Here is a 144,179-nt window from a genome sequence, read left to right on the forward strand (position 1 = left end):
GAATAAGAAAGCATGTTACCCCCCCCCCCTTCCTCTGCCAGCCCATTCTTTCTAGAACATATATATTCATTAATAATTTATGCAAAGACATACACACACACACACACACAGTGCTGAGCATGAAACAAACAGTAGAAAGTGATGGTGTTGTTTAAGCAGAGACTCTGGCATTAGAGTCTCCTGGTAAAGTAGTTTATTGCAATATCTATTTGTACTGATGTCTCAGACATATGCATATATATATTAGACACACACATTCATAAAGCATGCATATTGCAAAATGTATGCCTTGTGAATGCATGCAAATGTCAAAATGGTAAAGGGGACTGAAACATTCTTTCCTTTACTATATTACTTCCTGACACAAATAAGACAAAAGCCAAACAAAATAACAGCCAAATTCCGCACTCAGTTAAGCTATATGTGGGCTTCAAAAGCTAGGCTATGGTCCAGGTGAGTTGCATTCTAAACTGCTGTGTACAAAAAAAATCTTTAGAGAGAATGGTTAAAAGCAAGGGTGCCAGACAAAACCCATATATTAGCGGTAAAAGTATGTTTTCTCAATGATGATAAAAATCTGTACTGAATCTGTAATGAATTACAGTCATTTAATTTATTAGAAATATCACCTTTCACTGTAATTTTGTAGTTTCATGCAGCATTTTACCATAATAATAAATAACAAGCATTTAAATAGGTGCTAAATGTCTGTGAAATAAAGGTGGTAATTTATTGTTATGAATTTACAGTCCATTTTGATGAGTCAGGCTGGGTCGGACACACGCACATGCAAATAAATGAACCTTTTTCAATAAAAATAGGAAAATTCTAATTAGTGCCAAAATCAATACCAAAAAGCAGTAATGTGAAGTAATGTAATGTAGAGTGTAGATCAGCCTCTCAACCGACCGACCGAGAGGGAAGTGTGACATTAAACTCCCTACCCCACCCTAAGGAGTCCAGGTTGACTGAGGAATGAGGGTGTCCATGATGACCACTGCCCACGCAGATAGAAGTACCACTGGAGCAATCCCTTTTTCGAGAGGAGGAGGAAGATTCCTAGACCTGACCACCAGAACAACCACTGACTCGACTGGGCCAGTATTCTGAGAGATGACCCCTGGAATGACCCCTAAGACAGGGAGAAGGCCAATAGGGAAACCCCCGGGAAAAATTAGCTATAAGTGCGGGGTCAAGGGTATCCCTGGCCAGCACTAAATATTGCTCCTGTAATCTGTATCTCTCCCAGTCCGTGAGGTATTGGAGGTTGCCTCCACACCTCCTAGGGCTGTTGGACAGTAGACCCCGCTCAGTCAACCTCTGGGGGTGGAGCTAGTGTCACATCGGGTGAGGCCTTGTCCAGCAGAGTTGAAATGACATGAGATGACATGAATGAGGCTTGGGAATGGTTACATGGATCCATATACTTGGGAGTCAGTTTTTCGCACCCAGACATAAAATCTCTGGTCAGTAACTAAACCCAGCCTCCAGGTCAGTAGGAGGGCATCTCCCTCCTATGATCAGAGCGCTTTTTTGAACATTGCAGAGCTGATTCAATGTGTTGGTACACTTCCTACCCAACTACTTTAGTTTACTACAATGCATCCATTCATCAACTCTTGGAACCCCCCGTGCTAGAGGCTGACTAGGGAGCAACTAGAGGCTGATAGCCTAAGACACACTGGAAGGTGAAAGAGCTGATTAAGGAGTTTTGGGTCATTCAGCCCAAACTAAATATCGGGCCCAGTCTGTAGGGTTGTTATGACAGAACACCCTTAAAAACGTTCCTAACTGCAGACTGACCTGCTCCTACTGTCCATTGGATTGTGGGTGACACCCAGATGTTATGCTTACAGAAACTCCTGTATGCTTGAAAAAGGCTGTCCAAACTTGAGATGGAAACGGAGGGCCTCTATCTGACACAACATCCTGAGGTATCCCATAACACCAAAATACATGATTAACTAGAGCCTCTGCTGGTGAATGATTGGAAAAAGCACAAAAAGAACACTATGAGAAAATATGTCAACTAATGTGAGAAAAGTAGTGTAGGAGAGTGTCTATGGGTGATTGGTGATCCATGGCAATATGGGACAAGATACAAGCTGGAATAGGCAAAAGCATTAGTTTAGCTGCTGGTAATGTCTTGGGGATTTTACACTGCGCACACACTGAACAGGATGATAGAAACTGATGTATGTCAGAATTAAGTGTCCCCCACCAGTAACCACCAACAAAGATTTGCTGGGTGTGCCCCTCCTCGGGGATGACCAGACCTGAGCAAGGAGTGGACCAATTTAATCAAGTGATCTTGAAATGGTTCTGGCACATAAACCTTACCTGTGGGGCACTGACTGAGGAAAGTGATATGAGATGAGGCCTCTGCTATTTCTTCATCAATCTTCCACTAGACAGAGGTGACGTGAACCTCAGATGGGAGAATTGTCTCTGGTTCCTGTTCCCTCTTTCTGCCATTCTGGTTCTGAAATATCCTAGATAGGGCATCAGCCTTCATATTATGAGTACCAGGAAGAAAGAAATACTAAAACGGAAAAACACAAAGACCACCTAATCTGGCAGGAGTTAGACATTAAGCATTTTTAGGTATTCCAGGTTTTTATGCACAGTGAAGTGGTGACTGGCCCCCTCCAACCAATGCCTACAGGTACTTTCACATCTAACAGTTCCCCGTCACTATTTATATAGTTAAGCTCAGCAGGGATAAGTTTATGTGAATAGAATGCGACTGGGTATAGTTTACGTGGATTGCCTGAGTGCTGTGAAAGTACAGCTCCGACACTAGTTTTGGAGGCATCTACTTTGACTATAAAGGGTTCAACCAGATCAGGATGCTTCAAAATGGGAGCTTGAGGGGTTGAAAGTTGCCTCCGCCTGAGGGTTCCAGGTGAGTTTTTAATGACCCCTTTTAACAGTGCAGAGAGGGGGAAAGCGACACTGGTAAAGTTCCGTATGAAGCATTGATAGAAGTCAGCAACCCAAGAAACATTTGTAGATCTTAATGTAGATGACTGAGGTAGGAAGTGGCCAGTTAACTACAGACTCAAATTTTTGATCATCCATAATTATACTGTTAGGGCTATTAACGAATCCTAAAAAGGATTTGTTTGTAAATGGAATTTTCATTTCTTCCCTTTAACGTGTAACTGGCTATCCGAACGGCTTTTTAACACAGAAAGAACCATGTGTATTAAAATCAGGTGAGTACATTAGAATGTCATCAACATGAACAATCACAAACCTCCCTATCAATCCCTACAGTGGGATATTGAATACAGTGATTGTCTAGAGTACTAGTTTGGAGCTGTTAAGGAGTGGTAGCTTGAAGTTCCCCTCAGCACCGGAGTCAATCAAGGCTGAAACAATACACTAGACATTTCTTGTTGACAGTTAATAATCAAAGGCAGAAAGGAAGACCTCAAACCCAACCCCTTTGTGGGAATACTCACCACATTAGCACATGGAGTTGTATTCACATGCTTCGCATGAGTCATACTGCACGGGCTCAGTTATCTCCTTTCTGATTCTGACAGGCAGGCTGACCTTCGGTGTACGATACTGGGTGTGGCTTGTTCATTTTAGTTTTCTTTCATAAAGAAATTGGTCAATATAAATGGTGAGAGAGATAGGCTGATTAAGAGACAAACCCTCATCCTTACAAGCTAGTCCAGTTAGCATGTCACTGTTCAGTCCTTGACAGAACAGAACCACAAGGGCTGGTTCGTTCAATCCACTAACAGCAGCAAGTTTGCGAAAATCCCTGGCATATTCAGATACTATGCAATGACCTTAGCACAGTTAAATTTAAATATATCCACAAGCCCTCCCTTCATGAGGATGATCAAAAACTTCAAATTGCTCCAAAAAATCTTTATATGTGGTATTGTGTGTTTGTGGCCCTAAAACAATTACTAAAAAAAGACAGAGAACTGTAATAAAAATCTTCAGCATTTGTTAGGCGTACCGTTGAACTTGTCAGGCTTAGTCACTGGAAAAACTGCTGCTGTTACTGGTGGTACGGGGGTGCCATTGTGAGGAGCTCCTGAAGGGTTTACCACATTTAAGGTAACTGTGTTATAACTGAGTAGAAAGTTTCTTCATACTAGTAACCAGCTGTGATGGCTGATCTTGCTGCTTATCTTGCTGCTGAGCCAGATTGTTCAGAGATTGTGACAACCCCTCTAGCAGCTGTTGGAAAGCCTCCACATCTGCCATCTGTAGTTTGGTTGAAGTATTACACCATTTCTGCAAATGAAGCAGTTTTAAAACAGAGTATATGTATGGTTGAATTAGTATATGGTTTATTTGCATGCAGTACCTACATCATTTTTTAGAAAAAAAAATGTACTATATAGTTTTACAGTACCTTGGCAGTGCAAATAGTTTTTACACATTGCTATATCATTGAAAGTTGTTCCATTCTGAAGGATGCTTCAAACACAGCCGAGAAATGCAGCCTATATTCTGACAGTTTTTCTCGTTGCTACTGGAGTATTCTTCATGGTCTTCTGTTACCTATAATCTTTTCCCATGTGTGTAATTCAAAAGAAGTTCAAAGGAACCACAAATTAAAATACAACACATTGTTTAATTAGACAAGTTAAATGTACTGTAAAATATACTGCACACTATTTCTTTATTTATGTATCTGATACAGAGGGTATAAAGTAAATACAAACAAATTAATGGTCTGCCAGCCACATTACATCCTTCATATCAGTTTTTTGTGCACCAGCTTATTTGTTCAAATAAGAACATAAGATTTTGCATTTAAAAATTTAAAAATTGCACTATGTTCTACAAATATGCATGAAAAGACAGCTAATGTGAAGAGCACAGGCAGAGCCACTGAGAGGCCATGGATTAAGTGACCCTTATTAGTCCCACAACAGGGAAATTTTGCCTCCACATTTAACCCATCCTTGAAGTGAAACACTACATACACACTAGTAAGCACACACTCGTGGGCAGTGAGCACACTTGCCCGGAGCGGTGGGCAGTCTTATCCACAGCTGGGGGTTAGGTGCCTTGCTCAGTCATGTACTGTCGGCTCTTAAGATCGAACTGGTTCGTAATCTCCAGCCCACGACTGCCCCATGGATGATGGTGAGAACATTAAAAATTACCAAAAAGTGTTATTCAGTTAATAATTAAGTTATATGCTTTTTATGTAGGATATGAACCAGTTTTTGTACATGAAACACCACAACAGAAATAAATGACTATTTAGGCGTAAAATATGCTAAATCTTTGAAATCATTTTCCTCAGCAGTAACTATGTTTTTTTTGGAAAAACACTATATTACCACAGAATAAACACAAATAAACTTTAATTCATATAACAAAAAACAAGACTTTCGTGTTTTCAAAAAAGTAGGTGAGAATTTGTGAGCTAGTTAGAAAAGCACATAATCGCATAATGCCTCCAGCACTCAGATGGATTTGTTCCCTCAGCAGCAGTCCTGATTTACCTTAATATACAAAGTGCAGTGCTTGCTGTGAAAAAGTGCTGATTTCTTCTATTTTTCCTAATTTGTCACATTTAAATGTCTCAGATCATCCAACTAAGTTTAGTGTAAGATAAAGAAAACATTAGTAAACACAAAATGCACCTTTTTAAATGATTATTCCATTTAATAAAAATATTTATTAAAAAGGTATATTACCCATGTGAAAAAGTAATTGCCACTAGACCACATAACAGGTTGTGCCACCCTTTGCAGTAACAACTGCAATCAAATGTTTGCGATAACATGTGGGGGCATGTTGGGGGCATGTTGGGGGCAGTCGTGGGCTGGAGGTTAGGGATCTGGCCCTGCGAACCGGAAGGTTGCCGGTTCGATCCTCAGGGCCGACAGTCTATGACTGAGGTGTCCTTGAGCAAGACACCTAACCCCCAACTGCTCCCCGGGCGCCGTGGATAGGGCTGCCCACCGCTCCGGGCAAGTGTGCTCACTGCCCCCTAGTGTGTGTGTTCACTAGTGTGTATATGGTGTTTCACTTCATGGATGGGTTAAATGCAGAGGTGGAATTTCCCCAGTTGTGGGATCAAAAAAGTATCACTTAATGAGTCTTTTACATCACTGTGGAGAAATTTGTCCCATTCTTCTTTACAGAATTGCATCTCAAAGGGATTCAAGTCAGGACTTTGATTTGGCCACTCCAGTACTTTAATTTTGTTTCTTTTAAGCCATTCAAAAGTGGGCTTGCTTGTGTGATTCGGATCATTGTCTTGCTGCATAACTCAACTGCGCTTGAGCTTTAGATCACAAACCGATGGATGGGCATCCCCCTTCAGAATTTTCTGATAGAGAGCAGAATTAATGGGTCCATCAATTATGGTTCAATTATCACACTACCACCACCCCACCACTATGTTTGACTGTTGGTATGATGTTCTTATGGTGCAATGCGATATTAGCTTTATAACAGATGCAACAGGATCCATGTCTTCCAAAACATTCCACCTTTGACTCATCAGTCCACAGAATTTTATCCCAAAAGCCTTGGGGGGTCATCTAGATGTTTTTGGCAAATGGAAGACAAGCCTTTGTGTTCTTTTTGGTCAGCAGTGGTTTGCGCCTTGTAACTCTCCCATGGATGCTATTTTGCCCAGTGCCTTTGTTATTGTGGAATTGTGTACATTGACCTTAACTGAGGTAAGTGAGGCCTGCAGTTCTTAAGATGTTTGTCTGGGTTCTTTTGCAACCTCCTGGATGAATCATCTAGGCCTCTTGGTGAAATTTTGTTAGGCCGGCCACTCGTGGGAAGGTTCACCACTGTTTTAAGTTTTCTCCATTTGTGGATAATGGCTCTCACTGTGGTTCGCTGGAGTCCCAGAGCCTTAGCAATAAATTTCTTAAAAACTCTTTCCAGACTGGTAGATTTCAATTACACATCTGTATTTGAATCTCATCATATAATACTTTTTGAGCTATTCTAGCCTCCTTCATATTGTCAGACAGGTTTTATTTAAGTGATGTTTACATTCAACAGGTTTGGCAGTAATCACACCTGGATGTGGCTAGTAATATTGAAACCCAACAGTCAGTTGAAAGGGACAATTACTTTTTTACATGGGGCCATGTAGGGCTGCAATTGTCCCTCAAGAAATGAAATCCTCATTTAAGAAAAGCATTCTGTGTTCACATGGCTTGTCTTTGTCTAATATTAAAAGTGCTTTGATTATCTGAAACATTCAAGTGTGACAAATATGCACAAATAAAAGTGTTGATTAGCCCAACCATTATCTACAAATAGTACGGGACTGCCATGAACAGAGGACTTATATTACTAATGATTATACAGTACTGTGCGAAAGTTTTAGGCATCTAAGAACATTTTTAAACAATTTACCTCAGCAGTGAGTTTATCACAATATACATTAGAATAAAGTCATATTCATAGTTCAAATAAACATAAAAAACTATAAAAGGTAACAAGAATTTCTTGGGTCCATATTTTTCCTTGACACCTTCACAGCCACCAGAGACTTGTTAATATCAGACCAGGCTGACCAATAGTTTTGCACATAACAAAGGTCACTAAGATGATGGACTGGACAAACACCTTGGAGAATCAGAGCTTTGCAAAACACCATGACAATACAATGCATGTGGCAGCATGACGGAAAGCCCCAAAGTTCTCTGACCTTTCAGCCCAGCACTTTACATATTAATCTGCATAACTAACACATCAGAGAAATGAGACAAACAGTACATATCAACATATCTCCACCTCAGGTACAGAGTTCATACTTAAGGTCATATGTATATATTAATGCATTATTTTACTCACCTCAGATAAAGTCATTTGGGTCAGTTGGGGTAACTCCTATAGAGCTATACTGGACCATGTTTAATTCTCTACACACAGAAAAAGTTTTAAAATATCAGAATTTGTGACCACAGAGCCAAAGTTTCATAAAACTTTTTAGATATATTTCACAGTGTGATATATTCACTCAATGAGTCATTTTGAAACATGATGTAATGGGTTTGGGACATTCACACAAACCATTGATCTTAAAGTAGCTTTGCCTGACTTCTAAAAGTGCCTCAGGCCTTTTCTAAATTTTCATATTTACATGTTTTCTGTACTATGTACTTTAACTTGTAAAATGTTCACTCATATGTACGTGTATTTAGTTAAATGCTAAGCTGTTAACAGTGTGATGAAGTTTCTGATGCCTCACATTGTTAAGCCTAGTAACACTGTACTGGATCCCTGCTACATAACGTTTCCATATGTCTGCTATGACATGTTTATTGCACACATCATAGGCTGTCATGTGTTGTCATAATGTTATTATATTTGATGTCATGCCAGCTAACTAGGATGCATAATTAGCATGTGACATAATCTGTCATGACAATTACTGGAAATGGTAACACAATACTGTTATATTACTGAAATAAATCTTGACCACTCATGACAGCAAATGACATCTGCCATGACATGTTTATAGCATGGTTATGTCAATATTATGTAGCAGGGTTCAAGTAAATTGCTCTCTTGTACTTTTTCTGTATCCACAAAGTAGGTGCCAGTGCTCTCATCAGTATTGTTTATCATTTGTTGCATCACACGCATGAAAAATTGCATCACATTTAATTAAATTAATGCAAAAAATTGACATATAATTTGAATTTTGATATGTGAAACTGCTGTACTAAACGGATAGGGGTATTAGAGAACACTCCCTGCCTGTGTGTGTTTCGTACTAACCTCCATAATAGATGATTGTGCGTGATAAATGAGTGTGTCACATGGCTCCATCTGGAAGTAGGGAAGTGGCTGAAGCAGCAGCAGCAGGTAATGGATTGGGGGGGCAGCAGCTCTGAGAGGAGAGGTCACCTGGAACAACATGTCCCACACCTAATTCACAGTGCCCAGTCATATCTCAATTCATAATTACAGCTAGCTTTTAGCTTTTAAACTCTCTGTCTCTCTCTCTCTCTCTCTCTCTCTCTCTCTCTCTCTCTCTCTCTCACACACACACACACACACATTTTTTAGTTTTTATGTCAGGACGTGGAGTCATTCATATGCAGCATATACATTTTATATTATACAGTACTGTGCAAACCATAAAAACCAAAGCACATTATTTAAAACCACTTATCTTAGCCATGTGTGTGTTTGTGCTTGCAAAAACATTACATATATTTAGAATAAAAGCAAATAAACATAAATAAAGTAAGACGTAACAAGCATTTCATTTGAAAGTTTGAAAAATACCCCAACGATTGTGTGTACACGTTAAGTTCCATCACTAGCACATTTGATTTCACATAATGATGTACTGGTCAACCACATCAGGTATAATATAACAACTACAAATAATACTTCCACAATGGATAGATTTGAAAAAGTTTAAACAAAAATATTGACATAAAAATCACAACTATAATCACTACAATTGCATTAATAATATTTGTAAGTATTTGTTTTTTTCTGAGCAAATGAACACTTACTGTCCAGATAAATAGTAAATAATAATAATAATATTAATAATAATAATAATATTAATAATAATAATATTCTCAGATGCCTAAACCTTTTGCACAACACCATATATGTAATTACTATGGGTGTAATGGTACACATATTTTCAGTACAATAGTTCAATGCAACTTTCAATTCTGAGGTCAAGATTTAATTTTTGATAACACAGGCCCAATCCCATTTCTTCACTTGCTCCTACCACTTAGCCCTTACCCCTCTATTTTGCGCACTCACACACAGAGGTAGGGTGTCCTGACTTTTGTTGAGATAGAGGGGTAGAGCAAAGTGTTAGGGCTACACTTTGGCAAGATGGCTGCGCAAGAGACCAAAGCACCCTCAGTATTATTGTATTATCTACTTTTACTGTTGTTTCAATATAGTATGGTCTCTTTCTTCATAACAAGCATAAATTTCCCATTCCCCCTAAAATAGTGCAGCAGTTACATTCTGGCATCTCGGGTGGCAGAACTGCTGCACCATTTAGGGCGGAGGAAGAATTGGGGTGGACGATGTCACATCTCACCTCTTTAAAGGCATATGATGCCCTAAATGTAATTAAAGACCAGCTGCGAGGTTGCTGAACTTTACCCTCCTCTGCCATCACTGCAAGCTGGCAGGGGCGCCCATAGAGCACATCTAGTAACTAATTAATGAAGTAATGTTCTTTTTTATTTGACGGTTGTTCCATTCATAGGGGAAGATTTGAGCAACCACCCTTTGAAACTCAGTTCCACAGGTCAAGGCTACCCTGGAAAATAAGGGCTAGGGGTAAAAATAAGAAATGGGATTGGGCCACAATAACCACCAAAAATCTCAACACCTGTAAATTGGAAGCAGCTTGACTTCAGAAAAGCTCAGTTATTTGAACAATACCAAGGAGGGTATTAGTGATGATCATAAAGATAAGATGGCTGCATTTTGTGTGTGTGTGTGTGTGTGTGTGTGTGTGTGTGTGTGGGTGTGTGTGTGTGTGTGTGTGTGTGTGTGTTAAGCATCTGTACCTAACATAGGGTAACTTTACTGAACAGGGTAACAGGGGTGGATGGAAGATTTCTTTTGGAGTCCAATGAACGCCAGAAGATGAAGATTTCAGTTGGCATACAAGCATGTAGATCTAAACCAAGATGGAGCCGAGCCCTTCAGAGCCTGGAATGTGAAACTAGAGCTTCGTATCTGATTCTGAGCCAGTGAAATGATCTCAGTCAAGAAGTCAAATGGGAGAATTTTAGGGGGTTATGGAAAAGACAAGCAGCAGCATTCTAAATGCTCTATAAAGAAGAAATATTGCATGAGGAAGATGAGATAAGAAGTCCAAAAATGTGGAAATAACCATCTAGCATCTCACAATGTCAAAGCAGAAGAAGGATCAAGGACATGGAGTTCCTCCTGACTATGTGGAGATCTCTCCTTGTATCCAGACTTCTTGGTGTCATGGAAGTTGTCTATCTCCGGATCGGTAGATAAGCAAGGACAGACCAATCCATGGTTTGGAACAAAAAAATGTAAAAAGTGAAATCTATATAGACCTATTAATAAATAAAATAGATTATGATTCATCCATATTTTACTAATAATTTAGGTTGACTATACCTTGAAATTGCTGACTTATACAATCTTGCTGCATTTAATGTGTAAAAGGGTTTAGCAAATGAACAAATGCATAATTTGCAAATACATAAAAAAATGAGAATTTATAGGAGTGCTGAATATGAGAATATTGTGACATTTAAACAATGTACATTACATTTTAATTAACATTTCATTGAAAAATATGTTTAAAGGTGTTTAGATGTTAAACTGATTCATGAAATAATGTTAAAATTGTAAGATATTAAGGGTTTTCATGCATATGTCTCATATCAAAATGTGGAGCAGGGCAGAATTTGAGTTTTTGAGGTTTGGATTGATGGAAAACATTTATTTTATTCATCTAACCAATTTAATTTTGCTTTGCATTGTTGCATGCAATGCATATATTTCAGTTAAATAAAGTCAGTTAAATTGCTTTTTACCACACAAAGTCAAATATTAGCAAATACATAAAATATGGGAAATTACAAGAGTGACAACTCAGTTTTTACAGTATGGCACACACACACACACATGCAGAAGGACAAATACCAGTCAAAACTAAACAGAAATGCTTAACTGTACTCTCAGTTCATGTCTGACTCTTCCATTTTGCAGGGGAATAGAAGGCTTAATGGCTGCTTGCTTTCCAGTGTTGAGGTCTGCCACAGCTCTTCCTACTCAGGCACTCAAACATGATGTTTCCTGTCTCTGGGAAAAGCACAGGAAGCGCTCTCACATGAGCCTCTGGCTGAGCTCCAACTCCACAACCCCATTCAGCCAGACCGCCATACAAAGCAGCACACAACTACATGAAGTCTAATTGCCAAAACCTCTTCACGGAGCATTGAATCACACAGCCATCATCCCCCTGGTAACACCCCCCCAACCCACCCCAGTAAAACCACCCTTTCCCACCTTACTTCCCTTTTCATCCCCTTTGACTGATGATGTTATGTAATATCACTTCCACTGTCAATTTTACATATTTTAATTAAAGGATCCAAAACACATTGTAGCACCAATAATTTTTTTATTTCATAATCTACATTTCACCTGTCCAGGGTGTATCCTGCCTTCCGCCCGATGACCGCTGGGATAGGCTCCAGCATCCCCCCCGCAACCCTGACGGAGAAGCGGTTTAGAAAATGGATGGATGGATGGATGAATCTACATTTCTGGGAATGGGCTTCACATATATCAAACAGTGCTATATTGGGATTAAAACTATCACCTGTATAAGAAAAAAGTTTTGATGTACAGCATTTTGGAATCAAATTCTTCAAAGTTTTCTGGGATGCATTTGTACCTCCAGCTAGTTCTTTGAATGCAACCAAAACTATTCTAAAACAATGTCTCAGGCTTCTGGTAACATATTTGTAACTATTTCATGAGCTTTTAGAAGTATTAAAAAATTCAGACGTCTGGTTCTATCACCATCACTGTGAACAATTTTTGATCTTCTTTAGACTTTCATTTTTTTTTTTTAAATGGGATTCCCCTTCACTTTAAAAAAAACATCATTTCAACTTAAAAACGTATATTTAAGTTTATTAAATATCAAATAGTAAGTTAACAGAACAGTAATTGTGTGCTATGTTCTGTAAACTCATAATAATAAATAGAATAGAATAATAAAATTCAAATGAACCAGCAAAGTTATTTAATTTATTAAGCAAAACAAATTATTAGTTTGTAGGGTTTAAGCAATATAATTGTAAAACAATGTCATTATGCTTTACAATGCATTTCTATGTGAAACATAATTGCAATATATTCTGTTGCTCCACTCAGCATTATTTTAAGCAGGCTTAAGTTCTGTATAAAAAAATAAAATGGATACAAGGCAAGGATCTGACAGTGCTGCAAAACTCACAGCGAGATATATATCAGTGCTTTTAGTAGGAAACCTTGTATCTCTATATTTCTTTTTTTTTTACATAAATCGTAAATGCTTGTTGAACTTTACATTGAGTGTAAATTTCATAAAAAGAAACTACCCAAAATGATTTTGTGTGCTTTGGTCTGTGAAATACTATGGCACTAGAATAAGTAGAAATACATACATATACACACACACACACACACACACACACACACACACACATACATATATATATATATATATATATATATATATCCATAAACACAGCACAAGCATCAGATTTTTGAAGAAAGGTTAGAAGAATAAAAGAACACGTTTGGTTTCTAAATTGTTGTTATTCTCCAGCCATTTCATTTCATAAGATTACAGCACAGGACTGAAGAGTTAAACAACATCAAAAGCTAACACTTTTCACTGAGTATCGTTGATTTGTTCATTTGTGTTTCTTCCCGTATGAGTCACTATGTAACATGACCTCTATTACGAGCCTAATAGAACTTGATATGATGATGAGTGCTGTTCTACTGAAGTAAACCCCTGGCTGATCTCCACTGCAGCTCCACCGCCCACAACTCTCTCTCTCTCTCTCTCTCTCTCTCTCTCACACACACACACACACACACACACACACACACTCCCCCTCTCCCTCTCTCTGTGTGTATGTGTGTGTCGGTAACCGGTAGAGCTCGTTGGCTGGTTTCAGTCTCGTGCAGAGCCGCTGTGATCTCCAGCTCGCGCTGCCGTTCCGTATCCGCACCTCTATCTTCATGGGCAGGGTGTGGAGGCACATGTACCCCCAGTACTCCTATTACTACCCCCCATACCTGCAATCCAAGGTATAGTAGAATACGCGCTCTGACTGTCTTCTGCTAAGCATGTCTGCCTCTGAAGCTGTTCTAGCCCGTTTTAGAGACGCTTCTAACGCTGTAGGCTACTAACCATGTTAACTTTGTCAAGTTTGTGCTTGGGAGTGGGCGTTAAGGGTGGGTTTTGAGAGCTTTCAAAATTGCCTCCTTACAGAACCGTGGCGTTAGCCTGCTATCGAAAATTGTCTTTTTCCTGTATTTGTTTCGCGTTTTCCCCTTTTTATCCTCCAGTCTGTGTGTCTGTGGTGTTGTGATGAGGTCTGCTCAGTCCTGGGCTTTGTCCTGCTCCTGGCTGTGGCTCTGAATTCCAATGCTATTACACAGCCTCTCTGCCAGCTGGCGAGCTGAAAGATTACACATTTCTCCACTATGAAAGCTTGTTAGAATGAGCAGTGTGTTGAAAACCCATGCAGGATGGCGTGTAGCCTGTATCCACAGCGCTTCAAGAGTATCCCTTTCTTCTGGAATGGATTACTGTTGTTGGTGCTCACTGTGAAGAAGCAGGCAGCAGATTAGACCAGAGATGATTCTGCCTCATTCCTAATGTAGTTCAGAATGCTGTGGTAAAGGTCATTCATGAATGAGGGAACATCTGGTCACAAAGCAGATGTGCTGTATCACATCCTCCTATCACTGGAACAAACTGGTTTCAAAACTTTTATACATGATGATGCCCCAGGGGATTCATGCTTATGTAGATGAAATTAAGCCAGGCACAAACTGTGGAAGGTTCTTCTAGAGGGAAGGACCATAGTGTGGTCCACAGCAGATGCCACAGCCCAGATCAATACTGAGGCATTTCTTGGGTGGAGCTGATCCATTATGCTGTCTGTGGAAAAGATACCTATTTTAGCATCAGTTTCATCTGGTCTGATGTCATCAGAGCTTTTCAGCATTCCTCCAACTGCTCTTGAACAATGTAGCAAACATTTAGGAGAATTCTAAAGATCCAAATTCATACCTCCAAAAGAAAGGAATACTAATGCTGCTAATCATTAGCAACTTCTTACAGTGCGCTCACATGTCTCATCGCTCACATGGCCCATCATTCACTTTTAATTATTAATTGAGCCAAAGAGTGGCCATTACCCTGTTATTTACTTCATCTAGCTTTGATACATTATGCTTTAATAAACCATAAATGCATGATTAAGCTTGTGGCAGAACATTGTTGACCATAAATAGCAAACTCAGTGGTTTCCTCTAACATGAAGGAGATCAGAAGCATTTTACTGGACATACAGGGCCTCTTGTAGCTCAATATGTGACAGAGCATGCTGGACTGCAGTTAGAAGTGTATAAGAGAGTGTTGAGGCAGAAGCAGGCAGGCGTGCTGAGCTTTGTTTTACAGCATGTTGACTTTACGTGCAGCAAGCCATATACAAAAGGAGCATTTAACTCTAAACAGTGGCTTGCTCAGGACTGTAGAAAGAGGACCCAGTCCATAAACTGTTACACTGCAATAGAGTGAAGGGAATTAATGATGCCAATTTTAGTGCAATCTCTGCCATCACACCATGTGACTGTCCCTTATATCTGAGAAAAGAAGTGGTTGCCTTTCATAATTAGACTTTTCTGCTTTTTAGCCTGCTCCGGAGCCTCTTTAGTTCAGTTGCTATTTTTACATGCTATTCTGGGTGCGGGCCCTCATAAATGACTGTTATGGGACATGTTCCGATGCTTTTGTGAGATAAGGGCAGACGGGGAGGCGAGGAATGAATAGCAGAATTTTTTTTTTGCAGTCAGATCTCTTTCAAGACTGTGACAAAGAGCTTTGATTTTGATCTGAACGTCTGTGAGACAGAACATATTGACAGGACATGGGAGCAGGGGAGGAGCAGGACTGTTAGAAGTGTTCACAAATGCTTACTGAGACATGGCACTGGCAGCTCTTTACTGTACATCAGTATCCAAATATAGGAATAACCAAATATAGAACTGTGCATGTTAAAAATCTGCTTCAGGTAAAAAAATGTCTTTTTGCTGTTCTGGAAGTGTGGTCAGAGAAGACTGTCTGTTTTCATGGATAAATATCATGATATAATATACGCATCACAAAGACTGTACACTTCAAAATACCCAGTGCTGGATTAAAGTTTACAGTATTCATTTGTGTCTAGCTGGGCCCATAAGTGTTAATTCAACTGCATGTGTAGGTGTTAATTCATTGGGGATTTTGCTCTGTATGTGCAACATAAGAATATAATACAATGGCCTATTGATTTGTTGCACAGCCCTAATAACTACAGTAAGAAAACTCCAGGCTCCAGGTGAAAAGACACCCAGATGTTTTCTAATGGAAATTAATGTGTAGATCCATTCTGCTTATAAAATGAAGTATACAACAAGTATAACAACAGCTTTGCTTCATACAAACATGAAAATGAGTGATAACACAAGTATTTGTTCTCAAATTCTTAAGAACTGAAACTTGTCACAGAGTTTGAATCTTGTTGGCCTTGGACAGCCATGTTACTGCTGTGTTGAAGCTGAAACATTGCCATCCCGATTAACTCTGTCCAAATGCCCAGCAGTGGAGCAGGAAAACCAGCAAACCTCCTGCATTTCGTTTATGGTTACGAGCCATCTCGTGTTATCCAAGAAAAATATCTAGTTCGTTGGTGGGCTGGCTATGTCAGCACAGGCCTTTGAGGAGCAGGGCTTGAGCACATTAGCTGCCATTGGATGTTACACGCCAAGCGCACTAACAAAGGCATTAGGCTGAGCCTGAAAAAGGCCTATACAATGTTTACAATAAAGTTTGAAGAGTTGCCTGGCAGCAGAATGTACACAATTAAAGCACGGCGTGGTCGCGCTCATTATCTGTGCTGCGGGCTGAAAGAGCGCCCATTGTGTTCATATGATTCTCATTCTGGGAACTTTTTTTGACAAGAGTGAAACGAGGGTCCTGTGCTCAATGGTGCCCGTAGCACTGCTGCACTACTCTGCCAAGAGCCTCTTTCACCAGCGCGGGGAAACACTCCAGCAGCCTATCAGTGCAGTGACACTGTCAATGAGACCAACACAGGCGGGTCAGCCTGTAATAGCCCTGCCTTTGTTGATCTGTGTAAACATGTCATTAAATTAATACGTGATGAAATAAAGGGGAATTGTGTAAGTGCTGAATTGCTTGTGCCCAGTGGCCAGTATTCAATTGCAAAAGGGATTGCATTGCAAATGCTAAATGTGGCCTAGATTTTTCGAGGGTTTATTGATTTATTGCTCTTTGTGTGAGATGAATATTTTATTCATGCGCCAACGAAGAGTGATAAGCTCTCAAACAGAAATGGAGCCACTGACGGAATGGCCAGAGCAGGGAACGCAGAAAATAATGGAACTGACATGTCAGTGTCATTTGCTTTGCCTCAGGCAATATACAGGTTCATTTTTATTTAATAATCGCAGCATGCCTGCGTTATTAATGCATTGATTTTCAGGTTTAATACTGTGAAATTGGACTTTTCCAGCTCACATTTTAATCCTTTGACGTCCATATATTAAATTTAAAATTGTAAACAGGCCTACCCAAATATATTGAAATATTACGCACATTACGTGTGTGTATGGATTGATTTTGTATCATAGACGCACATCTGAAACCTCTGTACTCTACATAATTATTCAGATATGCAGCCATTTTAACCTAAATATTACTAATACATAAAATACACAAAATAATTATAGTGTACAACAATAAATACTAAATACACACACACACACACACACAAGCTTATTGCTTTTGTAAGCTGATTAGAAATTAACTTTGTTCATATCATCCTTCTGTGTGGCTGTGTTTCTGTAGTGTAGACATGTATGTGTGTCTGGTCAGAGCCCTGGTGAAGAGGTGCTGCTCTGTTAAAGGGGTCATGTTCAGTGGTGTGTGTGTGTGTGTATATGGTGTGGGGGTTCACCAGGCTGTCTCCCCTCAGTGTAACAAGCTAAACTCAGCTCAGCTGCCTCTCTCATTAGCCCTCATCATGTGCCTGTCTGCTGTCTGGCCTTGGAGAACCAACAGTGAGGGAGAAAAATGATCATCTTCTTTATGCAGTGTAGTTCAGGGCAGAAATAAAAAAAAAAAACAAAGGTCTAGTTGTTGTGCATATCTTAAACTGATATTATTGCAATTCATATTTCAAGAGTGGTCAATTTCAATGTCATTTGATTTAGTTCATAATTTATACTATGACATAAGAAACATAGAAAAAACTGAGTTTAAAGCAATCCTTATAATAGTATGGTGTAGTAAGTAATCTTTACATAGGACAGTATGTGTCATTGTTGTAGTGTAGTATGTATATGCATATGTATGTGCCATCATTAAAGTAGCATATTATGTAAATATATGCATCATTTTTATAGTAGTATATCAAAGCTGTTGTTTTAAAACTATCAGTCATAATGCACTGGTGGATCATGAGGAACCTGCATCAGTTACTGTGTTTTTTTCCATGAGAGCAGAGCTAAGTGAAGCATGCTGTAGATCAGACGTGGAAACCGCTCTGCTTCTGTTCTGCTGCCACTCCCGAAGTACTCTGGTGTTCTCAAAGCATCCCTACACAAACCGCAGTTATTGAGGGTCGCTCAAAAGACAGTGTAAGGGAAGTGCAGTCAGGATACTCAGTTTCAAGTCTTCTTTGTGCTGCTTGCTAAGAGCTATATGCTACTAGAAACAAAATATTCTCATTTACCTCTTATTACTGATTACTTCCCCATAATGAACCAGCAATCATTTTACTTGCTGCCGTAATGACTCAGAACAAATTCAAATAACATATAATATCTGGAAGTATAATAAATAACAATAAGTAAATGTGTAAATGTGTTCTCACTGATGGTAAGAGCTAAATGGATTGCTTCTAAACACAGTATATGTGTTATTATTATATTCCACAACCATATTAAGTGTGTAATAGTGTAGACCTCTGCATATTTCTTTTGTTGTTGTTTCTGTTGTCATGCTATTGCACTTGTTGACTGAAAGAACAGTCCAAACATTCCTGCGACATGTCCTGACATGAAGTTTGGAAAGACTTGTACACTATGTACATATATCAATGATCTTTATAATAGCATATGATCTTATGTGTATATAGAGTGCTATGCTAAGTCTTAAGCAAATTGTTTCATTGTAACATTAGAATAAATACAAACAAACATGATTGCAGTAAATTACAGCAAACGGTAAACGGTGAAATCACAGTAAACTTGATTGTATTAAAGTAGCAAGAATTTCTTATTTTCAAAAAAGAAGTTAATATCTTTTGAGCTGGTTAAAAGAAGACGTTTTGTTTCAAATTTCTCCTTGACATCCCCAGGGAGCACATAGATTTGTAAAATTCCATCACCAGCATGTCTGATTTAATTTAATGAGGCACTGATTAGCCAAACCAGTTATTAGATGATAACTACAAGAGTTATAAGGAGGGGTGCCAATAACTTTCTCACAGTACTGTATGTGTCATCTTAATAATAGTGTGCATTTGAATATATTCATTGAACTAGTAAGTTAACAGAACAATAATATGTTTTACAATCTGTTAACATATTCTTTAAAGTTAAATAAACTCAAAATTTTACAGCGAACTTTTTTTTCATAGAATTTTTCAAATTCTATGTTATATGTGTGTATGCTCAATCTTTACAATAGTATGTAGTAAAATGAATTCATTTTGATCATGTATCTATATATATTTTTTAAATGATTTCTTTTAATAACAATATTAATAATAGTTCTCCAGTTATATAGTTTTAGTTATTCAGTAACTACTATACATTTTTCAGTACATACTACTGCAATAACAATGTAGTTATGGGAGTAAAGTGTTGGTTCAAATACAGGCACTTTCAGTTTAAGGGGTCAAAAGCATATCTGTACATCTTCTATTGTCTGTACTAATATTAAATGAATGATGTAATAGGCATTTCCCACATTTGCCGTTGTACTTCTAATTAGACTGAGCACTCGGACCCCTCCCCCAGCCCTGTCTCTTTCACTCTCTCACTCGCTCTCTGTGCTCTGTCTTCCTGTGTGGCAGTAGGACGTGCTCCCTCCCACACGTAAACACGCCGAGCTGTGTAGCTTGTGTGTGTGTGCATGTACCCACGGCGACACTCACTCTGTGCCGTGGCTGTTGCAGTTGACGATGAGCGCATGGCCGCCTCTGAAGAGTCCGGGCCCTCGGCTGCTGCCGAGCAACACACACAGGAAGGTAAACACATGCGTGGGGATTTTGAAAACATTCTCACTACTGACACAGAATGTACAGACAGTTTGTCTTATGACTGTCACGAAAAAAGAAGACGTGCATAATAATCAGAGGAAGCAGAGAGAGAGAGCAAGTGAGCGAGAGAGAGAGAGAGAGAGAGAGAGAGTGAGCGAGAGAGAGAGAGAGTGAGCGAGAGAGAGAGAGAGAGTGAGCGAGAGAGAGAGAGAGTGAGCGAGAGAGAGAGAGAGCCTTAGTAATAAAGATGTACTATTTTGTCATGGCAAAATAAATTGGATTGTATTTGTAATTGAATTGAGGTTGAGAGAGAGAGAGAGAGAGAGAGAGAGAGAGAAATGTGGTGTGAGAGGAAAAGGGCAGAACACAGTGCTCAAGCGGAGAGGGAAGAGAGAGAAGTGTGCCTGGGCTGGGCTCTCTTTAACTAATGTACTGAGTTCAAAAACCACTTCTGCTTTCATCCAGTGGACCTCAGCTCATTTTCACCTCGTTCCCTTGCGAGGCAGAGAGATAGAGCTTAGGAACTTAGGTGAGTGGGAGAGAGAGAAAGAGAGAGACAGTGAGAGAAAAAAGGGACAGAGAGAGAGAGAGAGAGAGAGAGAGAGAGTCTGTTTGTGCAGGCAAATGTGGATGTGTGTCAGAATGTGTGTGTCTGTGGGGCTTTTGGAAGATGCTTCCTTTACTGAAGTAGCAGTTAAGGACAAATAAACAGTGTTACTGTGTTGCAAAAGGTACCGGCATCTGAAAGCATTACATGTAAATCTGTTTATTTTTAAGCATGTATTTATATAGAAAATACTAGCAGTAGACTAAAGACTAAAATACAAATTAAGAATGCGTTGTGATTGCATGTGTGTCAGCGTGTAACCATTTCCAAATCTCACATCAGTGTAGCCCAGTATTTGCACTTACCATTCAGTACTTAGTGCAGCTAATCAGTCCTTCGTTAATTGAAATAAGATGTGCTGTGGATGGAATTTAAAGGGCCCATATGAAACTGAATTTACCTTCCTCTTTTGAATAAAAGAGTTTGTAATATGTAAAAATTCTAATGTTTCAAAATGTACCCTAGACAGCTCAGTTAATACAGTCCGTATATGGACATTAAGCTAAAAAAAAACAAAACAGGACAGCTGTTTCAATTATTCAGCCTGCAGCAGTTTAGCTCCCTTCACATATACCAGTCTTAAAGCTATCAGAACATAAAGAGAGGTTGGAAATGGTTATTTTGAAAAGGATTAATGAATGAATAAATAGTGTTTTTGGTACAGAAACCCAAAACAAATATCATAAGAGGACCTTAAAATAAAATGCAAGAAATAATTATATGAGCTCTTTAACCAATCAGTGTGATTGCAGGGGTAGGCATCAGGAATCAAACTTGTGTTATTCTAACTATATTTTTCCAACCATCATAATTTTTCATAAACACAGTATTATAGTATAAATGTTTATTTGTATTTATTCCAACATTATATAGCTTTTTGCCTGCAACTGAGATAAATAGCTTTAACTATTTCATGGCTGTCTAAGGCCCCATTCACACCTGACGTTGACATGTGTCTTGGGTGATCCGATCATAAGTGGACAGCGCTAAGTACGTGTGTGAATGGGGTCCAATGCATCTAGAAGACACACTGTGAAATGATCATGGGGTGGGCGACATGACAAAATGTATATCATCATGATACTTGAATCTGTTTTTATAATACACAATATGTATCACAGTATTACATTTTAAGGTTTGATAAGTTGGAGCAGGGAAAAAAAACAGAATCAGCTATGCCAGATTTAAAAATACTATGATGACCAGTGGTTTTTATTCAACATTTCACATACTCTGTTGCACTAAATACACCTAAATTGGACTAATTTATGCTCTTCTTGTGCTGAAACATGTAGTCATTTAGGGTTCTTGAATTACTGACTACATCCAGGATAAAGTCAGAAAAGTGTAATGTGCATAACGTATCACAGTAATGATAAAATATTGTCACATTGCCCACCCCTACCTGATGACTCACACCACCTTCAGAGGTGGTCAAGGATGTCAGGGAAGCAAGCTAACACATCCTCAAAAACAAAAAAGAACCACCTTAATCAATTGCGTCATCACAGCAGAACCCAAAGCATCTGCAATGATTCTTTTTCCGTGTCCTCTAGCAATTATTTCATCTAAGTGTTTATAACAGCCTGTACATATACATAAACAAGTACTCATGCGACAATTTTGTATAACATATGCAGAAAAAGATTCATGTAGTAAATGTGCAAGGTCCCCTTCATCCAGCCACATAATCTGATCACAAGTGGCCACTGGAGAGACATTTGAGATACATGAAAATGCCAGGTTTAAGCAGCTACACATCTCCCTGTCCACTTATGATCAGATCCTCTGAGACAGTATTTATGCTAATTCCTGGTATGATCAAGGCCTAAGGCTTTTGCACAGTACTGCATATTGCACACAATGCATGGACAGCTGCAGCACACCACAGCAGCCTGCTTCATTGCCGAGTTGCAGATAGTAAATTCTTTGACTGTGATGTCTTTGATTCTGCCGCACGCGTATACGTTGCAGAATGATCTCCTGCTAGACGTTCCTGGTGCTAGACAAAGTCGTGAACGTTCTGACAGCTTGGAAACAGAATGTATTTTTGGCGCTATGCAGATGGACCTACTGTTGTGCTGTCACTTCCGCAGTAGGTCTGTTGTGGCAATATTGGGGTGTTGTCATATTTGGAATACTCAAATTTTTTAACAGCATGTTGACATTTTATTTAAAATAACTGGCTTTAAATTTCACATTGGGCTCTCTCCCTCTCTCTCTCTCTCTCTCTCTCTCTCTCTCTCTCTCTCTCTCTCTCTCTCTCTCTCTCTCTCTCTCTCTCTGACCTCTGCTGATTTAGCATATTCCCTTTTTTCATCTGCTGATGACCTGCTAGCATCACATGCTCACACAGAACGATGCCACTAGGTCACTGACACAACCTTCTATTCTATATCTTTGAGTGTGTAGCGTTGCGTTATCCATAGATCAGACCATTCATTCACTCAGTGTAGTGTAGTAGTGCTATGCTCAGTAATAGCATAAGTACTGAAACAAATGTGTATGATGCATAACTCAGAACTTACGGTTAAGATGGTAAACCTCCAGCATTAAGCCCAAAACCCAAAAGTAACCTCAAATTTACACTTGCAGTTTTATTGTCTTGAACCTATACTAAGAGTATAAAATTGCAAGTGTGAATCGTCAAACCCATTACAGTCAAAGCATTCACTCATACTAGCTGTTGTAACTCAGCAGTGAAGCAGGCTGCCAATGCAGTGTGTGCAACATACAGTGTTGTGCAAAAGTCTTAGGCCCTCTTCACACTTTATCTGACAGATTACTGTGTGTGTCTGTGCTGTATTTTGCAGTGGGCATTTAGCTTGTCCAGCTCGTCATTTTAAATGCTCAGGGAAAAGACTCATATTCTGCTGTGTTAAATAAGAACTGAAATTAATGTACTATAGGTTTTTGTCTTTCAAATAAAGGAAAGCTACATTACGGTGTAATCCCTGACCTTATTTTTAGGGGATGATTCAACACTCCGTTTAGGTTCAGATTTAGATTCAGATTTTTTTACCTGCAGAAACTCACTTTGTATGTTTCATGGAACTGAACAATATTTTTTTCTTTTTATTAGCAAACGATTTAGCGCATTATCACAGTTCTGTTTGATCATTTTAGTGTGAATCTGAATTATTTTCAGAAATACATATAAACCCAGCTAAACAAGTACACTTACGTCCTCTGACATAGGTCGTTTAGCTGTCCCAAAATTTGATTACTGTTAGAGACAGATCTATTAGCATCATGGCTCTTTGTGATTGTCCTTCATTTTCCTCCTTCGAAGCTCAGATGAAAAACATACCTTCTACACACTGAAGGTTTTTATTCCTGCCTTTTAAAGTGATTAATGATAATAATAATAATAATAATAATAATAATAATAATAATAATAATAATAATACATTTTAATGCAAATTAATGGCATCGGAAACAGACCACTAGCCAAAGTACTACTTGTGATGATGCGTGACGCTTGAGTGGCTTTAGAGAATGGGTTTGCTACAAATGGATAGCATAAATTTTGTTTATTTTTCTGCATTTGTAACCCTACATATTTCTCTGTAAAGCTAATACAGGTAGATTTATTTCCATTTTATACATATACAAAAACAGTTTCAAAATGTAACAGCATTGGCAGATTTTTGCATGAAAGATATCCTATGTCTGTGCATGGCTGATACTCCTGAGCAACTTACAATTTGCATAGGTAGGAGAAGGTAGTGTTAGGAGTCTTGCCCAAGAACTCTTATTGGTATAGTGTAGGGTGCTTGAACTGCAGTCTACAGCAAAGAAGGCAGAGGTGTTACCCACTACACTATACCAACCACTGGTACAGTGGCGACTATAAACCACTGATTATAATCAATTATAATGTTTGTATATCATGAGACATATTTACAAACAATAAGCGGCTTTGAAAATGGATGGATGGATGGATGAATAACTTTTGTTTGATTTAAAGCCCTACAATGCTACTAAAATGTCATTCTATATGGCCATCTTCTAGTTAGAACTAGCTGTTCCTAGAAATGTCATTGCTAGAGCTACCTCTTTGCTGCGTTTTGTGTTTGTGGCTTTAGATGATTTCAGATCCCAATATATGAAGTTTTGCCAGAGCACAGAGAGCTCAGGTGTTTTCCTTGTAGTTACACTAACTAAAGTTTCTGATGTATCTGTGATTGATTTATTGTTTCTCAGCTGGTGTGGTTCTTGCCTGGTGTGTATTGCACTGTGTTTGCGGTGTCACAAGAAGCAGCTTGCGTAATGTTATTTCAAGTTTATCCAAAGCCCCTGACACAAACGGACGAGGAGGAGATTGCCTCTAAGGCTCAACGTTTTACTGTGAAGGGTTTTAAAGGAATAACAAATGTATACGTTATTGTCAAAGCTTACTGACAGGATGGAGCAGCAGCGTTTGAGATTATTCACACTGCAGTGTGCTCTTAAGGTTACATTAGAATTCAGAACGGCAGACTGAAAGTGCTGAGGTCGGGGGATATTTTAGTAGATAACAGGAAATGCCGGGTTTGAGGTTTGAGGACAAGCCATTAGAGTTTCAGTCAGAGAGAGAGAGAGAGAGAGAGAGGCGGGGGGGGTGGGGGGTAAACATATTCAAATATACTAGATATATGTATGAGACATTACAGATTCTTTGTAAACATTCTTAAATGCCATTGATGCCAGTAACGCCTCTTATGTTAAATGGGAAAAAGTGAGCAAGGGGAACTGATTTGGGTAGTGCTCTTTTATTTAATCTATAGAAAAATTGACCAGCAGATTAGAGTCTCCTTTGTAGGGAATAATATAGGCAGGCTAGTGATTCTGCTTTTTAGCTTCAGCATCACAATGGACTGCTACCAGCACACTGGAGCTCTTCTAAGGTCAGCTTAAGGTCTGATGGTCAGTACAATTGTCCATTTTTTCTTTCCTTCCTTTTCACCTGTTTCAGGAACAGTGATTAATGCTTAGGCTTCATGTTGTCTGTATGAAGAGGTCGGTATAGACCCTGTGATGTTGATTTGTTCTGGAATGCAAGTCGCTGTATGACTGCATGAAAGATTGCTTCAAGCAAGTGATTTAACTTGTGCAGCACTGTTTGTGGACTTCAAATCTATATCCACCTATTATCTGCGTTCCTGCTTTTTACCCAACTTTTATTTCTTTCCATATAATACCATCAGCAGCTTTTTTAAGTAGAGGTGGGAAATGTGGCAAATCTGTGATATGATGATACTTTGAGAAGTTATTACGATATATGATATGTCACTATATTTTGGTATATCTGGTAAGTTGGAACTGACAAAGTATTACCATGTTTAAAAACTGTTATCAAAGCGTGAGTCCAGTTGTTTGTATTTAACATTTCACACAGTGTGCTGCACTAAATCCAGTTAAACATTCAGCTAATCGTGCTAATAATATTGTCAGATTGCCCAGCTCTACTTGGTAGACAGGTATACATTTTATTCATATGAAACTGTGGGCTTAGATATTAGCCTACAGTCCATCTTTTCCTTGGATTTTTGTATTACCATCCATGTTTGCACATAGGCTAGACATCTTATTTGGTAAAATGTAATTTATTAATAACTAAACTGATGCCCAGCCAGGTGTTAAGAGGAATTATGGCATATTTTACAGTAGCTTAACCTGCTGTGTGTCTTGAATATTAAACATGTCATTACTCTCTACATATTCCATGTGATATTCAAAAGATCTGCTTTGGTATGGACCTACAATTCAAATGTGTCAGAACAGAAATAATAAAGCTTTTCCAGCAATGTCTCCTGAGAGAACGGAGCTCACAATGCAGACTACCTGCTTAGCTACAGTCGGTCTTAAAAAAGAAAAGAAAAAAACAGAAAACGGATTTCCCCAATCGATATATTAAGTTTAGTTACATTAGATTTCCTCACAGTGCACTAAACTTGAGTTAATTCATTCCTAAAAAACACACAACATACAGCGATTTCTAAACCACAGAGTAGTTGATGGCCGCGCAGAGGAATGTGAAATATGCACGCCTGTGGAAAGAATGGGGACTCAGAGGGAGACGTGGTGGAGCATTTTGTAGCGTATATGCAACAATGTCACTTACTTTAATACATTTGGCAAAAATAGTTATTGAAATAGAAATATTAGTTATGATGTTCAAAAATACATCCACACAAATCGTAATATTTTGTATTGAGATGTATGCTGCAGATCCAGTTCATCCCTATGGCAGAGAGCGCGATGGTTCGGTCCGTAGTGGGAGGGGCTGTTGTGTGAGGAACTCGATGCAGATCAATGAACGGCGCTAAACAAACGGGTTGGGCGGTACAGCCAAGTTGAGCTCGGCCGTAGGAGATCTGCTCACTGCACGCCAGCGCACAGCGCTTTTTCCCTGCGCTTCAGCGGAGTGAATAAGTGTAAAAGTGAGCTTCGGTAACAGCGTTGACAGGACTCTATGTTTTGTAAAATCAAATGTACAACTTTGCCAGCCCTTTATCTCTTGGACTCTAGCGCTTACAGCAAGCAAGCGACGGACAACAACTGACAGGGAATCAGCTTCACATCGGAAAAGTCGATACTTACAATTCGAGAATGATTTTTGCGAATTCTGGCAACCCGCTGAGAACTACGTATCGTAAACAGGTAAGCATACCTCATTTGCGTTGCCTTAGCTGTTGTGTGGGTTTGTATATAGATATAAACCTCATATTTAGTAAGTGGCTTCTGAAAAAAAAAACACCGACTCACCCGCGAGGTGAGTGTTATGAGGTTATGCTGTAAGAAATAACATGACCATAAGCATTAGCAGCGGCACCAGCAGCTGGGTCTGTGTGTTTGCACATATGCCACAGACAGACATCCCATTTGGTGAAGTGTCATGTATCCTAAGCCTGTACTTTCATTTAAGGTCCCAGACAGGCGTTAGTGGAATTATGGTTTGTTTTACAGTAGCTTAAACTATTGTGTGCCTTTCATATTGAAGACATTTCCTTTTGGTTGTGGAGAGTGTTGTGGCTCACTGGGAGTAGAGACATTTCCGCTTTATGGGTGATGTAAATACTGATTTCTTGTACAGTGTTTCATTCAGAAAATAATTTTTAATTAGATAGCTTCATTTTGCATTAGCCCTTTTTAAGTTTTTCTCTTCTCTAACTGATAACCCAACATCAAATTGTCACTTTTATTCGGTGTGATATGCAGAATATCTTTTTTTGCACTTGGTACCAAAAGTTTACGTTTTAAATGAGTTCGTAAAGCTTTCTCAGTAATATACCTTGTTTTAAGCACAAATCACAGATGTGAACTAGACACGTGCACCCTAGCCACAGTTCTTGTCCAGGTAAGGTTGAGGGCAGGTGAGCACTGGGAATGAATGACCTTGCCCCATCTTCAATTCTCATAGAATTAGATAGTATCACCTCTGAAGATACAACTGCTTTAGTTTGAATGATGATAAAATGTAGATGACATGCTTTCAGTGCCCTTCTCAATTATGAATTCTGATTTATCAGCACATCAGTAGATTAATTGGATGATAGAGAGAGAGACAGAGACTGAGAGAGACACTCAAGAGGATTATGCATATTCATGGGCAGGTTTAGCAGTGACAGAGTGTGTGAACGGAGCAGGGAGAGGTGAGGAGCTTTTAGGGCGAGGCCTGTTACTGCTAGGCCAGAGTATTTCCAGCACGGATATGACGAGCTATCTGAGTCTGGGGCAGGCCGATAAGAGTCTGGTCTCTCCCCTCCTTTCTCTCTCTCTCCCTCTCTCTCTCTCTCTCTGCCTCTCTCACTCACTGGCTCTTGGAGCTGAACGCACAGCAGAAAGGAACAAACAGGCTTTGAGATGGTCAGAAAAGGCAGGTCTGTCTTTCAGGCCATAAGACTGAAAGACGGAGGGCTGCATAAGTGGACAGAGGGAATGCTCACTCTCTCCTCAAAGATGCTCTTTGTCCTCATGTTGCCCCAACCAGTGGAACACTTCCTGGTATAGAGTCTGTCGTCCGGTGGAACGGTCAGATAATCAATTTTGTTTTTTAAGAGGTCTGCCCCAGAAGCAGTCTTAACAGATGCTAAATGAAAAATGAACTCGCTGTTCCTCTGTGAAAAGGGAGTTTTTGCAAAGGTTGAAATGTATCGTTTCATTCCAGTCTCGTGAGGATGTCATCCAGTCTTCTTGAACGGGTCTTACTGTCAGAACAGTACATCATTAAAAATGTTTACTGTCAGACATTGGAAAATGTGACAAGTGCATCTTCTTGGACTGCAGCATAGTGAGAAAAATATATGTTAATAGTTCACACTCTGCATGAGGATTTTAACTTTATGGAGGAATTCTACAGATTTTGTAATGGTTTGTGTATAATTAAAATATTAAGATGTAGACAGAGGCATTCAAAGTGGTTTGATGTGAAATGCAGCATTCTAAAAGAGCATTTACAGTGTTGGTGATAGGAACCAGACGTCTGAAGTGATGAATGTCTCTAAAAGCCAAATCACAGAACGTTTTTACATGAAATGGTTACTAATACGTTGCCTGATACCTGAGATTTTGTTTTATGATAGTTTGACATACCTTTTTTGACATAAGGTATTTAAATATAAGAAACTGACATAAGGGTTTTGTCTCATTCATTAGATCTGATTCATTCTTCTCTCTTGCTGTCTTAAGAAAGATATGGATGGAGTTAGGCCTCATTAGATAAAAGACTCAAAGAGTCTGACTGTTGAATTTGGAAGTCTTGCATTTGTGTTTTATCCCTTGTCAGACTCACTTGTGAGTCTGTCTTGTTTGCTGTGTCACAGCCTCATAGCCTCTGTTCAGCTGTTTTGAACTATATTATCAAGTACCATTGGGTTGCCAGACCATTTGAATGAGCTTGAGCCTGTCCCTGCCATAAATGACCCCTTTGTGTGGAGACCTTCAATGGAATGATATTTTGTTCAGCATTACTGGATTTCACTGAGTTGAGCCCTGTTTTTCAGCACCCTGCAATCTCAGCTTCATGCAGCAGGGCTTTGGCTTTGATGCAGCTATTAAGTGCATGCTTGATTGAAAATACAACTCACAGCTGGAGCATGATATTTTTAGAAATAATTCATTTTAAAATTTGTTATCTCATCATTTGTTCTGTTTCTTTATTTTTAATCTGTGAAAAACTTACAGAGCCTATATATTGAGCAAGCAATCAAAATTTGAGGAAGGAAGACACAATTAACCAGATTTGGACAACTGTCTTTGACTATCAGTGGAAAAGTCAAAGTCTCCAGTCACAGAACCAGTTAGAGAAGATTTAAATGCAAGTAATTTAATGAGGCACAGTGGCCATACTTGAGTCATGTCGTGTCCTCTAATGAGGCCTGTCTCAGCTCTCCTGCCTCTTTTAGACAGCCTTTGCAGAGAGAGGAAATGGTTGGATTCTGAAAGGAAATTCCTGTAGATTTTAGCTTCCAGCCAAAGATTTATGTCTGGCACCCAAACATTTGGGACAGAGGCACAAACAAGGCGTTCCTGAGTGGAGAACAAGTCTTATTATTATTACATTGTATGAGTTGAAATTTATGTATACATGAAGAAATAAGGTAGTAGTATGAAGTAGTGATTAATGCTGGGAGGTACTGAGAAAATGCTGTGTTTTTTTTCTTCGAATATACCATGTTTATTTGATGATATTTAAGTTTAAGTAAAACTAAACTCATGCTTCATGAGTGCTGGTACTCTGTGCTAAAAGTTTTTTTTATTTTTTATATTTGACAGTTCTGTTGACTACTTATTTACACGCATGTTCAACTCACAATCTGAAGCAAATGACATGTTGTGGTTAACTGTCAAGTCTTGGATGCATAAAGTGCATAGAATAGAATAAAAAAAAGACTTGGCTTCACAGATGCTGTTTTATATAATAGCATATTGTCATGAATGCAGTACTTGTTATAATTCACTCCTGCTAAAATTACATGCGCATTGTTGTCTGACAGCAATGTGATATACCTGTACAGATGATATATTGTGATATTAAAAATTGTGCTATCGAGTGTTCCAGGAAAGCCTTTTGAAGCATCAGTTCGGGGCCTGGTTTCCTTTATTAGACTTAAACTGGAGATGAAACAGAGACTAATAAGTATAGTCGACATATAAGTACAATTCGACACAGCCCAGCCCTTAAAGCTTAATTGGTAGGGTGGTTCTTGTTCACTACTATCACTGTGCGTTGTCATAGGGGAGTGTTTCTGATCAGTTCTAGTGTACTACCTATGACTAGTTTGGGCTGGGCTACTTCTTTAGACCTGTGTTATTGAACTTCCAATTCAGATTCATTTGAGATGATATTTCCTTTACCATTGTTTTTGCCCAGTTTTCCTCTCATTACTCCATATTAGGAATCTTTTGAGGCTTTTGTTTATCAGGCTGGAGTAGAGAGCAGGTGCTAGGGCACCCCCACGACACACACTTCTCACAAAGTAATTTTAAGGCTTCCTGTTCAGCTTTCGCTTCAGAAATACTTTCAAGATGAGCAGTAATAAGCAGGGAGACGACGTCGACTGTAGCTGATTTTCTCAGAAGCTGGTTTTGTGGGACGTAATAATTCCATCCAGTGAAAACAAGAGCTAGCTTTCCTGACCAGTCTGCCACAGGCCAGGTTTGAGTGAAAACAAGGTTAAATGCATGTATGGCTAAGGATAATGAGAGTATGCTGTCTTTCCGAGTAGGCTGTTCCTATTTCGCCGGAAAGTTGGTAATTTCATCTTGGTGTGCTAGTCTGCGAACACCTTAGAGAAGCAGTCCATGGGGTAAAAAAGAAAGAGAACATTCGGGATGCAGGCCTAAAACACTCCTGGTTTGAAATCTCAGCCAGAGAGTGTCGAGTTGCAGAGCTGGGGAGACGTGTGAATGCTGGAAAGACGATCACAGCCTCTGGAGCCCGCCCAGTCTGCAATTGCTCAACTCTGTCACTGCTTCATTCTTTGGATTCCAAACACTTCCTTTTTTCTTGTGACTGCCCGAAAATACGGAGAAGGCCAGAAAAAAGGGGTAATCAGACTGTAACAGAGGGAGTACTTGAAGAGAAAAAGCTCCCCCCAGCTCTGAACATCTGTGTCCATGCAAACAGGACGGAAGTGATTGGCTCCGCCACACAAGAGCTCTTTTATAATGTGAAGAATAGGGCCATCTAACCAGTGCACTCAAAGCCTGTCCAAATATCCCCCAAGATTTTTTTCTGCTATATGAGGTCTTTTGAATAGAGAACACGATTCCAGTTAAGGGTTTACATTGAGTGGGAGCGTTGCACATTTCTGTGGCAGTCTGCGAAAGGCCTATCAATGTGGAACGTGTTTTAAGACACATTGCGCTTAACTCTGTCTTTACCTGTTGAATCTCAGTAAGCATACTGAGGCAAAAATCACTGCTGCCGTGCAAAACCCTTGTGTCTCCATTGTTGTCATTTTTTCTTTTGTGCATAATTTGAAAGCTTTAAATCAATCAACCTTTATCTAAACTCTGAGTACATTGAGGGAGATCCTCGTTTACAATGTATACAAATACCCTTTACATTATGTTAAAACTTGTGTGATGAATGAGCCAACTTTAAATGGTCCAAAATTACATGTAAAGCCACCTGGTTATACGTTTTTTTCCCGTCTTATTAAAATTGAATGTTTTGGAGATAGACAATTTTGTTCTGACAGCAAGTATATATTGCTAGGATGTTTGGAGTAAATGGTTTTCTCTTATGTGTACATGGAGTAAATCAGAAGTCTTGTGTTTTTATGAATTTCTTCAAATCTAGAAAAATATGCTTTATTGGTACTCTGCGTTTCGGCAGTTTTATGCATTTCTAATTGTAAAGCATATTTATGTTTTGTATACACACACACACCCTGCAGGGTTTGATGCAGTGTTCATTCTTTTACTTTTGCTTACTTTTCATTCCTAGACATGTCTCTCTGACTTGTTTGCATGTAATGACCTCTGAGGTTTCGTCTGTGTGTGTCTGTGTGTGTCTGTTTGCCCCACTGCTAATGTCAATACATAAACATATAAAAAGTGTTGAAATTGGGCTCTACTTGGATCAGCATTACAGAGAAACATATCATTTATTTGTATATGGTTACAAATGCAGTACAAAGAATAAAATGCAGACATTAGCACCATAACACAGCATCTTTTAAATGTTTTTCTTTGACGGTATACAATAAAGACCTCTTAAAATATATGAGTTTAAATATGAGTTTGAAACATCAGTCAAAACATCTGTAAGATGGCAATTTAAGTGGCAGTTATCTGCCAGTAACAATGTGATGATAATTTAACATCAAATATTGTTTTGAAACATTGACCACGTTTTGTCATCTGTTTGAAGCTGATACACTATCATTATGCAGATACACTATCACTGTGCATCCCTAATGATTATACATGTTTAATTGACTTGTAGTGCAGCACAGTAAGTGAAATGTCGAGCCACCGTCATTGTAGTTTAAAAAAAATTTTTTGCCACTGCTGGTGCATTCTGGCTGCCCCAAATGATCAAACCCATGAAAATCTAAATGTTGTGTGTTTATGTGACATAGTGTACCATGAAAAAGTCATCAAACATTTTAATATCCCTGTAAGGCCTTAAGCTTTACAGGAGTAGTCTTGTAAGGAAGTCAAGGAAAATGCATAACCCCAGATTTTTCCTCCGAGGTCAGAGCTCCAGGGCCAACGCACCTGCTTTTCACTGCTTGAGAGGAGAGTAGACTTCAGAGGAGATATGGATCACAGTAAAGCGATATATTCATCCTCACTCGCTCGCAGACATTGTGGAGTCAGTCTGTTTGCAGACATGAATACAGTAGACTACTTCTGCTTGCTTCTTTTAGACTTCCTAGTAGATTTTTTCCCCCTCCCAGAATCAATGCTTCACACACATGCATGTACATGTTTTGCATATATGAACATGCTGGTGTGGCGCAGCATGTTGAGCGTCATACAACAACTTGCACCACACCAGCACATTCAGTGTCGTAAGTCACACTCCTTCCCTGTTCCTTCTCTAGTCTCACTAATTGTGGGACAAGGGTGCAGTCATCGTTTTTCTTCATTCGTGAATCAAATTGAATCATGAACTGAGTCTATTATTACAGTCCTAGTACATTCACTGGCCGCTTTATTAGGTACACCTTGCTAATAAAAGGTTGGACCCCCTTTTGCCTTCAGAACTGCCTTAATTCTTCGTGGCATACTTTCACCAAGGTGTTGGAAACGTTCCTCAGAGATTTTGGTTGGTTATTTGAGTTGCTGTTACCTTTCTATCATCTCAAACTACCCATTCTCCTCTGACCTCTCACATCAACAAGGCATTTTCGTCCACAAACCTGCCACTGGATATTTTCTCTTTTTCGGACCATTCTCTGTAAACCCTAGAGATGGTTGTGCGTGAAAATCCCAGTAGATCAGCAGTTTCTGAAATACTCAGACCAGCCCGTCTGGCACCAACAACCATGCCATGTTCAAAGTCACTTAAATCACCTTTCTTCCCCATTCTGATGCTCAGTCTGCACTTCAGCAAGTTGTCTTGACCACCTCTACATGCCTAAATGCATTGAGGTACAGTCATGTGATTGGCTGATTTAGCTATTTGTATTAACAAGCAACAGAACAACTGAACAGTACCTAATAAAGTGGCCGGTGAGTGTATTTTACAACACTGACTTTTGTACTGTTGCACACATGTAGTCTATAGCTGCATTTGAAATTCATCTGTATTACAGAAAGAGTGCACTATGTTCTACAAGTACTAGTCAGCCCTGTTGTAGAGCCGTTCAGATTCCAACTTCCACATCATAGTCATTCTCCAGTCAGTTCACTATATAGCAAACCCTTTGTGGCAAATAGTGAATGAGTTAACAAGTGAACCATTTTGAATGCAGTGTATGTCTTCATCGCTTGTGTGGCCTAATAAACATAGACCCGGTGTTGCATATTGCACCAAGGCCCTAGAGGAACATTTTATTCCACTGTATGTAAATGTCTGGGATGATGAGTTCTTGATTTTGATTTTAAGATATTAACTGTCCTATGTATGACAGGGAGTCATCCTGACAAAGCTAAAGGGTTCTTTCTTCATGCAGGCTAGGTGTGCTTCAAGCAGTAATGGATCTGCATAAGCATCACTGCAGCCTGCCTTCCAGAGCCTGTGCCTCAAGCATCTCAATACAATTGTTGATCTAGTATCTGCCCCTACCCCCATACTCATTAGTATGCAAATGCAGGCAGAAACTGGCCATAGCCAAGCCCTTTTACTGTAAGTTTGATCAATAAGACTCCAAAGTAGGCTTTCACACCCAGGTTCCGTCTCTCCTCCTTAATCCACATAATGAATGCAGCAGTGGAGAGCAGGATTAGCCTATAGCTATACCTCCCTGCAGTCCACAATCAGCTTTTGTTTATCTAATAATTGTTAATAATTCCATTTTTCATCCCCACAATCACCACATTGTATTCACTTTGACTCAGAGTCCAACATGACACAGGCTTGCAAACCTCCCCTTTTGTCTGTCATTTTCTTTCTCTCCACCAGATCTAAGGGCCAAATTTACCTTTCACACCAACGTGCAATTCTGTGTCTTCACACTGACCCTGTTTTGTTTTTCTGTCCTTTTTGACAGCCCCCTGTTGGCCCCTCGTCCCAGCCCATGGCCCCACCCAGCCCCGGAACCAACAGCAGCACCAATCAGAGCAGCAGTAGCAGCAGTACGGCAGGCTGGGAGCAGCTCAGTAAAACCAACCTGTATATCCGGGGGTTGCCCCCAGCAACCACCGACCATGACCTGGTCAAGCTCTGCCAGCCGTGAGTACTCCACATCCTCTCATTAGTGCTGTTATTGATCCACTATCGACACGTTTTTTTTTTTTTTTTCTCCTCGGTCCCAGTAACGGAGAGACTTGGGGGTGGGCAGCCTTGGACCAAAATGATAGTTCTGAATGAAGATGGTAATGCTTCAAAAGGCTTTCATGTTTGCTGAAGTAGATGAAGAGATGGGAGCGGGGCCTCCTGCAGATCTGAATTACTGGCTGTGACTCATTAATCCCAGTTGGACTTTGAGAGGAAAGTGCTGCTCTGAAATGGAGATCGATTACGGCTCGAAGTGGTGAATATGGTCTGAAATACGCAAACCTCAATCCCCTGTATCAGCACGGTTCCAATCAACACTCACCGGGTCTGGTATATGGCTGTAATCCGTTGAGCTACAGTGGCGCAGTGGTTGTTTGATAAGCTCCCTATAGATGTGAAGCCAGTCGTAAGATTACACAGACATTATGACCACAAATAACATTAATGGTCTTTCACAACATGTAAGAACATTCAGTGCTCTTTTGCTTCATACAGGGTTTGAGATGCATTTGTGCAGAAATTGAGTAGCGTCCATAGGTTTCTGTTCTCTGGACTGATAATCACAGTCCTCTTTCTACAGTAACCGAGTGAAGATTTTCAGTATCATCGGGCTGTAGGCACATCTCTCTCCTTTAGAGCTCTAAACCGGGAGTAATGTGGTGAATAAATGATCAGTTATGATGACTGTCAGACTGTGGGGTGGTTTGAAATGGTTTTAAGAGGTGGGACAGAATCCACTCAACTAAGAATCAGAGTGGAGTTGTGAAGGGGGGCTAAGAGAGACTAATAGCCCATTGACATGCTTATGGCGGAGAAGAAACAGATAGATGGGAATGATGGGAGTATTGCGTTTTCATCTGCATGTACACATATATGGGAGTTGTAGGCCAATGCCAATATCCAGTTTTCATGTACATATCTACAGATGACTATGCCAATATGTAAACAGATATGTAGAAATCGTGACAGAGAAACTGAAATGTATCTATGAACAGTTACGAATGAAGTAAAATGAATAAAGTTTAGCACAGTAACCTGGTACCTTAGTATTTTGCTCTTACAGAGTATCGTAAATATGTCACCAAATAACAATTTGAAATATCGGTTAAATTCGAAATATGCCAATACATTTTTTAAGCAGTTATCTGCCTATACTAATGCAATACCAATGTAATTCCGATATCAGTATCTGCGCAAGCAGACTGATCCAGAAGGGCTGATAGTACATGTTCTCAAAGAGCCACCACCTCCATGAAGCTCTTCTACAATGAAGGCCCTAAAATGGCCTTTTCTCAGTGTATTTTCGAATCTCTGATTATGGAGACTGTGGAGACTAAAAGACCAGCGAGGTGACTTTGAAATCTCATTTTCCTCGTCTTCCAAACCTCCTGTCAACCAGCCACCCCCTCCACGCACACATACATACATACGCATGCAAACACACAGAAAGACTATAAGATGTTGACATTGCTGCACATTCAATCTCGTTCTTCCTCCTCTATGGCTTCCCTGCAGTGTTTGCTAAGGAGGGGAGTCGCTCTTTATAGCAAGGAAGACAAACTGTAGCAATTTTGGTTTCCACATCATTTCCACATCATTGAGAAAATCAAATGTCTCTCTTGCTGGAGTCTAATTACATAGCCAAATGTTTGTTATGGTTCACAAACCACTGCAACTTTTGTGTATTTGAAGAATTAGTCAATACTTTTATACACAGTGTTGAGTTCAAATGAAACAAGGAGTCTGTTTAAAAGGTGGAGACTTTAATCACCATCTCAAAATAGAGCACCACAGCAGAGTGACTACAGTACTTAGCAGTAGCCATTTAAGGTTGTGGATTAATGTAAGGTGAGGGCCAGGGGTGTGATCTCAAAACCATTAGCTGCATTTAGCTTAATCTAATCCTGATAGCTAAAGAGCTTTCCCCTTTAACCTTTTAACTCGCCCCTTGCAACTTTTCCAGGTCAGAAAAGAGGCCAGAGTATTATTAAACAAAGATATGGTACTTTTTGGTGTCAAATAAAATAGTGAGGAGTCAAACCCAAGTTTGGTGACTTAGTTGAGTTTTTAAAGTTTTAACGTGTTCACCTGTTCTTAAGACCAGTATGAGCATTATTTTATTCATTCACATAAGTTGGTTTTTACATTGTTTTTCTCAGTTTAAAATTAACACAGGTCCGTTTTCTGCATACTTAATTTCCTTTTCTTTTTGCTTACCACAGCAGCAGTGCCGGAGTACAATACAAAGATTGCAAAATATGTTACATTTATGTAAAGGGCAAGTATCTGGTGAAAAAGGACACTTCACTGGATTTACAGGCATAGTAGGCCTACACTTAATACTGAATATTCTCAAATGTTGAATTATGAGTTCATCGTGCCTTCTTTAGTTGTATTTATTAGCTCACGTTTCTGGCTGAATTAGTGCAGTGTGAGATTCAGAGCAGCGGTCCAATCAGAGAGGCCTGAGATAAGCTTTTGCATTTTATGCCTATGTACACAACTGGATTTTATATTATTATAATTATATCATTATAGGATCTTTTCTCAATTTCTGTAGGCTTTTTTGGAGATGGTTTCTCAGGTTGGATGTTACTAATTTGTAAGAAACATTACACAGTCTAGTTGAACATTACACAATCTCTGGCCCTGAGCAGAAAGTTTGCTGTTGGCTGCAGATCAGAGGACAGCTCAGTGCCGTGTGTGCTTTAGCGGGTAGTAGTATGACCCTGAACGGTGTCTATAGAAATCAATAAGTGCATGGTGAATAGTGAGAGGAGCCACAAATAGGCTGAGTAATAGGATGAAGGCAGGGCAGGAACAGCAGGTGAGATGGCAGCTGCATTGTTCTCCTTGCTGTGTCTCTGGGAGGGATGACACCCTATCTCTATCACTAGCCTATGCAATCCGATTCTAATGGATTTTCAATGGAAGCTAATGGAGAGAGGGACTAATAGGGAGAGTTGTTCTGTGCTTCTGTGCTGGCCCCCTTGTCCCCCTATAAAGCAGAGCAGGAAGCTTATAAAACCCATTTAAGAGCCAGGAAGGACCACTGTGCTCCTGTCACAGGCCTTTGGAGAGATTTATGAATGACATTCATCAACCTTTCATAATGGTACTGTGTCCTCAATCAACCTGCAGTGGCCTAAAACGCAGCAGGGTAATCCATTTGCCTTTCTTACCTCCTAACCCTTCCCACTTTCCACTGGCATTCTAAACTGAGCAAGAGATGGGCTTTCAGGGACTGGTGGTTTCAGACTGAGATTCCTTTAATGATTAATTTGGGGCAACTCTTTGGAAACCCCCTCATGCCCCTGGCCCGGAATCAGCAGAGAAAAGCAGAAGGTCACGGCAGCTGAGAGAGACCTCACTGGCGCAGGCTTTAAGGGTCATCCTCCATAATTGGATTTCAAATCTCGTAATGGTTTTGGTGTTTGGATATTAATTGAATGGGATTAATGCTGTTTTTCCCTCCTCCCGTTCGCCTGGGTATGATGGGTAAGGCTCTGTTACATATAGGAAGAGAGATCAAGAGTCTTCTTTTAAAGAAAATCTGTTCTCTGCTTTCCAAGAGAAGTCAGAGGTCAAATTTCTTTTCAGATGTGTCCTTCTCTGGCCTACTGTGTGCTATATGACTTTCTCAAGGATGTGTTCCATCTCTCTTTCAACTCTACCCTTTCTGTGATTACACAATATGCCCTGCTGTGCTCTGTTCCCTCTGGCCAAGATTGCACATGCCATGTTCAGCTATAGCTGTATTTCCAAAAAAAAAAAAAAAAAAAAAAACACAAGGATAAATCCAAGCACTTCACATGAATAATTTTTCTAAACATTGATCTTTCCCTTAAATTAGTTACAGCCAATTGCCTGTACCTAACTTTTGGACTTTCAGTGACCACCACAGTGCATATGGAACCTGTCAATGCATCTTTTCAGGCTACAATATATGCGGCATTGGTAAACCCTTTGACGTGTTTAAGCAAAAATAAGCTTTTTGTGCTTTACTACATTGCTTTGCCTCTTGTAATGGGTCTGAAATGACATTTATGGAGAGCAGTCAGTTTGGAAGATCAAATGCTCATACACCTTGGCCAAGGTGGCCTCCATCTGGAAGTGTTTACACTGATTGTTTTGTTTTTCTGGCCAATGTTTTGTTTTTGCTCTGTGTGTGGCCACCTGGTTCGTTCTGGAAAATACTCACCATTGGCTCAGTGTGTTTTGAGTTCAATGTCAGGTTCATTTGTCAGGCTGTTCAGTGTTAGTGACATTGCTCTGGTGTGCATCCTGTTTGTGGCCCTGAGATGACTCAAGAGTCTTGCCTTGCTGTTCTCCTAGGGCCTGTCTCGTGAAGCAAGTTTACCTTTGACAGAGTTCATGGAATCACGGTCAACTTGTTTTACAAAGTCTGTTAACAACTACCTCTGTTAACTCATATTTAGATACTCAAGCAGTGATTAATCCCCATGCATGTGCACATGTAAGGAACAGTTTTGTGACAAACAGTCAATCGTGTGAAAAATGAGAAGCAGATTGGCTTATTTTTTAAAAGGATGAGAACTTTTGCCTGAATATGTGGAAAGTAAAGCTTTCTTTTTTTTTTTTAATCTATGAGTAATATGGTTTGCTTTCTCTGCTTAAAATAGCATTGCTCATGTCACTGGTGGCACAAACATCATAAAGAAGAAAACTGACCACCTCCATCATCCCTGATGGGTTATAAGCTCTCCCTGATTGGTTCACGAGTAGGTTATGATCCGAAAACCTAAATTCTGAATTTAACCCGCCCTGGAGCTGGTGAGGATCCTGGGTGAGATCAAGCTAATCTAAAAGTTAGCAAGCTAAGCAAGAAATTGTGCTTTGTGAGACAGGCTCCTGGTCTCATCTGCATTTGCTAGCAGATATTTAGTGTGCATGTGGCAAAAGGAAATACATTGTGTGTCATTTCTTTCTTGATTTAGCAGAACAAAAAAATCTGGCATTAAATTGATTTTCATTTAATGTTATTCTTGCCCACAGCTTTTGTTTCTGAAGGTCAGGCCACTGTCTCCAGAATACATTGTGTTCTTGTGGTGTGCGTTCACGTTTTAAGAAGAAAGTACTGCTTTCGGGAACGTTTCAGTCTAAAAACAACTTCCTGTCTCTCATGTTTGGGAGGTGATGTCATAAAGTATTGGGCAAGCTGTGTTATTTCTGTGTGTGTGTGTGTGTGCAGAAGTGGGTGAGGGAGTGTTGTAAGACAGTCTCCAGCTGTCTGCTGTTTTAATCCATCCACCAACACTGTTCTTTTTGTTTTTTTTTTTCACAGTTATGGCAAAATTGTATCAACGAAGGCTATCCTGGATAAGACTACGAACAAGTGCAAAGGTGTGTATCTTTTGCCATCTCCTCAACAAACACCACACGTTTTTTTTTTTTTTTTTTTTTTTTTTTTTTTTTAAAAACACTGTTGTCCTCTGACAGTGGTCTGTTTTAAGACTGCTGAGAATGGTCAGTACAGGAGATTCAACCCATTAAATATACTGATCCTTTATACAGCTATAATGCACTGATGTGTCCCATACATAGGCAGTACTTGGTAGTAGCGCTGGGCAATATGACAGTATTTACTGCTGTTGTGATTAAATTATGTAACAGTATGTTTCAGTATGTCTTTCTGAACATATAAGTATAATCAGCACTTCACAACAAAAATGTGCTAGTAGTCCTGTTTAATTTGACTTAACATTTGGACTTACAATGTTAAGTCAAATTAAACAGCATACATAGTTTTTGATAATCACAGTTAATTGGAAAAATCATGATACTACACTACATCCAAGCATAATTTGTTCAGTTTTTCCCATTTTCCCAATTTTCAAAATATTTTATATTGTCATGAATGTGGGACACAACATCAGCTATATGTGTTTCAGCAGTTCCAAGCCATGCATGCCTTATTATAATTCCCAAGTATTAACTAAAAAGAATACTAAGATGAGTTTGTAGATCCGTATATATAGAATACCACCACCGTGCCCCCATCATCCTGATGCTCCCCCCAAATTTATTTCAGATCTGTGGGAAATAATAGATACCATATATGTGTGCATTTATAGAGTTCAATTTTAATTTCAAAGACATATTTCAGAAGTTAGTGTTTCAGTGACAGCAGTGTGTTTCTGATGTTTGACTTTTCTTAGTTGGATCAAACAGCCCTTTGTGCTGGACTCTTTGCCAGGGCCTGTTTCCATGATTAATACAAATTCCACTTCCCTGCTCTGACTCAGGCCCTCTTGGCAGCTGTATGTATATGCGTGCGTGTGTATTAGACTGTGTCTGTATATCTGTGTGTGTGTGTGTGTGTGTGTGTGTGTGATATTACAAATGTGTGTTTGAAAGGCTCTGTGTGTCTGTGTTTGTGTGGGCATGGGCAATAGTGCTGATTTTGTTTTCTCTAACCCATACAGAACAACACTAAGCTAATATCCTGATACCAGTACTTTTTAAAAGTGTTTATTTTTTTCAATAATGCTCCATTAAACAGTTTTAGTTGGGCAAAACACCAATATGAAAAAATAAGTTTATATAGGGACAGGTAGTGACACCACAAAGCTATCAAAAGATACATGGTTAAAAACCAATGTCAGAGAGCACCCTTCATTTGCTAAATTTCTGGTCAAAATGGCTATTAAGTACAAGGTATTTATTTTTTTCAGGAGATACTATTAAGTAAGGGTAAAAATAAAAGAAAATTAAATTAAAAACACATACGTTTGCAAATCTGGAAAAAATTATTAAAAGTTGCAAAAAACATGGGACTCCTAATAAGTTGGTGATGGTTTTGATGGTCTACCATTAGATAAACAGTACTTAAAGCTTTCATCTTTGGGAATGAGGAGAAAATCAAGCTCCACTCTTGCCTGAGAACCTCAGATTCTGTCAGTCCTTCTATGGTGACAAGACTGCTTAATGCTGTGCATGTGAAAGGATATGTAACTGTCGAGAAGCCATTACTGGACGAAAGAACCGTTCTCAGCACGGTGGACTGGCCATGGTATTTCTATGTGAGGATTGATTCTCAAAAGGAAACATGAGGATCAGAAGTTTATATATGTAACAGTGTTACATTTGTAGTTGTAGACCAGTCACAGACAGAATGAGTTTGCAGAACTAAAGACTAGTTTGTATTTAATTTATTAGGTTTTGCATGCTGTACCACGCAGACTTAAAGCACTGCATATTTCATGCTTTTTGCCTCGAAAGCTTTTCCATTTGAAGTTTACAGTCGGCCTAGGAGTATTATTGTGTGTGAGTGTCATTGTGCTGATTTGCGGGTCTGGGTGGTTCAGGAAACAGATAGCCAGGCCTTTGGGCAGGGAGGGAGGGAGGAGAAGGTGTCCTCTGTATCAGCCCTCTGAACTCCCTGCTGTTATTTCTGCTCTGGCTGTGCTGGCTAGGTCAGGCCCTTGGTGTGCTTCCAGGGTGGAGGTGATGCGAGAGAGAGAGAGAAAGAGAGAAGGAAAAAGTTTCATAGCCTGGATTCTGGCTCTGTTCCTGGGTCTAGCACCTCAGAGACCTGGCCGCCCTGGACCTCTGCACGCAGTCACAATGCTGTGGATTATTTATACGCTGAGTAATCTCAGCCTGTCGGAGAAGACTGACAAGGGTGTGTATGTGTGTGGTGTACATCGACTGTAATCCTATCTCGAGATTGACTGACTGTGTGTGCTCAGGGAGTGCTGCCAATGAAGTGCTTACATCTCAGTTATCAGCTCTGTAACTCTCCATAGTATAAAACCAGTTGCACAATAGCCTGTGTAGCCATGTAAAATACAACATGTACAGTAAGACACACCCAGAATTCTAAAACCCACTGAAGCACCAGACACCTTTACTTTCACTTTCCTTTTCACTAGTGCTTCCGCGTGCTGTGAAAGTTTGGGTGATGCCTCAGTAACTACCCTGGAAACATTTGGTATTCTCTGTTATATTACTGAATCGAGAGCACTTCATATGGCAGTTTTGTCATTCTTTTCTGCTTGCGCTCTGAAGTATGTTTGAGCCCTTTACATCATGGTTTAGCGTCAGTGCTTATGGTGTTGTGCTGTGAGAGTGGTTGAGCTGGCTGAATTTGCGGTCGGACGTGTTTACTGGTTAAATATAGCTGCAATAGCAGCACCAACAAGGCCCTGCAGCACCCATAGCAGTCAGGCACAGACAGAAGTGACTGAGCAGCAGACCAACTGTAGATCAGGACTGATTAGGGGTGTAAAAATGCATTGACGTATTGATCTGAAGGTGGCAGATGAACTGCCTAGATTTTAGTATGTTAGAATTGATCATAATAATAATTTTATAATACTCAATAATGTATGAGCCAAAAATTCTACTTTGTAAACATAAAGATACAGAAAAAAAGAGCTTCTTCTATATTTTAATGTCTTTATTCCATCACTGTGTGAATAGTTCTTCATGTCAGTGTAATGCAGCATAATATGCTGCATCTTATATATATATGTGTGTGTGTGTGTGTGTGTGTGTGTGTGTGTGTGTGTGGTAAAGCATAATGGTTTCTGTCCCCCCACTTTAAAGACTGGGGCAAGACTCCTAATGCTGTCTTGCATTGACTCTGTAACATGACTTAATTGTAAGACAGTCTGGTTAAGAACGTCTACCAAATGCATAAATGTAAATATAAAGCAACCTAATTAGGAGTAGTGATGCATGGCAAGTTAAGCATTTAAAGTTGTATTCTCAAGCACTTAAAAGCACATTTCTGCAATGGGAAGATGCAACCAATTAGAAGATTTTTACACTTCTGCAACACATTAAAGATCTGTATTAAATGATACTTAATCCACAAATTGCAGAGGCAAGAAGTTAACCCGCAATGGGACAGTAGGTCAAAAAGGCAGCATTGTACACACAGCCATATGGATTCAGTTTTAGATTAATTAGCCAGCAGTCGAAAAATTGCAAACAAGCTACTCTTTACAGCAGCCCCCAAAATCAGCACTCTCCATTCCCCATGTGCTTATTACTCTCAGATGTACACTCCTCTACATAAATGCACATATAGTGGTTCACAACGGTGTTGCATGCCATCCTAAACATAATCACAGTGAGATCATCACAAGATTGTGATGTGTCAGAACATAAAGTACTGTTCAAAAGTCAGAGACCACCCTTTTTATTTATTTAAACTCAAAACAGCCAGAGTACATTTTTAAGATGTTCAGCCTCACGGGAGAAAAAAGCATGAAACATATATGAAACAGACGACTACGACTACACAGAGGCCTCAACAACTAAATATAATATCATTTGTATATTCAGATGTTTAAGTCTTTGTTGTATTTAGTGTGTCCAGCTCTTGCCTTTATTATAGCTTCTGTTCTTCTCAGATGACTTGTTCTTTGTTTTTCAAAGAAATCTTTTGGGATATTTTTACACCAAAGTTCCACCAAAGCACCAAGCTATTAGAAGTTGAATTTTCTCATCTCACAATGTAATCTGAAGCACATTCATTGATGTTGAGGTCTGGACTCTCTGGAATCTGTTGTTCTAAAAACACTAGCAGCTGCTTTGGTTCATTTGCAGATTTGCTCCCTTTCTGTCTTTCATTTTCTCAGCAAAGGCTTCTTGACAGCTGTCTTTTCAGAGCCATAGTGTTGAGTCGTCTCCTCAAAGTAGATAGACAGAAACACCTGTGTTTTTTTTTTTTTCTTCAGTTTTCTTCCTGCAAGAGCAGGCCTCTATTTATTTATTTGTAGATTAACTTGTATCCAGTCACCTCAGAAATCTCTTCTGAAAAAAATAAAGAACATACCTAAAATGGCTATACTGTTATATAAATGAAGGATGGTCTCTGACTTTTACACAGTACTGTGGGTGTTATTGCACTACCTAGAAAACTGCTGAATTTTTGTTGTGCTTGTAAATCAAATGCCTTAATTATAGCTTTTCATGATTAACTAAATGCAACTGTCTTTGGAATTGGATCTGGCCATCTGTCATTTGATAAACTTGCCCAACTCTTTTGATAAACAAATTGACTGCACAGCCTTTACACACAATTGAAAGCATTGCTTGAGTAGGACCCAACCTAGTCACTCACAGGTTACCTTCACACTTTCATACACACATCTGTCAAATCCACTCACAAAGAGTTCAATTGAGTAGCTCTGTTGTGGTTATTACACACTGTTTAACCATCTACACACATGCACACGTTTAAACACCACCACAGATTTGTGTGTAGGCCAAGTGTGGTCATACCTCTCCCATGCAAAAGACCCCTCTAAGGGAAAAAATTAAAGCTTGGACCAATGTTTTTTGCGTAATTAATAATGAGGTCAGAAGCATACAATGTTACAGAGATTAATTCAGTTTGGGTAAGAGAAAGATTTCTAACAAATTGAGATGGGTTTTGCAAACACACCAACTTTATCAATATAACTATATCAGAGAAGTTGGACAACCCAGATACAGCAAAACTTGAGTTTTATGTGTATTAAATTTGAGATTTTCTATTTAAAGTAAATATTTTCCCCATATGCAGAACAACTGGAAGACACTTTACCACAATTATTTAATGCTTACAATTTTATATGTACTGACAGAGTTTTTGTTTGTTTGTTTGTTTTTTTCTGGCCAAATTTTGTTTACTGGTTAACAGAGACCCTGGCTACAGGGAGGGGGGAGAAGTGGGCCAAGAACTGAACCCAGAGGCACCCCTTGGCTAACAAGAGTATTGGTTGTCTGTAGTATGATGTGACTGAAATCAGTCTAGGGCTAAGATTGCAGTACCAGTAGAAGAAAGATGGGATAGAAGTACATAATGGTTTACGGTGCAGAAACAAATATTGAGGTAATAGGAGAGGAGGATGTTAAGAACATTGTGCCAGCAAGCAGGAGGTCATTTACAACTCTAAAAAGAGTACACAAGGTATTATCCTAAGTTCTGAAGCTGGACTAGACGTGTTCAAGGTGATGTTTAATGAGAAAATCTTGAACTTACATAGCTAGTTTTAAGGGCATTAAGGACAGAAACAGGACATGTCTGTGTGGTGGCATAAAAAATGCACATATACAAGTTATGATTAAAGCTCTTCTATCTAGTTTCCTAATCATGAATTCTGTGAAAAAGGTTTGGACTGTATTCATGACAATAGATGTGTACTAGATTCTACTACTAGATTATATATTTTTCTTTGAATTACATTCTAGTCTCATGTGTCACCTGTTATTGCAAACATTAGCAATGTAGTACACATTTGGGCACAGTATGGCTTTTGTAACTGTTTGGGTTGACTCCTCTTATAATTTGGAATAGGCACAGTGTGGTCCAGTATTGGTGTAAATAACTAGACAGACAGCTTTAACTCAAATCTATTTGCACCTGTCCCTTATGACCATGGTTTCAGAATTCCTCAGAAAAATCTTTAGAATGTGCTCTACCCCCACCATCCTGACAAGTAGAAATTGCATATACTTAGGATGGCCACAGGCTGTCAAACTCATCTATATAGGAATGCTACATGTCACGATAAGTGAAAAATTGGATTGTGTTCTCAGGTTATGGCTTTGTGGACTTTGACAGCCCTGCTGCTGCACAGAAAGCCGTCAACGCTCTAAAAACCAGCGGCGTGCAGGCACAGATGGCAAAGGTAAGAGCACACCTGTTATATTCTCACTCTCTCTGTCTCGCTCTCTCTTTCACTCTTTACCTGGAACTCTCTCTTCCTCCTCTGCTGTCAGATGATGTGTCTCTAGGCTCTGTGATGGATGTATGGATTTCAGCACAGTGGATTTCAGCTCAGGAACTTAACCAAATTCATAAGATTCATTCATTTTTATTTGGTTTCTTTCTATAAATCAGTAATTTAATTTCTTGAACTGGCTGAATTGAAGCTGTTCAAACCAAATAATCAAACCAGTTCAATTTGATACTGCAAAGTTGAGATGCCAGTTTGTAAGACTTTGTAAGCACAATATCCTGAGAACAGTAATGGACAGTAGTGAGAATTAGAAATGCAGACATTTCATTGGTCCTTGCAATAAAACTTTTTTTTTTTAAATCTAAGTGTAAAACAAGCCTAACATTGTTAAAAAAATACCCACATCTTTTCCATACACACATCCCTAAAACTATCCATTTTCTTTTGTTTCTATTTAGATACATACACCATCAAATAAGAAAAAAATATTAACAGGTATTAAAAGAAACAATAATCACAAATATATATCTGAGATAAGGAGAAAATTGTTAAGTCTGGGATAGAGCCATAAAATATTGACATACAATGTGATGTCTCGACAGCTTTATCGAACATCACGATTACTATATGAGAAGTGATCAATTATTATTTAAATAGTGTACCTCTCGCTGACTGGTTGAGATGCAAATACAGGCCCAAATCCAGCTAACGTCACTTAAGTAAATAGCAAAATAGAAAATTACAAAAAAATACCGTTCACTATAGTGCAAAATAAAAAAGAAAGGCTGAGGAATGGTCAGCATTACTTCAACAGCTTTTTCTTTAAAGGCTACAAAACCAATTGGTGGAGCAGTTTGGAGATAAAGCCAGAGAGGCCAGGTTGAGATGGTTTGGACATGTTGAGGAGGAATACTGGATATATTGGGCAAAGAATGTTGGAGATGGAGCTGCCGGGTAGAAGGAGAAGAGGTAGACCTCAGAGAAGGTTTATGGATGTAGTTAAGGTGGACATGGAAATGGTTGGTGTAAAAGTAGAGGAGGCAGTGGATAGGGCAAGATGGAGGCAGATGATCCGCTGTGGCGACCCCTAAAGGGAGCAGCCGAAAGAAGAAGAAGAAGATATATTTTAATTTGGCATGGAAGAACTACAACTACATATTTTTGCTTATTTATTTATTTGTTTGTTTTGTTTAGTTGATAAAGGTGTTTGTTGTGACAGTAGCCATTGCTGCCTTGCACATTTAAAACACAATACAATATTTTTACAGGGTTGTAGGTCAGTGGATAGAGTAGTATTTGAGCTGTGCACACGTTTTTTAATTGTTGAGTGGTTTAGTTGCTCATCTTCCACATGGGAGTATGATCCTAGCGCAGAGACACACACATTAGGTTTTTCACTGTTTTTGGTAATTTGATCTTTTATTGTAGCTTTTAATGATGTGTTTATTGCAGAAGCTTGTATTACAATAACAATAAAAACAAAATGTATTATGCAGCGCTAAGTTAGGTGTATGTATAGTATTGTAGTATTGACCTAATACAGTAATAGTTAGTGGACGTACTCTGTGTATAAGTGTCCCCTTGCTTGATTGTTGAGGCTATTTTAGTTTTTTATGCATCCGTGTTAATGCGTGAAGAACAGTCTGTGTACGGTGTGTGTGTTGGGGGAGAGAGAACAAAGATACTGTGATGACAGCAGGGTGACGTTATCCAGTGGGAATCCTCCCTGGGGTCTCTCTCTCTCTCGCTCTCTCTCTCGCTCGCTCTCTCTCTCTGACTCTCTGTCTCTCTCTCTCTCTCTCTCTCTCTCTCTCTCTCTCTCTCTCTCTCTCTCTCTCTCTCTCTGTCTCTCTCTCTCGCTCGCTCTGTCTCTCCTTCTCGGATAGACACATGCACGCACACACATGGTAAACACACAGGAGCCTCTGTGTCCCTATGACAAGGCTCTTCATTTGCCACAAAGCGCAGACTGTCTGAGGCACACCCAGTACAGGCACTAACATAAAACTTACATCCTGTAATCGCACTCATTTTACACACACATGTACGTATGCACGCGAGCACACACACGCCACGGCAAATGCTTAGGTGTTGGTAGCAAGTGGCGCAATAAAGCCATATCTGAGAGAAAATGGTATAGAAACAGAGAGAAATCAGTCAGACAGCTTCTTAGCAGCCTTCACCACAACCCTGCTTATTCAGAACTCTGTTCATTCCTAAAGATATGCTGTGGCCTAAGTATGAAAAGGGATGAGAGAGAGAGAAGGGGAGAGAAGGGGAGAGAGAGACCAGGACAGAGAGATATAATAAGAGAGATTACGAGGGGCAGGAGGTTTGCAGCTGTGCAGGTTTTCCTGTAGGAAAATTTCACTTCCAACAATTAGGCACATTTTTATTCTGGGCTTCTGTATTACAGCATAGGTTTTACAGTGTTTTACAGTGGCTGTGTGCATTTTTGTACATTTTTGGGAGAAAAATGTCCTCAACTAGACAACAAAATGGTCTTGACTTTGTAAAGTGTCTTTAAAAAAGCCATTTCATGGTTTTCATTTTTTAAAAACTAGGCAAATAAGGGATATATATATATATATATATATATATATATATATATATATATATATATAAAATTTTTGCAAACATTTTTGCATAATGTTGTATATGACCCCACATCCTGATATTTTATTAAAACAAACCTGTCTGTCTGTCTTTAACACGTAGATGAACTCTTCTCTGTAGTGGGTAAAAGTGAGCTGCAGCAGCAAAACTCCCAGCACTTTTACATTGCTCCACTAAAGCAAAGGAAGTAAATAATTGGAGGTAGTCATGGTAACAGGTCTGTTGACGCTGTGGCAACCAGGCCCTATGAAAGCTGTGTAAGGCTCTGTGGAGCTGTATAGGCATGGACAAGCTACTGGATGTGCCCTCTGAACCTTTTCCATTTCCAATTAGAGCAGTGCTGTTTGGGGCGACACGGGCCAGTTTAAGCCCAGCTTTGTTCCGGGCACAGCTCGTTAGAAAGTCGAGATTTTTCCTTTAACTTTTCTCCAAAGGTTTTTTTTTCTTTTCTTTTTTTTTGTTTCATTGTTCAAACAAATCAGACCCGACCTGTGTGGACTTAATGAACTCTTTCCTTTTTCCTTTTCCCTTTTTGCTCTTTTCTCAGGCTCCATTCAGTCATTTTAAGTTGTTAGTAAGTTGGAAGCTGTAGGTTTTGGTTGGAAGGTATGTTAATTGGAGGGCAGGAACATTCCTCATTCTTCAAACACATTCTGCCAATGATGGTAAGAAGGTAAACATGTATGATTGAAGCGCAGTTGTGTAGCAGGATCGCAAGGCACAGAAAGAACACTGCATAAGTGTGGTGGGCTTTTGGCTGAGTAGAGAAAAGCATAATTGCTAACAAAAGAGTGAAGGGAATGATGCATGGCTGTTTTCTTTCTGTCATGCTGTGCCAGAGATCTTCATCTTATCAAGAACTGTTTAAAACAACAGATGTGTGTCTTTATTGTGTATCTGAATTACTGCAAGATAGGTAACATTATTATATTATTGCATCCATATACTGTAGTAACTTTTCAGATCAACTTTATAATAGATAGAATTGATTTCTCAAATGACAAGTGTCAGATGAGGGGGATAACGAGCTAAAAGATAAAAAGCTAACGTTAGGATAGTATGTAGCTGTCTAGAAAACCAAACAGTTCAATCAGAATGCTTCTAAATGACTTGGTATAAAATCTCTTTACATTAACTTGTATTAAAAGTTGACATTATTGCTGTTCTCGTTAGAATTTTGGGTATACATATGCAGAACAGTGATGGTAGATATGTAGATGCTTCCCCCCCCCCCGATTCCACATAATTTAATAGAATTTTAAAAAAAGGTTTGGAAGATGGGTTGGGGGTTGGAGAAAACTTCCTGACAGGCCGGATGTAGCCTGTGGGCCACAGCTTGATGACCCCATTTGCAGAGTGTGTACTGTTCAAGTGCTGCATGCTCTGTATCACTGTCAGTGTGTGTTTTCCGTGGACGTCTCCCTCACCTCTTCTTGCTATAAACAGAAAGTTATCTGAGAGCCATTACCCAAGCCTACTGTCTGCTGTTTCTTCCTGTCATGCACACACAACCCTTTCTGGCTCTCATTCTCAGTATGTCTGTCTCTGTAACACACACACACACACACACACACACACACAGTCACACAGTCAGTCATGTGACCTGGTCTGATTGGATGGTTAGCTGGTGACCTGCTTCTCTGCACAAACAGATGTCTTATCAGGCCCTGCCAAAATTCTGTCCTGCACAAAAGTCTCCTGTTCAAACGCAAGTGGGCACACATAGACATTCACATACATTTAAATACTTACAGGTACATACACATCCCAATAAATATATGCACAAACAATTCTGTAATTCCTCTGAACTGACCTGTGTGTGTGTGTGTGTGTGTGTGTGTGTGTGTGTGTGTGTGTGTGTGTGTGTGTGTGTGTGTGTATAAAAGCATGTATGTATGCTTATATGTGTGAGAGGCTGCACATGTGGGTGTGTATACGTGGTGTTGAGGACACCTGGCCTTTTCCACTGTATCTCTAGCCGTGCGCTCTGTAATCCCCCTCAACCCAAAGAGCTCTGAAGCTGTTAATGCTGGAGCTGAGAGCAGTAATTTAGCATTGCATGTCTGCAGCTACTCAGCCTCCAGCCATCACCGCTAATCTCCGCTCACACATTTAACCCACTAATCTGCTGACCAAGCGCTCTTCCCTACTGCATCAAATCATATGGCATGGGCATTAGGTCACTGAGCTGCCCTTGATTCCAAACCAGATGAGTCAGTTTAAATAACGCTAGCGGTTTACCTCCCTTCCTCTGGTGGATGTTGCCTATGTGATAGATGTGCTCAGAATCAGTACAGTAAACTTAGTGTTGGCATTCAACAGTCTATTGAAGGTAATTGCCACAGTGTCTCCTGAGAGGGGCATAAATCTCTGACCTCACATTGAATCAGTTCATGATTTGTTAAGAAATGATTCAGTGCATTATGAAATCACAGATTTTGCTATGACCTGGGTCAGTTATTAAAAAAGAAATCAAAATCACTTTAGTAGGTTCATCTACCTTGTATCAACACTGATTGGCCATTGGATCACGTCCACTTGCCATATAGGTGCATTTTTTATTTATTCAGTTTATTCACTTCATTTGTTTATCTATTTGTTATCCTTTTCAACGGTGGTCGGGATCACCACCACCACTGCCGGTATCATTTGGGTGGACCATACAGAAACTGATCACTGATGGTCAAAATAAACTGTGCAGCAGCAGATGAGCTGCCATCTGTAACTTTACATCTACAAGCTGGACCACTGGAGTCTGATAAAGTGGACAGTAGATGTTTAGTGTTTTAAAAACTCCAACAACACTGCTGTCCCTCATGCACTCATACCAGTTCGACACACATTAACATGTTAGTGTGACTGCCATGCTAAGAATCCTGCATAATAGCTACTGGTGGTCTTGTGGACTAACTATTGATGAATGAGGTAGAGGGGGCTGCCAAATTATGAAACGCAAATGAACTGTATGGTAAGTGGATCTGATAAATTGGTCAAGTTTACATAATAATGTGGTGAGTGTATTTTAGCAATAAAATCAGAAAAACTTATGCTTTGTTAAAAAATTATTGTAATCTGTTGTAAATAATAACATTTATTACATTTCACAATCACTGCAGTTGAATCGGCATCTTCAAATAGATGAATCAAAATGCATCCCTGCATATTTCCACCCTCCACTGCCTGACATTGAGTTGTGGTACCTGTATAACCAGAGGCTGACAGTACTGCTGGATCTCTACCCCCACGCCTTGTCTCACCGTCCCCCTTCATTGAGCCCCTTGCTCTGGGTACAGCCTCTCAGAATTGCTCAGTCTTTTCTTTCTTTTTTTCTTTCTCTCTTTCTTTCTCTCTTTCTCTCTTTCTCTTTCATTCTTTCTCTCTTTCTCTCTCTCCCTTTCTCGCTCTCTCTTTCTTTCTCTCTCTTTCTTTCTCTTCTCGCTCTCTCTTTCTTTCTTTCTCTCTCTCTCTCTTTCTTTCTCTCTTTCTCTCTCTCTTTCTCTCTCTTTCTTTCCTTCTTTTATTCTCTTTCTTTCTCTCTTTCTTTCTTTCTTCCCTTCCCTATTTTGTTCTTTCTGGCAGGAGCTCAATGCAGTAGGATGTTAATGAATATTAATGAGGCGGCCCCTCTCTCCTGGGAGTCTCTCTCTTTCCTCCTCTCACTCTCTCTCTCCGTTTCTGCTGATGCTGATGTAACTCAGGAAATAAGCTGATGTGACGCCGTTTGGAGGAGGCGGCCAAGACCTGCATGCAAATTGCAGCTCATCAGTATTCATGCTGACTGACCCTTTATTAACTAAAACACCTAGCACAGGAGAGAGAGAAGCAGTCATTTAAACACTCGTAGATCTGTCCTAAAACGCACAAGCAGAGAGTTAGCAATTTGTATTCATGCTGTCAGGATGTCCCACAGCTTTGCTACTAAGGGTATGAAAACATTTCCCCATTGATCTGTTCTTTTTCCAGATCATCTCCCTAAATCATCTACCTATTTTTTTTAGATTGGTTTACTGTTTATTACGCTGTAACAGTACTGAGTGAAGCATATCAGAGGGGGTTTCCAGCCCTTGGTAGAAATGGCTCACTGCCAGCATTTTCAGTCATGTTGTGCAGCTTGTGTGAAATCGAGAACTCTATGCTGTCACTTAGAACCATTTTTTTTTCTTAACCAAAAAAAACAAAAAATGAAAAAACAATGGAGTGATCCATATGGAGAAGTTGGACAGATCCTTTTTGGCTTTACCTGGAGCTTTTAGAAACACAAGCCCTGTGCCACAGACAGAGAGGAAGTGGTGGATCACTCGATAATACTGGTGTCCTCAGTGCAGTCCAGCCGTGCAGCCGTTAACTGATCAAACAGAGACCTGTTAAAGGACACCTGTGTGTGTGTGTGTGTGTGTGTGTGTGTGTGTGTGTGTGTGTGTGTGTGTGTGTGTGTGTGTGCGTGCGCGCGCACACATCATTTGATTGGATGATAAGATCCAGACTCCAGGTGTTTTTACAGCTGTTGGGACGCAGGTGTTGCTTTTTGGTGACTATTGCAGATAGGAGGGCACAATATATTGACAAATACATTATTCACAGAAAAGTGGGGAAAATTAATAGTTGTTATTATAGTTATTATATATAGTTAGATATTACTATATTATAGTAATATTTATTATTACTGGTATAATATTATACAGTACAGTATTTCTTGATGATAATAACAGACTTGATGCCGCATTTATGCTTGTCAGGTTTAATTGTCATGTCTGCTGTAACAGTCATGGCAACATAGTTCATCAATGATCTATCTTTAAAGTATTAACCTGTCTTACACTTACTGCACTCCTATATGAACTATTGTGTCAAAGTAAGGATGCACACATTGAATGTGCCAGTTGGGACATGAAATTGACACATGAGGTCGACCACAATCGGAAATCAATTTATATGTTAGGACTTTAAGGAGCAAATAATGCACACCAGAATGTCCTGATAATATGTGGAGCACACCAAAGTTTTCTACCAAAATTACAGTTACAAAAAATTTTCAGTGGCTCTGTAGTGCTGACCACAAGATGTTGATTATTGGTTCTCATTATTCTTCCAGAAATCAGTGCATTAGTCTTTGCTGATATTCTGTTGATGCCCACATCATAACTGTGCTGGGTAGTTACAGGATCAAGAGACCATGTAGCACGTAACACCAACCAACCTGTCATTTCACTTCTGTTCTTTCTCTTTCGCTGTTTTTCTTCTCTCTGCACAGCAACAGGAGCAGGACCCCACTAACCTGTACATATCAAATCTGCCACTCTCAATGGATGAGCAGGAGCTTGAGGCTATGCTGAAGCCCTTCGGTCAAGTGGTCTCTACGCGCATTCTCCGGGACGCTAACGGGTCTAGCCGGGGAGTTGGATTTGCCAGGTGAGGGTCACCCTGGGCCATAGCGCTGGAGACTCAGTGGCCATGACTATGGTTTTAATTTCGCGTACAGACATTTCCCAGTGACCTTTTTTTGTATGACAGGAAGTGGATCCACCCAAAAGCAAGTCTTAAGTGTGCACTCTTTTGGAATGCCATTATTTTGATGTCATTACTAATTCATTATAATGTTTCCTATTTGCTTATTAAGCCCTGGAATGGGGTGAGGTGGGAATGACTCAGATTTGAGTGAACACTCCTTTCTCGTTTCATAGCTGATCTCTGACATGCTGCTCTCACTCAGTCACCTCAGGAGTGTGTGTGTGTGTGTGTGTGTGTGTGTGTGTGTGTGTGTGTGTGAGAGAGAGAGAGAGAGAGAGAGAGAGAGAGAGAGAGAGAGAGAGAGAGAGAGAGAGAGAGAGAGAGAGAGAGAGAGAGAGAGAGAGAGAGAGAGAGAGAGAGAGAGAGAGAGAGAGAGAGAGAGAGAGAGAGAGAGAGAGAGAGAGAGAGAGAGAGAGAGAGCAAGTATCAGCTTGAATGATAATCTACAGCTGCAGTATATTATCTCACCTCACCTGCCCCTGAGGCGGTGTGGCTGCACCGAATTCAATCCCACACACACTCCTTGCTGCTCCTTGTGCCACTTGCTGCACCTGATTTAAAAATGCCTGAGGAGCCTAAATGTTTCAGAACATTTCAAAAGTATTCTGTTAACAATAACCTGAATTACAGTGATATAATGATACATGACGCACAGTAGATCCTTTTTTTCCATTGGCTGAAGCAGTCAGCACCTTCAGTGCTACTTGTGCTATGTATGAAGTTTATCTTTTCACAGTTTCCACTTAGCACCTGCAAAGACAGAAATCACTAGGGATGTGTTATGGTATTGGAATCTAATTGTTTTCAGGAGATTTGCTTAAAAATGAAATTGGAGAGATGTTTAGATATTTCAAACTGGTATTTGATTATGTATTCAGGATCATATTTTAATCACAATAACAAAATGTACCACAATAACAATAGCATACTATAATATTGCCCATTTCTTTTGTGTTTGTGTGTTTAGTAAAGGGTCATTTCCTCTGTTTTGTAGAATGGAGTCCACAGAAAAATGTGATGCTGTTATTTCTCACTTCAATGGAAAGTTTCTCAAGACACCAGCTGGAGTAATGGGTAAGAAAGAACTGTGTGTGTCTTTTATGTGTAATCATTTTTGTCATTTTTGTGTGTGTGTGTCTGTGTGTGTGTGTTTGCACTTTTTTATTAATTGTATTTGGCTGATCATTAAGAAGCAGCACTTTTACAGATTTCTGCAAGAGCAAATTCATTCCCTATTCATTTGCCAGTAGTGATTCCCTGCTTTTCGCCTGTGAAGCTTCAAGCTACATCAACCTCAAAGCTGCACAGCACGTCGAATGAATGTTGGCTTAGATTGAAGCAAACACAAAGAATAAACAAAAAGAACTGCTGTAATATAGGCCTAATGCAGGAGTAAGTGCTTATTGATTACTGAAGGCAGCTTCTGGTTAATGTTGAAATCAGTGTGCAAGGTTTCTCTCTCTCATTCTCTCTCGCTCTCCTGCTCTCTCTCTCTTACTTTTCTCTTTCTCATTCCTACTCTTTTTTTTTTTCTCCTGTCTGTTCCTCTGTCTCTCTTTTCTCTTCTGTCTCTTCCTCACTTCCGCTCTCTTTATCTCCTCCTTAGCTCTTTTTCTCATTCTCTTGTCTTCTCACTCTTTCACTTCTTTTTCCTCTCACTTCTTTTAAATAGTAGACCTTTTCCGTAAAATATGCCTAAATAAAGGATTTTTGAAGTCAGTCCCACCCTCCCCCTGTTTTTGGTGAAGGGTCTTTGCAGTGTTTGGCTCTGATGTTGCCCTCTCTCTCTAAGCCTCGTAATTGGATTATTAGCCTGAAATAGTCTCCGCTGCCCATACTGCCTTTCCGAAAAAGGAGGAGGAGGGTAAGGGGGATTATGGGAAGGCGGCTAGCAGTTAGATGTCTATATTTTTAGTGTAGTGGGAAAAAGTGGACAGTTTGAGTGGAGGCGGGCTATCCCCCAGGTGACAGCCGTAGTAGAGAACAGACTGGACAGAATGATGTATGCTATGCTAATATCTCTCTCTCTCTCTCTTTCTCTCTCTCTCTCTCGCTCTCTCTCTCTCTATCTCTATCTATCTCTATCTCTCTATCTCTCTCTCTCTCTCTAGCCCCTAGTGAGCCACTGCTGTGTAAGTTTGCTGATGGAGGGCAGAAAAAGCGACAGAGCCAAAATAAATACATGGCGAATGGACGAGCGTGGGCCAGAGATGGAGAGGCTAGACTTGTGAGTGCTGTGTTTGTGCGTGATTCTGTATGTCATCAGCAGTGATATTTTTACTTCATTATTAGATATCGTATTTTTGTATACTGAATTATCTTGGATTTACTTCATTTTCACACTGTCTAAAAAAAAACTAAAAAAAAGTCCCTATACTTACCTCATCAGAGGTTCTCTCTAAGGCTGTGTTTGTGTGAGTGAATACTGATGGTTGAGTGAAGCTGAAAGGCTATGTGGGTGTGTGTATGTATGTGAGAGACCGGCAGAAAGGGAGAGTGTGTGTGGGAGTCAAGGAGAAGGCCGTAAACGCTCACTGGAATAAGAATCACAGTGGTGGCGAAATATTCATGAGCCTCTCTCTCCCTCCCTCTCTCTTTCTTTCTCTTTCTGTTTTTTTCAGGCTGGAATGACACTCACATATGACCCCACTGCTGCAGCTATGCAGAATGGGTAAGGGCAGCACACAGCAACACACAGACCCTCTCACCTTTTTCATCTGTGAGTAAACAAACATGCACACTGCCAACAGGCCTGCCTGAGTTCGATTCGTTCAGGATAGCTTTACTGGAAAGACTGGATCAAGAACAACATTACCAAAGCATAAAAACAACAGCAGTAAGAACAAGAGTAATAATACTGGTAACAGTAATAATTAGGAAACCAACTGCCTTTGGTATATTTGATGTTTAAAATAGATTTAAGGAATGGATCATTGTGTTAATAGTGGCATGTTGATATAGTATTTTGCAGGAAGAGGTACAGTGTGCCCCTCTTTAAGCTTAATTAATTGTTTTTACATTTATGTCATTTTTTCTCAAATTTCTCACCTATAATTGAGTGACCACAGAGTCTGTTCTGTCTCTTACAGTACTTCAGTCAGACTTCAAGATCTGTCACTCACTGTATCTCTCCTTTTAGTTTTGCATTTTAAGCTCATTCTCCTAAAGTTTAGAAAGTTTTTCTTCTTTTATTTGATAAGCTTTCTCTCTCTCTCTTCTCTTGTTCTCTGTGACTCTCTGTTACTCTCTGCAGATTCTATCCCACCCCTTACAGCATTACTAACCGAATGATCGCCCAGACAGCCATGTCACCATACATCTCCCCAGTGTCCACATATCCGGTGTGTATCAATCCAGTGTTTGATCAAATGCCTGCTTTAGTGGAAAAGAAAACTCTTTTTCCAGCCAGGGTGTAAGTCCTGGTTCCAGACTTACTCTGATTTCAATAGTAATATACAGTATGCTTCAGATTTTTGCGAAGTGTCTCTCATAGGAATCGCTAATATAGCAAAACTGTAATATTGCAATGCTTAAATAATGCAATAGAGTACACAGTACATGATATTACATGATAAAGTACACAGTACATGATATTAAGTCCATTTTAAAGTTCACTAACTTTATTGTTTATATATTTGCATTCACTATAACGATGAAGAGGAGGAAAAGAGAAAGTGTTTAAAATAAGACAAGGCATAAGATCATTTATAACATCCAATCAGCTCCTTAACATCATGCAGTTTTATTGAATTCTTTGCAGACTTTATACAGTTTGTCTAAACCTCTGTTTTGTCACGAATTGTGCAGTTGGCTAGTATTGGTTAGTTCTGATGCTACATTCAGCATACTCAGAAAACTGTCATATAATTTATCATAGTGATAATAAAATGTCATCATATTGTCCTCCACATTTTCTTGTAATGGTTATGCTGGAGGAGTAGATGCTAGACAAGATTACAGGTTTCAATTAGAAATCTATATTAGCTCCTTTGCTGAGATCTTTTTAAGATGGAATCAGATATATTTCCAAAAAGTTTCCATGAAGAAATTAACTCTCTTCTTAATGTGAAAGTACAAACTGAAATGTTACTGGTCTGAGAAAGAGTAACTTCATACATTACAATATTGTACAAGTCAGCAAGATGGAAGCAGTCAGTCATTTTATTTCTGCTTAAGATTATGCAGATACTGATCATTTGGGCTAGTTATGTTGATTTAAATGTAAGTCTATGGATTGTTAATGTAATATAGAAAATATGGATAACTAAGTGTAGTGTGGGTTATGAACAGTTGAAATAAGTTTAGCAGACATGAAGACAAGTATTATGCTCTCTCTGCTAAACACTTAAAAATGTGCAAGTTGTACAACAGACATCCTGTGTAGAACTGTGGATGTGAAGTCATCCACAACATATGTGAATTAAAGCATCACCATGTGGCAGATATTATCAGTCAGGTCATAATCATAAACTGATACCAAAACTGTGATGCTGAGTAATTGTCTGAGAATAACTGAGCACTGCCTACACTGCAATGCATTTTTTACATAAACTCAAATACAGCTCATTTCTAAAGATAAACAGTTTTGTATAGCTTATAGTCTTTGATACATATCTGATGTTTCTCTTGTTTGTTTAGTTGTTTGATTGTTAACACTGCTGTGTGACTGAGAGTATCTCATTCTTGCACTGCTTAACACCAGGAATGTGAAACCTACAGAAATAGTGACTGCCGTGTGTGTGTGTGTGGATGTGGGTGTGTATGTGGGTGTGTATGTGTGTGCGTGTGTGTGTACGTGTGCATACGCACACTCAATATTTCAGGTGCAGAATCCATCTTGGGTCACTCACCAGCCCTACATTATGCAACATCCGGTAAGAATACTTGTAAAAATGATCAGTGCTGTGTTGGGGTGGTTCTCTATACTACTATATAACTTAAAAGGCCAACATCATCGAAAATTTAAATAAGAGATTGATGTACTAAGTAAACATTATGTGTCAGAACTTGCACTCCCCAGTAACAAAAACAGCCTGTTTAATTCTAATCGATACAGATTTTAAAAAATTACGTGTTGCAATGAATTATGACTGCATTTGCTCAACAGTCCACAAAAATGTCATAAATGGACCTCAGTACAGACAAAAGATATGGGCCCCTTTAAGGTTCAGCTATTTACTAACTATGATGAAACGTAATATGTACGTATGTTACACAGTTCTGAGAATGAGACATTTCAGTGTAGGCACATATAGCCTGTATAGTTTTTTTTTTTTTTTTTTTTTTTTTAATGAACCAACAAGCCCACCATAAAACCACTGAGAATCTTTTTTTCTCACTCCATTCTGATTGTGCTACAGCTCATTTTATTTCTTATTTCGTTTATCTTCTCCTTTTAGATTTTAAAACAAGGTGATTTTACTAATAACTGAAAAAACCTCCAGTCTTAGCAGAATTAATGAGAGAAAGGGAGAGAGAGAGACAGGATGAAAGCAGGCTATCTCCCTTGCTGTAAGGCAGGAGCAAGAAGAACCCACAGTGTGTGTGTGCAGGGTCTTCTAGCCCAAGTGGCTCTGAACTTCGGTGCATTAGCACTGCAGTCTTTTTAATGAAGCCCTCTCAGTCTTGAGCTTCAGTCTGTGTCAGAATCTTGTGTGTAGCTGAGCTGAAAGCTAGCAGGTACACTGCTAGTGACTGAGAGCTATAAGAGCTGTGTTAGTCAGTGGTAAACCATGAATATTAGTAAAGGCCTTCAAGTTGGACCATAAATCTCTTCAGAAACAAAACACCACTACAATAACACTAATTTGTGCTAGCACCCCTATAGGGTTCTAATCGTATATTTTCACTAAGCTAATGACAATTCACATTAACATCTTCTGGCTGTTCTACATTAAAAATGGACATTTGAAGCTTATAAAAGACAATTCTTTATTTGAAGCTCATAACTGAGATATATAATTACCTTGTATGGAGACGTTCTACAGTGATTCTTTCAGTAAAGAGTCCTGGTGTAGCGCTGACACTTTTCTATTTCCAAAAATCTGACTGAAGCGCATTGGTCAGGCTGCCACTCGTATTCACGCACCGATGTATCTAAGGCTCCAAGATGGCCTAGAGTCGCATTTTCATCTTGTAAAATTTTTCCCACATGTTGGAAATTAAAATGTGATTGGTTGATTCTGCTGTCATTTTCTTATATTAGTAGTTAAGCTGAGACAATAGGCCCTCAGCTTAGGGCCTGAAGTCCTAAGCAATGGTAGAGCTCACATAATTGTACCTACTCAGATACAACAGAGAGGGGAAAAAAGCCATTGTGCATTTATAGTATTTAAGCATCTCCAAAATAGTAACTTTACAGGAGAGTGCAAAAAATGTTATTTACTTTAAATGTGATTTAATGGAAAAAGTTTTTATTCTAAGCAATCTTGGAGTATTTCTATTGGTCCAATCATCATAGAATTTTCACACAATGTAAAGGACAGCTTCTGAGCTGAACTGATGCAGAAAAGTAAAAATGGAGATGCATGTTTTTCATTGGACAGCAACAATATGTTTGTTTCCTACCAAAATGTACCATTGTAATATTACAATTGTACTATTAAGACTCTGGCCTAAGACCCACATGTTTTAGGAGAGGGTCCTGTATGGCCAGTCTGAATGCTGTGAATGTTTTGTGATGGCTCTCTTACTCTTCGGCTCTTTTGTAGGGAGCTGTAATATCGCCCTCTATGGATCCCTCCATGTCACTGCAGCCAACGTCCATGATGAGCCCCCTCACGCAGCAGATGAGTCACCTTTCTCTGGGCAGCACAGGAGCGGTGAGGACACATGCACACTTGCTCTGAAACAAAGATCAGCACTTGCATTTTCACATATAAGCAAATACAAAATACGTCACATGTTTGTGTGAGACAGAACACACACTCTGATAGGTCATTACAAACCTCTGATACCAGGACAGAGATAGGTGCCCAATCTAAATCTCCGGACTCTGCCCCCCTATTTTCCTGTCTCACAAACTTTGGATTTACATTCTGTGATGTTTACTGAAGTGCTTAGCCTCATCATGTCAGATTTGTGAAGCAGCTCAGCTGTTAGTGTGTTTTTTTTTTTTGTTTGTTTGTTTGTTTTTTTGTTTTTTTTAAATGATGAGAGGGCCTTTCATCTCCAGTCCTGTGATTGACATTAAGGCTAAAATCTGCTTATTATTATTTGTATTACTTTCTTTGAAAGATATTCTTTTTGTTTAAATAATTGTCATTTTTGTTTGTTTTTTGGAACTCCTCCAGTTTCATTTACAACTCTACAAGCATGTCCAAAGAAGACCAGAGATTTAGATTGGGCATTGGATTTGGTGTTTAAATAGATAAAAAAATTGGCATGAAATAAATAAGTAATATATGCATTAAGCAACTGCAAATAATAATTATTTTTTACACACTGTATTTGAACACATTTGTACAAGTCATACATGCATTCTTTACATCTTTTATTTGTGTCTCGCAGTTCATGCCAGCTAACGCAGTGATGCAGGGCGCATACATCCCTCAGTACACTCCTATGCAGCCTGCTGCAGTGGAGGTTAGTGGAGTTATATGTCTCACTCTTTTAACAGAATTTTTTTGTGATGCATTGCAAAAGACAATTACAATCTATTTTGATTGACAGGAAAACAGCCCTCAGCCCCAGGTGGAGTCAGCTGGTGACCATTCTCCGTACACCTACCAACAAACCAAGTGATGAAGAGGTATGGCTTACAGTTCAAGCAAATAATGCATTGGCTGCAATGAAACATCAAGTATCACATCCTGTACCACAAAAGCATTTACTGTTGCATTTCTTGATGATCTCCCCCCAGCTCTCTGATTCTACTAACCCTGACTCTAAGTAACCCTGACTGTCTAAATGAAAGGGCCTGTTTTTCTGAGAGGAATTCTGAGTGAATTAGGATAATGATTAAGCAAATTAAGATTTATAATTCAAGCTGTCAGGTGTCATTTTGTTTGAAATCAGATGTTTGGCCAAATTGTATTACACAATTTCCCCCATTACTCTAAATACAAGTAATAAGGTTGCTCTGCCAAAACATGTTTATTGCCCAAAGTGTCTCCTTTAGTTTTGTACTGGAGCTACACCTGACAGGTAATGAAAGCTTATCTGTTGTCATGTTGTCCAGGACCCTCAGCGCTCAGGAGACCGTGAGGGGATTCTGCTTCTACAATCATGCTTCCTCTAACGGATTAAGCTCGACCATTCGATCGACGTTTGCACAGGTTCTACGATGAGTTTCCTCTGTTTTTAAAACAACTATCCAGACTATTTTTGGTATAAGTTCTATGAGGTGCAAATAAAATATTAATTTCATCCAAGGATGCTAGCTATCGAAGAAGAAAATGACAAAAGGAAAAAACTAAGTTTTATTTTAATAAAAAGAACGTTTATTTTTACCAAGGAATCGTCACATGGTTGCAAGAACTCAAAGGATCATGTGATTTGACGTGAATGGTAGCAGAGGTGTCCATTGTTAATATTTTTTATGATTTCAGATTTGTGGGGGGGTGGGGGGGTATTTTATTTATTATATATATATATATATTTTTTTTTTTTTTTTTTGCTTGTGTTTTTTTACTTTTTTTTCTTTGTACTGATTTGTCGTTTGTAGAGATTATTGGCCGGACATTCTGAGAAAGATGTGTTTTTGGGTTTGTTTTTTTTCTGTGCTTGCAGTGTGAGTGTTGCCATGGTGAAGTGTTACATGTTTCCTCTTGTACAGTGTGTTTTGTGTACTATTGATCGAGAATGATCTCTCTCTTTCTCTATCTCTCACTCTCTGTCCCTGTCTCTCACATCAAATTTGCCTTAAATTCTTTCCATACAGCTGTACAGGTAGCCTCTAGCTGAGGCTGATCCAGAGAAAGAGACGTTAAAATCAGCTATGGCCTTGTAAATCAGCTGAATAGGGCTTTTCTTAGGATCTAGCTAATGAAATTCGCTTTACCTAGTTTAGGTGTTTTGCTTTTTACTGATCCTTTTAGAGTAGAACATGTGATGAGTGATAAAAGATGATTGAGTTTAAATAAGGTGTAATGTTTTTGTAATCAGAGGGACGAAGTCTCTGGTTGTTTGAATGTGGTAGAAATTCTGCTGAATGAACACATTTTTAAATTGCCTTTTAGAAAAAAGTTGCTGTTGTAGTTTAGCTGAACATGAACGTGTGGGTGGGGTAAAGCGGTTTGATCAAGTCCTTTTTTATTTTTTCTTTTATTGTGTTGAAGGGAGGGTTATGGTCTCCCAGGCATAATATGTCCTTTTTTTTTAATTATTTCTTTCAGTTTTGATGCAGACAGATGTGCTTTTGTGATTGTGTACAGATTAAGCCTTCCAGAGGCAACTTTAAGCAAAACTTTTAACGTTCTGTGGAGGTTTCTGGAAGAGATTGTTTGTTTTGGGGTTTTTTTTTTTGTTTGTTTTGTTTTTTTTCTTTTCTTCTGTAGATTTTAGTTTGTCTAGCTCTTTTCTAGGAAGCAAACAGAACTCGGCACTTTCAATCAAAGTTTACTTCACCAAAGACAGTGAGCTAGCAAACAAGAGATAAGGTAATGGATATAATGTCATTTTCTCCTTGGGCAGAATACAATTCTAAGACTTTCTACTGGACTAGACTGCAATTTCGAGAATGTGCCTTTTTTGTATATATGCATCCAGCTGTCTTTAGTTGTTGTCAAAGTTTGGACACATGCATGAAGGAAGATTTGGATCCAACAAGTGCCACAAACATCACTACAGAGCACACGAAACTGAAATATGAAACTAGAACACGCAAAAGGAGAAGTTTGAAACTATGAACTGAGCAGCACAGTGATACTGTGCTATGGTATTGTTCAGCATGAAAATGTTCATTTTTATTTTCTTTTAAAATCACATTAGGCTTTAATTTAGGCTTTATTAGGTTGTCTTCCACAAGACTGTGTTTCTGAACTGGTGGTCCTATTGACCAATTATCTACCTCAGAGTTGCTTTCTCCTCTGTTTTGATTGGCCGGGCTAGCAGGTTCAGCCCGCCCCTCCAGACCAAATGGCTAGCTCTGGAGCTGCCCGCATATACACTTGTTTTGTTTTCAGGATGTTTTTAAATACTTTGATTTTTTTTTTTTCTTTAAACTAAATTTTTTATGACATTGTTATTATTATGAGGATAGATGTGCGTTGAACGTGATAGTCTTGTCTAGACATTCAGTTTCATAGTTTCAAAAGCAAAACACTGCTGCTTAATCACAGGATGTTCCGGTAGTCGGCAAAAGTCCATTGAAAAGAAAAAGAAAGAAGGAGAGAAATAAAGAAAAAAAACATCAAAACTGAAAGTTGTGGTATTTCTAGGATCTGTTTCTGAGACATTGTCGCTGTTCAGTCCCAGTCCAGACTTTCAGCAGCACAGGCCTCACAGCTCTGCTGCATGTGTGTGCGCGCATGCATGTGTATGGGGCAGAGTCAGAAGAATGTTTGAGAGGTGTGTGAGTGAGAGAGTGAGAGAGTGAGAGAGTGAGAGAGTGAGAGAGTGAGAGAGTGAGAGAGTGAGAGAGTGAGAGAGTGAGTGAGTGAGTGAGTGAGAGTGAGAGAGATGCGTGAGCAGGAGTTTTGTGTGGGCGAAGCTGCTAGTAACACCTGAACCAAGTGCCAATGTATAGCTGGATGAAAGAGTGGGAGACAGAAAGAATTGCTCATGAACATGAAACATCACTTACTAGACAGCCATTAAGTTATGAAAAAAGTAATAATTTATGAACAGAGAAGTTTTGTACAGACTGTTTGAAGAAATAAAAGTTTTTCATAGAGATATCTATATGAGAGTTTATTTTATTTTGTTTGTTTGTTTCACATGTGCCACAAACTTGCCTGTGGTAACTTGTCCGGTTAAAGAGAAACCTTCCTGTTTTTTTTTTTTTTCCTTTTTCTTTTGTTTTTTTGTTTTGTGGTCTTTGTCAAAGCCAAAAATCCTTTAACTAGATTGTTCCTTAAGCTTTATTTCTGTTCATTTCTTTCTTTTTTTTTTGTTTTTTTAAATAAAAACTCAAATTTAGCTGTTTAGACTTTCCGTCTTTTTTCTGGCTAATAAAGGGGGAAGATATGTTCAGTACCATACCTCACTGATGAGCCTCAAGTTCCATGAGCTATCATGCCCTCATAGAACTTAAGATATTTGGTCATTAAGACTGCCTCACTAATAAACACCTCTGCTGACTGTGTTGTATTAACAATAAAGATGTTTACTTTTACAATACCAAAAAAGGTACATTTCTGACTTTAAGAAGCAGTGCAGATTGATTGATTAAGCTAAAAAAAGGGTTTAACAATCACAATATTCAGCTGAGAAAATCAGCTCATTTACACTGCCAAAAGCAAAAGGTCTCTTCTTCTCACTCTTCTTACTTCTCACTCACACCACTAGGGGTCGGTGTTGCTATACACACACACACACACACACACACACACACACACACACACACACACACACACACACACACACACACACATACACCGTGTGTCTTAAATTAGGAGTGCTCTTTGTTGCTTTTCTCGTTTTTTGGTGCATAATATAAACCTCCAGAGTCACAGTTGTGACCATTTGCAAAGCAGTGAAGATATGCACATGAGATTTAAGACAAAAAAGAAATTAGTAACTAAATGTTAATGACTAAAAAGACCATCCTCGCAAAACATTTTGATTAGAAGTAAATAATTTGAAAATACCCAGGAACATACAATGCCATTAAAATTGCATTTGGGTAAATGAGACTCATTACTGCCACCCTTTGTGTAATTCTACACACTGTAGACATATTTCTGAACTATTTTGTAAAATATTCACAGGAAAACAGTCGTTAAAAAGTGATTATTTATAGGGATTTATACTTAATGAACACTGGGGCACGGCCTGCGATCAACAGATGGGCCCAAGAAGGATCTGGAGCAATGAGGGACGTGTGTGTGTGTGTGTGTGCGTGCGTGCTGAGGCGGCGGCGGCGTTACACCACCCTACAGGAGGCCTAGAGGACCAGACGAGGAGTGAGACTCAGACTGCAGCTGTCTGCTCTCAGCCACCTGCGAACACTATCAAACCCTGCAAAGTCCACAAGCTCTATAATTTTAAGCTGGAAAACTCACAGTCCAGTTTCAACATGGTATTGGCAATTAAACAATATCAAGAATTACACAATGTTAATATGAACTGTTTGACAGTGAAAAGTGGGGTCATGATGGAGTACATTTTTTTTGTTCTGAGTTGATGCAATTTTATATGGTGGGGAAAAGGCAGAAAAGCACATTTTGCCAGTTTAGTATTTTGAACAATTTTCCTGTGGTCATCTTGTTTTACTCCATTTGTTTGTTTTCTTCTCTTTTTTCTATATTTCAGCCACTAAGCTGAGGCTCTACCTTTAATTCATATTTATTTCTTCTTAAGCAGTCCATATGCTGGACCATATGCAAAACGAATGTTTCTTGCACCATTCACTCCCCTGTCCATGGTTTTGTGATGTCACAAAAAACAACATACACTATATGGACAAAAGTATTGGGACACCTACAAATTACACCTACAGGAGCTTTTATGATATCCCATCCTCAATCCATAGGCAATACTATGGAGCTGGTCCCCCTTTGCAGCTTTAACATCTACCACTCTTCTGGGAAGCTTTCTACAATATTTTGGAGTGTGTCTGGGAATTTTTGTCCATTCATCCAGCAGAGTATTTGTGAAGTCAGACACTGATGTTGGAAGAGAGGGCCTGGCTCACAATCTCTATCCCAGTTTATCCCAAAGGTGTTTGATGGGGTTGAGGTCAGAGCTCTTTGTGGACCAAACTTCCCACAAAGTTGGAAACGTACAGTTGTCCAAAATGTCTTGGTCTGCTAAAGCGTTTTCACTGGAACTCAGGGGCCTAGACAAACCTTTGAAAAACAACCTCATAGTGACCCCGCTCTATAACTCTATGTGGTCTGCTACTTTGTGGCTGAGTTGCTGTGATTCCTAAATGCTTCCACTTTTCAATAATACTGCTCACAGTTGGTCGTGGACTATCTAGAAGTAAAGAAATTAGGCCAACTGAAGGTAGCATCCTATTACAGTACCACACTAAAATTAAATTAGCTTTCTTTTACAAATGTTTGTAAAGGCAGACTGTGTTGCTAGATGCTTGATTTTATACACCTGTGACAATGAATAAAACACCTGAATTTGTCCCAATACTTTTGTCCATATACTGTATTTAAATATATCTGTTTATTCAACCTACAGCAATTTGCTCCACTTGTTCACACTGAAGTTATAAGAAGTGTTTTAGCCTGACTTTTTTCTGAATTACATATAATACTTACTATAATACTATAATAATTCATATATACTGGTTTTGGTACATAAAGCCACATAAATGTTATAAGTAGAAAAAAGCAGAAGAAAAATATTGAATGTGGGCCTTTTAAACTTATCTCCCACAACCTTGCAAAGTTTGAGAAGAAATCTTGCTTGAAGTAAGTCTGAGTGGTTTAATTTGACCAGTCTATTACAGTTCAACTCAGTAAAGGCACACATCCAGGGTCTACTCATTACTGATTCATTTGTGTTGTTTTGCCTGTCGGACAGTCATGAGAATAATAGGCCACACAACTTGTAGGATGTCAAAATAAAGAAGTCTGTGTTCCTCTCAAAGTCAACAACAGCTGATAAATAAACAGAGAAGGGTGCCTGGCTGGTGTGTTCTGTCTGCGAGTGACTGAAGACTGAGTCAGAAATGCTGGAACAGTCAGATCCCGTACATCTGATACTAAGAGCACCCTCATATCCACAGCACCTTTAGCTTAGAACTCCATATGTGCTGAATTACACCATGTAATATGTTGCTCAACCCAATATGTTAAGTAGTGATACACTTGCAATGCTTCTTCTTAGCTTGAAAACACAGAAATTTAAATGAGGTTTATATTAAAGCCATTAAAGCCATTAAAGCCCTCCCCCGCTCCCCCACCCGCCCTTTTTTTTTAAGCTGTGAAAATTGGCGACCACTTTGGCACTAAGCTGGAATGTCTGGAGTGAGGAAAAGTCACACAGGCTTTTGTTTCTGGGCGAGACTTGGTGCAGTTTCATTGCAAAAGGCGGCAAAGTCTTTTTGTGTGGAACAGTCGGGTACACTCACACCCCACAGTTTGATCATGTGTGACACACACACCCCACAGGGTGTGCATTGAGCTCCTCTTCTCGCCTGCAGTCTCTCAGCCTCTCACTCGCTTTCTCACTCTCCCATGGGTTTCTCACTCAACTGCACTCGAAGGCAGCTGTTACACAAGAATTCAAACACACTAAAACATCCTGAGAACAGTTAAAGAGAGGCATTGTTTAGTGTGTGGTCACAGCTTCTCTTGTTGAGGAGAATAAGCTACTTTGACTGCAGAGTCAGTAAACAGGCACCACATAGTACATTGCTTCAGTGACTACAGTCAACTTCAGATATACTTAGTCATGTTCACATGAGTGAGACTCTCTATCTATGGCCTTAGATTTGATTTCCCCTGTTAATGAAGCAAGAATGTATTTCTCTCTTTCCTTTTTAATGATGTGGCTTATATCCAACAGAGGTCACCAAGTACTCAAACATCCTCCATCTACTATCACATTAAGAGACAGAAGGCTCCATCTAGAGGCCTTATAAAGAAAGATGAATAGATCTGTCCTGAGCTATAAGTGTATGCCTCAAGGTTTTTATTTATTACTATTCTCGCCATACCATGACTATCTGACTCATGTCCTAAATGCTCCATGTGTGGTTTCCCCTGATCTAACACACACGCACACACACACACACACACACACACACACACACACAGACACACACACATATATATATATATATATATATATATAACGTATGTGTGTGTGTATGTATATATGTGTAATATTGGTGTTTAACAAAGCAGGGTTTCTCAGCTCAGGCTGAAAGATGAGGACTGTCCAATAGGAATGTGAATGTCCCTCAGCTCTTCTTATTGACAGACTTGACATTGGACTTAAGATCTGGCTAAACTGAAACACTCCCCTGGTAACAGGAATGAATGAATGCTGTGGGATAGAAACAATACATTTTTCACAGCCTATAATGCATGTCTCCTGAATGTTTCAATCAGGAGATGTTAATAAAGTTAATAAAAGTATTCATGATCAAAGAAACACTAAAACTACTCTCAATAACAACAACAACAACAACAATAATAATATTAATTGTTGTTGTTGTTATTAGCAATCATTCAGTTATTCAGTAACAATTAATCAAACCCAAACCAGTGACCTGTAAACTGTGACAGAAATGTGATCCTTTCTAAAAAAAAAAAAAAAACTCTCCCACTGAAACATCGATCCATTCCATAGTCCTAAAGGTTTCCCAGTCCTGGAGTTTCCGTGTACTACGCATGTTTGTTTGCACGTCCTGAGTGTTTGAGAGCAGTGATTAACTCAACAGCAAACTGGAGTCAGTGAGCAGGACTGAGTAGTGCAGGTCTGACAGCCGAGCGTGTGTGGACATACTCAAAGTTTCTGCTCGTAGCCAAGTTTTCTGGACGCGTTCCTTTTCTCCCCACCCGTTTTCGGCCGAGTTGGGCATCCTGTGCTAGGATTGGCTAGTGGCGGAGGAGTATGAGGTGTTTGCCAATCCCTGTGCAGGATAGGAAGCACTACTAGCCAATCATAGCGCGGAGGTGGGATTTGTTGGATTACAGGTGGGAAAACCAACAACGCGTTTTGGACTGCACTGAAAACATGGAGGCGGTGGGATGGCACTTTACGTTGTCTCTGATCCTTGCTGTGTTAACTTTTTTATGCACACACGGACAGGCTAATGGGGGTAAGCTGAAACATCTTAACATTTACAGATAAAACCTCTTGTGTGCTGAAAGAGCGTTGCTGAAGTGGCTCCTAGTGTTGTTGTTTGTTGCTTTTTACTGTGGCGGTTATGGCAGCGTTCAAAAGTTATGGCTGAACACGAACCCTAAAGCAGTGGTTACATAACGAATATGTTAGTGTAGCTGGAGCTGTGATTGACTGAAAATATGTTTTAAAAAATTGCTGTCTGGTGCGCGTGTAGTGAACGCCTGGCGAGGCTGAGGCCAGCTTGTTATTCTGCAGCTTCTTGTTGGAATATTTTCGGTCCACCTTAAATGGTGCAGCAGTTACATTCTGTCACTTCTTCAGACGCGAGTCGCCAGAATGTAACTGCTGCACCACTTAAGGTGGATGGAGAACATTAGAACAATACGCTGGCGAATAAGAAGCTGACTTGGCTTCGTGAATGCCTGGCTCACCTTTGAATTTTAGACCTTGTTTGTTATTCATTTCTCTGGCATGACGAACGAAAAATCACAGCCATCCTTTAGTTCGCATATTTCTTCGTTTCCTTAACTTGGTAACTAAATATAGGTGGCTGCCTAGTGTGTGTTCTGTGTCTAGCTTGATCACGAGATGGTGGCTGGAAGTTTCCACATATATGAAATGAAAGAGGAAGCGAGGTTAAGGCGCTTGGTATAGTCCATCATCTGGAATATGCTGCTGCTGCACGTACGCTGGCTCTGAACTACAGGGGTCAGGCTCAGTGAAGAGCAAGCTCGTCTAAAGTAAATCTCCCAAATGTTTACTGCCTCGCCTACAAGAACTGCTGCAAAATGTTAAGCATTTCCAAAAACTAAAACTTCCCACAGACTGCCCTGCTGATGGACGCACATGGGTGTCCTTTGGCCAAAACTGCTACCACTTCCTGCATGGAGAAGAGGACGTCTTCAAACGCTACACTATAGAAAAGGCTAAAGAAATGTGCAAAGGCTTTGGTACCTGTCTTCTGCTCTCACGTGTGTTCATATCTGCACATTTTCCCTGAGTGGGCCTCAGTGTGAACTCCTAACACCGCTCTTGATCTTTTCCTCCACTAGCCCTCCTGTCAGTGCTCAGCGCTGAAGAAAATGACTTCATCGTTGACTACAGCCTGAAAGTGTGGAAAGGCAACATCGATGTCTGGCTGGGAATGTACTTCGACAGTGATGGTAATGTCTGATTTTGTCGTTTTGTCTTGTGTCACAACAAAAGTGTAACTTTTTCCACACATACTATGTTGCATCCTTCCACGGGATCTTGTGTACACAGGCAGAAAGTGATGAGAAGTGGCTCGCTGCCCTAAAATCCATGCATGTTAACCGGTAGGCACTAGCCTGAAGAAGCGCAAATCATATTTAAAAGATTTGGTTACTTTATTTGAGCAGCCACTACTTCTAAATAATAGAATTGAAAAATGAAATGCTGTGTATTCCTGAGAGCTTATGAGACATTCAAATGTCTCTCTAGAATAAATGTGTCTTGTTGCCCATGAAATTAATGTAAACAGTGTGACTTTAAGTAGTTTGGACCTCGTCCAGTCTTTTCTCCTTTCACATGCAGCTGGAATGCAGAAGAATGTGTTAATCTCTAAGGCAACACATGTCAGAGTTACTCTCCAGGCAGTTAGAGGTCACATTTACAATACACTTCATTCAAAGATTTTTGAATCAATGTTTTCAATATGCAGACAAGTGTATAAACTGAGTCTAATATGCTTGTCTTGTGCAACTTCACAGGTTTTAAATGAATACTGTGGCTAATTTTTTCTCTGTGTCCAGAGTGATGGACAGAGCTGTTAAAGATTCTGAAGCGACTGAGAAAGCTGAATGATGAGAAGTAATAATAAAATGATTATCAACAGTTCATCAGATCAAATCAGTGTAGATTGCTTGACAAAACATTTAATCTAAACAGATAACCATTATATACTTTATAGAATTCATCTTGGACATATTGAATTAAAACACTAAAAATGGCAATTAAGTATGTAAAATGAAACCACAAAAATATACAAATATTAACATGGCAAGTGATACGAAAGTAGGTAGGTTATTCTCACACCTAGACAGCAGTGTGTAACACTCAGATACAGTATATTTCACTGATGTTTATTAAATTAAGGCTATTTTACCTGTAAAAAGCTTTTTAGCCCTGTATCAATGTGAACTTAAGGCAATAGCACCATACATACACTGCAGTCATTCAACGTGCTTTACAAATGAGAAAATACAAAGATAATTCAAATTAAAATTTAAGGTGTAGGACAATAGAAATTAAAAAATATGATTAAGGCAGTTACAAACAATATATTTAAAAGCATTAAATAAAAAAAATAAATTAAAGCTTAAGCTGGCACTGAGAACAAAAGTTTAAAATCTTGTCAAGAGAACTGAAGCTAAGCGTGATTGTTTTTGAAGCTTTTGTTACATTTACATTTATGGCATTTGGCTGACGCTCTTATCCAGAGCGACTTACAATTTGATCATTTTACATAGGTAGGCCAAGGCAGTGTTAGGAGTCTTGCCCAAGGACTCTTATTGGTATAGTGTAGGCTGTTTGCCCAGGTGGGGATTGAACCCCAGTCTACAGTGTAGACGGCAGCTGTGTAAACCAGTACACTATCCCAACCACACTATCACTTTATCAATTTCTCACTGTAATTCTATTGTATTTCTCTGTCTTTCTCTCCCTCTGTCTCTGCTAGATGATGAGTTTAAATGGAACGATGAGTCTCCTTTGACCTTTAAGAACTGGGAAGAGGGGGGTGTGGAAGAAATGCCCCGGATTGACACATGTGTCGCATTGCATGTTGCCTCAGGAAAGTGGGAGAACGTTAGCTGCTCTGAGCAGCCAGAGAATGGAGTGGTGTGTGAAACGGCCCAGAGTAAGCTACTTTTATAGTGCAGATACTTAAGACTATCAATACAGTTAATCACATTTCCCATCAAAAAGTGTAGTGACACATAACTTTTCAACACATTTCTAATAAATGAGCTTTCTAATATTTTTTTTTGATCAGTTTCCAATAATAACACATTATAGATGCATGCATTTGTTACAGTAACTAAAAAAACTGTAAAACTATGACAAAAATGTGTAAAAAAAAAAAAATAGTAGTTATTGCTGCTGTTTTTGAGGCAAAGTAAGTTTATTTTGTAGCACCTATCACACAGCAGTCATTCAAAGTGCTTTACAAATGAGAAAATACAAAGATAATTCAAATTAAACTTTAAAGATGAGAAGAGAAATTAAAACCATGATTAAAATCATTCTCTAAACAAGAATAATTTAATCTTTAAATTCAACATGGCCTTTTGGATGGTAAGGTGCTGTTACAGGAGAGAAGAGTGGTAGAGGTAACAGTCTTTTAAAGTGAGCTGAAGGCCTGTTCACATAGGAATGTTTTCAACCCTGCAGAAAGTTCCATCCCACCCAGTTAGTGATGTTCTCCAGGCACTTACAAAGGGAGTCAAGGTGACCTTGGTTGTTTAGGGAATTATCCCTCAGAATGAACCTTAGATGTTAATCTTACACTTTTGCAAACTGACAAAAAAATACTGTACTCATTTATTAAAACATTTTGAAAAGCTAAGTGTCCCACAGTCCCACCAGTATTTATAATAATGCTTTATTGGGAGAAATACTGATCCATGGGTTATTGTTGCATTTGTTTTGCAGAGGCAGAAAAGATAAAAACAAGTAAGTAATTTTTATTTATTTATTTATTTATCTACTTATTTATTTAGTACTTTTAAGGGTTTTTTGGTCAGTTCATAGATAAATCTTTGAAAATGTCTGTGTGTAATTTTTTCTCCTTTGGAAAGATTAAAGAAGTGTTTAGACACTTATTTTAGAGTGGTATGAAGGCCCTACGGATTGAGCAATGAAGCACCATTAAAGGCATAGTATACGATTTCAATCCAATACACACACACATCTTCTAAGTGGCTTTTCCTTCTGGGTCGTGAAGTGGGCCTATCCCAGCTGTCATTGGGTGGAAGGCAGGATATGCCCTGGTTAGGTTGCCAGTCCATCACAGGGCAGACAGACATACAAATTTACTCACACACTCATACCTAGGGGCAATTTACCATGTTCAGTGGGCCTGACTGCATGTCTTTGGACTATGGGAGGAAACTGGAGTACCCAGAGGAAACCCAAACAGACATGGGGAGAATATGCAAATTCCCAATCCAATACACTTTTGTCAAATTGAGTAAATATCTCCTCAGCTGTCCGTTCTGTATGTGCCCTGTAAGAAATTTGGTGTTTGCACACAGCACTGGTTCTGTAAATGGGAAATAAACAGTGTCTCAGGTAGAAGTACACAACACTCTTTCAGTCAGTTAGGAACGGGGATCGTTGGTGCTGGTGCGTAGGACAGGGGGAAAGCTGAAGAGTTACGTGCTGAACTCCACACATCGTCAGGAAGACGAGATGACTGAGAAACTGCCAAAGAGGAGAAAATCTGAAGAACAAAGATTGAGAACGAAGCTCTCAGATCAGGCAAAGGTGCAGAGACTTCCTAGAGTTCATGGTGAGGCGTTTCCACTGAAAGTTGACAAGGCTGAAGTTGGCTTCCTATCTGCCTATTTTCTAGTTCTGCCCTAAATGTTGCAGCAGTTTCATTTTGGTGCCTGAGCTTCCTGAATGTAGTTGCCTCACCATTAATGTTTGTGAAGGGCTTTATGGCCATTAACATCTCAAAAAAAACAAGTTTGCTACCCCACTGTCGGTCGCCTTGGCAATTCGCTTCCATCAATCTGGGTGCCGGTGCTTCTGAAAGTGCCCTGATTTGCTTTGCTGTAGAGATCAAATGTTAACAGTTGTTCTCCAGAATTGTATACTGCACCTTTAAATACCTTGTAGATAAGCTGGAGTGGCATTTGTGATCCAGAGCTAATTATCCAGTATCAGTACCTGACCACATTAATGCTCCTGTGGCTGATTGCAGTCAAATCCTCACAGCAATGTTATAACATCTAGTGTAGGATGAGCAAGTGCCTACAAACTTTTGGACAAATAATGTACGTCTCAACACATTTTGCTATTGAAGGCAATGCTCTTCAACCTGCATTGCAGGTTTCTCATGCTACACTTATTTGTAAAATGTATTATAAATGTGCTGTGATAGTTGTTATTGCAGTTGTTACCTACAGATATGCATACAAATAATTTGATCAGTTTGGTGAATGACAAAGTGTTGTTGTGTCTTTTGTACAGATGGTAGTCCTGTCCTCTCAGCACTGGTCATCTTAAGCGTAATTGTTATTCTGGGCATATCGGCTGTTGTCTGGTTCCTTCAGCAAAGGCACAGCTCCGGTTCTTCCCTGCTTGCCTCCTTCGAGTACCATCCTCCTTTCAGAGCACCCTCCGCTGATCAGACATGCCTGGTGGAGGCAGAAGAGATTGATGAAACTTCTTAAAGTCCAGCAGCCCAGAGGTTCCTAATGTTGTTGTGTTTTCAGCTATACCCCTGTTAGAGATTAAATGACACTGGATGGGTGCATACTGCAAGAAGATCATCTGTTTTTTTTAGCTATGCAAAATTAAATGGGTATTGGTTTTGGTATGGTTAGTTAATATGCTTAATCAACACCTCTTCTGTTTTGACGTTGGTTGATCTAGAGTTTGTCAAGGGTATGTGCTCCTAGTTTATAGGAGGATAAAAGACTACATGGTGCATTTTGTAACTACCATACTGTTTGCTTGTTTTTGTGACACCTGGGAGAACAGTCATAGAGAAACTCAATTCTAAACAGTGCTAAGGGTTTGCAGGAGTCTGTGAAGGCAGCACTAAAGATGTGGAGATATGATGTAGAATTTAGACAAATTCTGAATTCCAAATGTTTTGCACAAAGCCGTCCTTAAACTCTTGGATGATGCGTCTAATTTTTCTAAAGACCTCCAAACTATGGAGGTTGTTAAGCTATTTTCTTTATCTAACTCAGTGTTATTTGTAAATTTGGCAAGTCGCCCTGTCTAGATGTCAATTCTTGCCCGTTTCAATCTTGCTATCCCATCATGAGCCAATGCCCTACTTTTTTGAAAGCCACTAATTAAGAATGATAGATATGCAATGCAAATGTAAAGTCTCAATTTTATATTTATTCACATAGTGGGGTTAAAGCATACAGATCAAAAGAGAAATCAATAATCTGATTTTGAAACCTTTCTTTGTTGCAAAATTGTTTGTGGACATTCTTTGTGTTTTGTTGTCTGACATTTTCCTGAAGAATCTAACTAATGTAATTGTAATATTAGTCAATGGCTATTTGTTTTGCTCCTCTGAACATGAGGAGGTGCCTTAGGAATTAATCAAATTAAAGCAGAAGCCGTAATGATTATGAACACCGCATCATCTACCCATTGTTCACATTCAGTATTGTAGCTGAATCATAAGCATTTCAGAGTGAAATGTTTATTCATTTAAGAATGAAAGAACAATCTTAGAGCAATCTTTCTGAGGTGTTTTGGACCTGTGACTCTTACTGTATGATTTTTTTTTCTAGGTGTTTGTGTGTGTGTGTGTGTGTGTGTGTGTGTGTGTGTGTGTGTGTGTGTGTGTGGGTGTGGGTGTGGGTATGTGTGTGTTTTTGTGAATATTTTTTTTGAAGAATGCCATGCTTTATTACAGGTCTCATAGCTTTTAAAGTTTAATATTTTGAAGACAAAAAAACAATTGAATGTCTCTACTAACTTTGTCCAGTGTTACACAAATCAGAGGTCACTTATGTAAAATGTTGATTATGGCTTTATCTTTGTGTGTAGAATAAAAGCCAGTCACTTGGTAGAAGTAAACATGGTTGTGTTTAGTCTTATTTCTTCTTGCATAGGTTTGCAGTATTTTGTACAATGATAGATCTATGTGATGAACAATAGATGCAGCAAAATGTGAAACTCTCAGAAATGGAGGTTGAAGCCAAGACTTGGATTCGGCACTGATGTTATTTACTTTTTTGTGATATAATAACAGGAATTACATTATAACAGTCAATCAGGATAAGTCTTGTCTGTTTTTCCCAGGTTGTTTCTGAGTCCTACAGATGCTGAAGTGCTGGTAAATTTCCATGTGTGAATCTTGTGAATGATAAAACACAGCAATATGAATTCGGACAGGAGATTGAAGCCAGATTAATTACCCCAGAGGCATTTATACATCACTGTCAGTAATGCACCCTGGAAGTGTCAGTCTACCTGTTCCACTTCAGCTCCAGTGCATCTTCAGCTAGCTGCTGAATCTGGAACTGCTGTAGGGTTCTGTGAGTACGCTATTATTTATAATTGATGAAATTAATGTTGTAACCAAGGAGTTTATACCTGTATTTTTGGACCAGTACCACTTATTAATAGGAATTTTTTTTATTAGTTCATACTGCGCAATAGGGATGGGAAAAAAATTCTGGTGCATAAGTACTAGACATGCAGCCTTGTTCCAAACAGCAGCTAAATGCTAGCAGTTTAGGAAAGAGTAGTAGTAAACAGTAGAGAGGAAAAAAAACTAACAAAAAAAAAACAACAACAATTGAATCTCTCTACAGGGTTAGCACGCCATGTATTGACTACTGAAGGGCAGTGTGTTTTTCCATTGTTACCTCCACTGAAATACACTCACTGGCCACTTTATTAGGTACAAAGGACCCCCTTTTGCCTTCAGAACTGCCTTAATTCTTAATGGCTCATTTTCATCAAGGTGTTGGAAACATTCCTCAGAGATTTTGGTTGGTTATTTGAGTTACTGTTGCCTTTCTATCATCTTGAACCAGTCTGCCCATTCTCCTCTGACCTCCCACATCAACAAGGCATTTTAGTCCACAAAACTACCGCTCACTGGATATTTTCTCTTTTTCTGACCATTCTCTGTAAAACCTAGAGATGGTTGTGTGTGAAAATCCCAGTAGATCAGCAGTTTCTGAAATACTCAGACCAGCCCATCTGGCACCAACAACCACGCCATGTTCAAAGTCACTTAAATCACCTTTCTTCCCCATTCTGATGCTCAGTCTGCACTTCAGCAAGTTGTCTTGACCACCTCTACATGCCTAAATGCATTGAGTTGTGGCCATGTGATTGGCTGATTAGCTATTTGTGTTAAAACGTACGTAACCTAATAAAGTGGCCAGTGAGTGTATGTAGAATAGTATATTTCTAAGTAAAAATGAAGCGAACTGTCTTATATATGCCACATTTGTCCATAGCTGCCGTGGATGACTTGACCTTCATTTGCTGTTTTGTACAGCTCCAAGTTGATTGTGATCACTCAGTGAAGTGTTCCAGAAAAGTGAATTGTAGGGTTTGTGGCCCTGACTGATCAATTGTTTCAACAATAAATTGCAGTACATTCAGTACACACTGCTCTTTCATAAAGGGAAATGGTTAAACTTAGAACCACTTAATGCTTAAATGGTTCTTTGCGTGGTGAACTGGTTCTTCAAACTAATGGAGAATGTGAATGAGTGTGCCGTATATGGTTCTAATCAGCACCAAAAAGGGTTCTTCTGTTGTTACAAGCTTGGCATCGTAACAATAGAAAAAAACATTTTTGGTGCTGTATACAACCACACCCTTAAAAAGATGGCTCATTAAGGGTTCTTTAGTGAAGACAATTGTTCTATAAAGAATAATGAACACAAAGGATTAACCATAAAGGGTTCTTTGCATGGTGAAATGGTTCTTCGGATTGATAGAGAGATATGTTATATTTGTTCTGTATAGAACCTTTTTGAAAAGTGTTCTGCTATTGTTACAGTGTCAAGGTTGTAACAGTACAAGACCCCTTTTTAGTGTTATATAGAACCATTTTCAAAAGGGTTCTATATACAACCATATACAACACATTCTTCATCAATCTTTTGCATTTCACAATACAAAGAACAATTTAAGCATGAAATGGTTCTATATAGAACTTAAGGTTCTAAAGAGAATCATTCCCGTTACCAAAGATCCAAAGATCCATCTCTTTTTAAAGTGTACATGTGTGCATGTCTGTCTGTCTGCCCTGCAATGGACTGGCAACCTGTCCAGGGTGTATCCTGCCTCCCACCCGATGACTGCTGGGATAGGCTCCAGCACCCCCCTGCGACCCTGACGAAGAAGCAGCTTGGAAAATGGATGGATGGATGGATGTGTGCATGTGAGCATGCATCACTGTTCACTTGGCTGTCAGTTATGTAATATCTGCTTGTGTCCACTAGAGTATGCTGTGACTTATGTAAAGTTATTGAGTGCAGCGACATTCCTGAGTTGATTCTGCTGCTGGGCAGTTCGGACCAGAGGTTCCCAAAGTCAGTCCTAGGGACCCCATACTCTGCACATGTTTGTTTATCCTGCTCTAACACACCTGACTCAGCACAGGAGCTTGTTAATTAGCTGTTGGGTTAAATTATGTTTTCTGGGGAGAACAAAAAGGTGCAGTGTGGGGTTCCTGGAACTGGGACCCCCTGGTGTAGATAATGTAAATGACACAGAGGTAACCCTTCCAGTGACAGTTCTGTGAAAAGCATTGTATGCGGTCAAATGAACCTTTGACCATTCTCTTCATACACTTCCATTTAGTCTGTAAATTAATCATGGCATTGTGCCAAGAGATAAAGTGAATATCACATTTTGAAGACATATCAAAAGATGTTTAATATCAAAAGAAATTACACCATTTGTCCCTGAATTTCTGTTGAAATGTAAGCAAGGTCATACAGAGTGGTTGATGTTAAATGGTGTACTGAAGAGAAACGTACAGACTTCTGTACAGTGGTATGATAGGAACTAGAGGTCGCATCACTCTCTATATCTGTAATCTAAATATAGCCCTTTAATTTCCTATCCAAAATGACAGGTGGACCCACACAATCATTCTGTGTTTACCTATGCTGATTATGGCAAAAATAGTGACAAAACTATTTTCTTGGGGTACCATTTTTCCTTTGCCTTTACATGCATATTTGGCCAATATCTTATCTCAAAACCTATGAAAAGAACAAAGTCTCACACATTTTCATTACCATTTCTTGTAATTGCTTTCTGTGAGGTAGCTTTTACAGGTGTTAAATACTTCAGGTGTCTGGATCCTATAATTTGATAGGTTTCTATACCACTCTTAATGACTCTTTACATCTTACTAATTGCATTATGCAGATAGTTTGAGAAATTAGTTGAATTCCCCCTATAAATTATTATTTTGGTTAATTGTTGTCTGGCCTAGCTGAATGCAGCTTATATGAGTTTGTTGTTGATTTGCAGAGGCCTTGGGAGCAGGATGTGATGGAAGGCAGCCACTACTTGTCATTATAGTCCAGTCGCTCCTCTGCTCCAAAGTCCACAAGACTATGTGCGGGTCAGCAGGTTCACTGAAAAAGACTGATATCACTGTGACATGGATATTCAGTCTGTTTTAGTTGGACCTGACTTTTAGCTGCAAGCTGGAGCTGCACCTTACACAGTTGGTTAACAGGATCAAATGTTGAATATGAGCCAGTTATAAAGAGGGCAAAAAAAGTGATGTACAAAAGTTTGGATGAAGAGCACCAAGGGACACTCTATAATGTTTCTATTGTAATTCTAGTGGTGCCAGACTCGTTCTCACTGATCTACCTATATATGAGCAGAAAATATTTATGACTGTCTGAGGTCAGCAGGGTTGAGAGCAAGAAGAGGAAAGTTTTGTGCTAAGGACAATGGAGATTTCTCGGTTACTTGAAAGAGTAATCTGGTCATGGTATCTGTGGCATGCGGCCTTATCCACGCTCGGAGTGAATCACCAGCATACACATAAATGTCAGGTCAAACTCTTACTCAGACTGTCTGAAACACACATATACTCACCCTTGGGATTCTTAATGCTACAGTATTATAAAACTTTTTAGACCTTTTAGACCTTTGATAAACAGCTGTTAGAAGTTAAGAAATGTACCAAACCTCCTTCACCCCCCATCTCTCGCTCTCTGTCTGTATTTATCTGTCTATCTCTCTCTCGCTTTCGTCTCCACAGATGTCTAAGAATGGAGGAATCCTCAGTGACGTTTTTATTCCTTTTCTTCCCTCCGGTTTCCCAGGGCTCAGGAGACTGTCGCAGCCTCTTAGGTCTGGACAAGTGAGACGAGACGTGCATATGCAACAAAGCCTAATTTATTGGAGAGGAATACAATAGTTCCTGGCTGAGAGAGGGGCGGACTGGAGGAGGATCCGCACGCTGCATCTGCACTGCAATGAGGACAATGGAAAAAATGCTCCTGCCTGCTTCTATGTGTTGGCAGTTTTATTTTAGAAGCCATGCAATCCAGCAAGCATACAGCTATAGGACAATGATGGCTGGAGTTACACTTCCAAAAAGTATGAGAATATGATGCCCGCCATCATCAGCTGATTTAGGTATTGTCATTTTCTTAGTGTATTTTCAATAGTTTTACCCTTAAAGCACATATCTGTTTTACATGTCACATTTGTGTAATTAATTTCATTATAAGAATAATGAACTAGACCACAGCTAAGAAGCATTATTGGTTTAGAAATGAACAAATTGTCTATCTTCCTAGGACTGTGCTCTTACACTGGTTTTCTTAAATTGGATGTTCCTTATCATATATAGAGGTGATTAACATAATTAATGGGCTTCTTGATATGAGTAAAAAGAGCCTCTCGTCTGTCGTTGCATGAGATTCCTGGAGAATGATGGCCCCAGCTTTCATTCTAATTACACTGCACTGCCTAGCGTGGTGCTTTATTTCTTCAGACAGGCTTCAGCTTTTGTCTTCTATCTCTCCTCTGCCTGTGCGCTCTCGGCTGCTGGCCTGTTCGCGTCAAGATGGATGGTCTGTGTGGAACATGCATTACACCAGGCCTGTCACCATTATGATTATGGCTGTAATGGCCTATTTTTGACCAAATAACATGAAAGGCGTCTCATTCACACGTCCCTGCTCTCCGCTGCTGCCTGAAGCAGGAAGGCGTTAGCGCTGACCCGAACTTGCTAATTAAAAGGGACAGAGGCGCACATTAATAAGACATGACATTCAGTGACAGTTGGCATGGAAATGTGCAGTCCAGATAGGCTATTACAGCTGCTGCAGGAATTGGAACCATTTTCGTCCTTTGTTGCAAAAAATGGTGTTTGCGCACGTGTGCTGAGGCCACTAAAGACTTTCAAAGGCCTCAAGGTGCTGTAGTCATGTGTTAAACTAGGCCAGAGCGCACCTGAGTTGAACTTCTGGCCTGTACTGAATTTATTTTTTTTCTAAATTCAATTGAATTATTATGATGTTTGGCCTTCTAACTTGCTTACTGACTGTTAATGCTAAACGTACTTGAGTGCATCATGGAAAACTGAATTTTCCTTTAAAAAAATAAACAAAACTATACACTATTCATTCCATGTATATATAGAAACTAAACAGAAATAAGACCCTGCTTTGAAATCAGCATTGTTGTGATGTCAGAAAAACATATTTACATTCAACTATTCAGCCTACAGCAGTATTACTCTGCCCATTCACATTAACTACACTAACTAACTAAAGTCATAAGCCATGTTTCAGTCTTAATAAAACAGCATGGTAACAAAAACAGTAAATAGAACAACACAAAAGTGGATTTCAGCAGAAAAAATCTAATGCAGTCAAAGTGTAGGATACAGGTCCCTTAAAGCAGCACTATGTAACAATTGGTTGAAATGTGTAATTACACACAATGATGTGGAGGAGCATTTTGTCTCATCAATTGAGCTTCAGACCCCCACAAGCAGATGAATCTGATGATTACGAGCAAGTGGAATGAGTAAAGGCGTTTCTTCTAAGGATATGAGTGAATTATCTACCAATGTCATCATACTTTCATCTGTATAATGCCTTTGGGACCTAAGCATTGAGTCCAACCTTACTTATGAGTCTGTGTGTGTGACAACAACACAATGATATATAATTTCTTCTGAAGAACTATTTCAGTGCACACACCATATTTAATGTGTTTTTTCTCCTGACTCAGTAACGCTACCTCTTTCAGTTTAACACAGAAAATCTTACATACTGCTACTTTAGGTAAAATGTTTGTAGATTAATATTACTATTCATCTTCATTCATGAAATTGGTTAGTTACATAGGAAGACTAAAGTTTTCAGTGTTTCAATGGTGAACCAAAGATTTCTGGATAAACTGTATTGTCTCCGCTAGCAGGCTGTCAAAAAAACAGGAGGCAGCTGCTCCAAGTATACAGTTACAAAGACAGGAAGGGTTCTTGATGTCAGATGGGTGGTATCACTGTTTGCAACAGTTCATTTTGCTAGTTTAAAGGTTTTATTGTGACTTTCATATACACTATATTGCCAAAAGTATTTGCTTGTCTGCCTTCACACGTATATGAAATTGAGTGAGATCCCATCCTTAATCCATAGGGTTTAATATGATGTCGGCCCACCCTTTGCAACTATAACGGCTTCAACTCTTCTGGAAAGGCTTTCCACAAGGTTTATGAGTGTGTTTATGGGAATTTTTTAACTTTCTGCCAGAAGTGCATTTGTGAGGTCAGACACTGATTTTGGACAAGAAGGCCTGGCTCGCAGACTCTGCTATAATTCATCCCACAGGTGTTCATCCCAGTCAAGTTCTTCCACACCATACTCACTCATTTATGTCTTTATGGACCTTGCTTTGTTCACTGGTGCACAGTCATGTTGGAACAGGAAGGGGCCATCCCCAAACTGTTCCCACAAAGTTGGGAGCATGAAATTCTGCAAAATCTCTTGATCTGCTGAAGCATTAAGAGTTCCTTTCACTGGAACTAAGGAGCCAAGCCCAACTCCTGAAAAACAACCCCACACCATAATCCCCTCTCCACCAAACTTTGCACTTGGCACAATGCAGTCAGGCAAGTACATGGCAACCACCAAACCCAGAACTTCTATAATACCACTGATAGTTGACTGTGGAATATTTAGTAGCGAGGAAATTTCACTACTGGACTTGTTGCACAGGTGGCATCCTATTAGGGTAGCATGCTAGAATTCATGTGATACATTCTTTCACAAATGTTTGTAGAAGCAGTCTGCATGCCTAGGTGCTTGGGTTTATACACCTGTGGCCATGGAAGTGTTTGGAACACCTGAAATCAATGATTTGAATGGGTGACTGAATACTTTTGGCAATATAGTGTATGTCAGATAAGAATCAGAAGATATGTTGATAAAACATTGATACCAGAACTGATAAACAAGACATACTAAAGACAGCCAAGTTAATGAATTGACTTCATTAAGACAGGCTGGGAACCTCATATAACACTGCACATATTGAGCAATTTTATAGGAAGAATATTAAGAATACCAACTGAACCCCTGGCTATCGTGATACTGTTGATGGACAAGCATGTAGGTTTTTCTGTTCTGTGAATCAATAGTCACCCAACGTCTCATTGTGGTTTCATTACGATATCAGCTCTGCTGTCCTCTTTATTTGCTCTGTCCCTCTCTTCTCTTACCTCTCTCTCTCCTTTACAGAGGTGCAATCAGACAGAGGCACTCTGGCATGTGTTTCTTGTGGTGGTGCCCGCTAATGTCTCCTGCCCACTCTATGCTTCTAAGCATGCCCCAATTAACACAGCCAAAAAACAAAGAGTGGGATTAAGATGGCCTCCTATCCAAGGAGACCCCTGAAGGAAAGGGCTGGTATGCCAAAAGATAACTACACTCATTTATCTTTCCACATCAGCTCGGACTTGCACTTTCCTTTCACAGCTTTAAGTCTGTAAAGGGGCTGGGTCATGTGACAGTACATTCCATCTGTGGAAGGCCAGCTTGTTTACTTGAATAGTTACAGGAGGTGAAGTGAGATCTGTCCAGGGATTTTCTTAACTGAAGCTAGTCAGGACTTTAAGTGCAATAGTAAATGAGTGTTGCATCTGTATTGTTTACTGTACTACAGTGCTCTACATTATACATTTTAGGCAGACAACTACACAATAAGCCATCAGAAATCATCTTCATAGACTAGCAAAGTAGAAAGTGATGCTCTTTAGAATTGGTGTAGGAGAAAAGTAGAAGTATTAATTTGGATTAAACATAAGTTCATACAGCCTCGGAATGCTTTTTTACTGAATGTAAAGCATCATGCACTCAGCTTATTATGTGTAGCAATATAGATCTTATTAGGGTGACGTTTATTACAAATAGTGGTGATTATATCCTGCATATTTTTCTTTTTCACATTTTAAGAATGTTTCAATATTTAGGAAATTGTACTATAATAAATGCCCATAAGGATAAATATTATTATTATGATATATGGCATCAGACTACTCCCTGCAATAAGGGTGATTTTCCCACTCTCAGCCTTGTTTTGTGGTACTTTAATATAAAAGGGCTCTATAGAATGCGTCCTGTAGTATTTGACTGACCTGGGCAAGCATCTCTTTGCATGCCCATTTGACCTGTGCTCCATGGGTCGTCCCGTGCTGAGGTTAGAGGTCACTCACTATTTATTGTCAAAAAATGGTCATCTGTGATGGTTGGTTTTAAATCTTTATATAAATGCTATTTTAATCCAGCATTATGTGAAATTATGTATTCATTTTAGTATCTAATTGCTATGATCCTGTGTTCTGTGGCCCACTTAAGCTACAGCTTCTGTTTGATAATAGCAACAGTAGTTGGTGTTGTAGAATCATTGACATATATACAACATACATATACTAACAAAATATGAATCTTAATTAATTAATCTTAATACACAAATATTTAAAATATGTACTATTGTGCAAAATTTAGAGACTGTTGTTCATTTATTTAAAATCCAGCCAACATGGCTGTTAAATACTAGTTATTTGTTTTGCAGCATCAGGAAAATAGCAGAAAACATATTTAACAGAAAGTTACACAGAAGCTTCACAACCTAAATATAATAAGTATTTCAAGATCACCACTTCACTTTGTTTGACAGCTTCTATGTTGCTTTCAGTTTTTCAAGGAAATTTGCAGAGACTCCTCCACACCTCCAAAGTTCAGTCTTAGATGTTGGCTGAATTTTCTGCTTTGCACAATCCAAGTTCTCTCAAACATATTCAACGATGTTAAGGTCAGTCTGTTGTTCTGAGAACACCAGAAGCTTCTTTCATTGATTTTCAAATTTTCTTTTCTTTTGTCTATTCTCTTTTCTCAGTAAGGGCTTCTTGACAGGTACACATCCTTTTAGACTCATGGTGTTGAGTTGTCTTCTCACAGTGGAAAGACAGACAGAAACATTTGTGGATTTTTTCAGATCAGAAGCAAGTGTGGAACTTGATTCTCTCTTTCTCTCAAAGATGAAAGCTTTAAGTACCATTTATCTGGTGAGGACAGGTTTGGTGGTCTACCAGATCTTATACGGTCATTCAGTGTCACATTTTCTCTAAATCTTTTAATCACTTCTGAACTTCAGTTATGGAAACTCCTACTTATTTACTTATTTTGACTTTCTTATTCCTAATGTAAGTGGATCATCTCATATTGAACCTCCTCAAAAATCTTCTGTAAAATGAATGAAATTGTACTTAATGGCTGTTTGACTGGACATTAAATAAATGACTTCCATACCAATTTATATTAAAAAGCCTTATCTTTTTCACATAAACAATGATCAGATGAGCAGATAATAAGGATCAACAGCCTTTATGGCTATTTCTGTTTGCCTTTAACTCATGCTGTCCAGCTTTGTGTCCAGCTGTGCCACAGGCTCAGCAGTACCTACAGTAGCCATGTGAAAGCGGTCAGTAGTGCATGTGCGAGTGTGTGAGAAATCCCAGTGCCTCATAAGCACTTGCAGCGGCTCTGACTGCACCGCTTTGATCCCTCATCACAACGATGCCAATTTCACTCCCTTTCATACCCGTTAAATATTAATGTACCTATGTAAATTATGCAATGAAATAAAGGGGCATTTTTTATTTATAAATACAAATATAAAACCATCAGTGAGGGATGTGGTGTTTGAATATTTGAATATATGAGCCCACGTAGCAAGCGTATATACTGTTGCCGTCTCTGTGAAATACATTTTGGAACATGACAGTAATGTATTCACACCACTCGCTGGACTACAGCAGCAGAGCAATTACCAGAAATAATCGTAATCTTTAAACACTTACATCACTGAAACAATCAAGGCAATGAGGTTGTAAATGCTGTACAAGTTAACCACTTGGTTATTACTTAACTCTCTTAAGGTAGAACAGACAGAACAGTATAGCCCTCTGGACTCTCGCTCTATGAAGCTTTCAAAGAGAAAAGTGTCATCCTTGTTTTTAAAGTGCTGGAAGGCTTGCAGCTTTAATGAAATTATAGCGTGTTATGCTCAGAGAAGATTAAAATCTGTGTTCTATAAATGTGTTAGGAGAAAATCAATAACTGCAAAGCAATTGCAGAGGCCCAGCAGATGACTTCTCAGAGATGCACCATTACTGATACAATAACAAATATATAAATAATATATAAATATGTGTGTGTGTGTGTGTATATATAAGAATTATATAAATAAATAAATATATATATACATACATACACACACACACACACACATATATATATATATATATATAATTAAAAGCAAATCACCACATTAATTTGTTTTCCATCAGTCTCAGGAGAGATCATCTTTATACTTTCTTTTTGTCTCATTATACTTTCTAATCAAGACTCCTTTTAAAAGCTGCTTTTTAAAGGAGAGACAGGCTGGTTGCCCTTCCCCCACCATACTTGCTTTGCAGTCATTGTACTTGCACTTATTATGCTACAAAAGACTGAGCCAGGCTGACATTTCCATGCTATGGATAAGAGCCTGGTATGCGAGGCTCCTGTGATAATGACATTGCTTTGAGCTCGCTCTCCCCCTATGCGTTCCCTCATCAACATTCTCCAATACAATTAAAATCTCAGCATCTCCCTGCTAGGGTGACAAACGCATCAAATCATTTCTCCCCCCGGTCTGCGTTCGTGATGAGCCGAGCGGGCTTGTCTCTTCCTGCATCGCTAAGAGCAATGCAAAAACTGACCCCCCAGCTCTCCAGGAGGAAGATGGAGGAAATCAATGAGCTCAAGAGACAGCGAGCAGCCACATAAACCTGCTTTAAATTCCGAAAGCTGAATAAGGATTTTTCCACATCTTTAATTCAGGAGTGTCTGAGTGACTTTGTCTCTTAAATGACTCCCACTGCGCAATTACCAACAACGCCTGTTCTCTGCAAGAAACGGCTTCCTTATATGACAGGAAATCATCAGTCATTTACAGCTACTGTTATGGCCCTTTAGACCTTTGGATTTAAGAATACAAACCAATGTGATCTGTGCTTTAATCCAGATGCTGGGTTACTCTTCTATTCTTTTCCCTATTCAGCAGTGTTGAGGCACTTTTTAATAAGAAATCTTCTAAGCACTTCAGCTTTTCTTCTCATGCTTCACAAAATTACAGTACCCTCTTTACATCAGTGAAGGTTTCTCTCATGTTTCTGCTGATGGAAGACTAAGCAACATGTTAGGTTGTTTTTTGGTACCCCTTTACCTGTTTCCTCTCTCAACCCTCAGTCCAACTTCCAAATCCAAACCAGGTCAGAAGGTTTCCAATCAGCCTGTTAGTAAGTACCCACCCCCAAACTCTGAGAGACAAACACAAGCCTTCAAATGTGTCTACAACTAAAAATCAGGAGCTGATAGGGATATTGAGGCAAGCAAATACCCAATATATTGTAATTTGTGATTGACTATTTTTGTAACTTATATGTGCTAAAAGGTATACGATTTAATAAAAATCAATACTTAGTTTAAAACTATAGTTCCATGGTTTAAGTTCCATAGTGTTAGTATTGAGCCTATAGTAATATATTTTTTTGTTTATTCACTGTAAAAAAGAAATAAACATGACCTAACATTACTTCACAGCCTTCACTGTAATAATATGTGCGAAAAGGGCCACAATTTAATAGAAACAACAATAACAACAACAAAAAAAAACACATTAAAAACTCCATGTTGTTATCGAGCCTATACTAATGGTAATCTATTTATCCTATACACTGTAGAAAAATTCACAGCATTCATTTTTTGTTGAACTTATTCTTTCAAGTTTAGTAAATCAAACTAATTGTGACGTAAGTTGCCTTGAAATTTTAAGTTGAACCAACTTTTTTTCTTCACATTGTAATAATTTGTGCAAAGACTGCAGTTTGATAAAAAAAAACAGCACTGAAATAGAGTTCCATAGTGTTAAAATTGAAGCACGTAAATTCTGTAAGAAGTGTTTTGAATTGTGATTAATTTATTTCAGAATAGAAATATAAGCTAAAATGCCAACAATTTCATTTTAAAAAATCAGTAAATCAGTGTGACAGTAAGCAATCAACCAGATAACTATATCAGTTTTTCTACATCTACACCTGCTTAGTTAAGAAATTGTCTCCTCAGACTTGGACGTCAATTTGTGTGTTTTGAATGGCAGTCCATCCATCCATCCATTTTCTAAGCCGCTTCTTAAATGAGTCTAGGAGAGGGACACTATCAGAGAAGCGGCTCTGCTATCAGTGGCGGTAAGCAGGCGTGTAGAAGGCGCTGTGACGTCACGGCCGTTCCTTGAACTGAAGCAGAATGAAGCGCGAGCAGAGTCTCCTTTAATCCGGAGACTCAAACACTCCCTCACTCACTCCCTCACTCACAGCGCTCAGCCGCTTCCCTCACATCTGCTGCCGGTGTCTCCCTCTTCGAAAGTCGACGAGAAGAAGGTCTGTTTTTCTCCCGAATGAAGTATCTGGTACTTTAACGGCATCCGCAGCGGAGGTGTGAAAGTGTGAGCAGAAGGTGAGTTTCGGTGTTTTCTTTAGTTCGCTAGCTATTAGGCTAATTTTCCGGACAGTTTAGCTTAGCTGAACACACGACACCGCTGCCTGCCTGCGTTTATCTCGTTGTTTGGAGTGATAGTTCGCCCACAGCATTAGCCTTCCGGCTCAGACTCAGGAGACACTAGACTCTGATGAGTAACCAAAAACTCGCCAAAGAAAGGTAAACACATTTGGCAGATGGAAAGAAAGGGTGAGAAAAAAAGGGACTGGAAAAATTGTGACTTGCTCACTTTAGTTAACGTTATCTCGTGAAGGATTAAGCTGCAAACGTTGCTGGGCAGCAAGCCAAATCATCGACGAAACTTATCAAAACTGCTGTGCTGGATCTTTTACATCAGTCTTGCGGAGAAGAAGCTTGTTTTCTAGTTTCTGATGAAAGTGAACTGTCTGTCTCTCTGCCTGTCTGCCTGCCTCAGCCGCCGCTGTGCCCAGCCTCTTTGTGTTTGTGCGTGCTGACTCTTCATGTGGTTGTTGAGCAGTTAAAGGAAGAAAAACTGAACAACTCGTGGTGTGTGGCTTGGGTTGTGATGAGATACGTACACGCGGAGCAACTAAGCATAATTTCATTTGTTTGTTTATTTATGTATTCGTGAAAGTTTCGGTGCAGTTTATTCAGTTTAAATGTCACTACAGTGCTAATGGAAGTCAGCCTGTTTAAATGTCATGTTTTACGACCTCGTTAGCGACGCCATTCAAAAGTAAGCAAAGGAAAACTGAATTTTTCGTGGATTTATTTATTTTTTATTAGCCAGTGAACACATTTTGGAGTTTATGTTCGAGGATCTGTACATTTTCTCTCTTTCTTTCTTTCTTTCTTTCTTTCTTTCTCTCTCTCTCTCTCTCTCTCTCTCTCTCTCTCTCTCTCTCTCTCTCTCTCTCTCTCTCTCTCTCTCTCTCGTCTCTTCCTTGAGGAAGCTGCGGCATGGATGACTTATTTAAATCTACTCACGAACAACGATCTTTTCGCCGTGGCCGTGTTGTTAGGAGTATCACTAGAACCACTTTACCATTAATAAACCCGCCCGCGAGGAAAGCTGGATTAAACTGGCCGGATTAAAGTTTTGCTGCGTCCTACACTACTTGTCCAAATGTTTGTAGACACCTGCTCAACCGTTCTTCTGAAATCAAGTGTGTTTGCCCTCCTTGGTTGTAGTAACAGCCTCTATTCTTCTTGGTAGGCTTTACCCTAGATATTGGAATATTGCTGTGAGGATTTGATAGCCTTCAGCTACAAGAGCATTAGGTCAGGTGTTGATGTTGGGTCATTAATTCTGGATCAGAAACACCACTTTAGCTCATCACAGAGACATGTCCCATCTCTCCAAAGAACCACTGGTCTACAGCCCAGTGCTGAAACCCATGCTTTATACCCATCTGGCTGACGTTTGGCTTTGGGTAGGGTGACCCTTGTGACTGTTTACAGAGCAGGTGCACCTCACCTTGCTGCATAGGTTAGGGCACTTATAGTGGACACTGGAATGGGCAAACTTGTACCTGTTTTTAAAGTAATGGGCCAAGAAAATGATAACAACAGAAGTCATAATACTGTGCAATGACCCCTAGAAATGATCTGGATACCCGAATATCTGAAGACCTTGGCTGTGATTATGTAGGAAATTATTGGGATTAAAAGGTTATGGATTTAGGCTTGTTTGGATATTCAGGCTTTTGTGCTGGTGCTCAGCAATAACTTAAAGTCCTTAGTGACTTGTTGCATGCTTGTTGGGACCTGTTAGTCCACGGTATGTTTTATTTAGCCATTTCCTTTCATAAGTGTAGAGCTGCCTGCCCATCCTTAAATTATGGTGATGTGTGGCAGGCTAAACTGAGCTTGATCTGTGAAACAGGTTTAATTTCCAAAGCCTCTGAGGTGCTAACTGAATGTAATGATGTGAGCTGTGGTGATGTGCCTCAGTTCCCTCTCTCTGGTGAATTTGATCATTCTGATCATGTAATGAGGTACCTGTTTTGTTTTTTTTTTGTTTTTTTAAATATACTATCAATACTGATTATAGCCCAAACCAGCGAGGTACATGATTGCAGCACCGTGTCTTCACTTAGGATTAAATCTTTGGATCAGTTTCTGCTTTGGTTAGTAGTGTATATGCTCTGTTTTTAGTGTTAGTACATGGTGTTTCTGGCTCCATCCTTAGTTGTTTGGTTTGTGAATGTATGGTGAGGGCAATATAAGGAAAGGAGCATCTGTTCTGCTGAGCGTCCTGATGTGCTTCGCTCCTCTTCAGGGAGAGCAGCTCGCCACTCTGATGCATTGACTTGACAGCTGCTTGATTCTGTGGAGATGCTTGGAAACCATTAGTGGAAATGAATTGAAACCTCCCCCTTCCTTTTTTCTTACACACACACACACACACACACACACACACACACACACACACACACACACACACACACACACACACACACACACACACACACACAGACAGGCTCGCTCACTTACTAAGGCACACACGCACTCGCTCACTCACAGTTTGTAGTGCAAACAAATGGCTATTGTTGCTTTTTGTGGCACAGCAGCTGAACACAAAAGAAGGTCCTGATATACTAGTTGTAGTACCTCAGCTGGAGAGAGAGACAGAGAGAGAGAATAAGCAGAGTTGTCAGGGCTTGTTTTGTGGTTGAATTCTTTTTTTTTTTTTTTTTTTTTTTTCCCAGGAAAAAAAGTGCAGTAGCTTCACACACAAATCTAATCCTGGTTTAAATAACCCCATGTGAATCTCTGAAACAATAAATGTGCAAAGGTGGGATTACAAAGTGGGTTGACTTTCCGTGGATTTATTCTGTATTAAGCTACTAATCAAAACTAGAAAGAATGCTGGATTCGCCAAAGCCATTGTTTTTCCTCTGCGCTGTGTCATACTTTTCAGTACTGCTGTTTCTAAGCTGCTGTAATGCAAATGGATCTGTACCTTCTAGTGGTCAGTAAGTATCCCTATACTCCAAAAACAGTAATGAGCTGTTGGATGCTACAAAATGAGAAATGGTCAAAGATTATTTCTTTTAGAATATAGCCTATTATTTACATAACACTGAGAGCGCAGCAGGCCAAATAGGTTTAATCATATTATAAATGGCTGGTGGTGAGGGGCGTCATCACTGCCAATGAATCAACCAGTAACTAGATGCACAGCTAGAAGGTCATCACATTTCCCTCATATTTATTCAACAGTGTCGTCCTTGAGAATGACTTCAGAATAAGGAAACAATAACGTGCTGCTGCAAATCCCTGGACTCTGCAGTCAGTTATTTAAGATTATGAAAAATAACGCTATGCTGTTTGAATGTGCTGCGCTCCCAGAGGATCTGTGACCTCCGAGGTATAGAAATAGGCTAGTGCTTGGTACAGCACTTTTAAATCCAGGTCCTGATTATTAAAATCTTTTTTCTTAAAAGATCTAGGTGTGGAATGAATGCCACATGTACAGTGTTGTCTGTTATTGATGTTACCTTTAGACAGTTTAGCAAATAAGGAAGATAACTTTCCTGCATTAAATCTCATGCCTCTATACGGGAGAAAATGTGGCTTGTGCTGCTGAAGTTGAGTTTTGTCTCATTTAACAAGTTTGTTACTCACCATTTGTTTCCAGGACCTAATTTAAGGTTTGCCTTGCATGGATGCCAATCACTGATTATCCAAAAAATGGTATTTGCCTAATAAGAGGGTTAAAGCAGTACTTTTTAAGCATTTACATGGGTCATCTGAGAAAATAACACAGTTGTGTGTTGTTTTTCTGGGCTGTGCTGAAGGACATGTGATTCAGGGTCATTAAATACATTTGGGTGGCTTGTATCATTTTTTTTTTTTTCCTTTTTCTTCTACCATGGAATGAGTTGTGAAAAGGGAGACCTTGGTGTTTTGGGCTTTGTTTAAAGTTGAACTGGAACAATCAATAATTTTTAAGATTATTATTTAAAAAAAAAAAAAGGCTGTATTGTGCCATAGAAACGTCTCGCTCACCCTTCTGTCTCCTCCCCTCTTCCCTGCCTTTTCTCTCATTAATCAGAGCCGTTGCTCTCCTGCTGTGGGAGGCCAAGAGCTTCAGCAGTGTGACAGGTGCTTGTGTGTGTTGGGCCTCTGGCCTCTATTTCAGTCGTACGAAGGCAGCCCAGCCTTGGGCCTTCACAGGCAAACCCTGGAGGTTAATGCTGTATAATACAGTGTCCCCCTATTTGTTTTTTAGATTGATGTCCCAGATCATTGAAGCCTTGGTGCATGTCCGTTTCTAGGTCAGGGTTGACGCTTTCTGATTGGCAGGTCAAGAGAGGTATAGGAGTGAGATGGTTTCTTAGAAATGTGATGGGGCGATTATGATCTTTCTCTTTCCCGGTTATCCCTCTCTCCATCTCTTTCTTCCTCTTATAGATGGGTGTGATGTTTTGTGAGCTGAAGCAGCTCTGATGAAGGCCTCCTACTGTGTAAATGGGTGTGATATTTGAAATGCCAGTAGTTTGGGCTGTTTACCTGCCTGCTACCCTCCATTAGCATCCTGGAGCGGAATAGTGTGTTCCCTACTCACAAGAAATGATGCCGAGGGGGGGGGGCGCACAGGGCAGTGAGAAACAGAGCGAGCAAGCAGTGTGTTGAGTATGGTCTTGCATATTCATAACCAAGGGACAGCTGCTTTCCCTGGGAGCCCAGAGGCTCACTACCTATTATAAACCGTGTTTCCCCTGCTCACACAGACTGTGCTTCAGCAAGCGTATCCCTGTCTTATTTATTGATTTCTCTGCATTTAAAATCTGGTCACTCCTGCCACAAAGTCTCTCTATTTTAGCTGTGCTAGCAGCTGCCTCTGCAGACACCATTTTTAAATATTTAATTTTCTCCTAACGCAACATGAAATGATAGAGGGAAGAGAAAGACAAAGTCTATTCCTGAACAAGTGTGAGAATCTAAGAAGACCAGGTTAATTTCACGTGTGTGTATGAAGGTGAGCACTAAGTTTTGCAACAACTTTGTTGCCTTTTTAAAAAAGTAATACAGTACTGTGCAAAAATCAGACCACCTTTTCATTTATTCAATTTATATTCAAAATGGCCATTAAGTATGGAAGTAATTTGGTTTTCATCTACAGAGGGGAAAAAAAAGCAGAAAATGTTTAAAGGAAAGATACAAATACAAAAAAAAAGATTTGAAGCAAAAGCGGAGCTTGACTTTCTCCTGTTTCTCAACGATGGAACCTTGAAGTACTGTTTATCTCATGATGACTGGTCTGGTGGTCTGCCAGGTCTTGCACGGTTGTTAGGAGTCCCCTTTTCCCCTCCATCTTTTAATGTTTTACTTTAACTCCAGTTTTGGAATCTCCTGTGTTGCAAACATACAGGTATTTTATAGATTATACTTATAATCTAAGTATTTTAGTTTTTGAGGCTTTTATGTAATAACCATCCTAAAAGTAAATTGTAATTATTAGGCTTGGAGTGTAATTATTTCATTTGCGTGGTAGAATGAGCAAGAAGACTGGTGCGAGAAAAGACAAATGGTTATTGTAATGACTGCAGATAATGTTACACTGTTAGAACTGGAACAACAACAATCTATTTTGTTCTTTGTCCACACACACGCCAAATAATCACTTAGTACCTATCAGTCTGTGACCCTGGAACCATATATTATGTAGAGCAAAGGCTAGTCGTTGTGGTTCAAGCTGAGTAGAGAAGAGAATACAACAGGGTGAATACTGGATGAATATAGTAGAAACTGTGTTAAATGAATAAAAGCTTATTGAATCTGTTCAGTAGCTGAGAAATGAGTGCAATATGCTCCATTCTGGGTGTGTAAATCCTCCTCAGTCACCAGGAAATGGTGTAACTCAACAAACCGTTACAGCAGCTTGACACAAAGAAACCTGAGAGGACAGATCTGCTTCTGGTGGCTGTTTCCGCCAACGAAACAGTTATTAGACTGTTAGCCCATTCCTGCAGACCCTCCCTCAGGGAATGGGGAGGTAGTGTTGTCACTTTCTTTAAATGATGGCAGAGAGTCACTTGGCTGTAACATTAGCCAAATTTGCGTGTGTGACACTTCAAAGAGTTTTGAGAGAAGTCCTTTCATTTGGGGCCTGGTAGTGACCTCCTTTACTCCCCCACAGATCTGGAGCTGAAATGCCAGAGCAGAAGAGAAATAACCCTCCTGCCTAAGTGCTGTGCAAGCTGGCTGAGGTGACCTGGCAGGAAAGGCCCATCGTGCAGGGGAGCCTTTTAATGGGGGATGTGTCCTCTGTTCTTTATTGGAGTTGGTATTGATGCTACTGATGGTTCTTGCTCTTTGATTGAAATCTCCCGAGCTCCTTCAGGCTAGCTTCCCTTGCGGAAGGCAAATATTTATAGCTAAATTAAGCAGGCTGTAGGAGAGCACTAGCAGCGTCGGCTTTTTGGAAGCAACGCGTTAGGCTTCGGCCGCTCGCTGGGTTCAACAGCTATCCGTCACTCAGCTGTCAGTGTGACACAGTGTTCCACTCATCATGCTGCATGCTCAGCCTGCAAGAACTGAGGATCAGGACTGTAGAGCAGGTTGATGAATTTTAATAGAAAAACAGTATGTGCTGGAATCATTTGAATGGCAAAGGAGAAGTCAGTACTCAGAGGACGCTCTCTTTTTGGATGTGCTTTAAACAGGCAGTTTTGTGATAGACATACAGTATGCAGTGCTGATTCTGTGTTGTCTTGCATTGTAAATGTAAATGTAGTTGTCTAAATAGGACAGCCTAGCTGTTTTGTCAGCCTAGTTTGATTTGAACTTCCCTATAACTGTTGACACCTCATGCCTTTTTTAAGTTTAAGTGACCTTTATTAGTCCCACAACAGGGAAATTTCACCTCCGCATTTAACCCATCCATGAAGTGAAACACCACATACACTCTAGTGAGCACACATACACTAGGGGGCAGTGAGCACACTTGCTCGGAGCGGTGGGCAGCCCAATCCGCAGTTGGGGGTCAGGTGTCTTGCTCAAGGACACCTCAGTCATGTGCTGTCAGCTCTGGGGATCGAACTGGCGACCTTCCGGTCACGAGTCTGGTTCCCTAACCTCCAGCCCATGATTTTTTAATAACGTCAGTTCTTATTTGCATTGAGGTCTGCGGAGTCCATTGTTTTCATGTTTTCTGACATGTTATTGGTGCATAATCTAATTTGCAAGTTACTGAATTAAGTGTTTTAATATATTGTTTGGATGATATACTTTAAATCAAAAGCATGACACCTGCTTTATTCATGTATTATCTGCTGTGTTCATATGATGGTCAAATTATATTTTGTTTTCTAAGTGGGGGAAAAAGGACGATCTTCAAACACATTTCGGTACATTTTAATGCACGCTTACTGTTTATTTGTTTTGAATATATTTAATATTTATTATATATTTAAGATATTTAAAATATATTATTTGTTAAAACTCAGCAAATAGAAATTATATGATAAAATTTCATAAAAGTGCCATATTTAACACATGAGGGTGTTTAAACTTTTGTAAACAACTTTATGATGTATCTTGTCTCACCTAGAACTGTACATTTGGTCCTTTCTCACTTATCCCTAATATTACTTCACCAAGGGTATTATCACAAGACTAGTATTATCACCCATCCCTAAATCCCTGTCTGCAGAAGATCCGTTGGTTTTGCGGTTTCTGCCATGTGTAATGTTTAGATTTCTATCTGCAAAGACCTGCCTGCTCTCTCTTGCTTCTCGCCTGAGTGAAGAGGGCTCTTGGCTCGATAACAGTTCTTGTATTTTCTTTCAGCGCCAGTGGTGTTTTACCTCACAGACTCACTGGTGTCTTGAGTGGCATTCCATGAAACTGATCTCATGGACAGGCTAACTCTGAGCTCAATCATGAGGTGGTACTCAGTTGAGTGATGAATATATCTCAGGACTGCCTTAAAGAGACCTAGCCAGTATACTAACCATTGAAGGCAGCTTCATAATAAACTTCTCTGAAGTGTAGTTCTGGCGCCATTTACGTCTGGCATTAACATGTCTCCTGTAGTGATGTGTCATTTGCGAACAAGCCGACTCTTTGAGCCGACAGGATCGACTGCGTTGATTTTTTTTTTTTATCTTATATTTGTTGTGTTAGTACACAGAATGGCCTGTGCATGTGCATGAACAAGTATTCGCAGTACATTTTTGTGTGACAAATGCAGAGAGAGACTGATGCGGTAAATGTGGAAGGTACCCTTCCTCCAGTCACAACATCTGATCATAAGGTGTCACTGGAGACACATTGGAGACCTGTGGAAATGCCAGGTGTGAACTACCTCAGTCTTGCTGTTCACTTGCGATCAGATCGCTCAAGACAGATGTTAATACAGTGTATGAACATGGCCTCTCTGTCTTTCTCTCTAGCTCGCTCGCATGCACTCTGAGTGCTTGGACTACAGCTGAGAAACGTCAAATCCTCAGTGCAGAATCACAGTCAGCAGAATGAGGGAAATTTCATCTTTTCTAGTTGATAATTGTGTAAACTAAGGTAGTCTAGAGTGTTTTTCTAGGACTCTGCTTGGACTTTGGGGGAAATCCTTGATATACTTTTTCTTGTTTTGTGTTAGGAAATACAGGGTCACTGAGTCTCACGCTTACATGTTGTAGATTTTTTCCATATTGGTATTGGAAAAGAAACCATCTCAATTTAAAGTCCAAAATATTCTATTTTTAGAGCTGTGTAATTACATAATGGACAAAGAAGCGTATTGATAAAATCTTCTCTATTGTTTAATGAACTGTTTTAAACAGAAGCTCGTGCTATAATCAAGGAGTGGATCTATAGTAGGCATGCAACGATTATTTGACTTGGTCAACTAAAATTGACGATCAAATTAGTTGGCGACTGATTTAGTAGTTGATTAGTTGGTGACGTCATTACGCGTCTTTCTCGCGCTCACTGGGAACGTTTTGACGTTATTGCTCAGTGGAAAGTTACCAACAGCGGGATGGCAGCCTCAAGAACAAAATCCTCAGAAGTGCGGGAACTGAGCTCAGAAAAACGTTGTCAGTTGTGCTTTTGTGTTTGTAAAGCCGAGTTTAGCTGGCTCGGAGCACATCCTCCATGATGGAAGATCTCGGCTCACTGTGAAGAAGATTCATCTCGCGTCCCAAACCGCATACTAGCACACTTAATATTGTGTAAAAATAGCGCATATACCATTAGAAGTGCACTCATTAGTGGTGTGTGTGTGTGTGTGTGTGTGTGTGTGTGTGGTTTGGGACGCGGCGATAGTTGTGCTAGTTAGTTAATACCCATGTTAAATTCCGTCCTGCTTTATGTTCTGAGCTGAGCTGTCAAATTTCTATTCCGAAATGCAGGTTCTCTGTGATCGGTAATGGAGTTTGAACAGAGAAGCAAGTAGCTATTATTCACAGCGTCACTGTACACTTACGGTTTGCATCGTCGTCTTAACGCCGAGGCCGCCGGTCAAACTTGGTGAACACAGGAGAGCAAACGGTTTTCTGTTCTCCGCGAACGTTTGGCTCCACTCGCTAACGGTTTTAGGAGGTAGTTCTCCGTGAACACAGGGTAGCTGGACTAAGGGTTTCCGCTGAAATGAAGCGTTTACACAAAATTGTTCACATTTAACTGTTCATAGAGAAGTTCGCTACTTTCCCCATCCGCTCCTTCAGACCGTGTCTCCTCTGCAGCGGGAGTATCTGCTCTCAGAGGAGAGCGAGACTCTCACAGGAGCTCAGAGAGATGCTGACTTACCTCTGATTCAATAAAGACCTGTGATTGTAGAGTTTAGTTGCAGCAGAGTGTAGACAGACAGCAGAATGCACAGATTAAATTTAACATTTAAATGTAGAATGTTTTTGAATTACTTGATTTAAGGAAACGGATTTAGTTTTGTTATTTTCTTGCTACTACTTTGCACATTCCTGCTTGGGAAAATATATTGGAGTTTTTTTAATCTTTTGTTTTGGCAGGAAAGTTCATTAAAAACAGTGAATTGTTGAATATTACTCATCTTTGTCTTCATTGTTAGTTAGCAAATGTATAAAACAACCTCAAGCTAAATTTAAAAGCTAATGGCTACATGCAATTTATGTGGTAATGTAGTGATTCATAATCCAAATAATCGATTATTCGTTTCAGTAATTGATCGATTATTCGACTATCAAATTAGTAGTTTGTTGCAGTCCTAATCTATAGATGTTGAAAGATGTAAGCAGCATCACAAAACCTGTTTCACTGTGACGTGGCTGTATTTAGTATATCTGTAGAAGTAGCATGCATGTAGGTGGTGAAGTATAATAAGTGTTCGGTTGTCTCATAGTTGCTTGTGAGTTCACACCAGTAGCACAGAAGCAGATCCAGACTGATCCATGTTTAATGAAAATAAGGGAAGCTACCAGCTGACCACAGCTCGTGAGAAGACGAGCTAGCAATGTTGTTAACACTTACCCGCTGATTTGGAGGGAAATCGAGAAGGAGACTGAATTATTCTCCCACTGGGTATTCAGCACTGAAAATGCTTGTTAATCTTCGTGCTGGTCTAATCTGTGTGCAACTTAGCATGTTACTGCACTGTGCTCTTGCATTTTGATCACCCCCAAGTTGTTTAGGGAAATGAAAGAATTCTCCAAACCCGTTAAACAGTATTCGTGAATAATGTGCTGAAAGTTGTACCCGTACATGCAGGTTGACTGCTATAGAACTTCCCACATGTGGGCATTGTGAAGAGTGTGTTTTTTGTTGTTGTGGTGTTTGTTTGTTTGTTTTCTTCACTCAGCTTGTTTATGTTCATGTTTTCTTATTTTTAAGAGAGCTTTCTCATGCATGTTTCTCGTGCTTGTCATGTGATCTGCCCATGTATTATGAAGCATACGCAGTCTGTGGCTCTAACATCAACCCTACCATTTAGTATAATCTCTGATGTTTTTGTATTTGCTGGGTTGTTGTTGTTGTTGTTGTTGTTGTTGTTGTTGTTGTTGTTGTTGTTGTTGTTGTTGTTGTTGTTGTTTTCCCTTTCCTTTTGGTTGTTTTTATATAATAAAGGTTTCTCTTACTCAGATGCTTCATGTCAACACTTAAATTTTGTTAATTCAGTTATTAGCTGTCAGAAATGTAATGATGCACATTTTGAGATGCTCTGATTTAAGTTAAGTGATACTTTTTTAATCCCACAAGTGGGGAAATTCCACCTCTGCGTTTAACCGATCCGTGAAGTGAAACACCACATACACACTAGTGAATAGACACACACACACACTCTTGGAGGCAGTGAGCACAGTGGGCAGCCCTATCCACGGCACCCGGGGAGCAATTGGGGGTTAGGTGTCTTGCTCAAGGACACCTCAGTCATGGACTGTCAGCATTGGGGATTGAACCAGCAACCTTCCGGTCACAGGGCCAGTTCCCTAATATTTTATGTGTAAGAATGTCCTGTAAGCATTAAGTAAATGCAACACAGGCCCAGTTTTACCAGTAACGCCTTGACATTAAGATCAACTACCATTTGAACTGCCCATATCATAGAAATACTCCCCCGCCCCCCCTTTTTTTTTTTTTTTTTTTTTTTGATTGATGTAGCATATAAATATGGTTAAAATTTCACATAACACTCACTCCATAGTCTTTTAGTCTTCTAAACTGAAACTGAATAAACTTTATTAGTACATCTTAAGAAAAAAAACACAAGTGTAGGAGATGGTCCCTTTAAAATAAACCTTGTGCTAAGATGCTTTTGGGAGACCCAGCCAAGACTGTTTTTGGTTGGATAAATACAGTTGTGATTGCAAAGTAGCTTATTGTGATCTTTTAAAGTGGTGCAACTGAGCTATAAGTAGCCCCAAAAGAGAGTGGTTGCACTCGGATGTGGCTTCCATAAAAGGGGGCAAAGGAGAGACCCTCAGGATAGTGATTGGTGTATTGGTGATACAGTTTTAAGTGTTTGATAAACAGTTTTTATTTATTAATTAATTTTCATTTATTTTATTTCATTCTGTTTTCCACTATCATATCAAAATTGCTACCCCCTTATTTGGTTTAACAATAGGGTGTGTGTGTGTGTGTGTGTTGCAGGTCATGGAGCAGTGATGTCCCTGTGCTGAAGTCAAGTTCTTCTCAGTCGGTAAGTGTCTGAACCTGTGTACTCCATAATTCCCTGTTTGGAGATGTTTGTGTACCACAGATATGTTGCAGATTTTGTTAAATGCAATGCACACTATTAAATATGTGCATTATTTCCAGAAAAAAAAACTGTTTACAGGTTGGGATTAATTCAAGATAGGCCTATTTCTTTCTTGTTAGATGCTGCTCTATTTGTTTTTTCTCTGCATCACAATTCAGATTCATTTGATTTGCACCAATTAAATTCAAGATGATGCCTCTCTTCCATTAGCCTCAATCAGTTTGTCTTGGCAATTTTCTCTGGCACCTCACCCTTTGTTAGGCTGTTTCAAATTTCTTGGTTAGCTTGGTTAGCTTGCATACCTTAAAGTGGGAGAAGACAGCTTTGCCATATTTGGATACTTTTAAATAAATTACTGTCAGCCAAAAGGTAGTAATTGGGTGTTTTGAATGCGAAAGTATCTTCCTTTTTGCACATTGTAATTTTCAGCAGTGCCTGCATGGCTGACTCAGTAAATGATACAGGGCTGGTCTGAGACTGAGACACAGACAGTGGGAGGTTAAAGGGACTCTTCTGTTCCTGTTACAGAGACAGAGTGGCTTACACTCGGCTCCAACCATTCAGTCAGTGTGTACCTAAAGCCTCTAACAGAGGAGCATCTGTCTGTGCCTTTCCTACTCCAAATGCAACTTCTTATCTTTGATATGAGAAAAGATGATTTTTCTTGTTAATGATACTTCATTTTTGAGTATTGGTATTAGTAAACTGTTTTGTAATTGAAATAATTATGCCTAATTACTTAAAATGCTCTTAGCAAAAAATAAGCACGTTTAAAAATTATTTGATTACTAAGTCTGGATCACACCCCAGTGAATCAAATTTGTTTTGTTTCTGATCAGTATTAGAGGAAGCAAGTTCACTGAGCCAGCCATGTTTGTCCTCCTAGGTCCACTTAATTTTTGTGTGTGTTTACATACAAAAATGGCGAAATAAATTTGTACTAGGCCATTTTCAACTCTCTCTAATATACCTTAGAATTAAACAGTCTGTTTTTAATACTTTGCCTTTTAAGAGTGTGTGTGTGTGTGTGTGTGTGATATATATATATATATATATATATATATATATATATATATATATATATATATATATATATATATATATATATATATATATATATATATATATATATATATATATACACACACACACACACACACACACACACACACACACACACACACACACACACACACACACACACATACATACATTTTTTTTAATCTTTGAATATTAAGTCAGTAGACGTGAAAGCGAACAGTGATGTTGCGAGTTGAAGCTTAATTGTTGTCAAGTGAACAAACAAGAAATTGTACAGTTAAAAGTTGGGATTGTCGTATATTGCCATCTTTAATCCAGTCCCAAAGCTGCAATTAATCAAGAAAGAATTGTGACTCTGACATGACTTTACTGTCTGAGGCCATTTTCTGTTTGTGGTTACTTATCCTGTTGCCTTTTTGCCTAATGTCCAAATGCAGGAGCACTGATGTCTGAGAATAAATCACTAAATTAACAAATTAAAATATATATATATATATATATATATATATATATATATATATATAATTTATTTATTTATTTTTTTTTAATTTAAAAACGCCATGTTAACTCTGCACAGGCCTCATCATTAGTGGTAGGAGGAGGAAGAGTAGGAGAAGTAGTAGTAATATTCTTCCTTTAATTTAAAGCAAATGCTAATGTACTCATTGCGTGTGGTATGAAATCCACAAAGACGAAAGTGAACTGATTTGCGTTTTGTCACTGCTGTGTCTGATACGGACGACTCTGTCTCAGTAAACCTGTTTGTAAATGACAGGCGGCTCTGATACTGATCAGAAATGGGGTTTCATTAGTGTGGGAACACGTGGTGCTTTAATGACAAACGCATCACACTGCCTGGATGCACATAGAGAACAGAATATATCCTGAAGGTCAAAGCCAGCAGGTGGCAACAACCAAGCACACATTTCAGAATGTGTTGCATCAGCTTAGCTTTCTTTCAGCTTTCTTTCATCTTTCTTTCTAGAAGATCTTTTTTGTCTTTAAATGCGCCGAATTAAAATTTAAATTTCCTCTCTTCTTTTCTACACACACACCTTTCTCTGCTTCTCTGGAAGGCTTCTGTCCATCGTTCTCTCTATGAATGTGCTCACATTAGTTGTGGCCAGTCTCTGTTGATTAATTGATGTGGCAGTAAATCTATCTTTAGGTTACTGAAAGCAGTTAAAGGTGAAGTTGCCTCGCCCCTTCCTCTCTTCAGTGATATCATTCTTACCAGGGATATTGTGGGTTGGGGATGGTACATTCTATTCATACAAGATGTAGCTGAATGCTTTTAGGGGTGTTCAGGATGTTGAAGGGGGCTCTTTATCTCTGAGAGGTTAGTAGAGCAACAGAGTCTGCCTGTTAGTACAGTGCTATATACACACACACACACACACAGAGGAATGATCCATCTATGTAACTCTGTCTCTCTCTGTCTCTCTCTGTCTCTCTCTGTCTCTCTCTGTCTGTCTGTCTGTCTCTGTCTTTTTTTTTCTTTTTTTTTTCTTTGTGTGCACAGTGAAAAGTAGTAGACATTAGGAGCTTCGATACAATATCAAAATACAGGGTGAGTCAAAAGTTAAAGGTCACGTTTTATTTTGTTTTTTTTATTAACTTTTATCTCTGGGGTCATCTCAAACATTGTGTATGCTGAGAAAATCCACAACAATCAGCACCACATCGTGGCGACTTGTGACAGCATAAAAAATAAAATAAAATAAAGTGGTGTCCTATGACTCTTGACTCACCCTGTAATATGAATAATGTTTGAAATAATATTATGATCAAATAATCAGTGATCACACCTCTTACTTTTCATAGTAGCTCTGAGCTTGGTGATTTGAAGTCTGCTGCTGATACAGTGAACCTGAGAGCTCTTGGCAGCCTCTAATGAGACAGTGACTCGTATTACTCATCCTCACACTCAGTGTACACTAAGACTGGAGTATGGTCTAATGTAGCTGTTGTTTATGATGAAGAAGCACAGCGAACCTAGTTTATGTACAGCACCCGATGAAATATATTCAGCTCTTAGTGTAAAGTCATATTGCTCTATTGTTCATAGGGAAGCTGCATAAGGCCTTGCTGGATTTGCCTGTGGTGTTCAAACAAGCAGTGACAGTGTGTGAAAAGGCTTTGTGGCGCAGTAGGGACTTTCCTTACCCCATGAGTCCTCTCCTCTGGCTAATCTCATTAGTTTGTTGCAGGTCCTTTTTAAGAGTGCTCTGTTTGGTTAAGAGCAGGGCTGAAGGTATGACTGCTGCCCTCAGGGCACTAATTACTCGCTGGGTGATATAAAGCAGTTCTGGCCAGCTGTGCATTCTCTTGCTAATTTATCAGTGATAAACTAGAAGTAATCAGAGCTGTTGCTCAGTAAAAGTCTGAGGTGGATATCAGGTTGGTCATTGAACAAAGATGGCAGGTTCAGTATATATGCCAGCCAGTGTCGGTGACGATGGTCAGCAGTATATGTGCTGGTTTTTGTACATTTCAGAGCACAGAATCGCATCTGCTTTGACTTTATTGGAAAACCAAGTACATTTGTACAATTTCAGGTCCTAAAATTTACATCTGCTTTGGCTTTGTAGGGAAACCAGAGAAAAACAGAAGCCAACAAAACACTGCTGGCAAAAGTTCTTTTTACATAAGCTGTAAGTTTTATTGTTTTTAAAGATGAACAGACATGCAAATAATTTCTTTTTGTTTACGGTGATTTAAGTTAGGTTAGGCTTGGAAATTACACCTGTTACACCTTGCTACATCTGCTAAATTTCTCTGACAAACTAACATGTTGACACATTGTCCACTGAGGAGAAAAGACGAGAGTAGTGAGTCTCCATCAGCAACTAGTGCTGCTCCATCAGCTGTGTTTGCTTATTAACTCCTCTGAAAATGTAGTCCTCATTGCTTAGCTGATGTGAAAACCTGTCCATGGCTCTTATTATACATCAATGTTGAATACATCAAATATGGTCAACATCAAATGTGGTCACTTGAACAGCCCTACCTTAAAGCCGGTTTTCCACTGCATGGTACGGCTCGACTTGACTCTGCTAGCTTTTGCTTTTACTTTCTGCAAATATAGTACCCCCTCAGCATAGCTGGTAGTTGTAGTGACGCCACAAGAAACTGCAGAGATGTGAAGGAGCCACTGTTTCTGTTCAGAAGAGGCTGATGACTGCAAAATAAAATACTGCTGGAAAAAAAAAAAACAGGGGAGTTTGGGAAATACTACATGAGAGTTCAGAAGATCAGACCATTCTGCTCAAATGCGTCATGAGGATATGCTAACCTGGTAACTAACGTACATGTTTAGCGATTCTCTTCAACCAATCAGTAGTGGAGCCACAAATAGTACCAGATACCAAATTTGCCTAGTGAAAAACCAAAAAAGCAAGTCAAATAGAGATGAAATGGTACAATGCAGTGGAAAAGCTGCTTAAATATTGATCTGTGGTTTTTGTTTTAGAAAAGCAAACCTGTGGGGACCTTAGGGCTTGTGTGTGGCTTGTTACTAGGGTATGACTATGTTTATTGCTGTTACGAAGATATTATGAATGTATGACATTTCCATATATTGTCACGGTATCCTTTTCTACTTTCTAAAGCACTGACCCACTGTATGGTTCATTTATAAAGACAGCATGATCAGACCTATTTAATTAGATTTAGTACGTTTAAAACTTTGCCCCACTGTTACTTTTTGACTGTTCCATCTAATCAATTCTCAGAAAATCTAAATATTGTGATATTTGTATTGAGAACGCCTTGATTTGAGGTGGCAGTCTTGCTACAGTATGGTATCATAGCGTCGACTGCAGCCTTGCTTGTGTGGAAATAAAAAGACAGCATGGTCTGACAGACCACCTCAGAGACCTGTGTTTTTTTTATTTTATTTTTTTTTTGTTTTGTTTTGTTTTGTTTTGTTTTTTTTCCTGAGCTTTCTCTGTGCAGATGGTGAGAAGGGAAATTTAATTTTCTTTCATATCGTTGGGTTGTTACGGCCAGCTGCCTGCCTCCTCCCTTAATAAAGCCATTGAGAGCTTGGTATGGGACAGAAGGAGGCTCTCCTCTCTGCTATGACTCCGGCCTCAGAGACATGCTGAAACGTTCAGCAGCCGCTTCCTGCATGCACAATGAAATGTTTTAAATATGCGCACAAACACGGGCCTTTATTCTGCCCTGATTACAGGCACCATTCTGCTTTCTCTGTGAATTGCCATCACCAGTGCACCACATTTCATCTCTAGCCTTGCACAAACCGCTCAAGTGAATTTACTCCTGAAGCAGGTAAGAAAATTTAGCTGCCTTAGTACAGCACGTCCAAAATGGCCCCAATAATATCAGAGCTGATAAAAATGCCATCCTTTCAAGGAGCAGCATAAATGCCACTTAGCTGGATGAGAGGGAGAGTGAGGGAGAGTGAGGGAGAGTGAGGGAGAGTGAGGGAGAGTGAGGGAGAGCGAGGGAGAGCGAGGGAGAGCGAGGGAGAGCGAGGGAGAGTGAGGGAGAGTGAGGGAGAGCGAGGGAGAGCGAGGGAGAGCGAGGGAGAGCGAGGGAGAGCGAGGGAGAGCGAGGGAGAGCGAGGGAGAGCGAGGGAGAGCGAGGGAGAGCGAGGGAGAGCGAGGGAGAGCGAGGGAGAGCCACTATATCTCTGCCGTCAGCTCTTCCTTGCAGTGATAGAGGTGACACCAAGGTGAAGGCAGACTTGCGGAATGGTTGGAAATCATTGATATTCTGACTTGCAGGCTGCAAATGGCTCAGTGGCAGATGGAGTCTTTGTCAGGGAAGAAAAATGGCAGCCAGGGAGCACGGCTGCTGTTTTCTCCCCCACCAGCCCCCATGCTGATGGCCTGTGACCTTCCCCTGCTTGCGACGATTCTGCCTGCGCACTTTGATCAATTACCCCGTGTGCTTTGTTCACAAGGAATGTGGAAATGGATCAAAATTTCTTTTTCTCAGAGTAGGAATTCTAGTGTATAGACACAGAGACAGCAAATCTGATATTTGTCATGCATGCAGTAAGGCTTGAACCCTAAAAGTGGATGTGGTTGTTTGTGGTTGGTTTTTTTTTTTTTTTTTTTTTTTTTTTTTTTTCCCCCTTTCTGAGAAATCAATATTAAGGCTCTGAATTCTATCAATGTGTTCCTATTCATAAGTTCATTTTTTTTAAATGTTAGTTTGTTATACGAACAAAATTAAATTCTGTGAATGTATCTTTGCTCTTTGCATTTCATAGTAAATGTAACACCACTGTGACAACGTATTATTAATGGAGAAGAGTAAATTAAAAGGCAGCAATGTGCTTTTTTTGGCTTGAAATGAAAAGCTTTTCAGTTTATCATAGAAATCTGCCAGAGTATTTTTCTACACCTCAGTTCAGTCTTAGAAGTTTGGCTGCATTTTCTGCTTCTTTACAATCCAAGTAATCACATACACATTCAGTGATGTTGAGGTGCTGTCCATTATTCTGAGAACATTAGCACCTTCTTTGTTGATGTGAGTTCATTTGAACAATGCATGGTACAGTATTAAACCTCCTATGGAAAGGCTGATGGTAAGATGAATAGCTGAATTGTTCCAAGCATGCATTCAGCCAGTTTTTTTTTTTTTTTTTTTTTTTTTTGCCTGATTTGTGGTGCAGTTGTTTGTGTTTTTATATCATTTGTAAGTTACTAGATTCACTTGCACTGTGTTTGAAAGCTGCTGCTACACCTGTACTAAAATGTTGTAGCATAATTTATGCATGAGCTAAGCCAGTTGCTTCTTACTTTCAATTATAGAGCCTTATTTTACTTGATTTAAAAAGGCTTGTTTTTTGCATGAACTTTGGGTTAAAAAAATTAAAAATAAGTTAGTCAATGTGTTTGTACAGAAAATGGAGTTGGCCATAAAATTCATGATGGGTGCACCTCTAATATTGTGTTTTATATAGTAATTTAGTTTGTATTGTGTAATGTGCGGTGGCTCTATGGGGGTCAGAGTTTATATCTTTAACAGATCTAAGGTTTCAAATGTTCTGTGAATTCACACATCCTACAAAAGTGTTTGCTTTAGATTAAAATGAAAGCCCGTCCTTTGCCACTCTAATGGGTGTAAAAAGGTTTGCATGGTGCCTGTGTTTGTCCTGTCCTGCAGAACAATTAAGATAATTAATTTGACTAAACTCTCTTGATCATTAAACAAGATTTGTATAATGGATTACCTTTAAACACCCTCTTTCTTGGAAGTAAATTAACAGAGGTTTCATCATTCAAATGTAGAGTAAATGTTTTCAGACAGTGAGCGATGTCCTATTGAAGTGGGATTAACTGTTTGCTTGTTTTGAATTAAAAGTAAAAATTAAATTAGCTTGCATTGTTGTTTTCCTCTAGATAAAAGTTGCATTTGCTTTATTCACATTATTGTGTGCAGGTCTGAATTATTCTCTGATACAAATACAGATGCCAATGCCTTTGACGGCACACTTTTGTGTGCTATCACATAATGGCATATGCAGTCATATTGCTGACAGCAAAACCAGGCAAGGACAAAATATTGAAAGGTCAAGAGGAAAAATGCAGCCAGCGAACAAACGATGCAAAGAGGCCAGTGACAGTGAGGTGTGGGTTTAATATGTAGGCTGATTTTCATTAGCGGGACTCATTGTTATGCATGGAGTGTTCCTCTGCACCGCTGCGAATATCGTATTTTGTCATCGTCTGCATATTCAGGAAATTGTTGGTGTTTTAGGTGCCTTTTCTGAGCTAAAGGAAAAAGAGCCAGCATAATCATGTCAGATTTGGTTTACAGTGCAGAATAGCGTTCAATTGCATGTAGTGATTTGTCTTTAAGCTTCGTCTTAGGCAGTGGCATGATATTTGAATTTTACTAACACTTTCATTGCTTGTTTAAAGACTGCTGTGTGTATTTGATATGGTTTATTTGCTGCAGTGATGTTGCCCGTGGGGGTCGTGTTGCTTAAATGACTGCAATAGGGGAAAAAAAAAGTGTGAAAGATTTGTTAATACAGTACAGTTCAGCAGCCACAACATTAGCCCACATTAATGAAATTCCTCTACACCCATTGCATGGCAGTCTTTTGTTTCTGTTTTCTGTTTTGTTTTTTGTTTTTTTCCTTCACTAAAAATGTTTATATATAGTAGGTTGTGAATAACAACTGTTCCATGTGTGATCGAGAAATGTTCAAAAACTTGGAATCTCTTTTTTTTTTTTTTTTTTTTTTTTTTTTTTTTTGCAGACACGTCTATCAAATGGTTTCATGATGCTATAAATGGTGAATATGCACTTGCTGTGTGTGTGTGTGTGTTATTTATATAACACACACACACACACACACACACACACACACACACACACACACACACACACACACACACACACACACACACAGTTTAGCCCTCATTCACTCGGCACAAACTACCAAATTAAATTGCTCATTTTTCTGATGCCTCCTCAGGCTGGCTGACCAGCAAAGCACATGTAAGTGCTGAGGTGCAACGAGGCCCAGCTTAGTATCTACAGCGTGTTCAGCAGAGGCTGCTCAGCAGATATTTGAGGGTGATGAGCTTTGGTGCCTCACAGCAAGACTGAGGGTTTATGTGTTCACAGCAAACTGCAAAACTGTTCGTTTTTATTTCACACACACATTTTTCAGCCTTGCTGTACTCTGATGGATGTGCATTTTATTTAAAGTATTGATGGCATGTTTATATGCCTGATCATTTGTGTTATTAGTAGCTCTCTTGAGTTATCAATCTATCAGTGTGGAAGACGCTATGTGCTTGCCAGCCCTTGCTGGTATTTGCAGATGAGTGTGAGTATGTTGGCCAAGGGCAGCAGTTCAGCCTATGATGGTGTTCATGATTTATTAGTAAAGTAATGAAGCAATTTGTTGCTTTGAATTTTTATGGCACAAGCTCCTGCTGACAAACCAATAGCTTTTTCTTTCTTTAATGCTGTTTTTAATGGAAATGTGGACATTTTCAGAGGGCATGTTTATTTACTGCTTTTTTGCTGAATCTCTGTAGCAACAGAAAATATTTCATCCAGGGCTCATCTTTAGCTCCATTACAACAATCAAGGCTTGGGACTATTTTCCCAGCCATATGTCAAGCCTAGGCCTGGAAGAGTTTGCTTTGCAGAAACCCATTTAATCTGTGTGGGAAATTTCTCACAGACAAATCAGTAGCTAAATCAGAATCTAACGTTTTAGATTCTTCAAATCCTCAATTTTTATTTTTTGGGAGAAAAATATCAGGTATTTTTCAGCCATGCTACAGCCAAAAATCAATATAAAACAATTTTAATGCCATCCCTCTCTTTTTTTAAATTTAATAAGATAATAATTAAAAGATGATTCCTTTACATTTATCAGCTAGTTATTTAACTGGGGAAAATAAAAAAAAAAATCTGATCTGAGGAGTTGCTCCCTAATGCATCTTAATTGAGTTGCCATGTTGTTGTCAGTTGTGAATGGTCAGAGTTTTCTGTCATTAGTTTAAGCGTAGTATGAAGGCTGCTGTGGCTCTCCACATTCTCAGTATTTTTATTTTTGATTTTTTTTAAACACAAGACATGATAATGTTGAATATAAAATTTAGGGATGCATGGTCAGAAGCAGATCACAATCAAGACTGAAACATTTTTTTTGTTCCATAATTGCAATTCACCAATATCATTTTTCTTTTTAACTTTTATAACTTTTTTATTTTTGCCAATCTATCATGCCTTTTTGTGAGGTGAATAACGCAAGTGCACTCACTGTATATGAATTCTGCTCAACACCTGTACTGAAATATTGCTGTTTATCTGGGCAGTAAGCATTAATTTGCTCAAAATAACACCAGCTGTAATGAATACAAATAATAATACATTAAGTAGTGTCTTTATGTATGTCGATGTGTTCATTCAACCATTTCCAAGCCTCTCTTCATAGTCTTAGTTGTACTAATTGTACATAGCACCCAATACCTATTTTGGCTAATCAGTGCTTGAGTGTTAAATTAAGTGTGCTAGTGATGGAATTTAATAAATCCATGTGAAAAAAAATCTGTACTCATTTAGCCCACACAGTCTGAGGTTCAGGTAAAAAAAAAAAAAAGGCCAAAAACATCAGTCATTTGCCAATTTGACTGTGGAAAAAATCTGAATCTACCATAAAAGTACATGATCAGTGCATCCCTAGGAAAGACGTGCTGGTGTGAGTGCAGTTCCACTGGTCTCCAACAGCAAGAGAGTGAGTGTTTCCTGAAGAGCTTCTGATAACCTTCCATTCAAAGCTCACCAGAGAGCACGGGCAGTGTGTGTGTGTGTGTGTGTGTGTGTGTGTGTGTGTGTGTGTGTGTGTGTGTGTGTGTGTGGCCCACATCACTCAGCAGAGAGAAGAATGGAATTGAGCGCCAATTGATAACCAAGAACATTCTACCTCTCTCACTCTTTCATCTCTGTGTATCGTTCTTTGTCAGTTTGAGCTCTTAACTGTGTTTGTGGATAAGCTGTTGTTTGTGTGATTGTTTGATCTGTGTTGTACAGTATGCAGTGATAGTGTGGCTTATATTCTGCAGCTGACCTACATTTTGTGATTTGTCCATGATTACTCTGTAACTGATACGAGTAGCTTTCATTGTGGACTGTAAACACAGAAATATATGACGGTGTTTGTAAGCTGCTGTAAAAGGAGGACAAAGGCATATAATTTCAGAAAAGATTGTGCTCATTCTTTCAGAAGCTCATCACCCCACCTCCCCCCCCCCCCAGAACGCTCCCTGACCTTGGCCTCTTTGGTCGCCATTGCATGCTTGCGCTGCTCCACGGATGTGTTTTAACCAGAAATTTCAGAATGTTGAAAAGGTTTAGCTTGATTTACACTTAACATCTGTCTATGGCAGGTATGTGAAGAGGTCAGAAGGCCTAGCTTTCCTGACACTCTTCTGTAGGGTGTGGTCTGGAGAAGAGCTTCAAAAACTTGGTTCCTTGAGGTTTCATATGGTTCACTGCTTGGGTGTTCATGTAAGTAATTTTGTGTTGCATTCAAAACTGAGAGCATGCTTCTGTTCTTACCGAGCTGCTGAGAAAGTCCTATCTATTAACTATCAGAAGTACCTTTGGAGCGTCATAAAGTCTTAGGGTGGCTTTAATTTAAGCTGACATCTGTTCCTCATACAGACCACCTGACCTATATCTAGGGTCTGTGATGGACTATATCCTGCAATGATGTGTGATATGTTTTGGAACTGTACTATAACTTTCAGGAGTACTATAATATGAGCTCTTTTGCTCATGAAAATGCTGAATGGATACAGTATATTTCTGTTCTTTGTAGTAAAATGAAGCCTGCAGAAGTGCTGTCAGAATCTTGTCTTTACAGAATGGTTCATTCTTAGTAAGTATGCATACACACCTTTTATGAAATGTTGAAGTTGGGACAGAGAAATTTAATATTTTTATTGTTGTCTGAGCAAAACCTATGTTACTTTACACGAGAAGAAAAAACACTCTTAACTTTCAATGTAAGATAATGAATTAACTTTTGTATTGTAAGTCCTTTGAACCATTTCTGTTAGTCCCTTTATCATGAAATTTTGACACTGTATGAACCGCAGCTGGCATTTTCAAATTATGTAAAAAAAAAAAAAATTAAAAATACAAAATTTTGCTACAATGTTAAACTCTGTTAATTAAAAAGGTGTTCTAAAATGAGCAGGAAATGGGCATAGTTAAGTTTGCTGTAGAGGATATTTTAACGCACTAAAACGTGGAAAATAAACAACATAAAATTTGATCTTTTTTTTTCCAAGGTATTTTGTTGAGAGTGGGCTTTACAAATACATACGTACAAGAAATGTCAGTGATATATTTTTGTGGTAGCTTATCTTGTTGCAGAGATTATAATTCAGTGATGACTGACCTGCTGCTGTTTGGCTGCCTGCATTTGTTGCAGGTCAACCTTTGTAATGTAACAGCAAACTGTTATGTGACTGTTATGTGACATTCTTCAGTTCCACTCATGACTATAAAATGTGCTCTTTGACTTAATGCCCCATTGTACATTCAGGGCAGCATAGTGAAAGGTCTCTGGATTTGAATGGATTTGATTCTTGTTAGAAACTCGATTTTCAATCGGTGAAAATTCAAAAAATAAATAAATAAACGCATTTATACTGCCTCATAGTTTTCATCAACTCTTAAGCAAAGGACATGTCTGTTGCGAGCCTGGTCTGTGAATTTTAGTGATCCTCATACAAAGCAGATGGGTTAAATGAGAGACACTGTTTCATTCATCACTGCTGAACATAAATTACTTCACTAGGTGACTCTTTTTTTTTTTTTTTTTTTTTTTTTTTTTTTTTTTTTTTTTTTAACCCAGGAACAGCTTAAGAGCACATGTTCTTTTAATTCAATTCCACAGCAAGCAGAAAGGAGATGAGATTTGAATACTACATGCCATGCTCATTAATTGAGACTTATTCCATGACCAATTGAGAAATTTTGAATTAAAACATTGACCACGGTGTGGAATATTGGAATTAGCTGTAGCTAGTTTATTCATTTATTTAGCAGTAATTGTGTGCACATGTAAGTCCACAAAGACCAGCTTGCCTGAGTCGTGTGCTCTGTGAATTCCATTGTAATTGCTTTGAAAGGAAGAGGGAGGGGGCTCTGTTTAAGTCATAAGGGTGACTATAATGAACATTGTGGTTGTTTTTGTCTGTTTTTCTGACACACTCCCCCCCCCCCCCCCCCCCACCCTCTCCCCCCATAGCTCGTTTTGTGAAATCAAGGCTATGTACCCTTGTGGTTTTTTTCTGTACTTTGCCCAGTGCGAATGAAATTCCTTTGCTTACATATTCTGTATTTTGCTTTGTGTGCAGAGTGTTCTCTGAAGCCTCAGTTCTCTTCATTATGAATGCATATTCCACACATTCAAAGAAACTGAAGGAACTTAAGGTTATGCTGGGCTATATTAACCTGTGATAATTACTTTTTGTTTGCTGCTTCAGAATAAAAACCCCAGTCTTACAAATGTTTTTTTAAGAAAGCAAACTGATGAAAATGCCTTTGATTCAGCCTAGTTGAGTATTGTATCTGCTAAATGGGATGTTCCTTTCTATTACTGAATTAGACCTGTAACAGGCGAGCCTTATTAATCATTAATGCAGAAATAAATTCTGGGTGTGGGTTATGTTTAGATCACATGTGGCATTTAATGTAATTGCTGGCAGAAGAATAGGATGCCTGGCTGATTTATGGAGAGAACATATTTATGTGGACAGTTACATTAGGCTGTGTGTGCATCCCTATGTGTAAAATCACAGTGTAATTAAGCATTACTATTGGACCTTTTATGCTGATAATAATTTGCTGTTTCAGATGTGCTTCTACTATAATCCCATTGAGCAGTACTGTTACGTCTTATGAAAAACTTGGAAATGAGTGACATTTTAGGAAGATGATGTGAGGCTGTGAACATGTTGCAGACTTAATTGCAAAGTGCTTTGTGTTTATCCAGTGTGCCGTTCAGTTGTCTAAATGCTCTGGGCAACGTTGTAGAGTTTGGTTTACTTTGTCTGATTTAGGAATGACAGGGATTGTTTATAGATGCAACTATGCTAAGAGATACTGTGGGCAATTATAAGCCAGTTTTTTTTTTTTTTTTCTTCAACCCTGGATGCAGATACCTTGAACATAGAGGGATGGATAGACTGTTAGCATCAGTGTCCTTTAGCTTCTGTATCATCCAGCTTAAAATGTCAGTGTCTGTTTTACACCTTAATCAATTACAGATAACTACAGATTAAAGACCCACTGTGCTCCAATGCTGCTTTTTTATTGTTACCTTGTCTTTGGTGGCTTGGTATGATTTATAGATTGATATCTGAATCAGATTTGTTACAGTGCCAATTTCACATTTTCCATTTCTTAGTATTTGTGTATAAAAATGATTGGTGAGATGCAATGAGATCATTAACATTAATTCCAGGACAAAAAATGTTGTACAATACAGGATAGCAACATCAGTAAATGCAAACAACTAACTAAACTTACCTGTAGACCAGCAGAAGGACAGAACGTTTTTTTTAAAAATTTTTTTAAAAATAACCAATATTTTATCATTTATAGTTAGTATAGATTGTTTTAAAGGTTTAAATTACTCATTTAAGAGTAATTTAACTTTTGCTCATCAAGAAAATGTGTGGTGGGGGGAGTGGTAATACACAAGCAATTAGCTGTAGCTCTCTGTATTATGCACTAGTTTGGCAGCATCTGGGGAAACAAAAAAGGTGATAACCCTGGCTGGGAGGTCAAGAAGAGCTGAGAACAAGACCATCTGAAGAGAAAATAACTCCAAGCACTTTAAGCCAGATGAGCCCATCAGGTGAAATGCAGTGCACTTTTTTTCTCATCCTCCTCGTCACATGTATTGCTGTTGGTTACTGCTGTAAGTTTAATGGCCTGAGGCTCTGTTAGCAACAAGCTGGTTTCTGAAGTGAAGCTGGTTTGACACAAGTAGCTTCCACTGAGCCAATGTCTTTTTTTTATTTTATTATTTTAAATTAAAAACAAAATCCTTCTTGTCCTTACTGTTTGTTGTTATTCTTGCATACCTCTGCCGGGGCTTTTCTTACTCTTTCTAAGAACAAAGATATCTTGTTGTCCTTCAGGCTATTTGTCATGTCTTTGTTATGAAGAATGTGTGCAAATAGTTTCCCCATCCAGTATGTTTTTAGGTTATTATTCTGTAATGCGTTGCAGCCACATTTTCAATAAAATGACTAATTAAAGTTGTGGTGAAAATAGTGATTCAGGGAACGTTTTTGGCAATCTATGTATTGATAGACATGCCAGTGTCAATTCCCAAGTAATTCTGTTTTTAAGTAGCATGCCTGTGGCACATTTTTGTCTGCCTTTTTAACAGCTGGTAAAATATAAAAATATGTACATTTGTTTCCTGTTTTGTTATGTGTCTGTGTAAAGACGCAGACCTGGTATCACGAGAATCTCATTATTGAAAACATCACTGAACTCCTCCTTACTCCACTTTGTCAACTGTTTCTCTCTCGCTCCCTCGCTCTCTCGGTCTCGCGTGTGCTCTCTCTCTCTCTCTCTCTCTCTCTCTCTCTCTCTCTCTCTCTCTCTCTCTCTCTCTCTCTCTCTCTCTCTCTCTCTCTCTCTCTCTCTCTCTCTCTCTCTCTCTCTCTCTCTCTCTCTCTCTCTCTCTCTCTCTCTCTCTCTCTCTCTCTCTCTCTCTCTCTCTCTCTCTCTCTCTCGTCTGTGTTTATGTAGTACCTTGTACAAGACTATATAAGCCTAATTGTAGTTTTCTGTCCTTGAAAGAACTTCTGGCAAGTATTGTGTCCTTCACACTCTCCTCTAAATCTATATAAGGCCCTAATCCAAACATGCAAATGAAGGGTGCATCTTCTTGAATGAGATTTTAATTACCCAGCCAGACCTGTGTCAGTGTCAGAAAGAGACGTGGGCAGCTGGCCGAGTAGTAAAGCTGAAGAGAGACTATAGGACCTACAGGCTTTTAGTCTTTAGATGTAGATATTTGAGCTCATTTCCAGTGTATATATATATATATATATATATATATATATATATATATATATATATATATATATATATATATGCCTGTCTTTAGGGTTGAAGTGCTGTGCTGCTAATTTAAAATTAGTTACTAGCAGAGGTGGATGAAGTACACATCATGTACCTGAGTTAAAGTAGAGATGCCCAAGGTAAAATATTACTTTAAAAGTAGAAGTCCTTACTCTAGACCTCAACTTGAGTAAATGTACAAAAGTATTTTCTTTCAAATGTACTTAAGTATCGAAAGTGTAAGTACTAAAAGATTAATTATGACTAATGTCCTATTATCATTTTTGTAACAAGACTCACTTCATGAACTCATTTTAGGTGAAAATTCTCCAGTGTCCCTCTTGGTAAACCAGTCTTTTAAAAGAATGTCATTAATTAGCGATGCTGACGTCTAATTAAATTGATCATAAGCACAAAACACTGAAGGCTAACAGTTTATCAGGCAGATCCAAGTGGCTCTGAAATCACTTTTTCAAACAAAGTTTCAGTTTAAGATTACTTTGCAAATCAAACTGAATTTGTAAAAAAGGCTCAGAACAAAGTGACCGCTGTACCCTGTTTGGTGTTCTTGCTTTGCACTTCTTTTGTTTTGATATGTTATGTTTTTATACACACAGAAACCAAAAGGAACGACAGATTTCTCGAAATGTAGTGGAGTAAAAAGTCAGATATTTGACTTTGAAATGTAGTGGAGTGAAAGTAAAAAGTCGCCCAAAATGGAAAAACTTTTAAACTTGGAAAAAGTAAAGTACAGATACACGAAAAAACTACTTGAGTACAGTAACGAATTACATTTACTTAGTTACTGTCCACCACTGGTTACTGTTTGTTTGGTTTTTTTTTTTTGGTTTTTTTTTCTCCTTCTTAATAATTATTTACGAGTATGTAGCTTTTGGAATCTGAAAGTTCCTCATGTCTGAATTGCCCTCCCTCTTGTTGCACAATAGAAAAATATAGGGTGCATAGGGCAGATGGTTTTTCATGTACATACACTATATTGCCAAAAGCATTCACTCACCCATCCAAATAATTGAATTCAGGTGTTCCAATCACTTCCATGGCCACAGATGTATAAAACCTAGCACCTAGACATGCAGACTGCTACATTTGTGAAAGAATGGGTCGCTCTCAGGAGCTCAGTGAATTCCAGCATGCTACCCTAATAAGATGCCACGTGTGCAACAAGTCTAGTCGTGAAATTTACTCGCTACTAAATATTCCACAGTCAACTGTCAGTGGTATTATAACAAAGTGGAAGTGACTGGGAACGACAGCAACTCGGCGACAAAGGGATAGAACCATGTAAAATGACAGAGCAGGGTCAGTGGATGCTGAGGCACATAGTGCACAGAGGTTCTCAACTTTCTGCAGAATCAATCGCTACAGACCTCCAAACTTCATGTGGCCTTTAGATTAGCTCAAGAACAGCATAGAGAGCTTCATGGAATGGGTTTCCATGGCTGAGCAGCTGCATCCAAGCCTTACATCACCATGCGAGTTTGGTGTGGAAGAACTTGACTGGCCTGCACAGTCCTGAACTCAACGCAACAGAACACCTTTAGGATGAATTAGAGCGGAGACTGCAAGCCAGGTCTTCTCGTCCAACATTAGTGTCTGACCTGACAAATGCACTTCTGGAAGAATGTTTTGAGAAAAAAAAAAAAAAAAAACACTTCCTTTGCAGAAGAGTTTAAGCTGTTGAAGCTGCAAAGGGTGAGCCGACATCATATTAAACCCTATGGATTAAGAATGGGATGTCAAGTTCATTTATGTGTGATGACAGATGAGCGACTACTTTTGGAAATACAGTGTATTTGCCGATGGCAAGAATATTTATAAAATGTGTAAACTGGGGCTGAATCTTCCTAGATTAGCATTAGAGAGAAATATGACTCTTATTTGTAGGGTTACTAATGCAGTATAATAAAGTATCATTTTTAGTGCAATAGCTCAGCATTGCTTAAACATTCTTGTATTTATTCTAGATTACAATTAATACATCATCAAATTTTAAATGGAAATATCAGCCTTTTTTTTTTTTTTTTTTAAGCAACTCTCTGCCAAAAATTATGATTCTGATATTGTGTATCTCTAGATAAATACAGGGGTGTAATGATATGCACATTTTCACAATATGATTTTTTTTCAGATACAGAGTTAGAGGAGAAATACTAGTTTGACTTTTTTTTATTTATTTTTTTTTATATTTTTGTTACTCTCAATGTGCTTGTTGATGGGATATCCGGCACAAGTCATTTTCTAAAAAGACAAAGTATGAGCTAAAGTGCAATATCTAAAATATCTTGTTATCTCAGAATTCCTTTGGCTGCTGAGACTCATGTTTTCTCTAAGAGGCTGAAGTTGTCTTCCTGCTCAGCAGCTTCTTATTAAAATTTTCCATTCCACATTAAATAGAGCAGCAGTAATATGTAACTGGTGCTCCATTTAAAGTGGAACAGAAAACTTGAATAAGAAGCTGGCTAATGCAAAGGCACAACGTTTTCTGCTCGCTCTGATAACTGACACATCTGGGTGATGTCTCCACAAATGACTTACCTTATTGGAGGTATCAGCACGGGTATTTGATCATTGTGTTAAGGAATGTCGGCACTTTGTCGCTGTTCATACTGCCACTCTTTGTTCATCATTATTGAGTTCAACTGAGAAACACCTTTTTCAAACACCTTGGCTAATAAACCATCCAAGGTGGACTAATCGAATCGATTTTTACGCTCTTATAGTTAAATATAACTTTGTAAATCCATTCCTGGTGTCACATTGTATAGCATGACATCTAACTGTGTTTGATTCATAGCATATCACCTCTTGACCTCCATATAAAAAAAAAATGAATATTAATATACACCTCATTCCTAATAAACCAAAACTGTGCTTTAATACAAACTAAACTTTTCTCTGCCTGTATGTAATTAAGTTCTCACTACAATAGAAGAATTACCTTTGTTTTGCTACATTTGTTATTTCAATGATGTCCACCAGTCTCTCTCATATTCTCCTTCTTTCTCTCACTCTTCCTCCTGTTCTCCAGTTAAATGAGCAATTTCTATTGAAGATGACATTATTGGCATTATCGGCTGACCCCCATGGGTGGGTTGTTTTTTCCATTACTCATGAAGAATGGGGGATAACCTTTACAAAGACACTTCAACTTCACTTTTCTGCTGTAGCTCCTTGTTATGGTTTATTATTGCTTGTGGATGCATTTGTAGTCTGTAGCCCTTCAGCTGTTCCAACAAACCTTTATCGGTATGTTCTCTTTACTGGTCCCTTAGTTGATGCTGAGGTTCTGTTCCACTTTTGTCACTTGTCCCTGTGTGTCAGAAGCACAGGATTACAGTGGAGAGTTGCTGCACGCTTGAAGGCAGATGCTCTTCGCAACCTTTATTGTTCTAGCAGCCTCTCCTCTTTTTTGTCTTCCATTTCAAATGCATGTCATCTACATTATGCATATCAGCACTGAAAGACTCCAGTTAGACTGCTGGTAGAGGTCTGCTGTCTCTCTTTTTTCTTTTTTTTTTCTCTAGTCCTTTCTCCCCTCCTTATTTGTCTTTTTCCTCTCTGCTCAGTTCCTCCTATTCTGTACCCCCATTCAGCTGAATTTATGCATCTCTCTTTTAGTGTGAGAGCCATACTGCACCTTGTTCTGAAGCGTGGCTAAAATGATTTCAATCATTTCAGCAGCAGCTACCCCAAAAGGCATGAACATGGCTGATTTATTTAGAAATGAGCTGCTGATCCATGTTCAGCAGTGTTTCTGCTCATGGTGCAGACTAATTACCACTATGATCTCCAGAACAATATTACCAGACCCCACCAAGCCAAACTGTGGAGTTTATTAGTACAGAGTGAGTTCAGCTGAGTCGCAGCACCGCATGAGTGTGCTGTATTAGTCTGTTCTCTGCTTTTGATTAAAATGAAATTGAGCATTTGTTCTCCTGTTTCATTGCCCTCATGTGGATGTTACATCTTCATATTGTGTTTATCAGCAGCAGATAATCATGCTGATGTTGCTGAAGGGAGAAAAACGATTTCTGGAACCATTTAGCACTAAACAAGAAGGGAGAGATGAGCGTTTGCATCATTTACAGCAGTACATGTTGTTATTGTCTCTTAACAAGTGCTTATTTCATGGCAGCTATGTATTTCATAGACGCATATATTAACTTGCATGAAGGCTACAATTGCTGAGTTTACTGCTAAGAAATTGTGTAGAATACGTTGGGTTCTGGTCCTAATTTAACCCAATTCAGAGTCTGAAATTAAGTCTCAAATGTATTATCCATGGTTGTAACAAAAAACAAGGACACTAAGAGCTAGAAATAATCAATTATAAACTCATTCTGTGATTCTGGATAACTGACTGTCTATTTTTGGGGGGGTTTTAAAGATGCCATAAATCTCAACTTTCAGATTGCGAGGTGTACCAGTTTTTTCATTCTGGGCTGAATTTGAGGACAGTACAATCTGAAATATCCGACTTTAGTGGTTGATGCTATATGTATGCGGTGAAAGGAACCAAGGTACTTTTTTTTTTTTTTTTTTTTTTTAAGACAAATTAATGTTATGTATTTATTTTTCCCCTGCTTGTCTCCAGCTTTTCATCTAGTCTCTCTCTTTGTTCGCTTTCATACTCTCTCCCTCCCCCCTTTTCCTTTTAATTCCCACCATGTCTCGTCTGTGTGTTGAGTATAAGTGCAGCTATGGACATTTTCTGATTTGGTATTTTATTTATTTATTTATTTATTTATTTATTTATTCTGAGGCCAAGATTCCATTTGATTTTCAATATTTTGATAGAATTTTCATTCTTAATTATATCCTGTTCAGATGGCTTTGCTTAGATAAATAAGCAGTCAAATTGAACTTTTTCAGTGCCTGCTGCACTAGACCTCTTACACAATAAGCCCTCAAAATCACAACCCCTCTGATTGTGTAAGTGGTGATTTACAAGTGTTTTATAACAATGAACTGTGATGCACAGTGATAAAGGAATATTGTTATCTGCAGATATTTACTTTAAAAAAAAATGCAGATGTTTAGATTTGACTGATATGTCATACTGACATATCAGTGATATTGGTGTTGCATATAAATCCTGAAGAGCAGAATATTTAGGTGACGGTTCCTTGAATGTGTTGCATTTGTAAAGCAATACAAAATAAATGCTGTATGGTAATCTAGATGGGTTTAGTCCCAGTTTTTGCTTGGATTTGTTCTCCTTTAATAAATGTGACATCAGCAGATATGTACTGTTGGAAATTGTTTTATTTTCATTTTATCTTATTCATTTGTTAAATAGAATGTATACCCTGTTCTCATGGTTTGTACAATAACTACATTTTATGACGCTTTCTGGGGACAGGAGCAGAGCACTCGGTTTACAACAACTATGGTTGTTTTACGACAGTAAGGTATTTAGGACAGGATTAAAATCCCCCAATCTGTTCTCTTGGGGCATGGGAAGATTTAGAGTTAAAAGCCCTGGGTCCAACCTGTTTTTTTCAGACTAGGGTTGATGGCAGACTGGACAGAGCTCTTCAAATAAAACCAAAGTTTCTGCAAACCCTGGTCTCCTGACTCTGTCTGTGTCAAGATCAAAGATTTACATCAGTACATTAAAATGTCAGTTACTGCCATCAGCCCAGAATTCCCATGTCAATGCATGCCTATTTATAAGTGACTGTCACTTGAGCAGTGCATGCATAGCACAAGCTCCTCTCCGTCCCCTCCCACTTTACTCTGTTATGATGCACCTATATGCCTAGTATTGATCATTGACAGTGGTTTTCATGAAAGATGGCAGATCCTTGGAGATGAGCAGTAGTTTAAGAGCCCACATCATGGAAAATGTTCTTGCTTTTTTTCAAAATTGTAATTTGTTACGTATATAAACACAGTTATAGTTTGAAAAGTTCCCAGTTCATGTAGTCCATGTATGAAACCTAAGCTGCAAAAACAGCCTGTTTTGAATTAGTTGTTTTTGTTGGTTTTGTCAATGCCTTTACGCATATCTACCTGTTAAGCCTACAGCAGTTTAATTCCTCCGATTCATAGTGAGGTTAGCAGTGTTTCAGCCTAGACTGCTTTTTGAACGAAGCACAGCTAATCAAAACAGCATACATCAATCTCAGTGGCACAGTAACAAAATGGGCTGTTCAGTTCTAAGGATACAAGAGATTGTAAATGTCCATGTAAAATGAAATGTTTTTGTTTCATAAAGTCACACAAATGTAAGAAGAGAATAAACTGACAAACCAGAAAATATGATCTGGACATTCTTAAATCTCAATATAGTATTTTGGACAATTCTTTTTTTTCTTTTTTTCTTTTTTTTTTTTTGTCATTGAGTTGAAATTTAAGTGATGTATCCAGCATATCAACAATTCCAGGATGCATATGGAATTGCACTTGCTGTGCTGAGTTCCTCCTCCTGATTTCAGGAATGTGTCTGCTCTGGCCATGCACATTCCTCATTGCATTTGCCTCACTGCATTTCAGTTTGTACTATTCAACACACACACACACACTCTCAAAGAGATATATAAACCCTGTCAAGTGCTTAAGATGGAGTGGCTTCCCTAAGTGCAGTGTATGATGATTCGCCCGTTTGAAGAAGGATGGAAATGTTACTGTTCTACCACCAGGCCTGGACTATTAGCATAGTGTCAGGACCTGCATTTAGCAAACCTGAAAAAGATGAATGAAATAATAACGTAAGCAAAGAAAGGTAATGGCGCGTGATGGCTCGTCTGATAGTAGCATATGTAGTAAATTGAAGGAGAGCACATGCTGAGCTTCTGAGTTGTTTCTGCAATGTGGAAGGAATTAAGGAAATGACAGTTTCACTGAAACCAGCTGCAAAACATTTCTCTGACTTTACAACCTTCACGACCCAACATGAGGTGCTGTGTTTTAAGATGGAACTTCCTTTGAATCTCACACTAATCCACAGGGCCTTTTCCAACAGCAGCGCTTAGACACAGTTAAGCTGCATTAGAAAGTGTCCATGTGTTTCTTAGGGGTGTAACGATTATTCAACTTAGTCGACTAAAATCAACGATCAAATGAGTTGACAACTAATTTAATAGTCGATTAGTTGGTGACTTCAATACGCGTCTTTCTCGCGTTCACTGGGAACGTTTTGACGTTATTGCTCACTGGAAAGTTACCAACAGCGGGATGGCAGCCTCAAGAACAAAATCCTCAGCAGTGCGGGAACTGAGCTCAGAAAAAAACGGTCAGTTGTGCTTTTGTGTTTGTAAAGCCGAGTTTCGCTGGCTCGGAGCACATCCTCCATGATGGAAGATCTCGGCTCACTGTGAAGAAGATTCATCTCGCGTCCCAAACCGCATACTAGCACACTTAATATCGTGTAAAAAGCGCATATACCATTAGAAGTGCACTCATTAGTGGTGTGTGTGTGTGTGTGTGTGTGTGTGTGTGTGTGTGTGTGTGTGTGTGTGTGTGTGTGTGTGTGTGTGTGTGTGTGGTTTGGGACGCTGCAATAGTTGTGCTAGTTAGTTAATGCCAATGTTAAATTCCGTCCTGCTTTATGTTCTGAGCCGAGCTGTAAAATTTCTATTCCGAAATGCAGGTTCTCTGTGATCGGTAATGGAGTTTGAACAGAGAAGCAAGTAGCTATTATTCACAGTGTCACTGTACACTTACGGTTTGCATCGTCGTCTTAACGCCGAGGCCGCCGGTCAAACTTGGTGAACACAGGAGAGCAAACGGTTTTCTGTTCTCCGCGAACGTTTGGCTCCACTCGCTAACGGTTTTAGGAGGTAGTTCTCCGTGAACACAGGGTAGCTGGACTAAGGGTTTCCGCTGAAATGAAGCGTTTACACAAAATTGTTCACATTTAACTGTTCATAGAGAAGTTCGCTACTTTCCCCATCCGCTCCTTCAGACCGTGTCTCCTCTGCAGCGGGAGTATCTGCTCTCAGAGGAGAGCGAGACTCTCACAGGAGCTCAGAGAGATGCTGACTTACCTCTGATTCAATAAAGACCTGTGATTGTAGAGTTTAGTTGCAGCAGAGTGTAGACAGACAGCAGAATGCACAGATTAAATTTAACATTTAAATGTAGAATGTTTTTGATTTACTTGATTTAAGGAAACAGATTTAGTTTTACTGTGTGATGCATCATCTGTGCTTGTATATCAGAGTTGGTTCCACACAGCCACATTGATTTTACTGATACTGATGGATAGCAAACGCTCAAATGCAGTGTTTCATTGGCATTTCAAATTGTTTTGAAAGAACAGTTCAAAAGTTTCCTTAAATATTTGTCTTGGCTGAGATTCATCAGAGATTTTATATATATATTCATTCATTCATTCATTCATTCATTCATTCATTCATTCATTCATTCATTTCAGATTAGTATTGGCCCCACAGTAAGTTGTTTATTATTATTGGCTACTGTTTTTGTCCCAGAAATTTCATATTACTTAAAAAAAAAATGTGATATTGAATTTTACCCATACTTAATTATAAGAGACAGGCATTGCCATAAAAGAATACTCCCCCCACCTCCCCTATATAACGTTTCAGTGGACCAACTGCATTCTCAGTGTGTGGCCTTTGGTGAATCAAACAGCCCAAAAAACATGATGTAAAGAAATGAAGAAATGAAAGTCCATGTATTTTAGAGTTAAACAATGATTGTTGTTCAGTTATTCCATTCACTGCACATGCGGTTTCTGATTTTCTGGTTTGTGTTCAGGTGGAGGTCATTGTGATGTGTAGCAAGCTGGTCTAGAAAAAGGTTAAGGGGCTGAATTTAGTCCTTGTCTATCCCTCTTTGTAAATGTACAGTACTGTGTTTTGAGAGTGAGAGAGTATGCCGGAGTACTAGCATTGTTGGATGGAAGGTCTCTGCTCTTCTTAAGTGGCTCTGGTAACTCTGTTTCCTGTAAAAAGGTGACTCCCTAGCCTTTTCCCCTCCTTTCCTCTTGTTTATGTCTTTTCATCTCTCCACCTCTCATCTGGCTGAGTGACCCGGGCAGTGTAAGGAGGTGATGAGCTGCCGTTTGATCCTGATGGAAGATGTTATGGTAGTGGGAAAGCAGAGGAAGACTTCTTTAACTCTTCTTTCTCCCTTTCATCCTCAGCATGCTGCTCTTTCACTGGTCTGTTATGCAGCAGGCCACTCCTAATCACACTGGCCTGAGTGTGATGGAGAGCGGAATATGTTTTAGTGACCGTGGTTCTTAGGGTGGAAAGGTTGGTGAGGAGTGTGTGTGCATGCGTCATGCTTAGAGGAAGCTGAAGTTGCTGTTTAAGTTTAATAGCGAGTCACTCATACTTTGCCTTCAGTAGCTGACTTCACACAGTGAACCACACATAGTGCAAAGGAGACTCCTAACAAATAATTCACCCCATCTCTGTCATGCTTGCTCTCTGTTTTGATGAGGGAGTGTGTGCCACATGCTGTATGCTGTAATGGCGGGGCTTTAAGTTAAAATAAGTTAATGTAAAAAAAGTCATTTCCATTGTCCATACATTTAATAATACATAAGTCATACTATCCTTTTGAAAATGGAGTCAGTATTTGAAAAGGGCAAGTAAAAATGTGCTGCACGTTTATTGGATGATGACTAGATCTCCACAATCAGATCAGTGTAGTAAAAACTGTAACCCACATGTAACCCGCAAGCTTGTGGCTTATTATTGAACATTTAACTGTGTGTGTGCGTGTGCGTGTGCGTGTGCGTGTGCGTGTGTGTGTGTGTGTGTGTGTGTTTTATAGTCCTGTTGCATGCTGATGACAGAGTCGTGGGATTATCACTGTTCGTGCCAGCCATCTGTTACACTACCAGATATCATAGAGCCTGAGCATGAACACATACACACATGCTGAATCACCTGATAGCTCTATTAAAAATGAAGCGAACTGACCATCTAACTTCTTTTCTGTACCCCCTTAGAGATCACTTGTAGGTGGGAGCTTTACCCCACACATAGAACCGAAAAAGGTTCGGAAAGAAATCGTATCTTCAGTTTGCATCACATTTATAGAACAGGTTGTGTTACTGGCTGCTGTGTGAATCACTGTGTATGCTAATCCATAGCTTCCCTCTTGTCTTTCCTTTTCCTAACCTGCCTGCTGGCCTTTTGATTGACTGCATAGTGTCAGGGTTGTGCATGTTTTCAAGGTGACTGTGTTGCACTTGCAAATCCAGTGGGTTTAGGAGCTCATAGCAGCAGCAGCACAATCTGTAACAGCTAGCTCCAAAGCAGCATGCTTAATTACCAGTCCAATCAAACTAATAGCTCCTGTCTTATCAGTGGACTGATTCTAATAATTAACACAGGATGGTATTTAAATACAGACATTTATTGCTGTTTTGCAATTATTATAATCATTTCTTTTGAAGTTTTCATTTCTGTAAAAATGAATAAAATAAAGAGAAACTGTTTTAGGATATTTAATACCATTTAGCACTTTAGATGGGTAAACTGTTTCCCTATAGAGAAAATCAAGAATAAACAGGTGCTCCCAAAGAAGACTATATAGTAGTCATAACAGTAGCAGTTCAGTTGTCACTAAATTGCCAGAGGACGCATTTTTGACTGGAAATGTTCTCAAAGGTGGATGAACAGGAAAGCATTTTGAAAACATGAAATTGCTACAAATGTGCTTGTGTAAGCAAATCTCATTAGGTGAAACAGATTTCTGCAGGTCAGCAACACCATGTTGCTCAATTACAGTTTTCATTTGTAATCCGTGGACGTGAATTGGAAGTGAAGCAAATGATTCTACAGCTGGTTTTGATGGTTCTGCACACATGACATTTGCATGGTGCATAATTTTACACACATACAGTATATGCATATGCATGATTAGGGGCAGAGTTGTCTAAATTTACATTCTATTAAGTAATCTGTCACTTCAGCATTGTAATTGTTGTCTGTCTGAGTGTCTAGCTGTTTATCTGTCTCTTGGAGTGTATGTGTCTTTCATTTTCTTCCTCTATTACATTTTTAGTCCTCAGGGTCACTTGTCTATGGTGTGGGTGGAAAAAGGAATGAAAGAGCAAGAGAGATGGGAGCGATCGAGCGAGGGTCAGTAGTTGCTATGCAGTGGGCATCTTTAGTGTCAGGCTGTGTTTCTGCTGCGCTGCTCCAGTCAGCAGTGGGAGACTTGCCCAGAATGTATATGTATGATCATGCGCTAACATTCACCTGTCTATGAAACCCAGATTTTTTTTTTATCTATGAATCCCCCACATTAAAGGGGATTGCAGCTTGCACATAAGGTGTGTAAAGGATTAACCAATTAGCTGTTTACCCAGAATTGTTGGAGCAACACTGTTGGTTAAAAACAGTAATTTAGATTTTCTTAATTTTCAATAAACAACAGTTATGTGAATAGGTGAGTTTCACATTTAAGTTGTTTAACAACAATAACCAATTAGTTACACTATATAGGCCTACTAAATAATAAAGTGCACAGCAAGAAACTGTGGAGTTGCCCACTAATTTTCTAGACAGTACTACAACTACAACTAGGTACCATAATGAAAGTGGTATAAACAAAACTGAAAGTGTGATGCACGGCAGTGTGTGGAAATTACACATGGGTCTAAAAAATAATAGAGAACGACGTGGTGGATGGTGACTGCTTTCGATAGGTACTGGGGTATATTGAGGCAAAGCTAGTCTTGGTCATGGCTTTTATGTTTTAACTTTGGGGAAAATAATGAGTAGTAAATATAACTTGAGCTTACAATAAACTTACAGTAGCATCTCATTGTATATTAGTCATCACCAAATTTTGGTCATATAACTCTGAAAATATTGTAGTTATTAGCCCCTCAGATTAATCAAACAAAATAAGGTTCTTATATGTTATATGCAATTTTAGGCTGTTTACTTCACACTTACATTTCTCAGTCCATGTAAGGAACACTATCTCCTGAATTTTGTGATGTATTGATCTGTTTTACTAGTCTGTTACTGAATGACTGTAGAGAACATTTCATTGGAAGTTCATCGGCATACATGCAATGGCAGTGTTTTTGTGTTCAACCTATAATAAAGTGGTTTTAAGGACAAGTTCAAGTGAGGGAATTCCATTATCGTCTCAGTGTAAGTGTAAAGTCCACCAACAGATCTAAAACTTCCTTATTGTATGCTGACAGTGTTCTTTGTACAAAATGTAAACAGACCTCACCTTGCCTTGGACTGGCTCTGGCAACCTGTACTGTCATCCAATGACGAATTCTTAAAGGAAGAGTGCACCAGCTGTTATTGCAGGCCTACACTGTGATTAGAAGAAATGATCTTAATTGTCAAACATATTTGCTGCATTTATTAATTGTGTTTAATAAAGATCGTGCTGTTGTGGAAGCATCATATGTGCAGCTCCAGGCTGACAACTTTCAACTGGTATTTTTCTCCTGAAGTAGGAATTATGCTTTTGCATACCAATTCCAGCCCACACACATGTGCTGAGACGCATGAACATGCATGGAATAGTGAGTCTCAGGGTTTAAGCAGTCTGTTTCAGTCCAGGTGACTAAAGTTTGTTAAGGAGGTTTTAATATAAAAACAATATTTTTGTCAGCCACAAGACGTTACTTATATCAAGCCAGAGAGTCCATAACTGTGATTTTTCTATTGTGAGTCCATCAGAAATGTAACAGTGTTTGTCTGTCTGGGTCTGTACTTAACTGCTCTTTGTGTGTTATTTTTCAGGTATGGAGTCTAGAGAGAGATTGTCCCCCACACACCCCCAGCCTTCCATTAGATCTACTGCCCCCCATTCTGCATCATCACCGAACCAAATGAGCAAGAGCGGTATGAGAACACACATGCAGTCACTGTCATAGATTAACATGCACTTACACAAACAAATTGCGTGATCCTGTGACACAGTGTTGTTTTTGTTTTTGAATTACAAATGTGTTCTAAAGAAACTTTTTAATCCCCAAATAAAGATTTAAAGGTACTTTGTTTTCAGTACACTATTGTTTTTTTCTGATGTAACATAGGCAATCAAATTGTTATAGATGTAACCAGTGCCATGTGTGTAGGCTACATTCATATTCATCTTAGCTAACTATACATGTAAAGCTGGACAAATACAGGTTATCTGTATAGGCATTAAAAATTATGATGCATAAAGAATCATTTTATAATACAACTGTAATTTGCTTAAAGATTGTCAGCTTTCAGCAGAGCCAGGTTTTGAAAAATCTGTTTTTTTTCCCCTCCTTTTTATGTGTCTGTATGTGTGGTGGTTTGAGAAGCGATCTTATTTAAGAACTACATTTTAAACATTCTTCAGTAGAAACATAAGATGGTTTAAAGGTTAGGCAGAAATATGTGACATTTTACTTTTCGAAAGCCAGCTTTTATAAAGTCCAATATCATGGAAAAACGAATTTCCTTCACTTTCTTCAAGTAAAGGAGTTTGAACTAATATGTCAACATTGTTTAAGTTTCAAATCGTACCATTTACTACCCAGTCTGTGTAGTTCATAAATGTAATATAAGCTGCAAAAAGAGCCTGGTTTAAATGAATTGTTCTTATGATATCAGGAGAACCCCCCCCCCCCCCCCCCCCCAAATTTCACCATGAGCACATCAATGACTCATCCAGAAGGTTACAAAGAACCCAGATGAACATTCAGAGAACTGCAGGTCCCACTCAATTCTGTTATCTGTCAGAAGACCCACCCATCAGTTCATGACTAAACTCAAGCGGGTTATGTAGCAGGACAGTGATCCGAAGCACCCAAGCAAGTCTGCCTTTGATTAGCTCAAATTAAAGAAAATTAAGGTTTTGGAGTGGCAAGTCAAAGTCCTGACTTTGAGATGCCATGGCAAGACCTTCAACGGGCAGTTTATGCTCGAAAACAGTCCAATTTAGCTGAATTAAAACAATTCTGCAAAGAACAGTTGGCCAAAAATCCTCCACAGTGATGTAAAAGACTTATCACAAGTTATCACAAGTTATCACAAACATTTGGTTGTAGCTGTTACTGCTAAGGGTGGAATAATCTGTTATGGTTTTGGGGGGCAATTTATTTTTCACATGGTAAAATAGGGTTTGAATAAATCTTTATCTTCAGTAGATGGAAAGATCATTTAAAAGTTGCATTTTGTGTTTACTTGTGTTGTCTTTATCTTATTAAATTGGTTGGATGATCTGAAACAAACAAATGCGACAAATTAGCAAAAATAGAAGAAAGGGGCAAATACTTTTTCACGGCACTGTATAGCCACCTATTCTGACCCACATTCATGCTGAAGTCCTAAAGAAACTTTTTAGCTCTGGGTGCTTTTTGAACGAGGCACAATACAGGGCAGGCAATCAGAACAGAGCTCACTCACAAAGATCAGTTACAGTTTCAGAAACTGGCTATTTTGTTTTTGGTACATAAATCATTGCAAGTGTTATAAGTGGACCTCAACAGGAAAAAATTAAGTGCTAGAAAAACATTCACACGTTCTCTTGAGAGTTCCTGTCCATTTTATCCCACTCTTCTACAAACTGGTTGCACATTTCAGAGTTTTTATGTGCCTTTTTCAGCATTTCACCTGCTGTTCCAATTCAGAATTTGAGGTCTTGTGATTTTGCTGTGTAGTCAGACTGTCTCACTGTTCCATCATGTCTGTTGAACCACTCACATACAGCCACCCTATAGCTGTCATCCCGGAATGCAGCAATGTCAGTGTTGTCTTGTGCTTGTATATAAGGCATATAATCAGAGGAAGAGATTTACCTGACCGGGATTGGTACCATCATTAAGACACTGGATGAGAGTGAGAGAGTGAGAGAGTGAGAGAGTGAGAGAGTGAGAGAGTGAGAGAGTGAGAGAGTGATCTGTTCTCTGTAATAATTGTGGTTAAATCTGTTGTGCAGTGGGGAAGCATGTGCTGTTAGATGGCCCAGGCTAGATAACAACATGCAAATTCCCTATGATTTGTGACTCTTTTTCTGGATAAGAATAAAACAAGGAAGAATCAAAATCTTATTCTACTGCAATTAAAGCTGTCTCTCTGCTGCATTGTGCATTTCTATGCATGGACATGCGTATGCAGGTGCATGCAGACACCCGCGCACACCCTATCTAGATGTGTCCAGGCGAGGAGTTTTTGTTTTGCCCAGATAAGCTGTTTTTAGGAGAGTGCCGATTAGAAGCAGACCGCTCAGTGACGCCTCAAGTCAGAGTGTGTGGAATAAAACACATTGTTGTTCATTCATATGGCAGGTCTTTTTCCCTGTAGCATGGCATCATAGCAGGATATTACAGCTCCTGAAGATAGTGCTTGGCATGTGTTCTCTATCTTTGTTATTAATGCATGGAATTGCTGATTTTGCTTTCGAGTTCTTCCTAGATTGCCTTGCAGAAAATCTCCTGACAATCAGTAGCATATAGAGTCAGCAATTAGCAAAGGGACACTGAACCTGCTTTAGATTCATGCTGGTCATATCTGCACAGATCTTTTTTTTCCTGCTGAACGTCATCCTCGTGATTTTGTGCATGTTATTCACAAACTGACAGAGGTAGGAGATAAGTAAAGTAAAATAAAGTAAAATAAGTAAAATTAGAGCCTATTCTTGCCTCTTGAGGTCACCCACACAATGAAACGACAAAGACATGTTGATGGATTCTAGTTGATGGGTACAAATCATTTGTGCTGTTCTAAGGGAAGCAGTGGTTGAGCATAGATACGCTAAGCGGAGTCGTGTATGTGGAACTCCCCCCCCTCCATCCTGCGCCAGTCGACTTTAATTATTCTGAGGCAGGGGATAATGATGCCATTAATATTAAAAAGGTATTTGCAGATGTCATTGTGGTGTGCTGGAGAGAATGTGGAGAGGAGGAGATGGATGCTGGCCTTTCTGCCGTTTTCCCCTCACCGTCTCTCCTCCACTATAGACACCCAGGCCCTCAGAGAGTTTCTTGATAAATATGCAACTCATTAGAATGAGATTGAAAGAGGAGATTTTCCTGGGGTGTACGTAGATGGGCAAGAAGGCAGCAGAGCGCAGGGAGGCCCTTCTTTGTTTCTTCTGAAGAGTTTTTTTTTTTTTTTCCCCTTTTCCTTTTCCTATTTCCTCTCAGCAGTATTCAGGCTTTTGTTTCTGTCTTCTATTCTGTGCAAGTCCTTCAAGATTTTAAGAATAAATTATTTTCTAAAAGATACCATAACAGCATGTGATGGCAAATGAAACTACGGATTTGACAAAAAAAGTATTGCCTGTTATCTATCTGTATGTTTATGTATTTAATAGTGAGGCACTGATCAGATGCACAGAATCAGTATTGACATCGATTCCAACCTTATTATACATGTATCAGTCATGCTTGATGTTGTTTCTTACACTGTAAAAAGAAATTAAAAAATGTAATTATGAAAAAGGGGTGGAAAAGGGGGGCCATCCTACCCACCCAGAGAGTGCGAGGCCAATTGTGCTCTCTTGGGCTCCCGGCTAAGGATGGCTGTAGCATCACCAGGGATTGAACTCGCAATCTCCTGACAATGGGGCCAACGCTTAGACGGTTGCACCACTCACCACTTTATTTTTGAAAATGTCCTAACATATGGATAACAAGAGAGAAGTAGTAAGATGGGCACTGTCAACTATGGTTTTTCCCAGCTTATGCCAAAGTAAATAAAGCAATAAAGTTGTGCTCTCAGAATTGTATGCTGATCTAACAATACAATGATTAAGTAAAGTTTTTTTTTTTTTCTGTAGATAAAGGTGCAGAAGGGTGTGGATGTGATGTGTCCAGTAGTTCTCATTAGTGATTAGAGGTAGTGGGATCTGTAGGCAGTGTGTTCTTTGCAGTGCCTTATTAGACTGGAGCTGAAAGCACTTTCTCCATCTCCATGAGGGACTTTCTCCATCATGACACCCCTCACCACTGTCTCTGGTTAAAAGAATTCTCCTCTTTCATCCTCATAATGAAGTCCTATTCTTAAGTCATTTCGGTAGGAGAGCTACACACTGTCTGACTGCTAATCGATCATTACAGTTTCAGTGACATTTTTAGAATTAAAACTGTGCTGCTTTAGTCAGCCATTTTATTGCTTCACGAAAGATTTAACAGCCTTACTGTTATTACTTTGCTCTGTCATTACTATTTGAAAAGCCAGATGTGTTTGGTAATATTCCTCTCACATACACAGACACTGCTTGGCATGTGGACTGGTTGTATTTGAAGCTTTCTCAAATACAAGCCAGACACGCTCGCGTTCTGTCTTTCTTGTATGTGTGTGCTGCTAATTGAATTTTCATGCACCATGTTCTCCTCTCCGTCCTCTGTCTTGCACAGATCTGTGTGTGTGTGTGTGTGTGTGTGTGTGTGTGTGTGTGTGCGCGCATGACTGAGAATGTCAACTGTCGTTTCACACAGCATGCAAACACTCACTCTCAGAACTGCAGAACTGTCATAATATTTGTGTATGGATACAGACAGTTTTAAAGGGACAACTGAAGTGTTTTTCTTTTTTCTTCTTTCATTTGATTTTACTTAATATTTGAGTCTCATTGAAGAGTGTGCGTGCAGAGAGCAGTGTTTGCATCATGATGTTGGCGGAGCGACTATTCCTGAGTGGCTCTTGATGGGTTTTCTTTCTGTTGTTTGTTCTAGGCCATTTTTCTCTGCCTGACTATTATTAATCACATATAGCAGGCATACATCAGTTCACATTATATGTATAGAAACAGGTTTCCACTCAAATGAAAATGTTGTTGCTGTTGTTATAATTTATAAATAGTTTTTATTCCCTCTGTGGTTAACGTTCACTCAGTGACACAAAAAAAATACACCACAGGGATTCTGTGCCTCAGATTTGTTCATGCCTGTTAAATGTCAACTAATCATCTTTACAGTTTATACTGATAACTGTATTGATAAAGCAGATTTCAGATCCAAAGATTATTTTAAAGATTTTTTCTTTGTGACAGTATTTAGAAATTTTGTAAATGAATGTATATTATTTAATGTACCAAGTTCCTTTTCTCTCTCTTGTCCTTTCCTTGCAGGGCATTTGTTCCAGGTGGCAGGTGATTCAGGGATTGGAATGTCAGTAGTGTCCAGTGCCTTCCCTATGGTGTCCCATCCTGTCTTTAGCATTTACTCTACTCTATCTGGACGCTCTCATTTCGGAGGCTTGGGGACACTGGGGCTTCCAGCGGCTCTCACCTCACATCCCCAGCTTGGAACCTTCCCAGGTATTCAGGTGTTATAGATGATCCACTTTAAGCACCTTACCTGAAATGTTGCTGCTGAAAGGTGGTCCTCTGCAGCCGTTACTTGTTCTTGTTATTCTTGTGGTTCTTATTTTTGTTCTTCTTGATCTTCTTCTTCATATTTAGTGTAGAAGTAGGAGTTTTATTTATTTATGGTTGGTTGGTTGGTTGGTTGGTTGGTTGGTTCAATTAAACCAGTTCCATTGGTGCATTATGCAAAAAAACAGAAGGTCTAGTGTTTGGTCATGAATACAACTCTTCATCTTCAAAAGCTATCGCTCTCTCCTGATTCTCTTTTGAGCTTTGTTGAGGTGGCACATGATGAACCACATTCTGTTGGTTTGTTATGTCTTTATATTAACTTTTTTATTCGCATTTTTAAAGTTTTGTTCTTGGACTGTCTTGCTCTTTTAAGCACTTTTAATTTACTTTTGTTTTCCACTCATTGTTTTGTTTATGCTGCTGTTGTGGCTTGGCCTGGGTTTACCATTTGTCACAAAGGGGATGCAACTGGAGAACATCAAGGCACTGGCTGCTCTGAAATGAACAGTTTGTTATGTTTCAGATTTACTGTTCTTAACATGTTTTCAGTCCTGGCTTGCACCGAACACTGCAATGATGGTTATACACAGCTTTGTGCTTGAGCGCTTATGTCTGTTTGTGTAAAACCTGGTCCCTGTAATCATCTTAATAGAATTACTCTGCCTCATAAAATATTTGACAAATCACTTTTCTGAGTGGAACAATTGCCTACATATAGATTTTTAACAGATTTATGGTATAGTTCGTTTCCTCATATGGCAATTTTAAGGGAAAAAATTAAACCATTTAATTAGAGTTTGGGTTGTCTTTTTGGTATTGCAGTTTGTTAGTATTGAGAACACCTCTGAATGTTCATCAAATGAGCTGAGAATGCTGTTAACTATCATAATCCAGTCAGATATGATTCCTAAGCTGTAATGTTATAGGCTCTCCTATATTCAGTATCTGTTGAGTAAGACTTGGATAAGACAGTAATTTATACTCTTTAGTGAAGGATTTGTTTTATTGGTCAAAGAATGTTGGAGATGGAACTGCCGGGTAGAAGAAGAAGAGGTAGACCTCAGAGAAGGTTTATGGATGTAGTGAAGGTGGACATGGAGATGGTAGGTGTAAAAGTTGAGGAGGCAGTGGATAGGGCAAGATGGAGGCAGATGATCCGCTGTGGCGACCCCTAAAGGGAGCAGCCGAAAGAAGAAGAAGAAGAAGAAGTGAAGGATTTGTTTTGTTTTCTCTCTTCCTTTCAGATTGGTGGCGGGCATCAGATGCACAGGTTCATGGAGCAGCTGCACTCTTTCCCCCTCTTTTAGGCCTGCCCCCCTTATTCACTCCTCCAACTTTCAGCACAGACCCCACCCCTGGGCAGCCTCACACCCCCAGCAAGAGCACACAGGCCTCTGCTAAAGGTACCTCTGCTCATGTTTACTGTCTTGAGAATTTTTATGATCAAATCTTTTTATTTGTTAATGTTTAATGATGCCATATTTTTTTCTGATTCATTTGCTTTTGCTAGAGTACTGTGAATGTAGAGTAAAGGTTAAGTGTGTTAAGTGTATTGTGGTGGTAGGACAATGCTAGCTACTGTTGCTGTGATACTTATGCATGCTTTGGAAGAGGAAATCTCAAGTGCACTTAGCAGCAAGCATGCTCAGAGAGCCCTTTCAGTGTTTGAGCCAGAGGGAGGCGGTGCATGGCCCATACATGTTGTGAAATTAATTTAATTGCCTACAGAGGCAAAAATTATTCTTCTTGGGGTCTCTCGGGTTTGAACGCAGGTGCTTGCAGTTAGCTAGTGATTGCTGTTGTCCTCTGGCAAAACACTTAGCTTTTTTATGCGTCTGAAGCTTTAAGCTTTATCTATCCTCTGGAGGAAAGAACATGATAGGCTCAAAGCTAAGATGCTTTGACTGTAACTTTACATGGCTTCCAGCTGTGTGAAAGGAGAGAAACTACATATTTTACATATTTTGACTAAATGGCAGTGTCACAAAGATTTTTGAACCTGTCTGTGTTCATCTATGTTTGTGTCTGTATTTGTCCACAATGTAGGGTTGAATGGCACAGTGAATGGCAATGGCAAGTCCACTTCCTCTAGAGCAAGTTCTGCCTCTTCTTCACCCTCACCAGCTCTCATGACATCCGAGCAGAGCAAGACCCCTAAACCACGCTTGAACCCACAAACCCACAGCCAGATCCTTAAACCTACCCTGACCCCACAAAATCACAACAAAATTGCCCCCAAACTCAGTCACCACCACCTCAAAACCCACAAATCAGACAGCAAACCCCAGCACAGCAATAGGAACCACAAGATCAAGACAGGTCAAGTCCAAGAGAAATCCAGCAACAAAAAAGAGAAGGTAAATGCAGTAAAAATGCAATAGGAGTGCTCTTCCTGTATGTGTGGTGTGTGGAGTAGCGCGTGAGTGGTACATTTTAAACTTTCACAGTGTTAGACATTTAAACTGTTTTGTTAAAAAAGAGGGACATTTTTTGACATGGGCCCTTGAAGCACATCACCTTTTATCAGCTGTGTGATACCCTATAAATATCAGCTGTAATCTGTTATTTTTATATAAAACATTCATTACACAATATTATATTGGTGGGTATGTAGGTGGTGCACTGCAGAGGATCTCCAGGTACTGGTTGTCATTAAAATGTCACTTATTCTATTTATGGAGGATAACTCTGATAGGGTTCCTGGAAGCACTATTGAGATTGATGGATGAGGTGTATATCTGTCTAACAAGCAATGAGGGGTGTGTGTGTGTGTGTGTGTGTGTGTGTGTGTGTGTGTGTGTGTGTGTCTGTCTGTGTGTGTGTGTACATACATGGGTGGATACTGATTGACACTTCCTTCCATGACAGAAACTCTGTAAGACAATGGTAGAGATTTCCAGTAACAGTGATAGCCGTTCAGGATGCAGCTCTGACAGTTCCAGCGACTCGCTCAGCAGCTTGGACTCGGCTGATCTAGATGACGAGGATGATGAGGGTGATGAGGATGGTGCTCTGAGCATCGCCAGTGAAGACTCGGACTCTGACCACGAACAAAGAGTGAAGAAGAAAGTTAAGGTGCTTTAGAGACTTCCTTGAATTATAATCATCCAAGTTAGCAGTAATGCCTAAGGGTGGAGTGGTGCTCTTCTTTTATAATAAGACTGGAAACATTGGATGAATGCATTTTATTGTCTTTTTGTTTTGATGTCTTGAAAATTTTTTCTAAAGGTCTCGAGTCGTGAAATGTCAGAGCAGGTTCCTGTGGAGAATAGCCCACAGAGAGAGAGAGAGAGAGAGAGAGAGAGAGAGTGTGTGTGTGTGTGTTAGATGAGTCAGACCTGTCTATTTCACAGAGAGGTCAGTTTGGGGTTGGTTCATTGAGAATCTGTAGTGGGTGTGTGCATGTGCATGTGTGAGACAGACAGACAGCTGTATATAAGAACTGTTGCATCACGAAGGTGGCAATTCAGCTGCATCCATTTTGGGATGTTATAGTAATTTATATTTGATTTTAATAATATTGAATAAAGTCTGTGGTAGAACAAGTAGCCTAAACCATACTCAAGAAAAAGGTTTGATACTTCAATTTTAAATCGGAAAAGAATTGACTTCTCTAATTTGTTTCTGGATAAACATAATTGAACCAAATAGTTGACATCTGAGATTGACAGCCCAATCAGTAATAACTGAACAAATGTGACTGTTTCCCTCTGTGTGCCACCTCTCAGTACTCTACACAGACAAGCCGAGTGAAGGATGACATTGCTGCCAGAGCAGACGTTTGCTCTTTGGACCCTCATAGCAGCCTGCTGTCCTCCTTCTTCTCCAGGCAGACATCCTCTCAGCCTCTCACACTCTCTCAGGCGAGTCCCCTGCTCTTCCAGAACTCCAGGCCCAGAGTGGAGGCCAGCAAACACACCAGCGTCATCCAGGCTACAGGACTAGCAGCCAGCTCCAAGCCCCTCCCCCTCATCACCCAAGATCAAGGCACCTCCTCCAGACCACCGACTTCTTCTAAACCCCTGTGTCTCGCCTTGTCCCCCAAAACTCCCTCTCTCTCCTCTTCTCCAAAGAACCTGTCCATTTCTTCTTTCCCCAAACCTCTCTCTCTTTGCCTATCTCCAAAACTTTGCTCTGTCTCTCCAGCTCCAAAACCACTGCCCTCCATCTCTCCTAAGCCTCCCTCCCTCTCCTCCTCACCCAAACCTGACACTCTCTCACCATCTCCCAGACCAAAAAACCTGGCCCCATCTCCCAGGCCTTCCTCTCCAAGAACCCCCTCCCTCCTACCTGAAAGCCTGAGGGTGGCAAGCAGGAGTTCCCCAGAAAAGCCCCTCCAGCACACCAGTGACTTTGCTCATCTAAAACAGGTGCCTGCCTCCTTCACTTCTTTACACTGTTTAGATAAAAACTTTTTTTTCTCTCTTCTTGAAAGTAAATGTTTTTAGTTACACAGTTGCAATAAGTGACAGAATTCACACATGTATTCTATCCTTTTGAAGCAGTGAGCATTAACCAGGCTAAAATACACCCTCCACACATCAAGATTAGTTTTAAAGATCTCTGCTAAAGCTACTGCTAGACTGTCTGTATTAGCATTAGAAGTTAGCATTAATGAACCAGCTAAAACAGCTTCAGACACCAGCTCATTGATGTTTCACTGACACTTGTTCAGAGAATAAAGATGCAAATTTGTGGGAGCAAACCTGTTTTTGAGTTTGGGACCACTAGCTTAGCTATCATGAGCAATTATTAGCAAACAGACTAAAACAGCTTCACATGTGCATGTTTAGATAGATTAACAATTACTGAGTAATTCATTGAAAATTTCACTAGTTTACTTTCTGATTATTTTTGTTTCTGCTGTGCTCCATCTCATCTGCTTAGATGTTCAGACATAGAGATGTATTCCCCATTCACCAAAGGTTAAAGCACAGTGCATGGGGTAGTAGGCCAGGGTTTGCAGGCAGAGAAACATTTTCAATTTGCATAATCATGCATATTTATAGGTCTTCACATCCTTAATATGTGTTGAGGTTTAGAGATGCTTCTATAATATTTTCCTGGGCATAACAGTAATACATATAAATATTGAACAAATTATTATTATTATTATTATTATTATTATTATACATAGTTTTTTGTTGTTTTAGTTTTTTTAATATGAACATGTTTTTTTTTTTATAAGAAATCTATTTTATATATGTGAAATCTATTGTTTGTGTATGTATGTATGTGTGTGTGTGTGTGTGTGTGTATATGTGTATGTGTGTGTATGTGTGTGTATGTGTGTGTGTATATATATATATATATATATATATATATATATATATATATAGCGCCAGTATTTTGCACAGCCTCTCTTTACTAATCATATTTTAGGCATACATTTTCAGTTTATTTGGTTGGAAAGCTAATGCAGTCCAAGCAACAGAGACTTGTATAGAAATAATTGTATTGGCATAAATTTTCCAGATTTCTCTAGCACATTTTATAGTTACCTCCTCAGTCTGTTCCTGCCTATAAGCAGTAACATTTTTATTTCACTTATTTTGGCTGAATTGTTCACAAGCAGTAGGTGCTTGAAACAAAGTATTAGTAATAAAATAATCATTATTATAAAGTATTCATTTTAATTAAATGTTTGTATGTTTAGTATTTTAAAATTATTCAACACCAACTAAAATGTGCCCTCCCTTACCTCACATTCAGGGTGTTTGTGTAGAGTGTAGGAGGTCAGAATATGTAAATCAGCATACATTGTTATCATGATGCATGCACACCTAAGTACAGTATAAGATGACTGCATATTATTCATGCCCAGAATCCATCCACCCTTATTTATAGTTCAGTATAACACCACATTTTGTTCATTTTACTTTTCATTTCATGTAATTTATTCTTGAGTCATTTTTGTGGCAGGCAGCACTGAAAAGGTCACGATGTTTGTGGAATTTATTTATTTATTTATTTATTTATTTGGGTTGGGGTCTGAGCCATAGTCAGTCACTCTAGTTTTCCACTGGCCTGCCCACTGTACGTGACTGACAGCAACAGCACTGTTGGCTTGCTGCAAACACTGCCACTGCCATCAAGCAGACAACCAATTAACCGTGTGGTGCTTTGGATGCGTGTATCAGAGCAGGGTGAAGGCTCTGCCCATTCTAACCATTGTAATTACAATTGACCCATTTTAGAATTTTGGACTAATTATGCTATGATGGATGTGGTACCATACGCTTTTAAATAGGACAATAAACAGTTTAAAATGAAAATTGTTAAATGCCAAATATGTTAACTGTTTTCTATGTATTTGAATGCATGTTTGTAATCTTTTATCATGTTAATGTTATGAAAACAGTAGTTTGTAAGCTCACAACCTTAGTATAAAAAAATGCTCATTATTGAACTGCAGGTCTAATTTACATGCAATAAATAAAAATTGGCTGACAATTATAAAGCAATTGCTCTTTTATTAAATGTAATTTATTTGTGTCTCTCTTGCTTTTTCAGGAACCTTTCAGACCCCCACAGCTGAGGGAACACCAGAAAGCAAGTAACCCCTTGAAAAAAAGCACTCTTCGTGACTGCCGTAAGCTTCGATCTCCTCACAGCAAACACCAGCACTCCAACCTGTTTCTGTCCTCCACTCTGTTGGAGAACTCCCATCCTAATGGGGTCATCCAGGGTGCTGTGCAGGATGCCCCTCTAGATCTCATCACCAAACCTCGCTCCCACAGCTCCGGAATGCCTGATAAGGCTTCACTAGCAGCTGCCAGTCCCTGTTTTAACACTCCCATCAACCTGACCACTGGAACCAAGGAGCATTTGCCTGGACTTGTAACCCCAAATCAAACCTCCACTTCACCCAGGCTGAGCTCAAGAGCAGCTCAAAGAAAGGCCTCCAGGCCTGTGCACAGGGCAGGGACAAACAGCCAACTTCTGCAATCTCTGGTGGAATTAGCCAGAGAGACGGAGTC

General features: G+C 39.2%; 3 protein-coding genes across 12 annotated transcripts in view; all 3 read left to right on the forward strand.

The window, feature by feature from the left end:
* The first annotated feature begins 13,664 nt into the window (after positions 1-13,664).
* On the forward strand, positions 13,665-63,927 carry LOC108424323 (RNA-binding motif, single-stranded-interacting protein 1). Of its 3 annotated transcripts, none has more exons than XM_017692259.2 (14): positions 13,665-13,815; positions 35,328-35,509; positions 40,860-40,918; positions 47,111-47,202; positions 55,121-55,278; positions 56,372-56,451; positions 57,489-57,604; positions 57,999-58,048; positions 58,631-58,718; positions 60,201-60,251; positions 62,088-62,198; positions 62,887-62,961; positions 63,049-63,127; positions 63,557-63,927. In XM_017692259.2, the coding sequence occupies exons 1-13, from the start codon at positions 13,747-13,749 to the stop codon at positions 63,118-63,120; spliced, it is 1,203 nt and encodes a 400-aa protein (XP_017547748.1). In that variant the 5' UTR covers positions 13,665-13,746; the 3' UTR covers positions 63,121-63,127; positions 63,557-63,927. The 3 variants fall into 3 exon arrangements, with proteins under 3 accessions (XP_017547748.1, XP_017547749.1, XP_017547750.1); XM_017692260.2 differs by lacking the exon at positions 13,665-13,815 and adding an exon at positions 19,942-20,054; XM_017692261.2 differs by lacking the exon at positions 13,665-13,815 and adding an exon at positions 27,003-27,318.
* A 7,199-nt stretch (positions 63,928-71,126) lies between these two features.
* cd302 (CD302 molecule) lies at positions 71,127-78,087 on the forward strand. Its single transcript, XM_017692262.2, has 6 exons — positions 71,127-71,266; positions 72,117-72,242; positions 72,345-72,455; positions 73,991-74,170; positions 74,965-74,985; positions 76,510-78,087. Exons 1-6 carry the CDS (start codon positions 71,182-71,184, stop codon positions 76,710-76,712), a joined length of 726 nt encoding a protein of 241 aa, XP_017547751.1. The 5' UTR covers positions 71,127-71,181; the 3' UTR covers positions 76,713-78,087.
* Positions 78,088-90,734: 12,647 nt separating this feature from the next.
* Positions 90,735-144,179, forward strand: part of LOC108424326 (bromodomain adjacent to zinc finger domain protein 2B) — a 79,588-nt gene continuing 26,143 nt past the window's right edge. For 5 of the 8 annotated variants that reach the window (XM_017692263.2, XM_017692267.2, XM_037539214.1 and 2 more), the window contains exons 1-9: positions 90,737-91,085; positions 103,164-103,212; positions 131,643-131,744; positions 136,951-137,139; positions 138,444-138,602; positions 139,246-139,556; positions 140,068-140,274; positions 140,928-141,569; positions 143,713-144,179. The exon at positions 143,713-144,179 is cut by the window's right edge and continues 95 nt beyond it. In XM_017692263.2, the coding sequence (XP_017547752.1) occupies positions 131,645-131,744; positions 136,951-137,139; positions 138,444-138,602; positions 139,246-139,556; positions 140,068-140,274; positions 140,928-141,569; positions 143,713-144,179 (2,075 nt within the window). In that variant the 5' untranslated portion in view covers positions 90,737-91,085; positions 103,164-103,212; positions 131,643-131,644. Of the gene's footprint in view, positions 91,086-103,163; positions 103,213-131,642; positions 131,745-136,950; positions 137,140-138,443; positions 138,603-139,245; positions 139,557-140,067; positions 140,275-140,927; positions 141,570-143,712 lie in introns of all 8 variants that reach the window. The other 3 variants (XM_017692264.2, XM_017692265.2, XM_017692268.2) reach the window with 2 other exon arrangements.

The sequence above is a fragment of the Pygocentrus nattereri genome, chromosome 6 (assembly GCF_015220715.1).
Source record: "Pygocentrus nattereri isolate fPygNat1 chromosome 6, fPygNat1.pri, whole genome shotgun sequence".
Classification (NCBI taxonomy): domain Eukaryota; kingdom Metazoa; phylum Chordata; class Actinopteri; order Characiformes; family Serrasalmidae; genus Pygocentrus; species Pygocentrus nattereri.

What these genes read in the sequence shown, in the direction of transcription:
- LOC108424323 (XM_017692259.2), top strand. Translation starts at nt 13,747, where the DNA reads ATGGGCAGGGTGTGGAGGCACATGTACCCCCAGTACTCCTATTACTAC. An exon ending in CCCCATACCTGCAATCCAAG is followed by an intron (nt 13,816 to 35,327) that starts GTATAGTAGAAT and finishes CCTTTTTGACAG; the next exon opens with CCCCCTGTTGGCCCCTCGTC. An exon ending in CTGGTCAAGCTCTGCCAGCC is followed by an intron (nt 35,510 to 40,859) that starts GTGAGTACTCCA and finishes TTTTTTTCACAG; the next exon opens with TTATGGCAAAATTGTATCAA.
- cd302 (XM_017692262.2), top strand. Translation starts at nt 71,182, where the DNA reads ATGGAGGCGGTGGGATGGCACTTTACGTTGTCTCTGATCCTTGCTGTG. An exon ending in AGAAATGTGCAAAGGCTTTG is followed by an intron (nt 72,243 to 72,344) that starts GTACCTGTCTTC and finishes TTCCTCCACTAG; the next exon opens with CCCTCCTGTCAGTGCTCAGC. An exon ending in GGCAGAAAAGATAAAAACAA is followed by an intron (nt 74,986 to 76,509) that starts GTAAGTAATTTT and finishes TCTTTTGTACAG; the next exon opens with ATGGTAGTCCTGTCCTCTCA.